The following is a 144,179-nucleotide window of genomic DNA, read 5'->3' on the forward strand; positions in this document are numbered from 1 at the left end:
TTTGTTGCCTACTTTTTTTTTTTTTTTTTTTTGCTTTTTAACTTGAATTTTTGCTTTATAGGTCTTGTGTGATTTATGCTTTAAAGAGGTTCTGTTTTGATGTGTTTCCAGGATTTGTTTCAAGAATTAGAGCTCCTTTTAGCATAGCAGTTCTTGTAGTGGTGGGTTGGTGATGGCGAATTCTCTCAGCATTTATTTGTCTGAAAATGACTGTATCTTTTCTTCATATATGATGCTTAGTTTTGCTGGATACAAAATTCTTGGCTGATAATTGTTTTGTTTGAGGAGGCTGAAGATAGGGTCCCAACCCCTTCTGGTTTGTAGGGTTTCTGCTGAGCAATCTGCTGTTAATCTGATAGGTTTTCCTTTATAGGTTACCTGGTGCTTCTGTCTCACAGCTCTTAAGATTTTTTCCTTCATCTTAACTTTGGATAACCTGATGACAGTGTACCTAGGTGAAGATCTTTTTGTTGTGAATTTCCTGGGTGTTCTTTGTGTTTCTTGTATTTGGATGTCTAGGTCTCTAGCATGACCAGGGAAGTTTGCCTCGATTATTCCCCCAAATATGTTTTCCAAGCTGTTAGAATTACCTTCTTCTTCAGGAATACCAATTATTCTTAGGTTTGGTTGTTTAACACAATCCCAGTCATCTTGGAGGCTTTGTTCATATTTTCTTGTTTTTTTTCTTTGTCTTTGTTGGATTGGGTTAATTCAAACACCTTGTCTTTGAGCTCTGAATTTCTGTCTTCTACTTGTCTATATGTGGTGTCTTCTGCCTGGAATAAATTCTCTCTCTCTCTCTCTCTCCCCCTCCCTCCCTCTCCCCACCACCCCCAATAACCAACTGGAATCACCTCTCAAGGAAATCTCGCCTCCGTGAAGGTTCTTAGCTTTGGTGATTGAATGTTCTGTGTTTGTGCTGGTTGACCTCCTGCCAGAAGGTGGTGCTTTCCAGAGAGTATCAGCTGTGGTATTACGGGGATGAACGGTGGTGGGCGGGGCACTAGAACTCCCAAGATTATATGCCCTTTGTTTTCTGCTACCAGGGTGGGTAGGGAAGGACCATCAGGTGGGGGCAGGGCTAGGCATATGTGAGCTCAGACTCTCCTTGGTCAGGTCTTGTTGCTGCTGCTGTGGGGAATGGGGTGAGATTCCCAGGCCACTGGGGTTGTGTACCCAGGAGGATTATGGCTGCCTCTGCTATGTCTTGTCTGTTGTCAGGGAAGTGGGGGAAAGTCAGCAATCACAGGCCTCATACAGCTCCCATGCAAACCAAACGATCTGTCTCACTCCCACCGTGCCGGCCCTCACCCAACAGGCCCCCAGACCTCCAGGCAGAGGGCAATATGGGCTTGAAAACCTGCCCCAGGCTATCCGCCTCCCAGCTTTGAAAGTAAAGGAAAGGGCTTGGTTCTTCCCCTGCACATGGAGTCTGGACACCGGATTTGCACCTTCCCCTGAGTTTTGGCCAGGAGGCTTCTCACTGCGTTCAAATTGTTACAAAGTTCAGCTAGACAATTCCTTTTCCCCCGTGGAGTTTTACCCCCTGCTTCTTTGGCCGCCCTCCTGATGGATCCCTGTGGTGCTATGCAGGAATGGGCTGCTTGGGGACCCAGCGAGCTCCCAGGGCCTTTCTGCTGCTTCCTGTACCCCTGTATTTCCCTTGGCTCTCCAAACTGACTCAGCTCCTGGTAAAGTTGGAGACTTTTCCAGCAAACAGAGCTTCGTCTTCTCCAGTGCAGGTGTGTGTTCAGGAGAGGAGGGTTTCCCTTTCCCCCTTGCACACTTGGGGCACTCACAGTGGGGGGGTTTCCTGGGTCCTGCAGGAGCAGTCCACTTGTTCAGAGGGTCTTTTAGAATCCGAAATGTGTTATTTTGTAGCTAATAAATGGTAAAAAGAGGGGGAATTTCCTGGAATTTTATTTTTCCATGGGAGCTTTTTTATTTTGAAACAGTGTTTCTGTCACCAAGGCTGGGGTGCAGGGTAGCACGATCTTGGCTCACTGCAGCCTTGACTTCCCAGGCTCAAGGCTCAAGCAATCCTTTGGTTTAATGAATGGGATTGTTTGGAATTGTGTACAGGGAAGTCTAGTAGGCTTAGAGGCTTGTGGTTGTGATCCTAGAGTGTCTGAAGGGGGTACTGAAGCCTTCCGAGCAGGTGACATCCGGGACAAGAACTAGGGAAGGATGAGAAAACAAGGGGAGCAGGTGCAAAGCCCTGTAATTGGCAATGTAAGGCAGGGATTTGTCTCCAATGTTAAGAAATTTAGAGGGAGTATTCTATTCTCTTTTCCAGGTCCTCATTATCAGAAATAAAATAAACCTTTCCAAGCTCTTTGGCTTTATATTTGACCCTAATTTCCTCTGGCTGTACAATTTCTTTAGCATAGTAAATAATTGAGTTTTTTTAAAATAAAGGCTTCCTGATACACAAGAACAGTTAGTTATATGCTTTGACCTTGATTGTGAGCCATTGGGGCTTTTGGAAAGTCACACAAAGCCAAAAATACAAACACCTCCTTCCCCACGCCCCTGACAATACCAAACAGACTTTCTCTAAAAGACAAAAAACATTTTACTTTAATAAAGAATATCAATAATACCAAGATAAGAATAGTAGTTTTCTTTTGGTGATTTCAAAGAATTACAAGCAAGGAATAAATGTGACTATCCCCAAGTTGCAAATATGAGTTAAAATCATTTGAAAGAGCATTTATTTACTGAAAATAAACTGTACACACACACAATAAGGGATATTGATGAACTATTAATAGTTATTATCTCAAGGAAGTATATACATACAGAATTATGCACTTAAACATTTTATCCTGTTAGTTTGCAAGTTCTTTCTACATGAAATACATGAACAGATCATGCTTTCTCGGCTTTACTATGTTGCTCATGTAAAGATTTGTCAGGTGGTAGCCTGGCATGGTGGCTCACGCCTGTAATCCCAGCACTTTGGGAGGCCTAGGCAGGCAGATCACTTGAGATCAGGAGTTCGAGATCAGCCTGGCCAACATGGTGAAACCCCGTCTCTACTAAAAATACAAAAATTAGCTGGGCTTGGTGGTGCACGCCTGTAGTCCCAGCTACTCGGGAGGCTGAGGCAGGAGAATCGCTTGAACCTGGGAGGCAGAGGTTACAGTGAACTGAGATCATGCCACTGGACTCCAGCCTAAGCAACAGAGTGAGACTCTGTCTCAGGAAAAAAAAAAAGTCTTCAAGTGACCCAACATGGAGGAGTGAGCCATCACAGTCCGATGATCGAAGCTTCCAGACTGTTTTGAACCTCCCATCTTCCATTTCTTCTTGGAATCTGCATATCAAAATTAAAATATTTGGGGGGACCAGTTTTAATGAGTGGAATTAAACTATCCATTCTTTTAAAATGTGCTGGACTTGTTTTTAAGAGGAAGATCTTGTTCAGCTTTTGGCTCCTGCTTGAGCAAGCTCAAGGAGCAAATGCTGAAACATCTCCCCACTGTAATGTCAACTCATTAACGAGAAGCAAAGTCCGATTGAAGTCAGCTGCCAATTTCAGCATTAACCAAATCTGAGCCAACTTCAGGTCAAAGCTGAAAGGAACTGATGTACCATAAATGTACCCATGCCAATCTCTACGCTGCAAAGGAAGGAGAAGCGAGTGGGCTCTGAGCAAGGGCGGTTCGGGGAGGGTTCTCTCCTTCAGCACTTAATCATTTCAGTGTGCCTCATTCAGTAGAAATGTTTTTATTCAAATGCAGAGAGGTCTTTAGTTATCCCGGATGGGGAATTAATTTTACTATTGCAGTAAAGGCACTGGGAATTAAACATTTTAAAATTACAAGTAAATGGATTCTTGAAGGCAAATAGATTGTTGATACCAGTTTTCTCCTGTTCATTTTTTTTTTGAAGAGGATAAAACAGACTTTCCTTTGTGGCCTGGGGAAGGAAGTAGCTGGGTTGGAGTGCCATGCTGTGGCAGGCTGTAGGAAGATAGGCAGGCCCTTGTGGTAGAAGCCCTTTTGGCTGCTTGCATCAGGGGTTATAAGGAAGAAATCAGGGATACATTTGCAGTAAAAAGAAATAATCGGCCAGGCATGGTGGCTCACTCCTGTAATCCCAGCACTTTGGGAAGCCAAGGCAGGTGGATCACCTGAGGTCAGGAGTTCCAGACCAGCCTGACCAACATGGAGAAACCCCATCTCTACTAAAAACAGACAAAATTAGCCAGGTGTGGTGCTACCTGCCTGTAATCCCAGCTACTTGGGAGGCTGAGACAGGAGAATCGCTTGAGCCTGGGAGGTGGAGGTTGCCGTGAGCTGAGATAATGCCATTGCACTCCAGCCTGGGCAATGAGAGCGAAACTCTGTCCAAACAAAGAAAAAAAAAAACAAACAAAGGAAAAAATCTTTGGTAAGATTCTGTTTTGGAATTTGCTGAAACCCAAGAATGTTAGCTGCTTTGGCTAGCCGAGTGGCTCCCAGAGGTGACAGCTGTCCCAGTTTAAAAGCTTTTTTTTTTTTTTTTGAGATGGAGTCTCTCTGTCTTCCAGGCTGGAGTGCAGTGGCATAACCTCGGCTCACTGCAACCCTTGCCTCCCAGGTTCAAGCATTCTCCTGTCTCAGCCTCCCAAGTAGCTGGGATTACAGGCACATGCCACCATGCCCAGCTAATTTTTGTATTTTTAGTAGAGATGGGGTTTTGCCATGTTGGCCAGGCTGGTCTCGAACTCCTGACCTCAGGTGATCTAACTGCCTCGGCCTCCCAAAATGCTGGGATTACAGGCATGAGCCACTGTGCCTGGCCTTTAAAAGCTTTTCAGTTGAAAGGTAATCTTGGAACACAGGTGGGTTCCAGTTGCTTGGAGCATGAGGAACACCTGACTGAATGTCCTAACGGCAGACCTATGTCTGCAAATGTAAAGTGAAACCTGCTGCAGGAAGAGGGCGGTGGTTGGTGCTTCCTAGAGGAGGTAGGCCTTTAGTGACTGCACCTGCACAGTGCCAGCGGGTCCTTATTGTGGGACCGAATCACTGACAGCCTAGTGAGAAAATTAGCTAGGCCATTTGCAGGTACAAGAGCACAGGTGGTCCTTGTGCTTTTTTTTTTTTTCTTTTGAAACTGAGTCTCGCTCTGTCACTCAGGCTGGAGTGCAGTGGCCGGATCTCGGCTCACTGCAAGCTCCGTCCCCCAGGTTCACGCCATTCTCCTGCCTCAGCGTCCCGAGTAGCTGGGACTACAGGGGCCCGCCACCACGCCCGGCTAATTTTTTTTTTTAATTTTAATTTTTAGTAGAGACGGGGTTTCACCATGTTAGCCAGGATGGTCTCGATCTCCTGACCTCAGGATCCACCCACCTCGGCCTCCCAAAGTGCTGGGATTACAGGCGTGAGACACCGTGCCCCGCCCCTTGTGCTATTTTTTTGATTTGTTTGAAGGTAGGTGTGATTTGCCTTCAGAACTTCATCAGCAACCATAGGATTTGAATAAGTTGATAGGCTGCTGTACATGGTTGTGTACAATTTTTAAAGGGCTCTTGTACACAGGGTGGGGTGTGGGCAGGGAGAACAAAGCATGGTCCCCAGTGATGTTTAGTAAAAATATGTTTAGAAAGTTAATAAAACTCTGATCTGTGCTGAAGGCAATAACAACATAAGTCTCTGGCATGCGTCTGTGTCCTGTTTAGAGGACAAGTTGTTTGTAATCAACCCTTATTCTGTCATCTAGAGCTCTGTGTTTTGAGCAATGAAGACAGAAACTTTACCAAAAGTTTCATGCCTAAGAAATTTGTTTTATCTTTATTTCGTGAGTTTATAAAACTTCATGTACCATGAATCTTTCTTATGCTTTCTTGGAAAATAATTTTGGGGGAGCATTTTTTTCTCACCCTAATAAACACGAAAAAGACTTTCAGAACAGGAGTACTTTAGATCTAGCAGATCTAGCAAACCAGATGCTGCTTTTCTGCTTTTGATTCTAAAATACGCATATTCCTTTCCTGCAGCTGGGCTGCACATGACAAGAAAAAGAAAAGACTTCTGACAGCCCTTTTATTCATCCAGTAAGTGTGAGCAACTCAAATATTAGCCTAAGGAATACTCAAAAGGTAGCATCTGAGACAGGCTAAGTTGATGGTTCTTCGCTAGGCAGCTATCTGTTTTGATATAAAGACTGATGATGAACTTGGTTATCTCAGAGATCAGTACTTCCCCTATTTCACTGTGTACACAAATCACTTGGGGGTCCTGTTAAAAATGCAGATTCTGATTCAGTAGGTCTGGGTTGAGCCTGAAATTCCACAGTCCTTGGTAGCTCCCAGGTAAGGCTGACGCTGCTGGTTCCCAGGCCACATTTTGAGTTACAAGGGGCTGGACAATTTCTTGTTCTAACAGAAGCCTGGGGAAGGCAATTTTCTGGAATGACACATGGAGACACCCTCAGATTACCCAGAAATATGAACAGAGGACGATTTAATGACTTAAAAGTCAGAACATGGCACAAAATAAATTGTAATGTTAAAGAATGCATAAAATAGGCCGGGCGCGGTGGCTCACGCCTGTAATCCCAGCACTTTGGGAGGCTGAGGCGGGCAGATCCCGAGGTCAGGAGATCGAGACCATTCTGGCTAACACCGTGAAACCCCGTTTCTACTAAAAATACAAAAAAATTACCCGGGCCTGGTGGCAGACGCCTGTAGTCCCAGCTACTTAGGAGGCTGAGGCAGGAGAATGGCGTGAACCCAGGAGGTGGAGCTTGCAGTGAGCCGAGATTGTGCCACTGCGCTCCAGCCTGGGCGACAGAACAAGACTCCGTCTCAAAAAAACAAACAAAAAAAGAAAAACCGCATAAAATAATATTCCAATAATTATGACACAGGCACACAGAATTGCCATTACATAAGGTGCAGATTGTAAGTTCGCCATCCTGTGAGCAGGTCAGCCTACTTCCCTCGACGATCATTTCCTCTGCAGAGATTACATTAGGAGGAACATGAACTGTTGCAATTGGGATAAAATTCTGCTGAGATGTACTTAAACAGTAATTACTGTGTACTCAGAGCAGAAAACAATTTAAACCAGGTGATGAGAAGGATGTAGAATTCATTAGCTTTCTTGCCCACAGCTCCTGTAGGAGAAAAGAATCTGATTGCTTGAAAAAAATTGATTTAAAAAAATGACAAATGGAGGTAATTTTAGATATGTATTCACAAAGCTGCCCCAAACACACCGCCCTATTCAGAAGTTGTTTCTATCTTTTTTTCTCCCCAAAGAACTAACGTAAGCTCAAAAGATTGAGATTGATTTGCACAGAATCACTGGGCGGCTAAGTGTGCTGAGGCTACTTCAAGGCATGACCCAGGTGTGGGCCCTGGAGACTCTCTCCTTGTAGAGCCTCACACATCATTTCCCCTATAACACGGATCAGATTCTGTTCGGCAAAGATCACAGATATACTGGGAGGCTTGGAGAACGTGGCTGAAAATACAACAAAATTACTCCAGTTATAGTATCATGGAGCTTCTGAGTCACTGCAGAACTCATAGAACAAAATGAAATTATCAAAGTAGAACATATTTAAAACACACTCACACACTGAAGCAATCCTAGTTTTTTGACATCCTCTAAGGAGAAAAAAAATAGATTGTGACCAAGATTAATGGTGCATATTTTACTCTAATTTCCTGTAGTGGAATTTCAAAGCCAAGAACTATTGTTGAACTTGAATGTCACCATTTCACAGAGCAGCCAAGCCCTCTTTGACTCATTCCTCCCCTAACTGAAAGAGATCTGCAAAATAGCACAGCAGAGCTTCTGATGGCTGAAGTGCTGCTGAGTAGAACTTGTGCTTTAATTTCCTTTCTGGTCTTTGTTGACCGTTGTGGCACTATGAACTGTTGCTTTATCTCGCATTTTTTTCTTCTGTTATTGTGGTTGTACATTTTAAATACAATCTTTCCATTTAGAAATATCTCACTGACGATGAATAAATATTATTCATACAAGTAACTATCTTTCCAGCTATCCCCAAATCATCCTTTTCATGTTCCTGCTCGATGAAACTTTCAAAATCATTTATTCACTCATATTTCTTGGCAAGTTTTCCTTGACTGCCTGCTGTGTAGAAGCAGAGAAAGTGAGAGGGTGATGTCCTCCATTACTATTAAAGACCCAAAGGGCTTTGCCCAAGGTTTCACTTGTTTTTTAGTGAACTGTGAGGTGGAATTGCCCAGGATTATCACATGGTTAGCCCTGTTGACTGACTCCACCTGGATACCTAGAACCATCGAGTGTTCTTCATGCTAACAGTCCTTTTCTTCCTGTGCTTCTAGAGACCAGGCAGAAGTTACCAACTTCCTGGAATAATTGTCAGCTGTGCCTTTTGGCTGTTTGGGTTTAGCTTCCTCTCCATTCTCTAAATATTTTCTTTTTCAAAGTGCCTCACTTCCTTTGTTAGAAACTAAGTTTCCCTGACCTTCTCTTTTCCTTTCTGTTTCTAATAGTCCTTGAAATGAAAATAGTTTGTTGAGTTTCCTTATGTGTACTTGGGCAGCCTACTCCATGACTCCTGGGAGAATAATAGCTGGTGACCTGTGGCGCTCTCTGTTGAGATAGAATGTGCAGTTTGCATTTTGGCAGCTAAACATAGGGATGGATTTAAAAACAAACGTGTAAGTAGCTGGATAATAATTTCCAGCATGATGTCAACATTTCTTTAAAGCAAAGCCTTAATTTCTAATCTTCTGTCACTTTGGTCACAAGGATGAGTTTGCCTTTAGGAATGTAATATGGCAATCTTGAAAGCCTTACCTCAAGTCAAATATTTCTTCTTGAAGATGCTCTACTTTGCAAGGTACTGCCCACAGGAATGTATACCCTAAATAATGACAGTTTTTTTTTGTTGTTGTTGGCTTCAAATTCTGGATTTAGTTTTATTTTCTCCTAAAATTGTGAGTGTAGTTGTGATTGCTTTTTTACTACCATGTCATACCATTTCCTCCTTGGGGGTCCTATGCAAATTGCATATGGTCACATCCACTTCATTTGGTACTTCTCTTACGAACTAGAAATCTTCCAAATGGTTCTTTGCATGTCCTGATTGGACATATTCTCACTGAAGTCTCAGGACCAACCCCTGCACCTTGTCATATGTGTATGACTTAGTTTTTGACTTCCTGGCTTAGTGCTTTCTGGTTTAGGGTTGCTGTAGTTACTGTCTTCAGCAATTGTTCATTTTTCTTTCTTTTTATCCATTACTTCTTTTATGTCGAAATTTACCCACGTTATCAAGTAATTATTCTTTGTAACTTTTCTTGGCAGAAATCAGCCCGGATTTCTTACTGTGGACGTGGCTTTGACTTGTGTCCTAGTCCTTTGTGTTCCCAAAATAGCCAAGGAGTCCATTCGTTCTACCAACCAACCAACCAACCATCCGAGTGAAATAAATATGTTTAGCTACTTGATTGAGCCATTATTAGATGGGGGTTAAATTGCCGTATACTGTGGATTTCAGGTATCTTAGTATGTAGGTCAAATTCTCTAGTGTATTACTAGCTTGATGGATTACTTTATTTTTAGTGGCCTAACTACATGAAGTTATATGTTTAAAATGTGGCTGGAATCTATAGGATAAACAGTTGCAACTCTAATAACATGGCTACAAAACTCCAGCTTAATATGTGTGATAATGAATACATTTTAGTATTGGATTGAAGAGGATTGTATGGCAAGCAGAAAAACTAAGATCTGTCCCAGCACTGCTACAACACACCTCTTTTTACCCATCTAGGTCTGAGTTTATCATCGGTATGATGAGGAATTGAGCTATAGTTTCTGAGGCCTTGTCTAGCTCTGAAAAGCTAGGATTTTACTTTCAAATGGGTATCAGCTGCCACTTCTGGACTTTGGAAGATGGTGTGGACCATTAAAGGATCCTTCTTCAAATTTCTATGTCTCTTCTTTTTTCTTTTTTGAGATGGAGTCTGGCTCTGTTGCCCCAGCTGGAGTGCAATGGTGCTGTCTCGGCTCACTGCAACCTCCACCTCCCGGGCTCAAGCAATTCTCCTGCCTCAGCCTCCTGAGTAGCTGGGATTACTGGTGCCCGCCACCATGGCCGGCTAACTTTTGTATTTTTAGTAGAGACAGGGTTTCACCATGTTGGCCAGGCTGGTCTCGATCTCTTGACTTCATGATCCACCTGCCTTTGCTTCCCAAAGTGCTGGGATTACAGGCGTGAGCCCCGCGCCCGGCCTCTATGTCTCTTCTTATTTTTGGTTTCAGAAGACAGTTTAATCTTATAGCAGAAAACACTTTTTAGTGAAACAAACTGGATCTTGCCATGAAACAAGGAATAACTGATTAATTTGGCAGAATGACATTAACTTATTTAGGTTGCTTTGTTCTCGATTGTTTTACTCAGTAATTAGCTCCTAAGACCCCCGGGAGCCTGCGCTCCACCCAGACACTAACCACAGTCTCTATCCAGTTGCTGGTTCTGGGTGACAGAGTGATCTCCCCATCATGATCAGCTTACTTCCTGTGGCCCATTAGGGAAGCGATGACCTGGGGAGCTATTTGCCTGTCGAGTGCACACACCTGGAAACATACTGCTCTCAATTTTTCATCCACGTCAATGAGAAACGAGTGGCCTGTTAGCAAGATGTAACTATGCAATCATGCAACAAAGCTGCCTAATAACATTTCATTTATTACAGGACTAAAAGCTCATTATTGTTTGTAAAGGATGAGTTCATCACCTCTGCAGAGTTATAGTTCATACACAGTTGATTTCCATTTATAAAGGCAGAAAGTCCTTGTTTTCTCTAAATGTCAAGCTTTGACTTAAAACTCCTGTTTTCTAGTCAGTGGCGTGTATGTGTATGAAAGAAAATGTTTAGCAATTAGATGGGAGAGAAGGGAAATACTACTTGAAATGTAGGGTTTGTTTTTTTTTTTTTTGAGACAGGTTCTTGCTCTGTCACCTAGGCTGGAGTGTAGTGGCACAGTCACAGCTCACTGCAGTCTTACCTTCTGGGCTCAAGTGATCCTTCTGCTTCAGCCTCCTGAGTAGCTGGGACTACAGGTGTGTGTCACTACAACTGGCTAATGTTTAATTTTTTATAGAGACACAGGGTCTCACTACATTACATAGGCTGGTCTCGAGCTCGTGAGTTCAAGTGGTCCACCCATCTCAGCCTCCCTAAGTGTTGGGATCACAGGCATGAGCCACTGTGCCTGGCTGTCACGCAATTCTTAAGGGCTTACTCCAGTAGCAGAAGAGATTAGAAAGGCTGGTTTTTTCCAACAGTGGGAGCTTGAATCTGGAAAGTCTTAAACTAAAATTGTTGTAATTTCAGACTACTAAGAAGCACTTTACTCATGCAATTGAAAAAAATTAAGCTCCTACCTGGATGATTCCAGGGCACTTATAAGCAAGTAGACTAATTAGAAGCCCTGATAGGCGCTAATGAAAAGGAAGTAATTCGCTCTATGATACAAACATCCCTGGAGGTTTGGAATTGTTGTATATGATTTGGCACAGGATTCCTTACTGCGAGCTTTTGCTTTCCCAGGACCAAAGTCCCTGTTCTATGTCACACATCGTGGAGGGCAGGGGACAAATGGATACAGAGCTTGGTATCCACTGATATGGCTCCCACAAAGACATTTGGGAGGATGAGTAAGGAAAGAGAGATGCAATATCAGTACCAGTTGTAACTGGAAAATGTCATTTACATGGAATGAGAACTTACATGGGGCGAGCTGAGAAGCCTTTCAGTTGAAGTAAATAGAAAAATTAACACACTTTCCTTTACCTTTAGGTATTTTTAAACATGTATTTTTATGCTCAGGTCTTTCTTTTATAACTGAGTTATAACTGGGGAGAACAAAAGGATCTGGGCATGAGAGAAAGTGAAATCAAGGGAGGAAGAGGGCATGCAATGGGGGAAGGGAGGAGCAGGAACATCCACTTTACTGAATACACAATACTGTAAAAGATGGATCCTGCCATATTCTTCCCCCAGTCAACTTGGATGAAAAGCAGAAATACTACATTCTTAAACACAGTTCATTTTTAGTTTGTCATGGCAATATAATATGGAAAAAAATCAGGCCACTACTAAGCATTTGTAGAGTGCATCTTTGGCAAAAATGTGGGCCTGCAACAATTCAGATGGTTTTCTTTCAATCAGGTTCAAAAATCATGGCTCTGTAAATTTCCAAAACTTTTAAAGTCTTCTCATGTTTTCCTATAATCAGGCGTTCAGAGGTACGTGTTGATTCTAATAGCTTTGGTAGAAACATGCTGAAAATAGAAATGAATATAAAATGCCTTGTCTTTAGGCTAATTTGGCATGGATTTGTAAGGCCTGGGTAAACTGGAAATTAGTACATTTCTTGATATAATACAAATGAATGTGAGACACATGGGTAAAACAGCAGATTCAGAAAAAAAGGTTAGTATTGTAGTCCCAAGTTTTGTAAAACATCAAGTAAGGCCACCAAGAGAGGAGCCAACTTTCTTTTTCGGGTTCCCTGGGGTGATTTCCTATCAGCTTTGCGTTCATGAGCTGGGGATTTGTAAAATGTAAGATGGCCTTTGACTTTGTTTTTGATATGATCAGCAGCAGCACTGTCTGCAATCCAGGCCCAGCATTCTCAGAGAGTGTGCAGTACGGATGCTTCTGGCTGGCAGGGAGGTTGTGGCAGTGGGCTGACTAGTGTGCTGTGTTGGGAGGGCTCACAGGGTGGAGGGCAAGCCTCCGTGCAAAGGGAATTCCTTTCTGATCGTGCCCTCCTTTTTGGCTGGAGCTTGGCCGCAGACATTGGCTGCCATTCTCATGCCTGGGTCGGGTGGAGGCAGGTCCCGGACAACCTCAGATAATTGAGCAGCAGCTGTGACCCTCAGAACAGCGTTTCTTCTTTTTCTTGGGGTGGAAAATGGTGAGGATTGCTTCATCAAAAACCGCTTTGAGACCTTTCTGAGTCAGAGCAGAGCATTCCAAGTAGCACTGCGCTCCGATCTTAAAACGCAAAAGAGAGAAAGGCATGAGAGAGAAAAAAGAGAACAGCACGGTGGTATCAACTCGCTGCCCAGACAAGCACTCACTTCTGCCTGTCCCACAAACAGCCTATGGGGTGGTTTGGATTATGTTTGTCTTTTTTTTTTTTTTTTTGCATTTCAATTTGTATCTGTTATCCTATTTTTTTTTGTATTTTTGTATTTCTTACATTCCTTTATTAGCAATAAATGGTTGTGGATCACTTCTGGAAAGCAGTACATCCTGAAATTGATCCATAGCCATTTATTCCTAAGAATATAAAAAATATAAAGATCTAAAAAATTAGGAGACAATTCAAAACCAATGATATAATTTAAATACGTTTTGTGAAGAACAGGGGTGCATGATCTTGTTTTTCATATCCTCTCATTTGTAGGCAGAATGTGTAAATCATGTATAAGTGAAATGTATCTCCTTTGGTATGATAAAAGGCAAAGTGTCAGCTTGGTTGATAAAGCAGATAGAAAGGGAGTGAGTGATATGGTTTTATAGGTCATCCTTGATTAAAATGTACCTCTTTTAAGGTATACCTCAACAAGGTAATATCCAACTGGCATTATTATTTAGTTTTAACATTTTATTTATGTATTTGTTTATTTATTTATTTATTTTTGAGATGGAGTTTCACTCTTGTTGCCCAGGCTGGAGTGCAGTGGCACTATCTTGGCTCACTGCAACCTCCGCCTCCTGGGTTCAAGTGATTCTCCTGCCTCAGCTTCTCGAGTAGCTGGGATTACAGGCACGTGCCACCAAGCCGGGTTAGTTTTTGTATTTTTAGTAGAGATGGGGTTTTCCCATGTCGACCAGTCTGGTCTCTAACTCCTGACCTCATGTGATCTGCCCACCTCAGCCTCCCAAAATGCTGGGATTACAGGCGTAAGCCACTACACCCAGCCTTAACATACTTTAAAAGGCATATTTAAAAAAAAAAGTTTAAAAAAAAACCCCACTAAAACATGTAACAATAATAATAAAACATGTAACAATAATCATAAAAGACATTTAATGCCAGAGACATCCTCCTTGTCAGTGTACAGTCTATATAAAATGATAAGGTATTTCTGCATAGGGCTTCATTTTAAATATTCTGATAATTTCATACTACGGTGTGTTTGATAATCACAAACCCCTCATGAGAAATATAGAAATATAGAAATTCAGGCCAGATTCTCATTTAAAAATCACAGACCAGTGCAGACTGTATTTAGCAGTCAGCTTCTTGTGAAGACCTGCGGTTTTAATTGTTCATAAGCTCAGGAAGAGTCAATGATGTGATGTTGGCCTTTTACTATTGAGGACATCTAGAGAAATGGCTTTAGTTTTTGATTCACATTTTAAGAATCACTTTGTAAAATTAAAGCAGATTCAGAAGAGGTTGGCTAAATAGTGAGTTCCTGGAAACCACAGCAGACAAGTGGCTAAAACAAGGTAGCAAAATCATAGGCCTATTATGCCCAATAGATGATGTAAATGATAAAGTGGGGTTGGTGCAAGACAGTAGGGAGAGGTGGGGACTATGCTGGGCGGTAAAGCACATGCCCCTCTAGAGTGTGCCGTTTTATCAGCTTCCAAGTGGTAATGTTGGTTTACTGTTGCCCATTTTTGTATTTTTCAAGAGGAGTTGGAAATTTGGATTTTTAAATTTAATATTTACCAATTTATGAAATATTTACCATGAGCCAAGCAAGACACTGATGTGGGATATATGTGGCAGCAGCCAGCCAGTTTGCAATATGTGGACTACATGAACTTGTGGTTTAGCTTAGAAGAGAGCGGGAATAACCCCAGAGAGGTCAAATGAATTGCTTATGGGCATTCAACTAGAAAGTGAAAGAAATAGACCTAGAATCTGGGTCTCTTGATACATGTTCTTTTCCTTGCTCTGTGACAGTAACTGTGACCCCTATCACTCAGCTCTGTAAGAAGCTGGTCAAGTTGACAGTTAATGAAATGAAATTGCCCACTTATTTCAAAGGCCACAAATATGAAAACGAAGCATCAAATCAAGTGGTTTTGGTTGGGCCCAGAGACTATTTCCTAACTTCTCCGACAGAGATGATGCACTTTAAATTTTTTTCCTGACAAGAATGGTTACTGTATGAGCCCAAGGAAAATACCAAAAGAAAAAGATGTTGAATGTTGAAAATCTATTTTATGGCTTTCATTTTAACCATGGTTTGGTTTTAATAACTTTTTGAAATAATTAAAAACAGTTAGATACAAGAGAGGAATAAAGGGCAGAGAAAATTTTCCTAATAACATGATGAAATGCCTTCTGTTGCATTTTGGGATTGTGTTCAAAGCTTGATTCAAACACATGTGAAAAGCACATTAATCTAACGGCAACGGTGTTGCCAACTGAATGACTGAATGACTTGACTGTAATGTGGTGGCGCTTGTCTGGAAAAATACCTAGAAACTGCTGTGACACCTCTCTATGTGGAACGTCTCTCCACTAAGGATCCCAAGCCTAGGATCGATTCTGCCTGGAATTCCAGGACAGCTGGGCTGAGCTCACTCACACCTGGAGTCCTGCAGGAGGGGTAGGGCACTCCCACCTCCTCCCGCCCCCAGAGTGCGGCTGACAGCATGTCAGTCTTTGCCTTTCGATGCAGCGGGAGGAGCCCAAACTTGTCTCTTCCAATTCAGACATTTCTGAAGATAATGAAATAGCAGATAAAGGCATTATTGTGTAACCGGGTTAATATAACATTATGTTGTACTGATAGAAAAAGTAGTCATCAGATGATGGGTGTGATTTGGGAAACACGTGTGAGAAACAACCCAGTGTTGAGGTAGGTATTGTTACAATGTGTCAAGTGCTCTGAGGGTTGGAGAAGAATTCATTCTGGTTCAAGGAAAAAGCACAGCCAGACTGCTAAAAAAATTATGTGTGTCCTCAAAGATGTGAAATGAAAAATTGTCTCAAGGAAATGTGGCCCTTCTTACAGCAGCAACTTCATCTGCCCCTTGGAGCAAAATGACCTACACAGTCAAGCATTTAGAAGCCATCTGGGAGGGTTCAGGATTCGAGGCTCCTTGTTTAGATACACGTGCAAGCAATCTGGAGTGTGTTCTACCCAAATGACTTATTTTCAAGAAAAAAGTAGAGATTGAGGGTGGAAACTGAAAAAACACTTTTCTGATTGTTTTATAATAGCTAAAACCTATTATCTTAAAAGCAGGGACATTTATCAATGATGTACAGAAGATACAAGAGTCTGACAAGAAATAAAAAAGAAAACATAGTGACTAATCAAGTAAAACAAAACCTAGTACTTCTTCCATGTTGTTCTAGTTGGGGCAGGACAAGTTATAGAATAAGACAGAAAGTAACTGGAAGGGATAAAGGCAAAGAGATCTTCCCAGCTGTAGACATAGCTGAGAGGGCTCATGGATTTAACAACAGCTATAATTTGCTGAGCTGGACCTTGTGGTACATGAGCTAATTTCATTGTCACAAGAACTTTACAAGGAAAAGTCTGTCACCATCCTTTTTCACAGCTCAGGAAACTGATGCCCAGAGAGGGTAAGTAACCTCCCTTATGGCCACACAACTAAGAAAATGGCAAAGATTCGAATTTGTCTGCCTCCTGAGCCAAAGTCTTAACTACTCTTTTGGGCTGTCTCTAGCAAATGTAAAGAAATTGTAGCTGAAATAGCAAAATTAATGAATAAATGGGCGAAGCTGTTATGGATACAGTAAGGGTGACAAGAGAAGGGAAGAAAAAGGAAGGCATTTCCTGTAAATGGAGAGAAAAGAAGAGATGTTAGTGGAATAAACAGAGTAAGCTCCTGTCTAAATAAATGGCTAGTAGCAGAGCAGTTCTTTATTCCTCATTTGAGAATTAGCAAAGGCACACAGAGAAGGCAAATAGAGAGCCAAGAAAAGGAAAAAGAACCAAACAGGTTGTAAGAGAAACGCCGCCATCTCAACAAGTTAGCATTATGATCAAATTGGTGAAAGAGGAAAAACATTTCTAGGCTGGATGGATTTGCTGCTGATCTTTGAAGACTATAATGCAGAGATGCCAGTTCAAGGGTGGATAATGTAAAGTGTGTTACTTGAGTATAGGATAATATGGAAGTGGTGGGGGTTGTGGTAGACTGAAGGGTACATGTTTAATCTAAAAGAATGTTTAACAGTTTCCATTGATGAGGAAATGCTGGCCTAGAGCTGCTCGACCTTCTGAATTTCTTTTAGAAGCTAGAAATGTGTTTCCAAACTGTTAAATGTTGGCCACTAAATTGCATTAAAAATATCTGTTTGGACTGATCAAAACATTTGTGGGTGAACTTTGCTCCCTATGTTTTAAAGGATGCCTTTGCATGTCCTGGTCTCCCTGTCTGGAATTTTGTGCCCTCCCCAGACCCCTCTGCCCACCTGAAAAACTTTTCCTCATCCTTCAAACCTGGGTGAGATGTTAACTGGTTAAAGAAATCTCTGAAAGCTCCTCCCATGAATGTATTAGTCTCTCTCTCTTCTGTGCTACCTGGTACATTGCCCAGCTATTTGTTACTATGTTTATCCAGGTGGCATGCTTTTGTTTGCCTGTCTCCCTCCTCTTCTGGCCTTTGTAACCCAGACACCAGCAGTTAAATGACTTTCTTTTTATTTATTTATTTATTATTTATTTTGAGACAGAGTCTTGCTATGTTGCCAGGCTGGAGTGCAGTGGCACCATCTCGGCTCACTGCAACCTCCACCTGCCAGGTTCAAGTGATTCTCCCACCTCAGCCTCCTGAGTAGTTGGGATTACAGGCAAGCGCCACCATGCCCAGCTAATTTTTGTATTTTTAGTAGAGACGGGGTTTCACCATGTTGGGTAGGATGGTCTCGATCTCCTGACCTCGTGATCCACCCGCCTTAGCCTCTCAAAGTGCTGGGATTACAGGTGTGAGCCACCGCATCCAACTGGTGAAGTGACTTTCAATGACCAGGGGAGAAAGGGAAAATGGCCAGCACAAGGCAGGTGGCAGTGACTCTTCCAGTCAGGAAGAGGGCATTAAAAACTCCAGTTGATTAACGTGACTGAACATTGATGACAGATGTTTGCAGCAATTTTGCTGCTTTAAATCCCACCCGTGCATGTTAAAAGCCCAGTGGGAAACTTAGCAGGTGCTAAATTAAAGAGTGACAACAACAAAAGGCACAGGGTGAAGAAGGTGGCAGGAGTGGGCAAAGAGAACCCAAAGATTAAAAAAGAAAAAATGGCAGATTCCTGTATCAAAAAACACCTTAGGAAGTCTGAACTCAGAAGATCATGTTTAGACTGTATTAGATAGAACTGGGAAAGAGAATGCACAAAGAACTATAATCTTAGAGCTAAAAAGTGTAGCATCCAGCATAGCACCTGGCACATATCAGGTGCTCTTAATCAATTGTTGTTTAATAATTCTAGCAGCGATAGGGACAGTTACAAATTTGTAAAAGACTGGGAAAAGTAGGCTGAGGATTAAAAACTACAGTAATAAGAAGAGGGAGGATAAAAGAAGTCAAAGAATAATGAATATTTATGATAAATTAGTGCAAAATATGTAAATGTGGTTGACTTTGGAGTTCAAAGAATTGTAAATATGTATGATATAAAAAATGTCCTTTAAAAATAAAACACCCTTTGAGACCAAAAAGAGATGTTAGATGGAAAATGCTTTGGAAATTGAAAAGTTTTAACAGAAAGAATCAGATATGAAAAATCTGAACTTTCAAAGCCTTTAAGTTGTGGGGGAGCTGTGCACATGAACATAAGGGACTCCAGCATATAAAAAAGAAGCCCCAAACCTAAAGGTTTCTTTTCAGATTATATAGGAGGGAGGCAGAAGAGCGGGTGGTTAAAGCTCAGTTTTCTGTCCTCACTCTGCCACTTGGTAGCTGGGCGATGTTAACCTCTCTGAGCCTCAGTTTCCTGCAGGAAAGTGGAGATAATAATACACACGCCTCACGAGGTTGCTGTGAGGATTAATTAAGACAAAGGCTGTAAGGCGCCTGGCACCAAGCCTAGCACATTATAAACACTCCATACATGCTAGCTGTGATGATAAACTACTTGACAGAAAAGTCAGAGAGTACAGAAACTTAAAGCATCCCTGTAATTACATGAATTGTGATAAAACAAGTTAAAATCTTGCTAGGTTTTCTTCTAAACTGGATTTTGTAAGCTAAACATGGTTCCCTCTGTATCGGAGAGCAGTTGCTAGGAGAAACTAGCAAAAGGCAATATAAATGGTGAACTCAGCCATTGTTCCGAAAATAAGGATGAAATAAGATGGGAGGCTTTGGAACGACTTCTTTTCAGAGGGTGTAAAAAACAACTTCCCCAACGAGAAGTGAGGCTAGGAAAGCTGACGGCATGAAGGAACACAGAGAGCGAGTTCCTGCAAGAAGCTGGTGCCGGCCAATGGGGACCTCCTGACTGTGAAAAATGTGTAGAAAGGAACCACATACAATTATTTATGGAGCTACCTATTTAGGTATCGTTTTTTTTTTTTTCTTTTTGAGACAGAGTCTCGCTCTGTCGCCCAGGCTGGAGTGCAGTGGCACGATCTCGGCTCTCTGCAAGTTCTGCCTCCCGGATTCACGCCATTCTCCTGCCTCAGCCTATTGAGGTATCTTAATGAGAGCATTTGAGGTTGAATGTTTGAGGAGAAGGCAGAAGAACCTACAGGCATAAACCCATTTCACCCGAGGAAAGATACACAGTTGGAGGTCATTTACACAATGGTCAGGTGCACGGGTGGTGATGTCCACAGAGCTGGATTGGAAGTTTTTGACTTCGTTATTAGCTACGTGCTTGTCTTCTAAGACTGTTTCCTCATCTGTAAGCTGAGACCAACACTATCTGCTTAAGAGGTTCATCATGAGGCTGAAGTGAGAGAGATTATAAAGTACTTAGGATCCTAAGAACTCCGTGAATGGCTGGCGCTAGTTAGTACTGACATTACTGTGCATAGAAGTAGGAAGGGTTCAGTATCTCGATCAGGTGTTTGTGAGATTTTCTCATGCAGAGTACTTGTAAAAACATGATTGTATTTAATTCATTTCTAGTTGAGTGTATCATGCTTAGTTTTAGTGCCTACAAGCAAGTTTTAATAAGATAAATGCATAGTTTTGTAAATGAAGAATTTGTGGTTAATATTCTTGACTGGCTTGAAGAGGGTGACTTCTAACTCTGCCTGGGGTATGGATTTTACTAGGTTAGCCACTTAGAAAGTAAGATTGAAAATTTTCAAACCTCTGACCTGGGTCAATAGATTTATGACTTGATGAGGAATCCGATTTAAAGTTCTGGAGGTGTGATTTATCGGCCTCCTCTTGCATAAAGTACTTCCATCCTCTCGTATGTTTTTCAGTGGCTGCTTTGCTTACATCTCGGGGTAATGGGGGAGGCAAAGACTTGGTGTCTGGCAAATACTTTCTAAAGCATTTTCCTAACTCTTTATGTTAAGCTCTCAAGAAGGAAGAAAGGTCCATGAAAACAGTTTCGGCTCTGAGCAAGTTGCTATTATCTGCCAAACAGCCACTTAGATCCCCAACTCACTTTTTGGTATATGTTATCCTTCCAGATGCTGTTTGTGACACAATCCAGGCTCTCTAAGTGGCTATTCATTATATGGTGAGAAATACTGGACAAATATAACCCTGCCAGATGCTAACCCAAGTCTCTCCCAAGAAAATCACAAAATGCCTCTTATGGGGTTATTTAAATGAGTTACATCCATAATAAGCAGTGAGATTTACAAATATATATCTAACGACTCCCTTTATTCATACTAAATATGGCAAGTAGATGTTCTAGAGGTTGCTAAATCAAATGATAAGTGCTTCAGCTGTTTAAATTCACCAAATTGCTTTCTGAATGAAAAACAGACAATGCTGGCTGACAAGAAGACGAACCAAATGGCTCCTTCCAGCCTGACTAGCACAGAGGGGGAGAATAGAAAGCTTAGAGAAGATTCTAAACACATTGCACTTTAAAGCAAAACCCAATGTTGCACACCCATTCCAAAGCATACAACACACTCTTCTCTCAGCATACATTTAAAATGAAATTCAAATCTGACTGTACCGCTTTTGCAAGCTTCACACCATGCTCGTAAGTGAGAGGTTTCTCTTTCATATACAGCAAACGGGCCAAGGTTTTTGGGTCATCACGGAGATCAATCTGGCAAGAAAACACACGTGATAAACTTATTTATTTTCTCAGGCCTTGCCAGATATTTTTAAACTGTGACATCATAGAGTCTTTTTCCCTGTTAACATCTTTGAAGTTGCTAAATTTTCTTTAAGGAAGCAGATTCACATGCCCATGTTATGTCTAAAAAAGTAAAGCAATTTCTTTGTAAATGTACACAACAGACTTTCCTTATGTTTTCCCCTTCAAACAGTTACCCTGCGAGCTGAAGACTTACTTGGATGATTCTGTTGCTATCTTAGATGTTTTCTCAAAATTTTCTATTTATTTCTAGATTCTGCTTACAGGGCATGCAAGATAACCAGTCTCATGACCTTACAGTGAGGACTTATTTGAACCCAAAGTGTATTACTCATTATTTACAAGTTCATTTCCTGGCTTTGAACACATCTTTTTTTTTTTTTTTTTCTTTTCCAAATAAAATCTTCATCCTCAAAGGAGGTGTGAAGATTTGCTACCTGTGAGGATATTCTAACAAATGTTCTGCAAGCTCTGGAAGGCAAGTCCCTAAGAGAAATTTTCAAACGATTTGCTCAAGATAAGCATTAATCTTTTCAAAGGTAGAACTTTGAAGATAGCATTTATATATCTGGATTAGATTTGATAATTTAATTAAATATTTTGGTTGCTTTAAAGCCTCACTGTGTATGTGAACCCATGTGTTCATGAATGGGTGTGAATGTGGGAACACAAGGGCTTGTGTTTTAAAGACCAATATATTAGGGTCCCTTTTATAAGCACATTACTCAGCTCTACTAACTGTGTGTGTGTGTGTGTGTGTGTGTGTGAGAGAGAGAGAGAGAGAGAGAGAGAGAGAGAATTGCTCAATTTTGTTTCTGTCTCTAATAAAATCAGCTTGAATCACAGAAAGGTGATTGAATATTCTGTCACATATTTGGCAGCAGGGATTCAGGTTCCATCAATATGGACAAACATTATTATCTGGAATTCAAGACAAAAGACTTCATTTAAACAAACAGTTATCTTTCGGAGCAGAAGCGTTAACTATGATTACTCTGACTTATGGAGATGTGTATTCCTCTACTTTCTCTAAGTAAATACATATACTGTGTACCTGTCCATATCTTCTTTAGGAAATACTTTTCTTTATGTTAAAAAATTCTCTTGTTCAAAACGAACATAAATGAATAATAAAAAGAAATAGCATATGAAACAGATAACAATGAAGCCCTTCAGTATTAGTACATTCCTATGTCTTTGGGATAGTAATTTGGACTTTAAAATGCCAAAGAACAAAATCCATTTAAAACTATAAACGGTAACAATCCTTAATACATTTAATGTGATTGGCTTACTACTGGAAACTCAAACTATGGAAATGTATTAGCTTTCGGAACACTGTAAAGGCTTTCACAATCGTAGGTTTGTTTATCTGGTATATGTGTTTTGACTTCTTCTCTAAGATCTAGAAGACCAAGAGGTTTAAAAGGAATAGACAATGGTGAATTTTTATCTTCCTTCTCCAGAAGTATAATTAAAGAATTCCTGTCATAGAATGCCTATTCTGATTGCTGTGGTCACCTTGACACTCCCACCTATTTTGTGATTTTAAAACAACTGTGGATTTCAGATATAAAAAATACTAGATAGTGTGTTCAATTGACCCCCTCACCTCATTGCTCTGATTCAAGCCTGGCAAAGGGTGTCTGTTTTTAAAACTACTTTGTTATTAAAAAAAAAATTAGAGAGATTAATTTTTGAAGGCCATATCAAAACTTTCTGCTCCATATTAAAGAGCTCTATTGTCTTTTCCACTATGGGCTAAATCATCATGCACACCTTAAGAACTTCTGTTCATAGGATTGACATGTCTGAGACACTGTTCCATAGCGTTTGGCAGAATAGGATGTTCATGAGGTACCGAAAGGGTCTTCCCATTTTTGCAGCTCCCCCCGACCCTGCCATCGCCCGCATTTTAACCTGGGTCCCTATGAGGACATAAGGCACGTGAGGCATGCAGTCCTTGAGCTCGGGGACCCATTCCTCCTGGACATTGTGGTAAGAGGCAGGGTTTACGACAGAGAAGCAGATCAAAAACACATCCGTGTTGGGGTAGGAGAGTGGCCTCAGCTGGTTGTAGTCCTCCTGTGGGAAGAACAGACAAGGGTTTTTACAGCCCATGTAAGGTGTGTCCCATGTGGTTCCAAGGTCAGATTGCAGGTAAGAGTCCACTACAGTGCACTGGGATCCCATTTCTTCCTCAACCGTAGAATCTGGTAGTTCTTTCTCTACTAGAACTGAAGGAGCCATCAGTCAGAAACATACCTTTTTGTTACATACAGAGATTATGTATTTCCCCCTCTTAAGATGAACTTAAAAAATATTTTTAGCATTTCATTGAGATGTATACCATAAGTTCACCCATTTATTTGTTATTTATTTTTAAATTGTATACATTTAAGGTGTACAACATGGTGTTTGATATACATATATATGCTATAGCGAAACAAATGAACATATTCATCTCCTTACAGCTGACCTTTAAAAAGATATTTTATGGCGAGAGGAACAGAAACCTACTCTTCTAGCATATTTCCAGTATGCAATATAGTATCATTAGCTATCCTTATCATGCTGTACGTTGCAGCTGTAGACTTACTCACCCCAGCTAACTGCAGCTTTGTACCCTTGATCAAAACCTCCCCGTTACCTGTCCTTACTTGCCTCTGGTAACAATAATTCTACTCTCTGTTTCTATGTATTCCAGAGTTCACCTGACCAGGCACGGTGGCTCATGCTTGTAATCCCAGCACTTTGGAGGCCAAGGCAGGAGGATCACTTGATTCCTTGAGCTTGAGGCCAGCCTGGGCAATATAGCGAGACCCTATCTCTACAAAAAAATATTAAAATTAGCTGGGCATGGTGGCACATGCCTGTAGTCCCAGCTACTCAGGAGGCTGAAATGGGAGGATGGCTTGAGCCTGGGAGTTTGAAGCTGCAGTGAGCCATGATCATGCCACTGTACTCCAGCCTGGGCAACACAGCAAGATTCTGTCTCAAAAAACAAACAAAATAAAAAAAAACCAAAGTTCACCCATTTAAAGTGTAACATTCAGTAAAGATTATTGCAATTCTTCCATCATGTTGGAATTGTGTTGTATTGAATATACTATATTTAAATTAGTGAGCTATTTGCCAGGGCAACAGGAATCCTCTCCTCACACAATTAAAAAAAATTGTATCCAAATTTAATTTAGAATAAATGAACTAACATGCAAAACAAGAGTTATTGCCAAATTTGACACCACAATATTTGAAGAAATATGTTGAGTGAGGGTTTAGAGCTAAGGATTTTGGATTTGTTTCAAAGATTACCTAGAGGCCAAATAAATAAAATGTTAGCTTAATCATTTTCTTTCTAAAGATTTTTCAGATCAGCATATGCTCTGTGGAAGAGTTTCTGGTTACATAAGATATTTATGTATTTGCTATTTTAGTGGGAGTTGATAAATACAAAGTAAAACTTTGCATCATTTCAACTTTGGGAAAATGTTAGCAAGAACCTTTTACTGTATGTGAAATGTCTGAGGAAGTTCCAAGGCAAAACCCGGTATTTCAATAGCAAGTTTTTTATATTTTTATAGAATTTAGTAACACATAAGCCAACAGTAACTTTGTGTGTGAGTGTGCATACACATACCATATTTATATATACATCACATATGACATTTGTCCATACATACCATAATTTGTATGTGTATACACACGCTATATGATGTGTGTACACTATATATGTGTGTATACTATATGTGCAACTAAACTTATATGTTCACACCTATCATATATATGTATTCATAGAGATGAGTTAATACATAATTAACTCATTTATTAGGGCCATGACTACTCTTCATGAAACATTTCAGAAACTCACGAAACATGTATGTGCTCATTGCGAAAATGCAAACATTATAGAAGTGCACAGAGTAGAAGTCAAAGCTTGTTTTCATCCCTGGTATGATCTCTAATAGTTTTTCCTCTCCCCAGAGAGGGCTACTGCTTAAACATTGTCCTTCCAAACGTTTTATTTTACTTTATTTTATTTTTTGAGACAGGGTCTCTATTGCCCAGGCTGGAGTGCAGTGGCGTGATTATGGCTCACTGCAGCTTCAGACTCCCGGGCTCAAGCGATCCTCCCACTTCAGCCTCCCAAGTAGCTTGGACTACAGGCACATGCCACCACACCCAGCCAATTTTTAATTTTTTTTGTAGAGATGGGGTCTCACTATGTTGCCCAGGCTGGTCTTGAACTCCTGGGCTCAAGCAATCCTCCCGCCTTGGCCCCCACAAAGTGCTAGGATGATAGGCGTGAGTCACCACACCTGGCCCATTTTATATTTATGTATGTATACAACATACACATGTTTAGTTTAAAAACAAATTGATTAAATAGTTCATATTGTTGTGCCACTTGTGTTTTCTAAAATGTAATGTATCTTGGATATATTTTTAATATCAACCTTTCCATTGACTCTAATAATTTATTTATTAGATAACAGGTTGATGGGTGCGGCAAACCATGTGTATACCTATGTAACAAACCTGCACGTTCTGCACATGTATCCCAGAACTTAAAGTATAATAAAAAAATTAAAAAAGACCAGAAAAAGAAGTACACATATGTGCACACGTACATACACATGAGACTGAAAGGAAGTACCTTAGAATATTAAGTATGGTCCACTCTGGTTGGTGGGCATGCATTGATCTATTGTTTAGCTACTCAGAGTACGCAGAACACGGGATTCAGTATATGTGGCCACTACTGCTACTACTATTAAAACTTAAGCAAAGGTTTTAGGTACCTAATGCAAAATGAAAAGCAAGATGGCAAGGATGCTGAAAAGTAAAATCCTAAAAAATAAACCCAGAACAACAACAAAAAAACCCCACTATTGTGGCTAGTTTACCACATTTCTAGTCAAGCAAATAATTGGGAATTTGGTGCACAGCTGAATAAACACTGGTCATACTGGGAAGTTGGGCCAGGTCTACTGGGTTGCGTCTCAGCCAAGTTGTGCCTATGTCGTGTGTGTGTGTGTGTGTGTGTGTGTGTGCGTGTGTAGCTGGGGAGGCAGTGGAGAAAGGGATAGCTAATTTCTTGGCACTACCCTTCCTCTTTACACAACTAGCTCTGAAAAACAAACCTCCTCTCCTGTTGTCTCCCCACTTCTCTCTTTTCTCTCTGGAATGTTCCCTTAAAGAGCAGCTGTATGGCCCATGAGCCAAGAAGTCTCCTTCCCAGGCTATAATCTACAGCTGTTCACCACACCACCTGCCCTCTGCCACTGCATGCTCCCATCTGGATTGTCATAAATGGAGTAGGAACTGTGTTGATTTTTTTTCTCATCCCTACATGTACTCTTTTCACAGCAAATATTCAATAGATCCTATTACGGACTGGAAGAAATGACGTCTACAGTGACCTGCAAATGAACACACGGCATTTCTGCGGACCATTTACTGCAGTGACTTTCATTAGAATCACTTGGGGAGCCTTTAAACCATCCTGATGCTCTGCTAATCAACTCCCGGCCCAACCTCCTTTTCTACTCAGGAACCAGCTAAATTAGAATCTTTGGAGAGTGGGCCTGCATATCTGGGAGTTCTGACTTAATTGGTTTGGGGTGGGCCTGGAGTTGAGAACATGGCTGTACTTCACTATCATCTCCACCATCAACGGAGGATGCACCCGAGGGCTTATTACTAAAGGTCAGACATTGTTTCAGACTCTTACGTATGTTCTTATTGCATCCTCCTGATGGAACTGGAAGAATGGTACCATCAACATTCACATTTCATAGAAGAGGAAGTTAAGGTTTAGAGAAGTTCCATGACAGGCCAATGTTATAGAGTTCATAAATACCAGGATGGGGTATTTAGCCCCAATCCAGCTCTGGCTCTCAATTGTAACCACACTATTTTCTGCAGCTCAGAATTTTAAGTGACAGATTAAGCATTTTCTTAACTCATATGTTACCCAGCAATCAAAACGTTTGACCACAGGATGTATCTATTTGATGGCCTGCATCTGCTTCAGATTACCACTGGATGGCAGCAACACTGTATATTTAAAACCTCAAAGCCAAAAACCAAAGCAAAACGCCATGAGGAGAAATGTCACAACTAGATTAGGTAGGAACAAATAACTGTTGTGCATAGTCAGAAAGGAGTATGTTTGTCTGATTTTTTTAACCCAGTGGCTATCAAAGGATTTCTATTTACATTATGGAAAAGTTGGAAGACCACGGGTTGCTGGGTTGACTCTAGGTGGGGCAGGTGAGAGAAATCTGTTTCTGATCATTTACCCTCCTGGCCCTCCAGCTGAGTCGTTTCTGATAGCGTCAGTCACTGGGCTCACTGTGCTCTGTATTCTGGATCTCTTCTGTGGAAACCTTAGTCCTGCTGTATCATGCCATTTAAAAAATTTCGTGCCTACTGAATGCATAGCACTGTTAAGGATGCTGTATGAACTATGTAAGGGGAGTAAGAATTGGCAATTCAATTGGGGAAAGAAAATGAAAATACATGAAATAAGTTGATTTATGTGGAAATAAGACAGGTTAAGGTTCTCTTACTCTGCTGGCTAATCTTAAAATGGAATGATATAGAATATTTATCTGAGTGAATTGGGAAAATACCATTCCAAAAGGCCTTAAAGATTAGCTAATGCAGTGGTTTCCAAACTATGCTGTTCAGTCCAGCAGCATTGGCGTCACCTGGGAGCTTGTTAGAACTACACATTCCCAGGTGCCATGCAGCCCGCCGAGGCTGGGGCGCTGGGGGAGAGGCTGCACCGTCAGTGCTAGAACAAACCCTCCAGGTGATTCTGATGCAGCTCAAGTTTCAGAACCACAGGTTCCTCTTCTTCCCTCTCCCCTGAGCCAATTTTATGGTTTAAGAAACAAAGGTCTAGACAGATGGAGTAATGTAACCAGAACAACAGGGCAAAAATAGTTTTAAAGAAGGCTCAGCCGGGCCTGTAATCCCAGCACTTTGGGAGGCCGAGGCGGGTGGATCACGAGGTCAGGAGATCGACACCATTCTGGCGAACACTGTGAAACCCCGTGTCTACTAAAAATACAAAAAAATTAGCCGGGCGTGGTGGCGGGCACCTGTAGTCCCAGCTACTCGGGAGGCTGAGGCAGGAGAATGGCGTGAACCTGGGAGGCGAAGCTTGCAGTGAGTGGAGATTGCGCCACTGCACTCCAGCCTGGGTGACAGAGCAAGACTCTGTCTCAAAAAAAAAAAAAAAAAAAGGCTCACACCTGGGCTATTGGGGCTAACCCTGGGCTGCAGCTATAAAATATGGCAGGGGGGTCAGGATTAATAAAAGAAAGTGTCCCCTGGGGGCTGGGGGAGTTGAATTTGTGCCAGCTGGTGACTTAATGTTTTTTCACAAGGGAGCATGCTTTGGCCCTGGGTTTGATGGTAACATGTGGAGATGATGTTAGGGGCTATGAGAAGTGGATAAGTGGTTTAGTCTGTCTTTGAGGCCCTTTCTAATGTTGGAATTCAGAATGGAAGACAAGTGTTTGTTTGCTTCTTGAGGAGACACGGTTTTAATCTAAAAGAGAGGCTCAAATGGAGCTTTGGGGGTAAAGTAGACAAAGAGGCTAGGATTGGGGAATGCAGGGAAGTATCTGGGGGCAAAGTAGGCCTTTGAGTGCTTTTAGCCCAACTTCACCCTGATGGCAAGAACATGTTCAGTTTGAAGGCAGATCCAGGGCTCTGGGGTGACTATGGGTGATTATTAACCACGAACAGTTCAGAGAAAGTGTTAGCATCAGATGTGCCAAACACCTGGGTCCTAAATAGTATAGGCTGCATCATGACGCAGGTAAGTGAAATCATTTTGTAGACAGCACTTCTTAGAATCCACATACATTTGCATCACCTGTGGACCTTGTTAAAATGTAAATTTGTGGTTTTTTTCTTTTTTGTTTTTGAGATTGGGTCTCGCTTTCTGCCCACACTGTAGTGCACTGATCATAAGTTCACTGGAGTCTTGAACTCCTGGGCTCAAGTGATCCTCTCTCCTCAGCCTCCCAAGTAGCTGGGACTACAGGTATGCACACGACGCCTGGGTAATTAAAAAAAATTGTAGAGATAGGGTCTTGCTATGTTGCCCAGTCTAAAGTGCAAATTCTTATTCAGTAGCAGGACTGGAATGGAGACTAAGAATGTACATTTCTAACAAGTTTCCAGGTGATGCTAGCGCTACTGGGTCCAGGTGCCACACTTTGAGCAGCAAAGAGAGTTGCACTGAGCTCCTCCCACCCCCTCATACCCACATTAAATTGGAAATAGAATTCTGCTTGCAAGTCTTGGGTTTAATGACGTTTATCCCAGATTTTTTGGTACAAGTCTCATTTTCATATTCGCCCATAAATCAGGCTGAATTTGAAAAACATGGGCATCGTGTATAGGGTGGGTGCATAGCATGGTGCTTAACAGCATGGGTGGTGGGTAGAAATTCTCCGGGTTTGTGACTATGGTGTGATCTTGGGTAAGTTCTCCATGCCTCACTTTCCTTATCTGCAGAATGAGGCTAATAGTGCTGGCCTTATGAGTTGTTATGAGAATAAAATTTGTTAATATTTTTAGGCCACTTAGAACATTGTCTTGAACATAGTAACTACTTTAATGATCCAGTAAAAGAGTCCATCCTCCATCCCATATCAACAACAGCTGCTGGTCCTGGAAGCATTTCCCTACCCTTATTGGATGCCAGGGCTGATTCAGAAATTAACTTTTTCTGAACTGAGTAGTAATAAGACCCAAATGTTTGCAAACTCCAACCGCAACTCTCAATGTTCCTACAGCTCTCTTTTTCATAATTTGGGGAGAAGTAAGATTGTGTCCTAAGGTTACTTTTACTAAGCACCTGTTATGTGGGCAAACTTCTCCCTAATCTCCCAAATTGCCTACTCCTGAAAATCCCACATGAAGATACACGTGAGCAAGAAAGTTGGAGTTGCTCGTGGAGGGAAAACATTTGTTCTGAGGTTTTAGGCAAACTTTCCATAGAGGGCTGCTGCCAGATCCTGTGCTCCAGATGGCCCCCTTGGATCAGCCAATAGCAAAGGGGAAGGCTCCACTCCTTCCAAGGGGAGCCGGGTTTGCCGTTCGTAAACCCTAGCTGTGCTTGCTTCCTTGCCTGGTTGTGTGCTTCCTCAGCCCTTGGGGGAAAGCGGGACTTCAGAAGTCAGGGTCTGGGGAAGATGTGCGACACCTAGACGTGGGCGAGTGAGGGGCTCGGTTGATGGCCTTCCTTGCTTCTCTACTTCTGTGGTCACTGGTGACGGCTGAGCTACTGCGGGCTGTGGTTTCTCAGGGACAGACACCATTCTGTGCTTGCCCACATGCAGATGGTTCCTGGTTCTGTGGGGAACCTGGTGGTTCACCCTTCCACAGAACCAGGCGCCTGGCCAGGCTGCACGTGGCTCCTGACACCAGGAGACGGTCATGCCTCCCCGGCAGTGCTGCTAACTACCATTTTCACAGGTGTTGTCTCTGAGAGATGCCCATCCTGGAGTCTTGCCCGAGAGGCCACAATCTGAGTAGGGTTTTGCCCACATCATCCTTCTAGGTGAGGCCGCATCAAGAGAAGGAGGCGAGACCTTGTCTTAGTACTATGGCTGGTTCTACTGTAATGACCTGCAGTGAGGTGGGAGGCCATGTGGCTGCAAGCCGTAGCCTGGGAAAGAGCCCTTTCCCAGTCTGGAGTTCCTCAGCTGGTGAATGCCCAGGGCTGGCTGCGGCATCCCCAACCCAACCAACGGCCTGCTGTCCAGTTGGTCTCTCTTGATGCATTGTAAACAAACTGGCCTGCAAGGACATCATGGGAAAGTCAGCTCTGGGACTCTTTCATAGCTGAGCCAAAGATCTGAGCTCCAGATATCCCTTTAACATTCAGTAACACACTACTAGGGACATGTCTCATACAGGATGACTTGACACAACCTAAATAGATTTGGCTTACAGGGCTGGTTGGCCTTATTTCCTCCCTAGTGTGATCTGAGGAGTTACATGCACTCACCGTGAGAAAAATTCCTCAATTCATTGCCTCATCTAATGTTTGGAATTCTACCTAACAGAGAATTAAACAGTGTTGTGACGAATCTATCTTCAAAGGGCTCCACTCCAAGTCTAAATGTTAGTTTGTTTCAGGGTTTGGGGGAGGGAGCTAATGTTTAATAGCAGCCACCACGTGTTGACAGTGTATGCAAATGACTTCATCATAAACTCTTTTTTTTTTTTTTGAGATGGGGTTTTGCTTTTGTTGCCCAGGCTGGAGTGCAATGCTGCGGTCTCGGCTCACTGCAACCTCTGCCTCCTGGCTTCAAGGGATTCTTCTGCCTCAGCCTCCCAAGTAGCTGGGATTACAGGCGCCCGCCACCATGCCTGGCTAATTTTGTATTTTTTGTAGAGACGGGGTTTCACCATGTTGGCCAGGCTGGTCTTGAACTCCTGACATTGTGATCTATCCGCCTCAGCCTCCCGAAGTGCTGGCATTACAGGTGTGAGCCACTGCACCCAGCCCATTATAAACTATCTTCAGCACATGCTTGCCTGAATTGTGGAGGGGCAGGAGTGTCTCAGGCCATGGCTCATGGGGCTGTAGCCAGGTCTGAGGCAGACAAGGTGCCTCAAAGTTGAGGGAAAGCAGGTCAAATGATTTTGTTTAGCGCTGACATTGAGGGTTAAGACAATGAGTTCCTATCACTTTACCTCTCAGAACACATTTGCTTCAGTTAGTTCAAGACAAAAATGTGGAGGATTGCTCCTTGGTTTATTCATGCACAAAAATCTAATTATTCAAGCGAGATTGACTCTATAGCTGGATTCAGAGACATTTCCTTTTTGTGGTTCAGGGATTAATCAATTGGTTTTGAAATCATCTCTCTTCCATTGTAAGTAATTGGCCAAATGAGTATTTTTGAATTATACACATCCTTTAGCTATCCAGCACATTTACTAGAATAGAACTGAGAAGAGGCAGATTATTCTACCTAGGACTGGGAATGGAATTTCTGGGACACTGTTTCCAAATTAAATTTGTTACAAAGTCTTAATAGCTGAATTGTAGAATTATAGGAATACATTTCAGTAATGGTTATTTTCCATTGCATCCTCCTAACTTTCAGAACAATGCCTCAACCACCAGAAACGTTTAGAGTAGTGCTTCTCAAAATTTAATGTGCATTCTAATGATTTGGAGATCTTCTTAAAATGGATTTGCAAATTCAGTAGGCTGGGGATAGGCCTTAAGATTCTGCAGTTCTAACGTGCTTCCTGGTGGTGTTGATGCCACAGGTTGGTGGACCACGCTTTGAGTGGCTCTCAAAGTATGGTGTAGGGACCAGCAGGAGCATTGCCAGAAAACCTGTTAGAAATGCAAACTCTTGGGCCAGATGCAGTAGCTCACATCTGTAATCCCAGCACTTTGGGAGGCTGAGATGGGTGGATCACCTGAGGTCGGGAGTTTGAGACCAGCCTGGGCAACATGGTAAAACCCCTGTCTCTAGAAAAAAAACACAAAAAAATAGCTGGGTGTGATGGCAGGTGCCTGTAATCCCAGTTACTTGGGAGGCTGAGGCAGGATAATTGCTTGAACTCAGGAGGCGGAGGTTGCAGTGAGCCAAGATTGCGCCACTGCACTCCAGCCTGGGTGACGGGAACGAAACCCTGTCTCAAATAAATAAATAAATAATAATAAAAAAAAGAAATGCAAACTCTTGGGTCCTGCCCTAGACCTGGAGAAGCAGAAATTCTTGGAGTGGGGCCCAGTAGCTGAGTTTTGACAAGCCCTACAGGTGATTCTGACACATACTCCTGTTTGAGAATCCCTGTTCTAGAAAATGAATGACAGGTTATCCTGTGGTGTACCACATTCCCATTATTCAGCAATCTTCTACAGCTGAAAGGTCTCCCGTGGGTCAAGCCTCAAGTCCTTCTGCCTAGTTACTCCAGTTCTATCAGGGTTTCCTGAGATTACATGTGAAAAGTCCTCATCGTAGAATTTTTGGCCTGGAAGGAACCTTAAGAGACGTTCTGATTCCTTTTCCCCATGCTTTATGGTTCCTTTTGAGTCTTGTCTACCTCTGAATATAAAGCATTCAAGTGAGAGTTAGTTGAAAAAATATCTTATAATCTATTTGTTATATTTTATCAGTCTTCATCACTTTTGTGTCAGATGTTGAGGCCATTCTGTTTGCTTTGATGTGGAGTTTAAAGATATTTTTACAATGTCTTACAGCTTCAACTCTTATACTAGTGTTATTTAAATTTTTTCTTAAAAGGACAGAACAGTGGGAAAAAATAATTAAACTCCACAAGAGCTTTTAAAGAGTTTTATTGGATTTAAAATTAAACAGGAGCCTGTGGAGGTTGTTCTTGGAGCAGTTAACGCACAGGAGGCAATACTTGTTGGATTGCTGCAGAGGAGGGGAGAACTGACTGGGCAGCAGGGGACAGAGAGACTTTTTCGGAAGCCAGAGGGACCAGAGAGAGGTTTCAGAGTCATGAAATAATCATTGCCGTATTGAACTTTTCAAACCGGATTGTATTAGTACAATTTGACTATGGGGGAGGAGGGTATAAACGCCTCTCTCTTTCAGGCTATGAGTTTCTGATGAATGGGGACACACCAATGATTGTGTGATTGAATTAGAGCAGGCAACTTCAGCCTCCAAAGTGGTGTACCCTTGTTGCTGGAATGCTTTCTGTTGGGGGCATGAGCTATCCTGAGGCCCTTGTATCTTAGATCAGAAGGGCAAACTGATTTTTTCATTTGAGCACGTGGGGTGCCTCCTTTCTTAGTCGTATGGCTTGCTATTGACATGAGAGGTTGCTTCTCTCCCAGTTCCTGGCGGTAGCTTACCAAAACAGGCATCTGCCAATGAGGGGACCCTGGATGCTCTTAGAAGTTTTGAGTCTGGTGTTAGATTTTCCAGACTCCGCACCCTAGCCTGGCCAATACCAACCTTTGATGTTCCACATACATTTATACAGTGGTCCTTACAAATTTTCACAGAAATCCCCAAAGAGAATTCCATTTATTGATATTATTGTGAAGAGCTTTCAAGTTGAGCAAAATGATGTCTATCCAAAACAATTGTGAAAAAAAAAGGCCTAGATGAATGCATCACTACAAATAACAATTCCCAGGAAACTCACACTAAGAAATAGCAGGGTAAAATGTTCACTCCAAAGGACTTAAGGTGTAAGAATGTGGACAGACTGAACAACCCGCTGATTTGGACCTAAATAAATGACCCAAGACATATGGTAACAAAAGCTCTATCCAAGAAATTGGGCTACAGCCATCAGTTCCTTAACCACTTTCCCTCCACCAATCCATGAACTGGATTAGAACATTAGAACATGATAAACTTCGTAGCGATGTGTGGGACGCTGGGAAAGACAGAGTAAGTGCCATTTTCACCCAAAGAGAGCATGTGCCAGCTGATTAAATGTTGAGGGTTTTAGCCCATTGTCTTATGTTATTGGTGGGCCAGTTTCTCCAACTTGAAGAAACAGCCCTGACAAAGTGAGAAGATTTCAAGAATCTGAGGGAATTTAGAGTCAACCCCCAGTTATTCAGGGTTGACTCTTACTTTTGGAAAACGTCTAGGATCCTGACTTTTCTTCCTTCCAACACGTAATCCATCTTCTCCCTCTCTCTTTCCCTCACCCCAGCCAATCTCTTTTTGGGCCTTTTCGCTGTTCATTAGGCAATTCAAATAAAGGGTGGGCAAAGAAAATAACCTGAAAAAAATGGGTGCAAGTAAAATTTATGAAATTGATCTATGAATCTTGGATCTGGAATAGGTTTCCACAGAAAGAAATTGAAACTCTTGGTCACAAATCTGTTATTCTGGTTTTTGATGGTTATCAGTCAATGAATGAATCATTATTTACCTATCAATGCCTTGAATAATGTAACACTTTAGATTTTTGTAGTTATAAGTATTTTTAAAATATCAAGAATGTGCTTTTGGTTGTCATTTAGGCAGACAATAAATTAGCCCCAAATGATCAGAATGGGTAATATTTGTGCTATGAGTCCCATCTGCCTAAGCAAACGGATCTTTTTCTCCCCTATACCAACCCCCTCCAATGAATCAAGATAATAAAAATGTACCTGTCCCGCGGTGTCATACAGTCCGAGCAAGTGTTGCTTGCCTCCCACAGTCACAGTCACTAGGGGAGAAGAGAAGAGGAGAGTCCATAAACACAAGCTTCAATCAGGCACCTTCACATTTTTTCCATGCCAGCATCTCCTTGGGCAGCAAGGAGAAGCATATGCCTCGCCCATGTACATTCTAAACCAAGTTGACAGCATAATTTCCAAACGAAAGGTAACCTTGGGCTGCAGTGATGGCAGATGGTCTTAGCCAAGTCCAGATTTCTCAACAGAGATGAATATTATTGGTGCCACTAGAACACTCTGTGGGCTACCCACCCATCCTTATTCAGCTCTGGAACACCACGCTTCTGATGAGAAAGAATGCTGGGCCCCTTTTTCATTAGTTATTGTCTTGTTTTCTTTGGTTTGGGACACCTTTCAGGGCACAGAATTGTGTAAGTAGCTTGTCTATTAGAAATCTCTCCGCTTTGAAATATTTATAAAACCCTAAAAACAGAGGATATTATCATACCTATTAATACATGTTTTTATAGTCTACAAAGCAAGGCAAATAGTTAAATGAGAAGGGCTTAGTGTTCATTTTGAAAAGTTTTTTAAAATTAGATATTCCTGTGCTTTAGCACAATTGATTCATTATGATTTTGAACTTTAGTTGCAGAAGACGTTGTATAGGTTCAGTCTTCCATACATAAAGGGTGTTTAGAGGGTGACAAGTAGTGAGTTTGACTTACTCAGTAGCTTACTGCTTTGCCAAGGAATTGTGCCCTGAAAATGAGAAGCAAAACAGGGATAGCAACCACTCTGTACATGTCTGGAAATGAAAGTCTCAACTTGAAACTAAACTGAGATTGAACAGATTGAATGCAGGAGTAATAGAATTCTTTTCGTGAATGGAAAGAGCAAATTTAAATTTCCAAAAAAAAACTGAATCGCTTTTTGGAAAAAGGAAATAAAATATGAAGAAAAGTATGAGTTTTTTCTCTTGTTAAAATGTGCAAATTCAATGTGAAGATGATTTTTGAGTCTTTCTATCATTAGCTGTGCAGGAAATGAAAGATAAACTGAACAGCAATCTTTTATAACCGTATCTCTAACAGCCAAATTCTCTAGCCTGCTGCTTAGAGTTGCTGATTCGGTGTTGATTTTACTTTTATTTCTTTTCAGGTTCATGGGCTACATGTATACAAGGAACTTCTTAATGGCTCATTCTTTGAAAAGCAAAGCACTTGTTTAAAAGCACTATGTCCCCAGACACTGGGAACTATTTTTCTAATCTACTCAGATCAACATGTGTTCAGCTTGATAACATGGCTGCAACCACTCAGATGACCTGTTAAATGTGTATTTTAAAATGGTGAACCCAGCTCCATCCACCCCTGGTTACCATGCTGACAGAAGGGTATTTAAACGTTTTCACTTCCTTTCACAAGTCAGGCTAGCCATAGAAATGGAGGTGAGGCTGTGTGGCCAGAGCTCTCGTCCTGTTTAGTTTTTCCTCTTCATGCACAACGGCAGAAGAGAGCCCAATCAGATATTTCTGAAATCTGCCTAAATGGTTTCTTCAGTGACCAGTTCACTAACTTGTCATGGATTAGGCATGAAGGGAGACATCCAGCTATTACGGCATGGAACCTCGAGTGAGCCCAGTACGTGCAGGTCAGGGGCAGCTGTTCCAGAGACCCCTTAGACTGTCTCACGACATACAGTCCCGGGGCCATCTGTGGAGTGATTCCTAGAGGTCGAGTCATCCTCACTGCCCCACTGGGCACTGCAAATATTCCTAAGCAATGGCTCTGACCTATGTTACTGGAGCCCTGGGGCGCCTGCTCAGATATTCCTTGCTTTCTCGGTCATTCTCTTCAGTCTGTTTTTCCTCGGGCCTCACCCTTTTCTCCTGTGGCAGGTTTGATCCCTGGGAATTTCTCCAGGCCTGAAGTGAGCACAGGAAGGTGAAGTAGTGGGCGGAAGGTCTGGGCAAAGCTTTCTCTTTCCTCTGTTCTTTCCTTCTTCAAGAGTCTACCGGGTTCCTGGACTGAACTCAGTGGTGGGAATAGAAAGACCAGATACAATTCTTCTTGCCATGGAGCATGGAGACAAGTGGTTTCCTGGCAAAGCATGGGCACTGTGCAGTGAGGCATGAGCTGTGTCAGGGTCAGTGTGAGGGGTGTGGGGGCCTGTGGCAGGGGCGCTGCTGGCTGTGCACATGTCTGCACACACACACTGCTGGAGCTGGATCAGAAAAGGCTTTCTGAGCCAAATACGAAAAGAGGAAGTCAAACTATCCTTCTTTGCTGACAATATGATTCTATACCTAGAAAACCATAAAGACTCTGCCAAAAGGCTCACAGAACTGATAAATGACTTCAGTATAGGTTCAGGATACAAAAATCAATGTACAAAAATCAGTAGTATTTCTATACACCAATAACATTCAGGCTGAGAGACAAATCAAGAGCATAATCCCATTTACAATAGCCACACAAAAATAAAATACCTACATCTCTACAAGGAGAACTATAAAACCCTGCTGAAAGAAATTATAGATGACACAAACAAATGGAAAAACATTCCATGCTCATGGATTGGAAGAATCAATATTGTTAGAATGGCCATACTGCCCAAAGCAATACAGATTCAACAGCCTTCCTGTCAAACTACTGTAAACCAAAAATAAAATTCTAAGCCCCCCAATTGACTGAGTGGAACCCTCCTCTTGGTTAAGGGCATTCCAAAGTAAACCTGAAAAACTAGGTCAGGCCATGATGGGAAGGGGGACTGGGTGGAACATGCCTCATCATACTCTCCTCCCTTTGGAATTTAGGCACAACTGACCAACATTAACATGAAAACAGAGGTCTTGTGACTGACAAAACAGACTCTGTAGTAATAAGACACCAAATTGCAACCTGACTCTAGTATAGCATCACATGACAGAGAACAAGCCTTGAAAGAAACCAAAGTATTTTCCCCTAAAATATCTTTGAGACATTTTGAAATGGCCCTGAAAAACTGTCTCTTGTCTACAATCCATAGAAAATTCCTTTCCTTTTTCATGTCTTTTCTTGATCCAGGAGAGATTTAACTAAGAGTCTGGCACCTTTTAGGGTCTGACAAGAGACACCTACCATTTGTTCTCTCTGAAGCCTGCTACCCAGAGGCTTCATCTATATAACTATCTATCTATAATATAGATAGGTTGCAGAACCTTGGTTTCTGCAACTCTCCACTACAAACATTTATTTCTGTTGACTTCAACTTTTCAGGCAGAGCTTAACCCTTTCAACCAATTGCTGATCAGGAAATCTTTAAATCCACCTATGACTTGGAAGCCCTTGGGCTTTGAGACGTCATGCCTTTCCAGGCCTAATCAACATATACCTTACATGTACTGATTTATGTCTCTGTAACTTCTGTCCCCCCTAAAATGCATAAAATCAAGCTGTAACCAACCATCTTGGGGACATGTTCTCAGGACCTCCTGGGGCTGTGTCATGGGTCATGGTTTTTACATTTGGCTCAGAATAAATCTCTTCAAATATTCTACAAAGTTTGACTTTTTATCATTGACACTACCAGTGTCATTTTTTACAGAATTAGAAAATACTGTTCAAAATTTCATGTGGAATCAAAAAAGAACCTGATAGCTAAAGCAATTCTAAGCAAAAAGAACAAAGCCAGAGGTATTACATTACCCTACTTCAAACTATACTATATGGCTACAGTAAACAAAACAGTGTGGTACTGGTGCAAAAACAGACACATAGACCAGTGGAACAAAATAGAGAATCCCGAAATAAAACTGCATACCCACAGCCATCTGATGTTTGATGAAGTTTACAAAAATAAGAAATGGAGAAAGGACACCCTACTCAATAAATGGTGCTGGGATAGCTGGCTAGCCATATGCAGAAGAATGAAACTGGATCCCTACCTTTCACCATATGTAAAAATGAACTCAAGATGAATTAAAGATTTAAAATAAGACCTCAAACTATCAGAATTCTAGAAGAAAACCCAGGAAACACCATTTTGAACACTGGCCTTGAGAAAGAAATTATGACTAGGTCCTCAAAAGCAGTTGTAACCAAAACAAAAATTGACAAGTGGAACCTAATTAAACTCAAGATCTTCTGCACAGCAAAACAAAAACAAAACAAAATGAACTATCAACAGAGTAATCAGACAACCTATAGAATGGGAAAAATATTCACAAACCACACATCTGACAGACGTATAATATTCAGAATCTATAAGGAACTTAAGCAAAAGCAAAAAAACTTTCTAATAACGACATGAACAGATACTTCTCAAAAGAAGATATACAAGTGACCAACAAACATGTTTATGAAAAAATGTTCCACATCACTAATCTTCAGAGAAATGCAAATCAAAACTATAGTAAAATACCATCTCACACCAGTCAGAATGGCTATTACTAAAAAGTCAAAAAACAACTGATGCTGGTCAGACTGTGGAGAAAAGGGAAACTTTGTACACTGTTGGTGGAAATGTAAATTAGTTCAGCTATCGTGGAAAGCAGTTTGAATATTTCTCAAAGAACTTGAAACTACCATTTGACCTAGCAATCCCATTGCTGGGTAGATATCCAAAAACAAAAAACAAAAAACTGTTCTCCCAGAAAGACATATGCACTTATATGTCCATTGTAGCACTGTTCACAATAGCAAATACATGAAATCGATCTAGGTGTTCATCCAGGATGGACTGGATAAAGAAAGCCTGGTGCATATACCTCATGGAATACTATGTAGCCATAGAAAGAATAAAACCATGTTCTTTGTAGCAACGTGGATGCAGCTGGAGGCCATTATCATAAGCTAATTAATGCAGAAACAGAAAACCAAGTACTGCATGTTCTCATAAGTGGGAGCTGAACATTGGGTACTCACGGACACAAAGATGACAACGATAGACAGTGGGGACTACTAGAACGGGGAGGGAAAAAGGGAGGGATGGGTTGCAAAACTAACTATTGGGTACTATGCTTACTACCTGGGTATGTAGTAAGCATAGTACTCAGGTGATGGGTGCTATCATACCCCAAACCTCAGTATCATGCATGATACCCATGGAACAAACCTACAGATATACTCCCTGAATCTAAAATAAAAGTTGAAATTGAAAAAAGAAAAGGCTCTCTGGAGGAGACGGTGTCTGAGCTGAGTTCCTGAGGATGTCCAAGAGCTACCCAGGGTGCACTGGGGCAGGAATAGCTGTGGTCCTGAGCTGGCCAGGGTGCACTGGGGAAGATGATGCCAAGAAGGTGGGCACACAGGGTGGGGCTGCCCTAGTTCACTAACTGAGGCTTCATTCTGATGGCTTTGTTAAGCTATGAAATCCTGAATTATTCTTTTCCTCAAAATGAGTAAAAGAGAAGGACTTAAAATAATTTCCTCGAGTTAAGGCAAAATGGTGGGGGAAGGGAGGACACCATTTTGGGTGTGGAAGCCATGTTGGATGTTCAGCTTTGCTGTGTAGTGGCTGTCTAGTCTGTCTATGTGTGGGGTCACTCCTGCTGGAGGAATCCTAAAAGAGGGGACCAGAGCTTGTGCTCTTAACATTTCATTTCCTCTTTTCTGCCCTTTTATTCTCTCATTCTATCAGAAGGAAGATAAGTAGATCATGCAGTTTATGCCAGAGGACGTCAAGGGACAGCCAGAGATAGATCAAGTGTCAATCAAACATTGGGGGTTATACGGGTCACAGCTTTGTGAGTCCTTATCTTGGACTAGCAGTGGATGCCTTATTGCTTGCCAACCTGTGTCCTGTGAGGCTTCTCAATTTGGAAATGAGTCAGTCACACCTGCACAGAAGGAAGGTACTGTCATAAAATGCTAATGGTAAATGTAGTGAGGTTCAAAGAGCAGAATCTTTCAAGTCAGATAGTTCTGTATTTGAATCCTATTGCTGCTATTCATCACTGTAATGACCTTGAGAAAGTCACCTATGGTCTTTGAGCCCCTCTTTCCTTATCTATTAAAAATGGGGGATAACATCACCTACCAAAGAAAGTACTTGTGAGGAGGAAATTAAATGAGAAAATGCCCAGCACATAGTCTGACCTATGGTGGGTGCTAAACAACTGTTATTTTTTCTCTTTCAGCAAATGTTTATTGAACCCGTTCTAAGGACAAGGACTAGCCTGTCTTGCTCTGCACTGAATACTCAGTGCACATTAACTGGCACATGGTGTGATCTTAATGTTTGTGAATTACTAGTCATTTTCTACCCTATAATAGGTATTTAGATCTGTCTGATATTCCCCACTGGACAGGAAGATCCTCGAGGGCAGAGTCTCCATGCCCAGTATACCCCACAGTACACAGCCAGTTCCTGGCATACACAATAGATGCTGAATACACAGTGCGGATATAGAGCACTGGGGGCAGAAGAAAGTTCTTCAAAATGTGCAGAGGGGCAGCTTGAAGCTCCTGGCAAGATTGGAACTGCTGGGAAGGGCCTATAGCCAGCAAATCTGCCTGGCAGACAGTGGTCAGACTAAAATCTCAGATCACCTTCTATCCCTGGAGCTATTAGTGTTGTTTTCTGAGCTTAGAGAGGTTTTAAAGAGAGTAGGTCAAATGACCTGCTAATGGCTCAGATGGTTCTCTCAATAAAGTGTGAAAAGTTGTCAGTGACCTGGTAAGTATGTAAAATGAAGGTCCTTTTCCCCAAATCCATTAAACTCTTTGCTCTCTTGTCTGTCTTCTTTGAGTGAATTGGAGTGGTTAATTTTGTGACTTGGTGTGAGATGCTATGAAGTCTAAGTCCTGGTCTTGCTGTCTCGAGTTTCACCCAGAGAGAAAATAGCTCAGGTAGAACTTAACGTCTACTTCCCTCAGCATTTCAGTTATCTCACAAAACAATGTGTGTTCTGCAAATCTGGATGAGGAAGTGTCGGTCATGCCAGTAAACCATCAAAGTCCCTTCCTCATTGGGTTGGCTGTCTCGGCTGCCAAGAGTGGTCTTTTGAAGTCAATATTATGAATATAGGATGGCTTTCAAGAGAAATGTTGGAAATGTCAGGTCAATTACAGGGATGCCTCCAAGTGCCATTCAGTTGCTAGCACATCACCAGCTGTCTGCATTCTTATGTCTCGTGTACTGTATTTGCCAGGTAGAATGAGGCACACTTGACTATGTGGTGTATGTAGTACCACAAAGTTGCTATGTTGGAGGAAGAAACACTGGATTCTGGATATAGCAAGAAATACAATTTTAGGAAAGTTAAACACACAACTTTCATGCAAATATAGGATGAGCACATAGCAAAGATTTATTAACTCGTTTGTGAGTGAACCTGCAAGATGGTAAATCTTGTTCAAAAAACATTTTGAAGAACTAGGCATTTATAATATTTAAAAAGCAATGTTAGGCCAGGTGCAGTGGCTCATGCCTGTAATCTCAGCACTTTGGGAGGCTGAGGCAGGAGGATTGCTTAAACTCAAGAGTTTGAGACCAGCCTGGGAAACAAAGTGAGATCCCATCTCTACAAAACATAAAAAAGAAAAATTAGCTGGCCGTGGTGGTGTGCATCAGTAGCCCCAGCTACTTGGGAGGCTGAGGTGGGAGGATGCTTAATCCCAGGAGATCAAGGCTGCAGTGAGCCATGTTTTTGGCACTTCACTCCAGAGCTTGGGTAACAGAGTAAGCCACTGTCTGGAAAAAAAAAAAGAAAAAACCAGGAAAAAAAGAAAAAAGGCAATGTTAGCATACGTGGTTAGTTTCAATAGAAAACTGGCTATTGTCCTACAGAAAAGATAACTTTTGATGTCGTTTCCACTAAATTGGAATTGTTTGCATCTCTGCTCATCAAAATTTACAAGTTAACATGTAACTTCATAAAGTCTAAGCTTGTAGTTAATAGCAGAGAGAAACAAAAGTATTTCCCTTAGATAATTAATAATTAATTGATCCTTGAGGGTGAGGGTGCACAGCATGACACTGAAAGGACATGTTGCATGCTTTTGGCCTTATATCCCAGTTTCAAAGGCTTTTTATAATGCCTGAATTTAAAAAAATGTAACTTTATTTTAGGTGCAGGGGTTCATGTACATGTTTGTGACATAGGTGTATTGCGTACTGATGGGGATTGGGCCTCTAGAGTGTACCCATTGCCCAGATTGTGAACACTGTGCTCATTAGGTAGGTTTTCAACCCTTGCCGCTCTCCCAGTGCCTGAATTTGAGTCCATGTTGCTACTAACTTTGTGAAATGATGGGAAGTAGTCACTGGGCCTCTGTCTCACCTGGAAAGTGAACAAATTGTGTGTACCCTAATGGGGCAGAAGAAACTATACGAAGTCAGGGGTAATCATCACAACTGGGCATCTATGCATAGAGGGCTGCATGAAATGGAGAATTTAGATGAGCATTTGTAATTCTGACCCTCATCATGCTGACTGAGTATCTTCAGCAGCTTCCACTGCCCCTTTCTCATCTGAACTGATCCTTATCTCCTGCTCCTCTTCCTTTTCTGTGGCCTGGACGATCCTGTCCAGGACAGTGACTCACTTAGTTCCAGCATTTGCTCCTGCAGGCTGCTTGTGTGCTTTTTTGACCTGTTTTAAGGCTTATAGACATTCATGTAACTTTGATAAGGAACAAACTCACAAGCATCAGGGTTGAAATTCTCTTCAAATCAAAATAAGTTAGCAGTTAATATGAAACTAGAAACAATGCATTTACATAAATATGAGTGGTGGTGAGTTCTTTCCTGGTAGAGTTTCATTCTTCTTCTTAATGCTGCTGGAAATTCTTCTCCCCGTGCACGCCAGCTTGCCTCAGCCAGCTCCCTTGTTTCCCTTCTTTGCAAAGTGTGTCTCTTGTCACCTGAGCTGCAGGCTGTGTGTACATGTGAAATGAAAGTTGTTCAGGGAAGTCCCTTATTTGTTGTGCTGGCATGAGGTCCTGTTTTCATAGAACAAAGATGGAACAGAAAGCCAAAGAGGTTTCCCGAGAATATGTTAGGATTTTGAGCTGAGGGCTTGCTTTCCTTAGGTCCTGTATATTCATCCTGCAATAATGAGAGTCCCATTTGAATAGGGTAACATACAAGTGCCATGCACTTCCAGCCTTGGTCTTGTTGCTTTTCTCCTTTAGGTATGCCTATTGTGACTTGTGATTTGGCTTATAGTTGTGCCAGTTTGTTGTTGTTGTTGTTGTTGTTGTTGAGGCAGAGTCTTGCATTCCAGGCTGGAATGCCGTGGCATGATCTCAACTCACTGCAACCTCCGTGTCCCGGGTTTGAGCGATTCTCCTGCCTCAGCCTCCCAAGTAGCTGGGACTATAGGCACAATCCGCCACGTTCAGCTAATTTTTTTTTTTTTTTAGTAGAGATGGGGTTTCGCTACATTGGCTAGACTGGTCTCAAACTCCTGGCCTCAAGTAATCTGCCTGCCGCGGCCTCCCAAAGTGCTAGGATTACATGCGTGAGCTACCACGCCTGTCCAGTTGTACCAATTTGTAACTTCCCTGGATTTTAAAGCAGGAGAACTGGTTGGAGACCCACTGTGAACAAACTCTTGAACCTTGAGCAAGCTGCAACTTCCCTAAGCCTTTATTTTCTTATTGGCAAAATGAGGTTTATTTCAGGGCAAAGGAGATTATAAATATGAAAGTTTTGTATGTCAAAACTTACACAAATGTAAGGTGGTATCATTGGGCAAATGGCTTCTGAATTAACAATACCTCTGGGAACAGAGCTTCCTGGAATAAAGTTGCCCTGGTTCTGGGGTGAAGTGGATATTTAGGGAAAGGTCTGCCCTTTTCAGCACCTGTTTGATGATGGAGGAGGAGGAGGAGGAGAAGGAGGAAGAGAAGGGAGAGGAATTTGCCTAGTTCCAGGACTCTGGGATGAAGCCAAACCAAAGACAGAGCCACAATTCCAAGACATCCACATCCTGGAATTTCAGTCTTGTTTGACCTCACTCTTCCTTCCTCAGCATTTATTTGATCTCCACATCCTGCCAATTCCACCTGCTATTTATCTTTAGAATCCGACTCTTCCTTACCATCCTCTTAGCTGTCCCCATTAGCCACCCCCAGCCCTACCTTGTCAATTGCAAAAGTTTTCTAGTCGGCATCCCATTTTCCAGACTCATCTTCCGTCCTTCCTTTCCTCACTGCAATCAGACTAACACAGCTGCAGCTCCCAGTCATCTCCAAGATAACATTCAAATACCATCTAAAAGCTTACAAAGTCTTTGCAATCTGGTCCCTGGCTTACTTTTCCAGCTCTCTTTTATGTTTTACCCTCCTACAACCCAAACTTCTTGCAATGTGTTGTATTCGTGATGCCTTTGCTTAAACTGTTCCCTCTGGAATTCTGGAAAAGAAATTCTGGAATGCTTTCTCCATACTCATTAGCTTGGAAAACTCCCACAACCTGGAAAACTCACTTCCATCATGCTTCTCTGATGCCCCCCAAATATCTTAAGCCTGTTTTGTGTTTGCTCATCCATGTCATAAGAAGCAGTGTATTATTTATTCTCATGTCCCAGGGTCTAACATAGGCTGGGCATGTAGCTCCATAAATATTGGCTGAGTGAATGAAAGTGCATTATACTCCAACCCAATTGAAGGTTTTCATGGAGGCATCTATTTTCTCGCGATGAGTCCTTGGCATTTCCCAAAGGGTCATCCGTTAGCTTTTCTGGACACTTAATGGCAGAATGGGTCACCAGCAACGACATTAGAACGGGCTCACCTGCTGTGAGGGGATGCCATGGCTCTGCTAGGTGGAATCTGTGTTTGGAACTCTCCTCCACTTCCCAGTCAACTTTCACCAGCTACAAGGCTACCTGACTCAAGGCCAGTGGGGCAGGACCCCGGCAAGATGTCTGAGGTTCCAACTGAAGCCAGGCCAGCCTGACATTAGCCACAGAGGACAGGGGAGTTGTTTTTTAAGTAAGACTTTGGGAAGAAGTGACCGAGTTATAAGTTCTGATAAAAGTGGAATAGTACATTCCTGTCAATAGTTTTTGAAAATTATTAGACTTCTAAAAATTATATTAGATGCCAGCTATACCTAGTTGGAAAATGTGATGGAAAATATCTTTTTCACCATAACAATAAAAACTATAAAGTGTCCAGGAATGTGCAAGACCTTCATGGGAAAAAAAAAAAAAAAAAAGCACACCACTTTGCTGAGATACCTAAAAGAAAACAAATAGAGGCCGGGCGCGGTGGCTCAAGCCTGTAATCCCAGCACTTTGGGAGGCCGAGACGGGTGGATCACGAGGTCAGGAGATCGAGACCATCCTGGTCTACATGGTGAAACCCCGTCTCTACTAAAAAATACAAAAAACTAGCCGGGCGAGGTGGCGGGCGCCTGTAGTCCCAGCTACTTGGGAGGCTGAGGCAGGAGAATGGCGTAAACCCAGGAGGCGGAGCTTGCAGTGAGCTGAGATCTGGCCACTGCACTCCAGCCTGGGCGACAGAGCTAGACTCCGTTTCAAAAAAAAAAAAAAAAAAAAAAAAGAAAACAAATAGAAAAACAGCTTATGTTCTTGGGTGGAAAGCTTCATAGTGTAAAAATGTCAGACGTTCTCAATTTAATAAGTTTCAAGTCATTTCAATAGGACTTTTTTCAGCTAGAAACATGACAAAGTGATTATAGTGGCCGTATGAAAAATTGAACTGGTGAGAATAGCTAATAATGAAAAAGAATGGCAGGATGTATATGTTAACATATATGGCATACTGTATTGTTAATGGGTATTATAGTTTTACTAATTAAAGCAGTTCAGCTCCAGCACAATAATCATGGAAATAAACAGGATTTTCTGTCTGTCACAGTGCCTATGTGACATATGTAAGGTTTTGGTGTATGATAAAAGACATTTCAAATCAGTGGGAAAAGAAGAAGTAGTCAATATATTGTATTTATCCAATTGATTACTATTTGGAAATAAAAAAGACTTTGAAAATACAAAAGCAAATGATGAAATCTATAAAGAAAAATATGGATATATTTGAATTTAAAAAAAGAAAGGTAAAATAGGTCATTGGATGGGGTTAAAAAAAGAAAGGTAAATATACTGGGAAGATGGTTATAACATATCTTCATATATTATCAAAGAAGATTATATCTTTGATACATAAACAGGTTTTGTAATTAATAAGGATTAACCCAAAAGAAAATAAGAAAGAATACAGACAATTTACAAAGAAATAAATATAAAGGGCAAATTAACATTGAAGTGAAAACAATTTAAATTAAAGAGAGATACCACCTTGGGTCATTCAAACTGGCAATGCCGAAGAGAAGAAATACCCAGTGCTGGTGAGTGCATAAAGATGTGGACACTTCATATTGCTGGAGAAAATGCAAATTTATGGCTTAATTTTTTTGGAAAGCCATTTGGCAATATAGATCAAAAGCCTACACAGGAAACATCTTTTTCACATTTGACTCGGCAATCTTATTTCTGCAGTGTATCCCCCATGACAGAATAAAAGCTAATGTATTATTGATATAAATAGAGGGTATTTGGTAATTATGGTAAAAAAAATCTGTACATGTGTACAACAATGTGTATACGTAAGTCTATTCGTCATCAAAGTGTTTATAGTAGCTAACAGTTGGAAACCATTTACACACTCAACAATCAGGGACTGGTCCTCAGTAGTTACCGAGCGGCCTTAAGACCGAACCTTTTAAAAAATAATGGGGAATGTGGTAAAATATTCAGGATATAATGTGCAGATAGCAGGAGATAAAGTTCTACGTGTATATGTAAAATAACCACAGAAAACACTTTATTTTTTCCGTTCTTTGCTATCATGAACCTGTACAACAGTTAGAAAAACTAGTATTTGGGTGTGGTTATTGTGCTGTTGTTAATGTATATACAGATTGGATTAAATGTCATTGAACTTACCTCCCGTCACTTAAATTCTATCGTTTCTCCTATATTGACTCTCAGAAGCTTTCATCTTAGGCTTATCTAGATTTATTTTAGGATGTAAGACCAAGCTTATAATTTTATGAGTAGAATGTGTGATGAATAGGTCTGCTGCAGTGGAGGTTTATAAACTATGTATTGCAGAGCAACTCATCTTTTTCAGAAAACTATGATGAACCACTAATGCTCTACCTGTACTTGCTTTCCAGAGGTACTAAGAAAATATTGTGCATTTGAGAATGTGGGAATCTGCCAAAATGTATTAGTTATAAACTGAAAGAAATATATGAGCTGTAAAGACAACACTAGTAAATTGGTTCTAAATATAGCCTTTTATTGACAATGTCTAGGCATAGTGAGATAAACTAGCCAAGTGAATATTTAGTGTGTGTTTCTGCTCTCAATAACTTCTTTCCCAGATGATTACAATATAATTTGGAGAACATTAAGCCATTTTCTCTGTTTCCTACTTTGGTGCATGGTTGTCATTCTAACATTATATTTACTTGCCTGTCTCTTTGTTATTCAGTCCTAGAATTTTATGTATTGGTGTTTTTTCCCTTTATTTATTTCATTTATCTTTTTCTAATATCCCCAGCCAGAATATGGGTTCTTTTTAGGTAACAAACATAGGTTCTTTTCAAATAAAAATAAGGAAACCTTATTTTTTTATTTCTTAATATAGGTCAAGAAATATTCATATCTGCTGATTCACATTTGATGGTTAATTATGATTGGGGGAGGATTATATATATGATAATTTGAGATAAAACAGTGGTTGGATCCTTTCTGTAATAAATATATGCAAGACCATCTTTCACTGTTACCTTTATTACTAAGTATGTTCTCAGAGTTTGTATAAGGTAAGAAGTCTACCACTTCTCTGTCCTTGTTCACATTATTTTTCCTAATTGTTTTCCTTCAAAGCACCTACAAATAAAAATATAATTTTTGGGATGCTTATCAGCAACATAAAGTGCATGGTTAGCTAGTCCTCTTAAGGAGAGTTTCAAAGTTGGTGAAAGGATGCACTTAACGTTGACTCCCTTCAGAACCTATGTTATGCGTTGTCACTGAAAGGTAGAAAGATGCCTTGTGCAATATCTGGCTCCTGGGATCAATAGGCTCACTAGATTAGCAGTCTGAGGATTCGAGTTGTTATTCTTGGCTTTGTTGATGCTTTTCTGCCTGGTTTTAGGTAAGGTACGATTAATTCACTAGAGTTTCTGTGCATTTAAAGGTATTTAAGGCCGAGGCAGGCGGATCACGAGGTCAGGAATTTGAGACCAGCCTGACCAACATGGCAAAATCCTGTCTCTACTAAAAATACGAAAATTAGCCAGGCATGGTGGTGCACACCTATAATCCCCAGCCACTCAGGAGGCTGAGGTAGGAGAATTGCTTGAATCCGGGAGGCGAAGGTTGCAGTGAGCCGAGATCATGTCACTGCACTCCAGCCTGGGGGACAGAGTGAGACTCCATCTCAACAAAACAAAACAAAGCATTTAAAAAATGCAACTCAAATATAAATGGGAACCATGTGGTACATTCTCATGGTGGCTTCACATACAAGGAAACACTCAGTACCTGCAGCCAAAAATACTTGTAAACCATTCTGATCTCACCTGAAAGATAAAGACACCAGAGGGCATTCAAATCCTGAACCGTAGCACTGCTTCCTAAAACCACCTTCTTCTCAGTACTTTTCATGGCCTGTCACAGCCTTGAAGCTTTGCTTCTACACTCTTTAGCAGCAGGCCTTTGTAAAGAGTTTAGTTTCCTTTCTGGCAACTCAGGAAAGCCCAGGGCATGACTGGTACCCTCATACTCTCTTTTGGGCTGTTGGGGAGAGGGAAGCTGGGTGGCCAAGGGTACTTTCTCTCTTCAGTCAAAGAAGGGGAAAGTAGAAGGAGGGAAATGATGATAAACTTTTATAATTTAATACTTTTTCTTGTAGTCCCAACATAGAACATTTATAATACTATACACATACACACATACACACACACACACATATATATATAAACATATATATATAAATATATATATATACACACACACAGGTCAAGGGGTTATTTGCTAAACTCTCTTATTATACTAACCTCATATCTTTCTCTTGGAACCTGTAGATACTCAGCTGCGTAAAGTATGACACTGTCAAGGCTAGCATGGGTGGCTGAAACTGCAATCTCTATTAGACCAGAAGGTTAAAGGCTCCAGGGTAGGAAAGGGAATTAGAAATAAGATGACAGCCCTCTTTGTTTTTTTTTGTTTTTGTTTTTTGAGATGGAGTTTCGCTCTTGTTGTCCAGGCTGGAGTGCAATGGCGTAATCTTGGCTCACTGCAACCTCCACCTCCTGGGTTCAAGCAATTCTCCTGTCTCAGACTCCTGAGTAGCTGGGATTACAGGTGCCCGCCACTACGCCCGGCTTATTTTTGGTATTTTTAGTAGAGACTGGGTTTCACCATGTTGGCCAGGCTGGTCTCCAACTCCTGACCTCAGGTGATCTGCCTGCCTCGGCCTCGCAAAGTGCTGGGATTACAGGTGTGAGCCACATGACAGCCCTCTGGGAGTCAGTCACTAATGGGTTACAGGCAAAATGAGGTTGTGCCAGGGAGCCCTGTGGATGTGGGGTTGAGACTGCCCTTGGATGGGGGGATGTGAAACCACCTCCCCTCCTCTGTCCTCATGGAGTAAGGGATTCAGGACCTGGTGTGGGAATAAGGCTGGGGAGGGGTGGTATTCAGTGGCTTTGCCAGTAACTACAGAGAAATGATAGCCTTTTGAAAAAAAATCAGAGGAGGGGAAAAAAGTCATATTTGCTGGGGAGAAGGATGGGGTCGGTGGGGAAAGAATATGGTAAGAAAGGAAGGAGGATGTAGGGAGCCGTGGGCTACTGTAACCTGAATCCATCTTTGAAAGCACCTCCTAAGAAGAAGGGGCTGGTTCAGTCTGGTTTGCTAGGCTGTCCGGGCCTGGCTCACAGCTTCCGTGGTACCTTCATTGTTGCCCTAACCTGACCTGGTCACTCAGATAGCTCTCTGACCTGTGGCCTCTCTCTGCTTCCATCAGTCTTGACCTATGACCCTTCATCTGGGAAAACACAAATGAATTCTGGAGGATAAACTTCTTGTCTGAGCTGGCTCTGCCTGGAAGGGCAACTCAGCTTGAGCTGGGCTTGGTTCTTGAATGGACAGGGGTCAGGGATGCTGGGGACTGGGTCGGGGCAAGCTGATAAAGAGACTTTTTTTTTTTTTTTGGAGACAGTCTCACTGTGTCTCCCAGGCTGGGGTACAGTGGTGCGATCTCAGCTCACTGCCACCTCCACCTCCTGGGTTTAAACAATTCTCCTGCCTCAGCCTCCTTAGTAGCTGGGACTACAGGCATGTGCCACCATGCCTGGCAAATTTTCTTTTCTTTTTTTTTTTTAAGACAGAGTCTTGCTCCATCGCCCAGGCTGGAGTGCAGTGGTACAATGTTGGCTCACTGCAACTTCCACCTCCCGGGTTCAAGCAATTCTCCTGTCTCAGACTCCTGAGTAGCTGGGACTACAGGTGTGTGCCACCATGCCTGGCTAATTTTTGTATTTTTAGTAGAGACGAGTTTCATCATGTTGGTCAGGCTGGCCTCAAACTTCTGACCTCATGATCCGTCCGTCTTGGCCTCCCGAAGTGCTGGGACTACAGGTGTGAGCCACGGCACCTGGCCATTTTTTGATATTTTTAGTAGAGACGGGGTTTTACCATGTTGGCCAGGCTGGTCTTAAACTCCTGACCTCGTGATCCACCTGCCTCGGCCTCCCAAAGTGCTGCTATTACAGGCGTGAGCTACTGTGCCCGGCCAAGAGACTCTTGTCACTTTGGTCCAGCCTATTCTTTCCTGGGGGGACTGATACATTACTGAGCTCTGCCCTCCAAGAAGGGACTGGCCAAGAGACAAAGGATGTTACAGAAGAGCCATGTGTGGGTATGACTGGGGTGGGCTGCAGTAGCATACTGATTACCTTTGCTGTCGCTCTGGCATCCCTATCTTGTGAAGCTTGCGCTTCTCCCTCCCCTCCAATCACAAATTTCTAATGAGGGCTATACAGTGGGACTGTGCACTCTGATCCACAAGCTCTTGCTTAAAGGACAAATGTCTAGCAGAGTATTTGGCCCACTGTAGGGATTCAACAGATGGACAATAAATAAAAGAATATTTTTAGTCACGGAGATGCCGGTCCCCAGTTGGCACATAGTGCAGGGAGTAAGTGACACAGGGATGAGTTGTGGAAGCATGTGGCTGAGGAATAAAGGATAAACACGTGGCCAGGCATGATAGCTCACACCTGTAATCCTAGTGCTTCGGAAGGCCAAAGCAGGAGGATCGCTTCTTGAGCCCAGGAATTCAAGAAGAGCCTGGGCAACATAACAAGACCTTGCCTCTACCAGAAAAAAAAAAAAAAAAAAAAGTTACCCAGGTGGCATGCACCTGTACTCTTAGCGACTTGGGAGGCTAAGGCAGGAGTATTGCTTAAGCCCAGGAGTTGGAGGCTGCAGTGAGCTACAACTGGGTCACTGCACTCCATACACTCCATCCTGGGCAACAGAGCAAGACCCTGTCTCTTAAAAAAGGTAAAAAAAAAAAAAAAAAAAAAAAGGATAAAGGTGCCATAATGATTTGCAAATGCCCCAGTGACACAGAATATCCTTCTGTTCATGGTAGAGTTGGCATTCTTGGTGAAGTCAAGGCAAGAGCCTCTTCTTAAGGCTGCAAGACATGTGTGGCTCCAAAACAGAGATAGGAAAGCTCACACCTGGATTGGTGGCCCTTCAGTTGAGTGTGAGACAGGGCAGAAGGCAGGGCTGGAGCTGTTTTCTCCTCCTGCTGCCATCACAAGTGCATTTGAATCAGGAGCTTGGAGTGGGGGAGGGTAAGGCTGCGGGGAGGTGGAGCTGGGTGGTGGTGGTGGTTCTTGTTAATGTGAAGGTTCTAACTCAGATGGTCTGGTGGGCCCTGAGAATCTATTTTTCTGATAAGCTTCTAGGTAGTGCCCTTGCTACTGGTCTGCAGACCCCCCTTCAAGTGACAAGGCTGTCATCCTTCCCTTAAATGTAGCTTCTCTGAGCCCCTAAGGTGTTGACAGATACGTATAAAGGAAGCAGCGTATTCCACAAAGGAAATGCAGAAAGGAAACTGGGTCAGGACAGCAGCCGGAGTGCTCATCCTTGCCCCATCACTGGTCGCCAGATCTTAAGAGGGTGGGGACATGGTCCCAGATGAATTCCTGTAGAGAGCTGCAGGGACCTGCTGTGGGAAGAACCTCCCGAGAGGGCTGATGGTCACCTCGGGGGATTTGAAGCATGGAAGGGACTATGGCCAAAAAGAGATGAAAGAGATGAAATTGTAACAAAGTAACCTTAGGTCTTGGAAAAATTTCTCTTGCTCCCCTGGGTCATTATTAAGGGGTTGATGGCCTCAACATTTGAGAGTATGAGTTAAGGGAGGAAAGTGAGCAATGGGGGCCAAGAAGGCTGCGAAAAGGGCTGCTTTTCTGTTGTTTAGTGCAATATTTCAGTAGATTGTACCCAGCAGCTTGGATCGCTATAAAAACCCAACTTGCTTTCTTCTCTATGGGGACTTCAAGAGTCCTTTTGAAGTTCTGTGACATAATTTTAAAGATGTGCTTCCAGACCTGTGGAAGTACCCACTGTTGTTCTCTGCCCATCTGTCCATCTGTCTACCATGGCCCTTGCTAGGTATGGCTTTAGGAGCAGCTGGGGAAGTCACACAAGTTTATCTTCTCTGGGTGAGCTCCGCTTTCCCTGCTTTCTCCTCCCTGGCCTTAGAAATTGGTATCCTGCTTTTCTCTTCTCCTTGACTAAAATCTATTCAATTTTCTTTTTTTCCGCACACTGAGCTACTACAAATGCTTAATAACTAACTGGACTGTGAACTCCTTACAGACAAAGAGAAGCCTCTAGGGCCCAGCACAGTGCCTTACAAGTAATGAATATTCAATTAAGGAGGTTTGCTGAATGAATGGATGGCTTAAATGACCCTCCCCTCCCCCAGGAGCGCGTATATTTCACAGGGGATCACATCAAACGGATAAAGCTCTGCTAGGGGTCTCAGGAGCATCTGGTGGACTAGAGGGGAGTTGTTGAGTCTTGTAGCTTTCCCAGCACCCAAAAAATCATAGCAGAAGACCATGGTGATACTTTCTGGTACGCATGCCAGGAGATACAGTTGTTGAATTGAAACTGATCAATTCTGGAAAATAAGGAAGCCTATTGAGCCCCCGGCTTGGGCTCACTCCAGGATAGACAGTGATGGAGTGTTTGGCCATTTCCCAGCACTGACAGCCGAGACAACGGCTGATCCGGTCCTGCGTGAAATAAAGCAGCCATTGCAGTTGTCAATTTCAGGACCTGGGGGATCGGCTCAAGACCTTGACCCCCAGTTCTGCAAGGGGCTGGCTCTACCACCACTCCAACCACTGTGCTGCCTGGGGGCACTGTGGGGGACAGTTCTAGAGCCGAAGCGACTCTGCTTCCAAATCTGACTCCCAACCAAGAGACAGAGAGAAAAACAGAACACACCTGCTAGTTAGGTTCCAGACTTAAGAATTAGTGAAAATAGGCCGGGCGTGGTGGCTCACGCCTGTAATCCCAGCACTTTGGGAGGCCGAGACCATCCTGGCTAACCCCGTGAAACCCCGTCTCTACTAAAAAATACAAAAAACTAGCCAGGCGAGGTGGCGAGCGCCTGTAGTCCCAGCTACTCGGGAGGCTGAGGCAGGAGAATGGCGTAAACCCGGGAGGCGGAGCTTGCAGTGAGTAGAGATCGCGTCACTGCACTCCAGCCTGGGTGACAGAGCAAGACTCCGTCTCAAAAAAAAAAAAAAAAAAGAATTAGTGAAAATGAATGATGAATGGATATTAACTATACCTCCTGAGACAAACTCCAGCAGTGTGTGTGTGTTTTTAACTATCACATTGGTTGACCCTCTACCAGTCAGCAAAAAAATATTCTCTTTTAGACTGTGCTGCAAGGCAAGGATCTTCTCCTCATTGACCATAGGGTATGGCATTTGTAACTAGTTGTTTTTGTCATACCATCTTAGAAACAATAGGAAGGGAGTAGCCTTACAAATCAGTAAGTGCTGACCTACCTAAAAATAGAAATGGCTAGAAGAAAGCAGACATAGGCAAGGAGGGGGAAGTGACCTAGATGAATACAGGAAAATAACTAAGCAAATGATTTCAAATTTTATCTAGGGGCCAGGCACAGTATCTCATGCCTGCAATCCCAGCACTTTGGGAGGCCAAGGTGGGAGGATCACTTGAGGCCAGGAGTTTGAGACAGTCTGGGCAATGTAGTGAGACCTCATCTCTAAGAAAAATCTAGCTACTTGGGAAGTTGAGGCAGGAGAATCATTCAACCCAGGAGTTTGAACTTACAGTGAGCTATGATTGCACCATTGCACTGCAGCCTGGGTGACAGAGTAAGACCCTGCCTCTAAAAAAATTATCTAAAACCTATATGCTTTCAAAGCATTCAGGGAAGTGTACTTTTAGCAGATGGAGGAATTAGGAGTTGGCATGTCCAAATGACAGCCTTAGGCTCAGGACTGATAACAGACAAATTGAATGACCCCTTGCATGATCTTGAGAATGATAGAGGCCTTCATCTCTAAGAGTTTATAAGAAAAGAAAGAGTAGGCAAGTGATACAAACAATTTCTATACAGATCCAGAGCTAGAAATATTGTCTAAAAATCCAGCCAAATCCCAACCTAAATAGTTACAGAGAATTTTGTAATTTGTCTGTTAGAAATTATCTCATATTCATGTTCCTATTCTTAAGAGATGCTTCTATCAGGTGTGGTGGCTCATGCCTATAGTCCCAGTTACTGGGAAGGCTGAGGTGGGAGGATTGCTTGACGCCAGGAATTTGAGAACAGTCTGGGCAACATAATGATACCCCATCTTAAAGGAAAAATAGATATTTCTTATTCCATTTTCATGTCCCTTTCCTGATGCTGTTGCCTTTTTGGGAAGGCATGGAGGAGCGAAGGGAGAAGATTAGGAGATGGCTAGGAGTGAGAGTCGGGGGCATGGGGGATTGGGGGACAAGAAAGACAGTAGTAAATTCTAGGCAGGAGGAATAACAAGAGCTTCTTTCATCACAGCTGCACACTAGAGGACTATTGATTAGGAAGGATGTTTTTCTCGGGGTTAAAACAAAATTTTGAAAATATCCCTGGGCTACTTTTTCAGGATGAAAAGTATTTTATATCATGTCTTTGGGCTGAACTGTTTGAATTCATGAACTGGTCTGAATGGATGATACTGGATACTGAAGATAGTAGATAGTTCTTGGATATGGTTTTAATCACATCCTAAATATATACCTTGGCCTATCCACAGACCTCTAATTATTTGACATAACTGTTGTAGGTGGAATAATGGTCCCCCAAAGATGCCCACATCCTAATTCCCGGAACCTGTCAGAGAAGATGATGTCAGAATAGAAGCAGGGGTTGAGGTGCTGTGGAAGGGCTCATGAGCTAGGGAATGTAGGCAGCCTCTAGACACTGGGAAAGGCAAGGAATGAATTCTGCCCTGGAGCCTGCAGGAATGCAGCTCTGCTGGCTCCTTGATTTGAGTCTAGTGAAACACATTTTGGACTTTTTTTTTTGGAGACAGATTCTTTCTCTGTTGCCCAGGCTGGAGTACAGTGGCGTGATCTCGGCTCACTGCAACCTCTGCCTCCTGGGTTTGGGTGATTCTCGTGCACCATCATGCCCAACTAAGTTTTGTATTTTTAGTAGAGATGGGGTTTCACCATGATGACCAGGCTGGTTTTGAACTCTTGGCCTCAAGTGATCAGCCTGCCTCGGCCTCCCAAAGTGCTAGGATTACAGGCATGAGCCACTGTGACATTTTGGACTTTTGACCTCCAAAATTATAAGATAATAAGTTGTGGTAATTTGTTACAGAAGTGACAGAAAACGAATAGAGACTTTATCTTATAAAATATTTACTAAATAAATGTTATTAAGTCAATGATGTTTGGCAGAGAGGACCTCCTTCCCCTTGACGTAATGTTTCCATATGAAGGAAATCACTTAGGGTCAACACACTTGGCTTTGAATGCCTCAGTGGAGTGAGAGAATCATCTGATTGGTAAATCTGGGAGCAGTAACTGGGTGTGCCTTGCTCAGCACCTTCCCCTTTCTCTTTGGGTTTGTCTACAGAGAGCTTGTTGAAGCTTAGGTTGGTGTTCCTCTTTCAGGAAAAACACACTATTCCTAGAATTGAGATTGTGAAAAATTCTTTTCTACAGGTTTTTGTAAGGAGAAGACTTACAATAATGTAGTGAACAAGGTCCTAAATGTGATCTTGAGTAATTATGGCTATATACTTCAGAAGCTTTTTCTTACAATGTCCTTCAGTTTAAGGAAATGGTACAATAAAATGTACTTCTTTTCTTTACACTTAATAATTATTTATTGAGAATCTACTATGGACCAGGGGCAAAGCTGGGTGCGAGGGCATGCATAGGTGAGGAAAACAGAATTATCCTTGCCTTCAGGGAGCTTGTAGTTTGGAAGGGGAGCCAGATACTGTACAAATAACCTCTTGCTAGGAAAATATAAAATAGGACTCTAAGGGAATGTAAAACAAGAGGCTCACTTGATTTTTTTTAACTTTAATTTTTTAAATTAATTAATTAATTATTTATTTTTGAGACGGAGTTTCATTTTTTTGCCCAGGCTGGAGTGCAATGGCGAAATCTTGGCTCACTGCAGCCTCTCCCTCTCAGGTTTAAGCGATTTTTCTGCCTCAGCCTCCTGAGTAGCTGGGATTACAGGCACCTGCCACCATGCCTAGCTAATTTTTTGTATTTTTAGTAGAGATGAGGTTTCTCCATGTTGGCCAGGCTGATCTTGAACTCCTGACCTCAAGTGATCCGCCTACCTCAGCCTCCCAAAGTGCTGGGATTACAGGCATGAGCCACTGCACTCGGCCTCTAGAGGCTCAGTGTAGATTAGGGGTCAGGGACAACCCCTTCGAAGACGTAATATGGAAACTCAGCCCTGAGCAATAAGTTGAGTGTGTAAGGCACAGTGTTTTTGTGCACAGTGGAAAAAAGTCCTTGTGTATTTGTGTGTGTGTGTGTGTGTGTGACATTCTAGGCAGAGGAAAAAACACATACAGAGGTCCTGAGATCGGAAAGGTGTGGGGCCAGGCGCGGTAGCTCACGCTTGTAATCCCAGCACTTTGGGAGGCCGAGGTGGGCAGATTGCTTGAGCCCCAGAGTTTGAGACCAGCTTGGGCAACATGGCAAAACCCTATCTCTACAAAAATTACAAAGATTAGCAGGGCCTGGTGGCATGTGCCTATAGTCCCAGCTGCTCAGGAGGTGGGAGGATCACTTGAGCCTGGGTGGTTAAGGCTGCAGTGAGCCACGATCGGGCCACTGTACTCCAGCCTGGATGATAGAGTGAGGCCCTGTCTCAAAGAAAAAAGAAAGGTCAATATGGCTGGAGTGCAGTGAATGAGGGGAGTAAGCAGACAATGGCCTGGAGAGCTTGTATATTTTATAGCTTGGGAGCATATTACAGTGGCCCGGGGAGAAGATGATGGTGGCTTAGAGCAGGTGGTAGCAGTAGAGATGTGGGCGATGTGTCTAGCTGCGGCAAAAGCATGCACGGAATGGTGGCCTGCCATTCATGTGGAGAACATTTCCCCCTATTTCTGAATTTGATTTAATCCTGGGTCAACTTTAACTGTTTCCTAACTGATTGGCTACAGCATTTAAATTGGTTGCTTGTGCAAATTTGACACACTTCCTAGGAGACATTATCTTTGTCTCTAACATGGTTCTACTGAGAGCAGTGGTTCTTAACATTGGTTGCACCCTGGACCAATTACAACAGAATCTATCGATATTCAGGTATTGAATGATATTTTGGGGTTGAGACCTAGGTATTGATATTTCTTAAAGCTCCTGAAGTGGCCAAGGATGAGAACCACTGACTTAGAGCATTAGATTGATGAAGTATAACATGTGAGCTTAGAAACAAATCCGGTATTTAAGGTGGAAAACAAGATTGAGAAGGAATATTTCTACTAACATGAGGTTCAAATGGAGCTATTTTCAGTTTTCTCTAACTAGGTCCACTTGTTAATCAAAATTAAACTATGATTAAATGAGAAAACTAATATCCTTGCAAACACTTGAACTTTTAGCAGCTCTTGTCAAATTTATCCGAGATCCTGAACTTTATAAATAAAGGTGAATTCTTAGGCACTGCATGAGTCAAGGTGTAGACCAATTGGACACGAAAAGTTTCACCTCTAAATCGCTGCCAGAGGCCAGCAGTGTTGCGCATATGCTGGCTGCTTGGTGGTAGTTTTTAACAGAACACTCGGCTTGCATCCTGTTGCTATGGGAAGATTCCCAAGACTATGCACTTGTTAGCCCTCATCTATCAGAAATGATTCATGTGTGTGCAGGTTTGGTGAGTTCCCATTATTCTGCCAACTCTTTAGAAGCTTTTAGCTCTGTAAGGACATTTAGTGGACATGTCTTGTTCCTTCCAGCATCAATTTCATGCCTTCTTTTCTTTCCTAAAAGTGCCCTGAGCTTCTCAGTCATATGCAGTGGGCTCTGACTGTTTGCAAGAATGGGCTCTGATGAGCTTAAATCTGTTGTATATCCCACGTCTTTGATCACATTGATTGCTTAGGCACTGGTACATGACCCGAGTCAGACCAACTGGGACCAACAGGACTCAACTCTAGGTCCTTTCTTTGAGTGAGGATGGAGATGGGGCGAAGTGGGGAATGGTTCCTCTTTCTGACCAGTAGTGCATAAGTAAGGAGGTAGCTCCAGGAGCTGCTGGGAGCCATCTGGGAACTGTGAAAAGAAATTTATCTGAGAGTGGAAGCAACCCTGAGAAGGCAGGGCTGAAAGATGTTGTGTGACTAATGTTTAAAGCTTCATCTGAAGCTAGGACTCCCCCTGTAACTTGTAGTGATAAAGGGACTGTGTCTGCCTTGTTCATTCTGTGGCTCTACCATGCCAATAAATGTCTGTTAAATAAATGAATGGTAAACAGAGGAAAGAGAGCAATGTTAGGAAAATAAATCAGTATTGAGTTTATATAATTGCAGAAGAAAAGACCATTCTATTAAGGGCCAAACTCCCATCATTTTTCCTGTCTCTGAAATCTACTCGAAATAGTAAAATATGGAATTCCCTTCTGGATACCTTAGAATGACAAAGGGAGCTAAAAGGGAAAAGAGCTGCAATAAATAATAAATCTGGCACTGGAATGGATGGGAGGGAGCAAATTCTTTTTCCATAACACTAGTATCTAGGGAAGTCTGACTCAGATTTAAGCACTGTAAGTCAAGGAGCTCCAAAACTTGAATATTTTATTATTTCCTTAGCTCTACAAATGTTCCACTTCTTTTAATTGCATTTACCTTGACATAAATTTTCAAAAACTTGCCCACATTTGAATTTATAGAATTACTGTATTATAAAAGAAAATATGTATATGTTTTGATACACTACTCAAGACTAACACACCTAGTCAAAGATCCATGTCATAATTTGTTAATATGATACTTGATATGGTTTGGCTGTGTCCCCACCCAAATCTCATCTTGAATTGTAGCTCCCATAATTCCCACATGTTGTGAGAGGGACCCGGTGGGTGATAATTGATTTATGGGTCAGTTTCCCCCATACTGTTTTCATGGTAGTGGATAAGTCTCATGAGATCTGATGGTTTTATGAGGCGTTTCCCTTTTCACTTGGCTCTGATTCTCTGTCTTGCCTGCTGCCTTGTAAAACGTGCCTTTCGCCTTCTGCCATGATTGTGAGGCCTCCCCAGTTAGTGGAACTGTCAGTCCATTAAACCTCTTTTTCTTTTTACATTACCCAATCTTGGGTATGTCTTTATTAGCAGCATGAGAACAGACTAATACAATACTTTATTAGGGGCTATACCTTATATGAGGAATTTATCTTATTTCACACATAGCCAACAGGTGAGAAGAGGGCAAAATAGATTCTACCGAAAGCCATGATGACGCCCCTATCATTATTCTACCCAAGGGCACATTCAAGTATGAGAAGGAGACAATTTACTTTCACAAGTGGGAATAAGGATAGTTCGCATTTGCTAATAGAAACTTAGTAGTCTCTTACAAGAGAATTTACAATGAAAATGTTCATCATTTCTTCTAAGATTATAGTTTCTTTAATTTTTTTCTGTATATATTTTTTTCACCTACTCGCTAGAACACACTAGATTATAGGGCTACAGAAAAGAGAAAAGTAGAAACTGAAGAATGATGAAAAGAGGGTAGCCTGCAAAAAAGAAAAGTTTTAATTTCAAATTCCATGCTTTGAAAGCTCAGATACATTTGGTGAGCAGGGAAACACCACTGGAGATGCTGTTCTAGAAGGCTGTTCTTCCAAGTTCATTCCTTAAGGGACTTGTTGAGGGTCAAAAGAGCCTACATACTACTTACTGTTTGCACTGAGAAAACTTGTATATTATTTCAACACACTTCTACCAACTTTTGCTTAGTCTTTGCTCTGGCTACTCCATTCTTCATTCTTCACCCAAGATCAAGGCCAAGATTCCTTTCTCTCCTAGAAGCCTCCCAGCCTAGATCCATGTCTTTCTGATTCCAGACTTGTTCTGAATCCCCTTCCAATTCTGTCTCAAAATCTGTAAAATGAAGCTGGGTAAGAATGTAGGGAAGAGTTAAAATGGATTAACGAATTAATGAATTAAAGCCCCATTTCCACTAAGGGCTGACTCTAAAGCCCTCTCTCATAAACCTGGAAACAGGTTGTGATCTAGTTTGTCCAGCTGAATTTGAAACCTGGAATATATTTATCTGCCCACCCTCCATTCCTTGCCACTTCTACATTTAGATTCCTAGGCTAGCTCACAATAGTGCACAGTAAAGCTGACTTCTTATAAATATATAACAAAACAGAAGGTTTTCTTACTCCACATACTGTTACACTGAAAACATTGTGAAAATTTTAATTTCAATCCTAGTGGTCAAAGAAAAACAAGGTGCAAGAGATAGGAGGAGAGAGAGCATCATATGAATAATAGCTAACATTCATGGCATGTTTACCGTGTAGGTGCCGTACCAAGTGCTTTATGTGAATTAGCTCATTAATTTCTTACTTTAACAGTACAAGAAAAAAAGAGTCTCAGATTTTGTAACTTTTCCAAGAACGCAGTAGTAGTAAGAGTTGGAGCTGGGAATAGAACACCAGTTTGTCTGGTTTCAAAGTCCAGGCTTTACCTATGATGTGGTTTTTATAGAGATTCCGAAAGAAAACCTCTGGATGCTTACAAGGCTCTTGATTATCACCGGCTTATTATTAAGCCCAATTTCCCTGACACTCTACACTTTTAATTTTTATCTTTGTTGTTGTTGTAGGTTGTGCTGTTTACTTATACATGAAATGGGAGGGAAAAGAAATGGCCTGAGATTAAAAGAGAAATATTTCCAATACTACAGTGAAAGGTAGTGGGTTAGAGATGAGTGGTGAGTAGAGAGGACGTGAGAGAGAGGAGGGAGAAAGTGAGTAGTTAAGAAGGTGATGGGAACCAGACATGGGGTTGTGTCCTTCTCTGGAGCTTGGCCCAGCAACCTGGGCTGTTGCCAGGAGAGAGCTGGGGTGGAGGAGGGGAATCAGGAGACTCCTAAGCTGGGTCTTTGAAACAGCAGGAATCCTTGCACTATGGAGTCTCCTTTGGGTTTATGAAAAGGTCATAAATCATCTAATAATAACATTCATTACTTGGTTAATAGGTGACAGAGCCAGGATTAGAAATCAGGTCTGTGTGAATTCAAAGTTTGGGCTCTAATCACCCCCTTCTTCTGATGGCTCTGATCTGGGCCACTGTGCCTGTGAATGTCTTCTATTGAGTAGCGTCTATGGGTAGTTAAGGATTTTAGGAGTGTCCCAGATCCTTCAGTTTGTAAGCATTTACCAACAACGAGATCATAGTTCCAGATTTGTACATTGGTCTAAGATCAGATTTGTACAGTTATAACCCTTCTTTTTCTTTTTTGAGACAGGGTCTTGCCCTGTCATCCTGGAGTGCAGTAGCGCAATCATAGCTCACTGTAGTCTCAAACTCCTGGCCTTAAATGATCCTCCCTCCTCAGCCCCATGCCAGGTAGCTAGGACTACAGTCATGTATCACTATGCCTGGCTAATTTTTAAATTTTTAATAGATATAGGGTCTTGCTATGTTGCATGGTGCCCAGGGTGGTCTCAAACTCCTGGCCTCAAGTCATTCTCTTGCCTCCTCAGCCTCCTAAAGTATAGGATTACAGGTGTGAGCCATGGCACCCAGCCAAGAAAAATTTTTAAATAGTATACCCTGTGTATTGATGTAGCCAGTTGTGTTTTCTGCCTTTTCTTTTTAATGAAGCAAGACAATCTTGAACTTCTTTTCTATTATGAATTTGTATGTGATAACTAAAATGTAGTGATGCTCAGACACAACAGCACCGAAAGAGTTGAAGTTGCTTCAGTACCTGGATGCTTACAGAGTTTTTTAGAACAAGATGGAAGCACTTTGGGTTTAATATTTCCAAATATATGATGGAGGAGGTGAGGGAATGTTTGGATTTTAGTTATTCAGCAACTTCTACAGTTAAAGACAGTGATATGCAGTGAGGGTCATATAGCCAGTAAACCCTGGGTACTGTGTGTAAATTCATGTTTGTTGAACTCCAAAGCTCATACAGTTTTCAACAAGCTGTGCTGCTTTTGGAGTGTGTGAACACATGGGTGTACACACAAATACCCATGTGTGAGTGGACATAATCAGAGACAAGAATAATGATATCAAAGCTAAGCCTTTGTTTACCTGAGAACTCCTTTATTTATTTGTTGAAAATTAATTTTTAAGTGGTTCTATGACCTTGGGCAAATTATTTAATGTATTACAGTCTTGGTTTTCTTGTTTTTGAAATTGGTATCTTAATACTTCTGTGCTATTCTTCCAAGGATTAGAGATAATGTGTCTAAATATCACTAGTGTAATGCTTGAGATTTGATGGGTGTTCAAAAGTGGTAGCCATTATTAATTTCCAAAGATGATAATTTTCAACAGAACATTACCTTTGTTGTTGTTTTGTTTTAGACGGAGTTTTGCTCTTGTTGCCCAGGCTAGAGTGCAGTGGCACAATCCTGGCTCACCACAACCTTTGCCTCCCGGGTTCAAGTGATTCTCCTGCCTCAGCCTTCCCAAATAGCTGGGATTACAGGTATGCGCCACCACACCTGGCTAATTTTTTTTTTTTTTTTGTAGTTTTTGTATTTTTAGTAGAGATGGTGTTTCTCCATGTTGGTCAGGCTGGTCTCGAACTCCTGACCTCAGGTGATCCACCTGCCTCAGCCTCCCAAAGTGCTGGGATTACAGGCATTAGCCACTGCGGCCCAGCCAGAACATTACCTTTTTTTGATAATGTTCTCAATAGCTTCACAAACAACAATAATAGCAACAATAGCAGCTGAAATGTATTGCCTTCTTGCAATATGCCAACTGCCAAGAACTTTTTCTGAGTGTGTTGTATCTTACATCTTCCTCCCAACAAATCTATGAAGTCAGAGCTCTATCATCCCCATGCTGGAACTAATGAGACTGAAGATGAGAAGTAAATAGAATCATCTGTTTCAGAAATGAATGTTGTACATGTTCTGAGTAGGAATATGTACTGTTTAATCAACTGATGTTAGTCAGTTATAGAAGGCCATCTATAAAGTATGCTTTTCATGATGTCAACCTTTTGGCATCACATCAGAAAGAGTGCCTTTTGCACAATTACGTAAATGACTGCTGCTTGCCTTGGAAGAGAGTGTATGATCTCTCATAGCCCAATAAAAAAAAAAAAGATCACCATTCCAGAGTAGTCACTGCTATTGTTGTATTACTCATAACATGTTTAAAGGAGTCATGAGTTAAGCCTTCCTCACTCTCTGAAGAGTTGTTTCATGGCAATGCTTTTTAGGATGTCCTTACAATTTAGACTTAAAATATGGTGTTGGTCATGGGGTTAACTCCTCTTTGGTGCATTAGAAATGTCAAGTTTTGGCCAGGCATGGTGGCTCATGCCTGTAATCCTAGCACTTCGGGAAGCTGAGGTAGGTGGATCACCTGAGGTCAGGAGTCTGAGACCAGCCTGGCCAAATGGGGAAACCCTGTCTCTACTAAAAATACAAAAATTAGCCGGGCTTGGTGGCGGATGCCTGTAATCCCAGCTACTCGGGAGGCTGAGGCAGGAGAATCACTTGAGCTCAGGAGGTGGAGGTTGCAGTGAGTTGAAATCATGCCACTGTACTCCAGCCTGGGCAACAGAGCAAGAGTCTGTCTCAACAACACCAACAAAAAAGAAATGTCAAGTTTTATATCCTTATGCCTTTCCAAAGAGCATGGGAATAGGAGCAGCTAGTTTTGGTTCTTCATTCCAATTGAAACACCAGTTAATAATGACGTCAGCTGGGTTATCTCAAGACAGATGAGGAAAAATACTTGTTTTCCCTTTGGCTTTTAAAAGGGCTTGTTCAGATTGGGGATAGAGAGAGCCTGAAGGTGTATTTTATCACTTTTTTCCCTTTGAAATTTTCTTCAATTTGTTTTTGATTTCAACTTAAAAAGTTATGAGATGGTACAAGTACCACTTGGCCACTTTTCTATGCCTACAATATGCATTGTCATGCCCTTTGGAATCCAGTGGGTTCCTTGTATTTGGGGATGTGGATGACACAACATATTGATTTGAACTGTAAAATTCAGTAGGAAATGGAACTTTTGCCAGAGTTTTTCATTTGTATAAAAATACTGCACATAGCAAAAACTTGTGGCCATTTTATTTGACATCTTTGAACTGCCATCCTTAAAATAACTGGTTGTATAGCCTGTTGACAGTGGCGCTTGGTTTGGATGAGAGCTTATGAATTTTTTCTCACAGAATTGGAGTGGGGAATGGCTTAAAAAGAATCCCGGCAAAGAAACTTATGGTGATTGTCAATGTGTGCCTTCCCATCCGAGCCAGGATTCTCCAAGTGGGTTTGAGCAGTGAGGCACAGACAAGGAATGTGTCTTCCTGCACATCAACTCCCAGCAAAACTCCCTATCCCCTTTTTTCTTTTTTGAGACAGGGTCTTGCTCTGTCATCCTGGAGTGCAGTGGCACAATCATAGCTCACTGCAGTCTCAGACTCCTGGGCTTAAGGGATCCTCCCTCCTCAGTCCCCGCAAGTAGCTAGGACTACAGTCATGTACCACCATGCCTGGCTAATTTGTAAAATTTTTAAATAGAGATGCGGTCTTGCTATGTTGCATGGTGCCCAGGGTGGTCTCAAACTCCTGGTCTCAAGTCATTCTCCTGCCTCCTCAAGTATGGGATTATCTTTGAACTATAAAACTGAATAGGAAATGGAACATTTAATTTTTAATCACTTGCCAGAGTTGTTCATTTATACAATAACACTGCATGTAGCAAAGAAATTGTGGCCATTTCATTTTACATCTTTGAGCTATCATTTTTTCTTTCTTTTAGACACAACTACACTTAGGCTATTCCAGAAAGAAAGTATATGCACTTCACTTTCACTTTAAACAAGGTGATATTATGAGGTAGAATGCCAAATTCACAAGGATATTAAAACATGGACTTTCAAAGACATTTTGTGCTCTCTATTTTTGGATACACTCCCATGGCATCTCCAAGTTTCTCAACTTCCTTTGGACTTACCACCAAAGCATTTACTTTGTAGTCATTTTCTGCCAAAGCACTACATTTGGTGAAAATTTTTGAGAGGCATTGATGATTTCACCAATGAACTTTTAATTCACTTGAGGGTAATGTAGCCTTGAAAAATAGTGTCCTTATACTACTTATTCGTTTTTCGTTAGTCCATAGAACCTCCTGGCCTGAATATAAATTAGTTTGACATTTTGCTACTGGATCAACCAGTGCCACCGGGGCTTTGCGCCTTCAGATACCCTGCAGGCCTTAGGCTGACTTCCCAGTTGGCTCTGGTGTCAGCCTGCACTTTTTTTTCCTGGTAACCTCTTAACAACTAACTAACTGCTCTGCAAAGTTAACTGGATATTGATGTTCCTGTCATCTGCAAAGCTGCAGAAAGCACATAAAGGTAGTTAATGTGAGTGTCTTTTGCTTGTACTTACTTTCCTTTGTATTAATAAATCTTAAACCTTCCCTTGAAACCACCAGAAACTATTGGCAAGTCATTCTCCTGAATGTGTGCCCAGAGACAGGGGTAACAACTATTCATTTAAAATATAAAAATAAAACTGGCAAGTTGTTGATGGGATTAGTAATCTCTGCCTCTCTCCCTGTCTCTGTGCCTCTGGAGTATTTATGGCTCTATGGAAGACTTGGGAGGATGCAAATGATTTTTGGTCCTGCTTTCCCAGAAAACTTAGAGGACAGATGGTCAATACATTTAGGATGACACTGAATTTTTGACTCCCTGCTTAAAATCCACATTACAAAAATGTAAACATCAATGACCACGGAATGAATGCGCATATGGTGTGGCCTCCACTGCACTGGACTTTTCCCTGAGCAGCATTTTGCGAGCCACTCTAGAACTGATGGTAACCTCAAAGGGAACTTTCCGGATGTCTTTGTTATCTGGTATTTATATATTATGTTAGTCACTGTTTCTCCTGAGCTCTCTGGGGAGAAAGCAAGGGAAATATTCAGAGAGGACTTGCCATGGGTTGAATTTGAAACCAAAAGCTTTAGATACTTAGTCCACTGTTGAACACATTCTTAGTGAATTATAGTTGGCGTTTCATGGAACCGTTGTCAAAAATGGGAAAAGCAATACAGTGGAATCCGATTATAAATGTCTTAGTTACATTAAATGAATTGAATAATTTTCTTTGAAAAACCTAATTTCGTGGGTGAAAATCCTGACATAACTTGATTTCATTATATTTTGTGACTTGTTCTGTAAGGATAATAGGTATTTATGAAATATCTATCGTGTGACTTAGTAACAAGTTTATAAAACAAGTGACCCTATAATTTGTGGGCTTGCTTTTTTTTTTTGTATTTTGACAGCTTCTGCTGGGTATCAATCATCCACTCCTTCCCTTATTACTTTTACCACATATCCAATGTAAATATTCCACTATCTCTCATTTATTCACATTTCTCTTCTCATGCCTGGAGCCCTACACATCTTCAGCTGTATCTTTTTTCTTTTCCCTTCTCTGAGATCAATCACCCAGCAAGCATTTGTTATACTGTGCTACAGCAGCCTCTGCAGGAATGAGTCTATAATTCCTAAAGAAATATGGGATTTCGGTCCACATTGCTCTGCATGGCAACTAATATAGTAGTATCTCATGCCAAAAAACACTTAATGGTTTTGATGACAATAATAAATGTGCATCTTTGAAAAGGATGAGATTTTTTACTTTCTTTCTTGTAGATACAACTACACTTAGGCTATTCCAGAAAGAAAGTATATTTACATACTCTTATTATTAAAACTTTTAATATTTTTGTTTCATCACGAATTACCTCTCAGCCTTTGCTTCTTCCTATTAAACAAATCCAACCTCTTAAGGGTTTTCTCGAAGGCTCTATTTTCAATGTTTTAAATTATTCATTTTCTCATTCTACCATATTTACAGAGTACTTACCATTCTTTGGCACTTTATAAAGGAAATGCAAGTCAGGGCCATTACTCCTGGGGATTAGAAATAGTGGGATTCAAACATCCACACAAGTTTTTATTTTGGTTCTTCAGAATTTCATCTCTGGTCTTTTAACCTGGCCCTGACTTACTTCATAAGCTTCCCTTTTCTCTGCCCTTAATTCCAGAAAATATCACACATCGATTGGTAAAGAACCTTCTCTTTCTCTTTCTCTAACCATCTTAAGTGAAGTCTGCTTCCTTGTATGTCTGTCCCGCAAGTGGATAGCAGTGGCCATCACAAAAATGGCAGCCAAGGCACCCTGATATGATTGTCTTAGCCCCTGAAGCAGAGAAGAAGCCCAGGTCGGGTGCAATAGGTCAGTCAAGTCAGGTTCTGATAACCAAGTTAGTGATTCTAGTCAAAGCAACTTTCAGAAACAATTAGAAGCCACTGTAATTTCTCAAAGGAGTCCATGTATGTGGATTCTTGTCTTCAAGTGTTCTTAGAATGACAGGGGAATCACAGAAAATCTATGGGCTCCCCAGAGTTTCTCTGTAGCATGGGCCACATTTGTTGCCTGAATGCTCATTTCAATTCCTACTTTAAAATGAGTTGTTGGCCGGGCGCAGTGGCTCACGCCTGTAATCCCAGCACTTTGGGAGGCTGAGGCGGGTGGATCACTTGAGGTCAGGAGTTCCAGACCAGCCTGGCCAACATGGCGAAACCCCGTCTCTATTAAAAATACAAAAATTAGCCAGGCGTGGTGGTGGGCATCTGTAGTTCCAGCTACTTCGGGAGGCTGAGGCAGGAGAATCACTTGAACCTGGGAGGTGGAGGTTGCAGTGAGTTGAGATCGTGCCACTGCACTCCAGCCTGGGCGACAGAGTAGATTCCCTCTCAAATAAATAAATAAATAAAACATGAGTTGTTATTCACTCAAATAGGTCCCAGCAGTGTCTAATGACCTGGAGAGACTGCATGCTAAGTTGGGCCTCCACTTTCCAGCCTAGGGTGTGATATAGCAGAGTGGTTTAAGGTTATGAGCATGGGATGTAGTTCCAACTCTGCTGTCCACTCAAGCATGATGTGACCATGGGCATGTTTCTTAATTAAGCTGCATCATCCTCATTTCCAGCATTGCACAAATCACAGTTACCTCCCAGGATCCCTAGGAATATATGCGGATATATATGAAAATCCCCTTCATAGTTCCTGAGGCATGAACAGGACTCCATAAGCTCCATGCTGACTGTGTTTACCATCCTATGCACTACTGAAAGTACATAGGCCAGGTGCGGTGCTCATGCCTATAATCCCAGCACTTTGGGAGGCCAAGGTGGGCAGGTGGCTTGAGCTCAGGAGTTCGAGACCAGCCTGGACAACAAAGTGAGACCCTATCTCTAAAAAGAATACAAAAATCATCTGGGCATGGTGGTGTATGCCTATAGTCCCAGCTACTCGGGAGGTTGAGCTGAGGTGGGAGGATGGCTTGAGCCTGGGAGGCAGAAGTTGCAGTGAGCTGAGATGGCACCACTGCACTCTAGCTTGGGTGATGGAACCAGACCCTGTCTAAAAAAAAAAAAAATAAAAACAATAAAATGCATAGCTCAAGACTTTCTTCTGACCCTGATTTTTGAAAAGCTAGTTTTATACCATGCTTATGATGACTGTTGCTTCAACAGTTTACATGGCTTCCTAAAAGTGGTCTGGTCTGAACTACATTTTTCACTTTGGCCCAGGAAAGGAAGCAAGCAAACAAATAAACAAGCTAACAAAACACGGTAGCTACCTCTAAGAGTACTTCTAAAATGAATTTGATTTGAGCTTTCTAAATATACTTGAACTGTACAGTTTTTTGTTCTCATCTCTCACGAATTATCAAGAAAGATTTTTCCCTACGTGAAAGATTTGCCATGTTAAGCCATGATCTACTGCTGGTGGAAATCAAGGCCAAGAGACGAACTCATTAGAGTGACTCTAGAGTGTGGTGAATATGGTCTGAAGCTTGCCAATGCTTGGCAGCTGAAGGACCAGCAGGACAGAGCAGGGTGGGAGAACAGCCAGGCTTAAGGGGCAAGAAAAATTTCTTTCACACCTAAGTTGTACTTGCTAAAGAATGAGAAGCTTGTGAAAAATCCCTTTGTCTCGCTGTGCTGTGATAACAAGACCAGGTGTGATGGAGATAGTCTGACGATCGACACCAATTAATTCAGTCAAACCTTCAAATCCAGTAGAAATTAATAAAAAATCAAACTTTAAACAAATGTGTAGCTAAATTTTCATCAAAATTTCTCAGCTATTTCTGTTGTTTCTGCCATATTTGGATACTATTTGGAAAACTAGAAGAAGAAATTACCCTTTGAAACCATGAAATTTTAAGTTAAACTGAAACTTAACAAGTGTGTGTTAGAGTTTTTGAGTCACGGCTAACAGGATGCATGCCACATACTAGTCTCCTGCTTTGGCCTAAGAGGGAAGATAGGAGGATTTTAGAAATGATAAAGACTTTCAAGAACAGACACTTTTTAATGTTTAAAATTAAAAATTTTCTGGGGACTGCAATTGATCTGACATTTATACTGTTTCAAGTATTGTGCAGAGTACTTTGGAAACTAAAGAAAATTATTCTTGTTAAGTTTTAAAGTTTTTTTTTTCTCATGAAATAAACTGAGCTGGTTAATATTTTGTCAGATCATGCTTTCTAGGTTATGTCATCTTATTTCATACGGGTCCAAGCTCCTTCTTAAAAAATAAGAAATTGTTTTTTATTCTCTTGCTCATATTTTCTCTTATTTCTATAGGCAAGCTGTGTATCATGAAACTTCTTCTTTTGTCTCTTCAAGTTCCTTTGAAATAAGGTTCTGCACAGTAGAAAGTCAGCCCTCTAGATCTTTGGGTTCTGCGTCCATGGATTCAACCAACAAGGATCAAAAATATTCAGGAAAAAAAGGGACAATTGCCTCTGTACTGAACACATTTTTTTCTTGTCATTATTCCCTAAACAACACAGTATAACAACTATTTGCAAAGAATTTATACTGTATGAAGTATTATAAGTAATCTACAGATGATTTAAAGTATACAGGAGGATGTGTGTAGGTTACATGCAAATATTACACCATTGGATATCAAAGACTTGAGCATCCATGGAGTTTGGTATCTATGAGGGTCCTGGAACCAATCCTCCTACAAAGATTGAGAGACAACTCTGTGTGTGTGTGCGTGTGTGTGTGTTTCAAACTTCTTCCCATGAAGAGAGAATTCTGGACACTTCACTATTTGTCGGCAACTAGAAAGCGTTTCATGCCACATACAGACTGGTATGGTTTAACTGTGTCCCCACCTAAATCTCATTTGGAATTTCTACGTGTTGTGGGAGGGACCCAGTGGGAGGTGGTTGAATCACGGGGGCAGGTTTTTCCCGTGCTATTCTTGTGGTGTTTAATGAGTCTCACGAGAGCTCGCTTTCTCTCTCTTTGCCTAACACCATCCACGTAAGATGTGACTTGCTCCTCCTCAACTTTGGCCATGATTGTGAGGCCTCCCCAGCCATGTGGATCTGTGAGTCCATTAAGGCTCTTTCTTTTGTAAATTGCCTGGTCTCCAGTATGTCTATATCAGCAGCGTGAAAATGTACTAATACACAGACACTGAAAAAAATATTCCAGAAGGCATTCAGCTGGGTGATCTAGCACCATAGCTGGCTTACACAGCAGGCTTTACTGAAGAGACCTTATTCCAAGAAAAGGTACTTTGTCAGGTGATGCATGAAACAGAGCCTGTAGCCTCTCTTGGAACTTGGCCATAAAAGAGAATTCTGTAGGGTCAGAGTAAGAAGAGAGGATGTAGAAAGGAAGGTTTGTTATATGTGGAAAAATATAAAACAATAAAACCTGTTCATGATTGCTTTTAAAACATTGAAATAATTAAGAAATGTATTTAAGGAAGGAGAATTTCTTCCATGTGTTTCCATGCGCACATTTTTCTCCTGGGGAATACGTGTTCAAGCAAAAAAGCGTTTATTACAGAAAGTCATAAACTTACATTTTGAGATTTCTTCTCTAGGAGAAAATAATTATAACCTCAAGTCTTTTGATAAGACTTGATTAGTCTTTTGATAATTCTATGGTAGGATTAGCGAATTCAATTTTTCTGATATAAATACAGTTCTGGAGTTAATAATGAATGACCAATAGATTTATCTCTAATACTAAATGGCATTATCAATTTGAAATAGTGTGTGTTATACTATTTCAATAATAAGGGACAGTTATTATTTTAAAAAAATTTTCTTCAAAGAGGATTTTATTCCAGTTTTTTGTTTTGAAAATCTTGAAACATACTGAAAAGTTGAAAGAATTATAGGAACACCTTATGACCCCCATCTACATTCAACGATGTTAACAATTTACCACAAATACTTTCTCCTTTCATATATATGCACATATTTTGCCCCCTGAACCATTTGAAAGTAAATTGTAGACATGGTGACATTTTACCCATAAATACTTTAGCAGCATCTCCTAAGAATAAAAGCACTCTCTTATATAACCACAGCAGCATGATCATAACCAAGAAAATTCACATTCATTTCTTCATATAATCTAAATCACTGCATATTAAAATGTCCTTAATTGCCTACAAAATGACTTTAATAGCTTTTTTCTTTTTAAAATCAGAATCCAATCAGCTTAAAACATAGCATTTAATCTATAGCTGTTTCTTTACCTTTTTTTCCTCCCTGTGATAGTGTCTTTTTTTTTTTTTTTTGGAGTCCAGGAGAGTTTTCTTGTGGAATGTATCACATTCTGGAACCAGTAATAGTTTTGATATGCCTTTTGAAAATTTAGAGTCCCGAAAGAAGAACCCTGAGAACTTAGTTTGGCATATTAGTAAAGAGATAGTCACCAAAATGCTTTAGTCTTAGCATAGAAACCTGAGATTTAGATTAGACAGAAGAAACTTGGCAGGAAACATAATAGTATTTTGGGATCACAATGTTTCTGAGTTTACTGGTTCATAGATATTTTAAAATTAAAAGGAAGGGAACTAATTTCTTTAACAGGGCACCATGCCTCAGTGGATATGTTTAGCAAACGATTGGAATGTTTGTTCAGGGCTTACCAAAGAAATTGTGGTTAAAGAAAACAGTTATCTGCATAATAGTGTGGATGGAGCTCTATGGGGACAGAGAATTTCACCTTTCTTTTCTTAAGTACAAATTCATATATATTTTTTGGAAAAAATATATGTGAAAAGTCAAAAGTGAGAAAAATTATGTTAATGGTTTATTTTATCTGTTTTAAATCCTTTCATGTTCAAATATGAAAAACTATATGATTACATTTGTCTATATGCATATATTTGTGTGTACATGTGTGGGTTACATATCCAAAGGCTTTAGATCTGAACAACCACAAAATGGCATTACTATTACTAATACCAATAAAACATATCTCTTTTATATCAGGTCTTTTATATTAAAGTGAAAGGATGATTTGTAGGTAATGTTGAGCATATTCAAATAATCTCTTTAGTGCCTTTTTTTTCACTTATCCAAGGCATTGTTATGTACCTATAATATATCAGGCAGTATATTAGGAGCAGGGATGCAAAGATGAACAATAGAACATGATATCTGTCCTTGAGGGATCATAGTTTAGTGGGAGGAGCAGAGATGTACAAAGTTCTATCAGTGTGAACCCTGCTGTAATAAAGGCACAGACAAGGTACTATACGCTTAACCGACAAAAGCCACTCAATAAATATTTGTAGAACACATGGATGAATTAAGGAATCATAGAGTAGGAATCACCCAGTAGAACATCTGGGGAAATAGAGACGCTTGCAAGAAGGAGGTAAAGTTTGAGCTGTGTATTAAAGCTTTTCAGGGACAATGACGGTTGTACACACCACGTGGCTTGCACAAATATGGAAGTGAGAGTGTGGGACTGACACGCAGTGCAGTGTGGTCCAATCCCAGGGTTCAGCTGGGTGGTGGGTGGGGATATGGTTGAAAAGAGGAGTCAGAGCACAGAAAATGGAGGCATTTTAAGCCTGTTTAGAGATTCCTAACTCTATTCTGGGAAGGGTTGGGAGCTGCTGAATGCTATTGATCAGAGGATTGATGTGCTTAGATTTGTTGTTATGTTGTTTGGAAGACCTCTCCAGTGGTAATATGGAGAATGAGTCCCAAGGGAGAAGCCAGGCTGGTTAAAGGGCTGTTACTGTATAATGGTCCACGGAAGAGAGGATGACTAAATCAGTGACAGTAGGAATGGAGATGACAGATTCAAGAGTTATTTGTCCTGGTAGCCAGGTGTTATTGTAGCTATTAAATAAAATCTAGTTTGTGATTTCAGGAACTAAGGACTTTGATGAATTTATCTAAGAATTTGAAATAAAATGTTCTCTCCCATTATTTCAGTTATTAGCTACTATCTAGTTTGAGGTTAACTTTCATAAGCAAAGGCATCATATTACTATCTTTACTTTTCCCCCTTTCAGTTATTTTTTTCAGCATTTTCATTGGGATATAATTTGCACACCACACAATTCATCCATTTAAAGTGCAATTCAATAGTTTTTTGGGTAGAATCCCAGAGTTGTGCAACCGCCACCATAATACATTTCAGAATATTTTAATCACTCTAAAAAGAAACCTTGTACCCATGAGCAGTTACTCCCCATTCAGCCCCTTCACAGTCCCTGAAAACCACTAATATACTTTTTGTCTCTCAGGATTTGGCAGGAAGTTACTTATTTCATGAGCTCAAAGGCCATGCTCTTGAGCCCTGTTTGAGAATACAAAGCCCTCTCTTTTTTTTTCCCTTCCCAACTAACTTTTCCATTTTTTTTACATACCACTTCCTATGATCCTCACATTCTCCTCAATTTATATTGCCCCACCTATCCTTTGGCTACTCACCTCAACTTTGAAGAATTAAGAATACTCATGAAAATATGTCTTTATTGAATGATGGAGGCTGGGTGTGGTGGCTCATGCCTGTAATGTCAGCACTTTGGGAGGCTGAGACAGGTGGATTGCTTGAATCCAGGAGTTTGATACCAGCCTGGGCAACATGGTGAAACCCCGTCTCTGCAAAAACACAAAAATTAGCCCAGCATGGTGGTACATGCCTCTGGTCCCAGCTACTTGGGAGGCTGAGTTGGGAGGATGGCTTGAGCCTGGGAGATGGAGGTCGCAGTGAGCTGAGATTGCACCATTGCACCCCAGCCTGAGTGACAGAGTGAGATCCTGTCTCAAAAAAGAAAAAAAAAAAAAAAGATGAAAAAAAGACTTTAAATGGATGAATTGTATGGTATAATTATTATGATTGCATAAATCATATTTATTATTGCCTCTCAATCTTATATGGGAAACATGATAATGTGACTTAATTTTAAACCAACTATGGCTTATTGAGTTTTGAAAATAGACTGTGTGGTCAAGAGCTGCCTGCAAGGGACCCGTGTGCATTGGCTTTAGATTCTGGCAAACTTCCTAAACAGCTATTCAGGAAAGTGGCTCTGAGACACAGACTGTGCTTATTTTCCTTGTTGCCCACTTCCCAGGTACCCTAGCATACCTTTCTCCCTTCTGCTACTGTCTGAATCCTCTTTTGGATTATATTGGATCAGCAAGATACAGTTTTTAGGGAAATAAGACAGCTTTCTTATTCCAAATTTAAACTTAAGAAGGACTTGTGAAAAAGTAATCTTTTCACGTATCAGAAAGGAAGAAGGTATGCCTGAATTCCCAAGAATGTAAGACTTCACTTGAGGACGGCAGCCGTGATTCTCTAGTTGAAAATGATTTGATGAAACTCATAGTGTATGGAGCTTTTACCAAGAAAAAGAAAATGTAGGTCTGGAAGAGACCCCAGGAAGTCACATTGCATCATCCCCTGTCTCAGGCATGCCAGTGTCCTAAGCACTCAACTCTCATGACTGTCTGTTCTTCTTATGAAGACACCATCACACATGTGTGCCCCATCACTTCCAACCTCATTTCAGTGTTTTAGGAGCCAAACCAACTGACATTAATCCACACTGGTTTTGTTTATGGGCATTTTGTATTATTTACTCTTCCCTGGATATAGGAAACTGAGCATAGCCAAAGAAAATATAGTCTATGAGATGAGATATTACAAAAGGACAACGAAGTTGTATCAATTATCTTTCCCACATGAACAAAAATAACAATAGCAGAAGCCACTGAGGTTTGTTCAACACTGCTACATATACTGATACATTGGCTTATGTAATCCTCATACGTTTTAGGTGAAATAAGTCCTATTATTATCCTCATTTCATACATGAAGAAACAATAGCTTAGAGAGTTTAAGTGATTTGTCTAAAATCAAGTCACCACTGCAATACCGAGCTGAGTGTTTAATTTGTGCATATTTGATTTAAAATCACATTTTTTGACCACTGTACATGTGTGTGCATCCATTCCTAGCATGGCTATAAAATGTTATTGTAATGTGAAGTTTTGCAAAAGCATGACTAGTTCTTTGCCCATGGAACCAGGAAAAACAATGGTTGAAGCAGAGCATGTTATAAAGAAAGTGATTTCACTTTATTTGAGTAGTTGTTAATATCACTGAGCAAGGTAGTTGTGTTCACTAGTGAATTATGGAACTGGTAAAAGTTTCTGTGCTTATTCATAAGTACTCTCTTACATCCACTATAAAGGGCTTATAAAATCTCAGGAAAAAGGTAGGGATAGATACAGATCATTGCTGGAATTGAGGAAGAGCTAACATATAAAAATAATTAAAAGTGAAAGTCTTGGCCAGGCGTGGTGGCTCACACCTGTAATCCCAGCACTTTGGGAGGCCGAGGCAGGCAGGTCACCTGAGGTCAGGAGTTTGAGACCAGCCTGGCCAACATGGCGAAACCCTGTCTCTATTAAAAGTACAAAAATTAGCTGAGCATGGTGGTGGACGTCTGTAGTCCCAGCTACCTGGGAGGCTGAGGCAGGAGAATTGCTTGAACTTGGGAGGTGGAGGTTGCAGTGAGCTGCACTATAGCCTGGGTGACAGAGTGAGACTCCATCTCAAAAAAAAAAAAAAAAAATAAAAAAATAATAAAAAAATAAAAAAAAGTGAAAGCCTTGTACCCTTGTAAACTTCCATTCATTCACTCAGAAAATATTTATTGAGTGCAGGAATTCTTCTAAATGCCAGAGATATGGCCCCCTTTTCTTAATAGACAGATAATAAAGAAGTGTGTGTGTGTGTTTGTGTATATGTACCTATGTGTGTGCAATGTATTAGACAGTGATAAATTCTACTGAAAAATAAGGCAAGATGAGTGGAGAGTAGCTCCTTTTTACACAACCCGATTAGGGAAGACCTTGCTGCTAACGTGACATTTGAGCAGGGTTCTGAAGAGGGTGTGACGGACAGTCATGTGAGTACTGGGGGCATAAATGCTGGGCAGTGGGAACTACTGCTAGTTCTGATGGTACTGTTATATAGAACAATGTCAAATCAAAGGGAAATAGAGAATAGACGCGTCAAATAATGCCAGACAATAAGAAAGGAAGGAAAGCATTTAAACATAGTTATAGGGAGAAAAACTAGAAAATGCCAAAGTCAGTGGACTTGATGGCAACTTCAAAGGCTTTATGTGAGGGACAACGTTTCTGTTTTCAGTAGGACTCCACTTGGGTCTGGGGAATTTCCTTCTATATCTTGGTCAGTCTTAGATACCTATAGAAATTGTACTTACCAGGTTTTTTTTTTTTGTTTGTTTGTTTGTTTGTTTTAAATAAAAACGTTTTTTGTTGTTCAGTTTCCTGTGACTATTTTTAGGGTTGTCCATGCACATACCTTTGCTTCCATCACCACCACCACCCCACTCTGCCCTCCCACACACTGTTTTTCTGTAATGGTGGTTGAGGCAATCTTTAGACACACCAGCTGGTGTCCTCAGGTCATTAAATCCCAGAAATTGAAAGGAGAGAGAAATATGTGGAGAAGGGAGAAAATTCTTTGCTGCCTAAATTTGGGTAACTATTCCTTAGGGATAATTAGTGTTGACTTGTTAAGAGTCAACATGGTATGGTGAAAATGGTTCTAAAATAACCCCAGTGATCCTTGACCCCTAGTATTACTCCCATGTTTTATGTTACTGTTACCTGGCAAAGGAGATTTTGCAGATGCAATGAAATTACCAACCAGCTGCCCTTAAGATAAGGAGATTATCTGGATGAACCTAACCTAGTCACATGTTCCCTTTAAAAGCAAAGATCTTCTCTAGCTGATAGCATAAGGGAAAATTGGAGATTTAAAACAGAAGAATCTGTTGCGAAGGCAGTGCTTCATCGATAGCTTTGCAGGTGGAGGGGGCCATGTGTCAAAGACTGTGAGTGACCTCTAGAAACTAAGAACAGTGCTTGGCTGATGGCCAGCAAGGAAACAGGAACCTCAGCTCTACAATCCCAAGGATATGAATTCTGCAAAAAGAATAAGCTTAGAAGCAGATTCTTCTCCAGAGACTCCTGATAAGACCAGCCTGGCCACCAATTTGATTTTGACCTTATTATATCCTTAGCAGAGAATCTATTCATGCCTGCTGGACTTCTGACCTACAGAACTGTGAGCTAATAAATGAGCATTGTTTCAAGTCACTAAGATTGTGGTAGTTTGCCATACAGCAATAGAAAATCAATACATAATACTAACATAGTTAAATTCAAACTAACGTTCCTCCTTCTCTTTTTTGCTTTAAAGCAGTTATTTGGACCCAAATAATTTGGACTCACTTTGTAGATACACTGTCTAAGCAAATAGTGTTGAGCATTTTACTTCTAAAAGGAAATAACTTATTTCCTATTGACTTTTTCTTGACAAGCATTTTGTACACCTTGTATGAAGCCAGATGCTTAGAGATTTGGTTCCTCTTATGAAGCTTCTATTTTAGTGAAAGAGACACCTCAGTAAATGGGCCATGATAATACAGTGTGATAGGTGCTATGACAGGTCAGAAGAAGGAGCTGTGAGAGCATATAGGAAAAGCAGGCAATCCTCACTGCGGGCTCTGGAAGGCTTCTGGAAGAAACTCCGAAAGTGATGCTGCCGTGAGGTCCTTAAAAAATTATTTAATTGTGAATGCATAATAACATTCATGAGTTAAAACATAAAAATTGTATAAATGCATGCAGTGAATAGTCCAATTCCCACTCATGTTTCTCATTTATCCAGTTCACAACCTCCAATAGATGACTGGTGTGTTAGTGTTTTGTTTATTCTTCAGATTTTTAAAGAGTGTGTGCATTGCAATTGTGTTTCTATTCTGTTTTAGTCTTTTTTACACACATGGAAGCACATTATACACATTTTTCTGTAGTTTGACTTTTTTCACATAAATCTTTATCATAAGATATTTATTGATCAATTCTTTAAGTGCTTCCTCATTATTTTTAACAATTGCGTGGTATTCCATTTTATGAGTGTGTCATCCTTTAGTGAATCAGTCCCCTGCTCTTAGATAGTTGGATTATTTTCAATTGTTTGCTATTACAAGCAATGCTACCAAGAACAAGCCTGTAAGTCATTCTGAACATATATGAGAACAGCTGTAAGATAAAATTTCAGAAGGAAGGATTGTTGGGTCAAAAGAGTATGTGTTTGAAATTCTGATAAATTTGCTTTCCAGTTTACATTCCCACCATCAATCAGTGGATGAGTTTTCTTTAAGAAGGATAATCCAACAATAGAAATACAAAGTTAGTGTAAAAGTATACACACATTTTATTTAGAATGAGAAACACATCAAGCCTTTTATCACCTCCGCAACTTATCCTTCCAGTGCTGGGTGCCTGGACGTGCTCATAGGACAATAGAATCTATGGCCCTTAACCTCTGTCCTACAGCACTAGGGGAGTTGGTAGGCAGGTCACAGGAATATTCTTGGAAGCCATTTTCATCCTAGGAAGGCTAGCAATAACTTAACTGGGCATAAAAGCAGCAAAACCCTATACTGATGTGACTAAATTCAAATTAATTAATCCATGACCATGTGAGCACCTTTTTACAGCCATTCTAGAACCTTGGAAAGTGCCCCTGCAAATGAGGGGCTCTGAAACGTAATCTTCATTAGCTTCATGTAAATCTGTCTTTGGTGTTTATTTTTCTACATCTTTGCCAGTCAAGTGTGTTATTAAGCTAGAATCATTGTCAAATCTAGCAGTCTCAAAGTATTTGTTGAATAATTTGCTTTTCTTCTGCCAAAGTCCCCTTTGTATTTTCTGTGTTTTGGCTTTCTATACAGTACTGTTTTGGACTGTTGGTACATTTATTTGTCAGTCCTACACTGTTGTAATTAGAGATTTTATAATCTGTTTTAATGACTCGTAGGGTATTGTTCCTTTTTGTGTCCTTTAGATTTTTCTTCATTCAATTTCTCTGCATGCTTTGGTTAAGACGCTTATAGGACCACCTCAGGTTCAAGAGTTGAGGAATAAACTCCTTTTATTGCTATATAGAGGAGGGACATGTATAGATGCCTTGATGTATAGAGGGAGGGACATGTTGTGTATAGAGGGAGGGAAGGAACTGACAGTGGTCAACATTGAGGCTATCATACCATCATTTCCCTATTTTGTTGTTTAAATTAAATTTTAATAATTCATCTCTCTAATGCCTTAAAAATCTTCCATGAAGATGATCATATCATCTTTCTCCTCAGGCCTACTAAAGTGATAACTTTTATTAACAGATTTTCTGATGTTGCACCATCCTTAAAACACTTTGGATAACTCCTGCACCTGGCTACTGAATTCTGTTTGGCAGTATTTTATATATGACTTTTGTATTGATATTTCTACTTCTTAATAATTTTTTTCTTTTTTTTATCAGCCATATGGTAGTCATGTATTGATATTTCTAAAATGAGATTATTCTGTAGATTTCTTTAGTTAAATCTTTGTTGGGCTTTGGTATTAGTGTTATACTTATTTCACAAAAGTAATTTGTAACTTTTCCTTCTTTTATGATGCTCTTGAATAGTTCTAATATCATGTAAATGGTTTGGTAGGATTTTCCTACAAAATCATCTGGTTCTGGTACTTTCATTTGTAGGTTGACCTACAGAACCCTTGGAGATTGGTACTTTTTTTTTTGCGAGGAGGGGCAGTGGTTAGCCCTTTAACAACTTTCTCTATTTCTTCTCTGGAAATATTTCTTTTGAGAGTTTTTGTCTGCATCTACTTGATCTACCATAGACTGAGAAAAGTGAACTAAAGATTACTTTTAGCAATGTGTTCCTATTTCTCTTCTATATTTTCTAGATTTTACTTTCAGACTATTGATACTATGTTATATCATGCATTGATAGTTATACGTTATATTCTCACTTTGTTTTGAACTCTTTAGCATTATAAACTGCCCTCTTCTCTTTTGGTACATTTTGATCTGAATTTTACTGTGTTTGATAATATAGTCAAGACCTTGCTTCCTTTTATGCATTTATCTTATGAACTTTTGCCTATCTTTTAACAAATATTTTTCTGAATCATTTAGTTTTGGGTATGTCTTCTGTATACAGCATAAAACCGGGGTTTGCCTTGCAATTCTTAGGAAATACTTTTTTTAAAAAAGGTTAATTTTGGCCATTTACAGTTATTGATATGACAGTTATGATTGGTCTTAATTTTTTCATATTACATATTCTATATTTAGAATAAATATTCTGGTATGTATAGCATTGATATTTAGGAATGCTCATGTTTTTGTACTAGGTATTAATTCATCATTGTTAATTTCATATAATGGCTTTTTTCTTCCATTTTTTAGAAAGTATTTATTATTTCCTTACTATGAGAAACGATAAATACATATTTCTTTCTCTCCTCTTCATTCCCTTTTTGCCATTATCCAATTTCAGTGAATAGTATTATCTTTCTTAGGATTTATCACATGTATACCTCTATTATTAAACTTGTTAGCTTTACGTGGTCTTTTGATTTCCAAGTTTCTACAGAGGAAGCAATTGGTGTATGTACCCATTGTTCCCCACCCCCTTTCTTATTTCCGTTCCCAATTGTTGTTGATGGTATTATTATTATTATTGTTTGAGATAGGGTCTCACTTTGTTGCCCAGCCTGGAGTGCAATGGTGTGATCTCGGCTCACTGCAACCTCTGCCTCCTGGGTTCAAGCGATTCTCCTGCTTCAGCCTCCCGAGTAGCTGGGACTACAGGCAGCTGCCACTGTGCCTGGCTAATTTTTTTTTTTTTTTTGAGAGCAGAGTCTCGCTGTGTCGCCCGGGCTGGAGTGCAGTGGCGTGATCTCGGCTCACTGCAAGCTCCGCCTTCCGGGTTCCCGCCATTCTCCCGCCTCAGCCTCCGAGTAGCTGGGACTACAGGCGCCCGCCACCTCGCCCAGCTAGTTTTTTGTATTTTTTTAGTAGAGACGGGGTTTCACCGTGTTAGCCAGGAGGGTCTCGATCTCCTGACCTCGTGATCCACCCGCCTCGGCCTCCCAAAGTGGTGGGATTACAGGCTTGAGCCACCGCGCCCGGCCTAATTTTTTTGTATTTTTAGTAGAGACGAGGTTTTGCCATGTTGGCCAGGCTGGTCTTGAACTGCTGACCTCAAGTGATCCACCCGCCTAGACCTCTCAAAGTGCTGGGATTACGTGCATGAGCCACCGCGCCCAGCCAGTATTATTTTTATACTGGAAAGGGTTCTTATACTTACATTTTGTTCTGTCAGTTTAATACCTACATTTGTTGTGTCTTAGTTCTACTACTAAATACATTTATTGTTAACTACTAGTGCTGTTACTATAGGTTCCTCAGTCTTTGTTGCTTGAAATTTGTCTTATATTAGTTTATTTTCCCAAGAAAGCCTCATGAGACCAGTATTCCTAGAGTCCTTGCATATTCAAAACAGTTTGTTTGTAGCCATTACTTGAAGTATTATTTGCTGAATGTAAGAATACTTAGCTCAGCTGGGCGTGGTGGCTCACGCCTGTAATCCCAGCACTTTGGGAGGCCGAGGCGGGTGGATCACCTGAGGCCAGGAGTTCAAGACCAGCCTGGCCAACATGGTGAAACCCCGTCTCTACTAAAAATACAAAAATCAGCTGGGTGTGGTGGCAGGTGCCTGTAATCCCAGCTATTTGGCAGGTTGAGGTGGGAGAATCGATTGAACCCAGGAGGTTGCAGTGAGCCCAGATCGTACCACTGCACTCTAACCTGGGCAACAAGAATGAAACTCTGTATTAAAAAAAAAAAAAAAAAAAAAAAAAAAAAAGAATAGTTAGCTCACACTTCCTTTTTTAGATTATCTTTAGGTATTGCCCCACCATCTTCTAGTATTAGGAATAGGTCTTAGTACTATCTAATACACTCCCTTCATCTCATTAAGTGACTTAATCTTTTTTGCCTGTCTCTTTAAAGCTAGCATTCTTTAACTTTTCTAGGAGTTGTATTTGCATTGACTGTGCCAGGTTAATTATTCTAGCAAAATTTTTTCAAGGTGTAGATTCATGTCTTTCACTACAGGATACTTTTTTTTCTTGAGCAATATTCAAATCTGGTCTATGATGTTACTATGCTTTTATTCTTTTATCCTTTGGGAACTCCAGTTATACATATGCTGAGTTTCCCTTGTTTATTCTTTTATATGTAATTTTATATATTATATTAATATTTTATTATTTTATTGATATATTGTTTTATACATCGTTTTCACTCTAATTATTTTAAGCTATTTATGTTACATCTGGCTTACTTTTCATATCTCTATTCTCATACCCCTTAACGTGTTTTCTACAGGGTCTGTTTCCAATTTTATCTGCATTTCTCCGATGGCTTTATTTTTCCTTCTAGTGCTTTCCTGAGTTTTGCTAGCCCACATTCCACTTTCTCCATGTGTCTTGCCATCTCTCCTTGATTTCTTGCATTTTTGCCTTATGTTCTTTCTTAATAGAGGTAATTGTTTCATTATGTTTTTCTCAGTTATAGCAAAATATTTGTTCACAATATTTACCTATCATATGGAATTATTTTTCCTGAGAGCAAATCTCATCTGCTAATAAATTTTGCTAATTTTTTCCTCCTTTATTTCTTCTGGCACCTTTAAGTGCAATACTAGTTTCTTTCAAAAATTGATTATTATATGAAGAGGTGAATTTTTCTGTATAAGCTATTGTGAACGGTCATGAGAAGGGGTCAAAGGGGTATTCCTGGTTGGGCAGGTTTTTTTACTTGAAAAGGCTGATACTTTCAATTGTTACAGAGACTATGTCTTCAGATAAATATGGCTCGATCTGCATTATTCTTCCTGAAGCCCTTAGCTTCTGTGATGTGAACCGGGTCTATTGAAGGCTTCTGATACCTGCAAGATTCATCTCTTTTCTGAACCTCTTTTATATACATGGGTTGTAGTCCTTTTCCCCTCCAGGCACGTCCCTCGCCTTCAGAAAAAGTACATTTTTTTTTTTGAGACGGAGTCTCGCTCTGTCGCCCAGGCTGGAGTGCAGTGGCCGGATCTCAGCTCACTGCAAGCTCCGCCTCCCGGGTTTACGCCGTTCTCCCGCCTCAGCCTCCCGAGTAGCTGGGACTACAGGCGCCCGCCACCTCGCCCGGCTGATTTTTTGTATTTTTTAGTAGAGACGAGGTTTCACCATGTTCGCCAGGATGGTCTCGATCTCCTGACCTCGTGATCCGCCCGTCTCGGCCTCCCAAAGTGCTGGGATTACAGGCTTGAGCCACCGCGCCCGGCCGAAAAAGTACATTTTTATGGGACATTTCTGAGACCTGACACCACTGGTCCTTCTTTCTACTTCCCACTGTTGTCTCTTCTGTGAATTCTGTTGTTTTTTTGGCATCCTTTTCAAAATACTTTAGAGTCTGTGTCCTTGTTTTACTGAAAATACAATTTGTGTTTTTGTTTCTCATTTTTCTTTTGGATAGTTTTCAGGAATAGAAGAGAAGAAAACTGGATTTATACAATCATGGTCATTTCAGAAGTCTCAATAAGATATTATTATTTTTACAGAAATAAAGATGAAAACATCAAATAGGTTTTCAGAAACTCTCAGTACACATTTTAGAGTAGAAATTGCTTGAGAAATGAAAGATTTTCAATGTTTATGGGAATAGGGATGAGATTGTTTATAAATGGCTTTCTTTTCTTTTTTCTTTGATAGCAAATATAACCCTCTCCTGGAAAGCTGGAGGCAATTTATGTTGCTCCAAGGGAAAATTTTTCTCCTGCGTCAACTTCCAACCTTTATTGTTTAAAAATGTATAAATGAGGCCAGGTGTGGTGGCTCATGCCTGTAATCCCAGCACTTTGGGAGGCCGAGGCGGATGGATCACGAGGTCAGGAGATCGAAACCATCCTGGCTAACACTGAGAAACCCCGTCTCTACTGAAAATACAAAAAATTAGACGGGTGTGGTGGCATGCACCTGTAGTCCCAGCTACTCGGGAGGTTGAGGCAGGAGAATGGCGTAAACCTGGGAGGCGGAGCTTGCAGTGAACCGAGATCATACCACTGTACTCCAGCCTGGGCTACAGAGTGAGACTCCATTAAAAAAAAAAAAAAAGAAAAAAGATATAAATGATAGTTTATTTAAGTGATAGTTGGATACATCTGAGGAAACTGGCTTTCCTTGAAGATTGACCTCAAACACTTCCAAAATTGAGACGGGGTCGAGGGGCTGGGCTCAGGGCTCCCAAACTGGGAGTGTGGGGTAAGAGTGAGCATTAACTTCCAAAGTCAGAATGCTGGGGGAATCAGGAAAGAAACAAACAAAATCTTCCAAATAACTAAATTCTAGATCTATCCTAGTAGGGACTCATTGTGCTTATTAACTATTCTGTTTAAAGCAGGCCTGGATTTTTCACTAGACAATACATTGTTTTAGGTATAGTATCAACAGTAAACAGTACAATTACAATGATGTCTTTTAGAATAGAGTGTTTTAATATCCAAGCGTTCTTATTGGGAGTCTTTCTAAGGTCATACAAATGGATTTACATGCTTGATTAGAAACGATTCTTCTGGTACTGCGGCTGAGGGATGTGGACTGTGCAGATCCCCCCTCCCCCAACTGCTGCTGAGATAATGCAAACAGCCGGAGGCATTTCTACCCATAAAAGGAACAAGACTGTGCGCATGAGTTACAGTACATGAAGCAGAGACCTCCAGTTCTGAGCCCTATTTCTGGCACTCATGTATTCATATTGCTTATGCTTGTGTGAAGGAACAAATAAAGATTAACTACATTCTTAGAGATGCAGTGTTGGGGAAAGAGGATGTCTTTGGTTTTAGGATTTTGCTGTGCCTTGTGGCTAATTACACCTTATGTCATTCTACACTCCTGGCACACTTAATACATTAAGTGATTTATTATTAATAAGAAACGATAACATTTTATAGTGCTTTCCAGCACACAAACGCTTTCATGTGCATTACATAATTTGTGATTTCTTGGGAGTGTTTGGCTAGCAAACATGAGTTGCCTGGGGACTCCTGGAGCACTGTGCTATCAAGAAGACAGGTTATTTCCTAAGTACCTGGTTTCAATGTAAAATTACATAGTAGAGAGAGATTGTGAGTTGTGGTAATAAATTTGCTCAACAAGCTATTTTTAGAGGCTCTCAGGATTGAGTGAAATTGGACTATGAAATGAGACTATAAAAACTTTTAAAGAACTTTCATGGATAATACTATCATTTCTTTAAAAAAATTAAAACATGTTGACATCATCTTTTTAGGATGAGGTTGAACCCTAATCTGAAAAAGCAGAGTTTGTGTAGGGGTATTGGAGAACAATACTTGAGGAATATATTAATATAGCTCCCTCCTTCTTGTACCACCAAGAGAGAGGAAGTCTTTGTATCTCTGTCTTTGCCTTTCTCTGTCTTTTCTTCCAGTGGTGCCCTTGAAATTCAAGGTTGGGATATTCATATTTAAAACATCCTTCCCAGCACCGAACTAATGAGATAGGTATGAAAGTTAGCCTCTATGAAGATTTCATAACTTTTCCATGAAACTCTGCAGATAGTAATTACCTCCCAGTAAGAGAAGCACTGATATAGGGGAATGAGAGAACGGGGTTTTGGGAAATACTCAACTTGTAGATCCTGAGATGATGGGAGAGTAGGGTAATTGTTAAACATGTCAGGTGTAAATGTAAACTTGGATGAAGAGGAGAGAAAAGTGATCTGCAACACTAAGGGAGAGTCATCTGTCAAGGGTGGGGGCTCAACACAGAGAAGCCGGGTGGGGCCTTGGAGACAGAGGAAAATAGGACCTCTTTCCTAGACCAATAGGTCCACCAGAACCAATAGTCCAGATGGCTGACCATCATTTCCTGCTTCTCAACTATACCCAGCAGAGTGGCTAAAACTTGGAGAAAGTGCCTCCAGGACGGAACATCTTCACACATGACTTGCATCTCTACATTCTGTGAAAAACAAACTCAAGGTCCACTGATTTGCTCATGAGCCCAAACTCTGCTCTGACTCCTTCTTGTCCTTTGTCATTCAACAATGATAGGTGAGTTGAGAGCAGGAGGAGCTATGTCCTTCCTTCCCTAGCTCCTTTGTGTTCTCCAGAAACACAGAGGTGAGGAGGGCAATAAATAAAATGCTTTTTAAAAAGTTGCATTCCCCAGCACTTTGGGAGGCCGAGGCGGGCAGATCACAAGGTCAGGAGATTGAGACCACGGTGAAACCCTGTCTCTACTAAAAATACAAAAAATTAGCCGGGCGCGGTGGCAGGCACCTGTAGTCCCAGCTACTCAGGAGGCTGAGACAGGAGAATGGCGTGAACCTGGGAGGCGGAGTTTGCAGTGAGCCGATCGAGCCACTGCACTCCAGCCTGGAGGACAGAGCGAGACTCTGTCTCAAAAAAAAAAAAAAAAAAAAAAAGTTGCATTCTTCTACCTTTGTTCTCTTGACATTCGGTTCCACCATAACACCAGGCTGTGCCCATCATGTAGTGAATCCACTCACACCGAAGTCTTCTCAGATCCTCCGTAAGGGGATGCCACGACTACTTTGGAAATTGCATGGCAACGTCATATTCAAACCTGTCTAGTTTAAATTTCTCATTTTGCAGTTTAAAATGAACTCCTTGGGCATATCCATGGGAGATGCATAACACAGTTCTCATCACTGGGAAATGTGTTGTGTTTCTGACACTGGAAAAAGTGCTGTATCCTTTCATATATAATGCTGATTTTATTTCTAATGTCAGAGAATGCTATCACCATTCTCCAGTGCTAGAAATACAATCAGCATTTATTACCAAGTACCTACTATAAACCCATGTGTGACGGGAAGAAAGAGGCTTACCTTGTTAGAAGGAAGAGCCTGGCAGAGGGATTAGGAGCACATACACACACACACACACACACACACACACACACATATATATATATATATATATATTTTTTTTTTTTTTTGAGACAGAATCTCATTCTTTTGCCCAAGCTCAGATCAGTGGCTCGATCATGGCTCATTGCAGTCTCGATCTGGGCTCAAGTGATCCTCCCACCTCAGCCTCCTAAGTAGCTAAGACCACAACCATGCACCAACACGTCCGCTCATTTAAAATTTTTTTTGTAGAGATGGGGTCTCCTCATGTTGCCCAGGCTGGTCTCGAATTCCTGGACTCACACAATCTCCCTGTCTTGGACTCCCAAAGTGCTGGGATTACAGGTGTGAGCTACTGTGCCCAGCCCGAGCAGCTGTTTTAGAGAGGGTCTCATGTAGCTGAGAGACAGTAGAGGAGAAGTAGGAAAGTTTGTGGGATCTTACTGCCTTAAGAGACCAAGCACAACACAGATATTTAGAAATAGAACAGAGTGTCAGATTCTTTAGTAAAAAATTCCATTTTGCTTTTTGAATTTCTGTATCATTAGCCATTGAAGGATAGTGTGTATGAGGGAGGAAGGAGTTTGGGAAGTCAAGTTAAAATGCAGTCTTTTGTATTCCAGGGAACACTTTGATCTTTTCTAAGAATATCCAGCTCCCTTAAGTTAGGTGCCTACTCTGATGTAACGGAACAGGATTCCAGGCAGATCCTTTCTCAGGAGAGAAAGCACATCTCCTGGCCAATGACATGGAGCTGCCCAGCCAGGATTTCTGGCACTGGGTAGTTTCTCAGCTTGTCTTCCTCCCTAGATTACATGGAATCTTCTTGTTTCTGAGACCTGAATTTTGTTTGTTTAGTTGGTTTTTGTCTTTTTTTTTTTCTATTTAATGTAACCAACCAGAATTTTTTTTTTTTTTTTTAACTTTTAAGTTCAGAGGTACATGTGCAGTTTTGTTACATAGGTAAATTTGTGTCATGGGGTTTATTGTACAGATTTTTTTTAATCACCCAGGTATTGAGAGACTTGATATTATAATGAGAAAAGAGCAGAAGTTTGGGGAGTAATAGAGGAGGATCACTGTCTGCACCAAAGAGAGGATACTAACGAATCCTAGCGGAACAAAGAATGGGGATTAAAAAAACCTTGTCCTTGAAGAATCACAGAGAAAAATATTACTTAATTTTATCTTTCTGTAGATTTGATAGACATTGCTTGGGGATAGACTTGCATTATTTCTTCAGAATCTCTGATTAATTCACCAAAGAAGAAATATGCTAGTCCTTGCATCGCAGCATAATTTCCATAACTGAATTTCTATGATTCTCATATATACCATTAAAATATTTTAAGTCATTTTATTTCCTAATAAAGGATGAAATTTAAATAGTACTATCATGAAATTTGGCTTATCAGGAGCTGCTCGTCAAGTTAATGTACTGCTGCTTTTCTCTTTGAGAGATGTACATTCCCCTTCATGTAGAGATTCACCAGACAGAGCTACTACAGAGGGGGAGGAAAAGAGAACTTTTTTTTTTTTTTGAGACACAGTCTCGCTCTATCATCAGGACTGGAGTGCAGTGGCACCATCTTGGCTCACTGCAACCTCCGCCTCCTGGGTTCAAGTGATTCTCGTGCCTCAGCCTCCCAAGTAGCTGAGACTACAGGCGTACACCAGCACACAGAGCTAATTTTTGTATTTTTAGTAGAGACAGGGTTTTACCATGTTGACCAGGATGGTCTTGATCTCCTGACCTTGTGATCCTCCCGCCTTGGCCTCCCAAAGTGCTGGGATTACAGGTGTGAGCCACCATGCCAAGCCAGAAAAGAGAACTCTTAATGCACATACCAAAGAAAGTTTAGAAATCTTTAAAAAAGAAGTAGAAGAAGGCAAAAAGACTAAATAAGAAAAAACAATTTTTCTTGATATAGTAGATTCTTGATTTCAACAACCATGAAATGAAAAAAAAAAAGTGCATTAAATCCTCTGAAGTCACCATTATCAGATACTTTCTTTAAAGGTTGCTGGTCCCCATTTTCAAAGAAGTGGAAAAATGCTAACATTTTTTACTGAACAAATGGATCCTTCTGTGGGCTGACCCTTTTCACCCTCAAAATGCTCTGCGTGGTGCTCTTTTCTGGGCTCTGAGTTAATTGCAGGGTTTATGGGAATAACTAGATACTGGCTGTAAAAGTGGAGCTAAGCGTCTGCCAATAAAATATAATTCTCTTCCTCATTTCACAGGGAACAGGCTTCTAAATTGCTCAGGAGATGGTGAAAGATAGGAAAGCTGAGTCGGTAGGGATATCACAAAGGAAAATTATGGTAAGTTTACTAGCTGCTTGTGACATTGAAGCTATATATCTATTTATCTATATCCTAACCCTGTTCTACTCTTCATCTCCTACCGTAAGTGCAGCGCTCGGACATCAGTTAGAGGTTTGGAAATTACTTGAGGAACCACATATAGAAACTTTTATGATGCCACAAAGCCATTTCTTCTGCTGTGTATATGACTATACTTAAGGTTAGTTGATGAAGTAGTAGGCTCCAAGATAACTTGTGATCAATTGTAGTTGTCTCAGGGATTGTTTATAGCTTACAGCCTAAGATTTTTTCCTGTATCCAGAAAATCTTCTGAGTTCTAGATTACCGTGGTATAGAGTATCTTTTGTGAAACTGGAATTGGATCTGTAGCAGTTGGTGACATTGCTAAATAGGTTGTTTGGTTGATGTGCACTACCCTTAAGAAACTTTTAATGTGTTAACTGGTAGGAAATGAATGAAGCAAAAGAGTAACTCAAGATGAGGTGTAATGTACTGCATACTAAATCTTGGTAAAACTAGACTATCTATTAAAATGATGCCATATTCCTTACTATAAAACACAGTGATCTATGGTAGTCACAGGGACAAAAATGCCTCCTAAAATATCAAAAACTGTTGAGCCAAGGTTAAGCATGCTCTTCAAGTGCCATGACATACCTATATTTCCCAAACTTGCCTGGTCATAAGAAAAGTTTACTTGTTAAAAACGCAGATTTTTGTGTCCATATAAGGGCTTTGAAACCAGACCCATTTAGAGACAGAACTGTGAATATGAATTTCAATAAGCTTCATAGGCATTTCTAATTAGGTACCATGTGGTCTCTTGAACTTATATGAAGATCCCACAATGATATTAATTCTTAGATCTAAAGAAATCCTGTCTTTTGAAAGCCTTAACATGATATTATAATGTAGATAAACCTGGGATAATTGAATGGAGATTTATTAAAATGCCAGAAGAGAAATGTAGTACTCTCATGTTGGTGACTTCAGTTGTCTACATTTAATTAGGTTGACCTATATTAACTTGCATACCCAGGGGAAAAAAGAAAAAGAGGTAATCTAAAAGACCGTTTAGAGTTTACCTCCTGTCAGGACTGCACCTTAGCCATGTTGACAAGATACCTATTCCTACCAAAAAGTGCAAGAGTGACTGTGTGCTTGCTGTAGATTTGAAATGCAAATCATTTGTGATTGACTTGCAGTGAATTCACGAAAAGCTGTCCATTAAAAAGGGGGGAAAGAATAGGTCAAATAGCTATGGGGGAGTGAGAAGGATCTGGGTGTATCATCTGAGGATGACAGGGATGAGAATTTTCTAGGTCTTGAAATACATGAAGAGTAATTATTCTGAGGATAATAACGAGGCATTCTTCATCTTGGCTAGACTTGAGGGAAAGAAAATGGCTCTGACCAGCCTGACAGATTTAGTTTATCCAAAAGAAAGAACATGGTATGGAGACTTATTAAGAGGATAAATGAATGAAATGAATAGAGTAGAATCTCTACAGCAAAGTTTATGCCTAATATTGACACTTAAGATTTAGCATCAACTCTTTGTCTCTTTTGAAAAGTTTGGTTAAAAGTGTGTATACTATGGAAAACTCTTAAGGCTCTTATTTACCACCTTGAACTATTGTAAATGTCATATGAAATTCATTTTAGTTGAGAAAAAAAAGCATTTAGCGCTTCCAATGCAAGCTAATTCAATATGAGCAGAGAGGAGGACTCCTGAGGAGAGAGAGCATAGCCTTTTTTTTGCACCTAATAATTCTTACTTTGACAAGTATAATGTGCCCCATAATTAATGAGTGTGAACATAGTCATTGAATCTCTTGCAAGCATACCAGCTGAAAATTGGTGTATTTTCTAAGAGATGAACTGTTACATTTTATGAACATTCTTCATAATTCTTAGGTTTGTATCTGGCATATATTAAGGAGATTACTTGCTTATTATTTTTCCTCTTAATTAATCTCATTATTTGAAAAAATGTATGCAGCACATACTTTAAGTAATTAAGTTTTTCCCTTTGCCTCTCGGATATAGCATCAGAATACAATAGAGGTAGAACAGAAATCCTGAATATAATTAGGAAAACAACTTTATGCCTAGCTAAATCACTCAGAACTCATAAGCTTAAAATTTGACTGGAAGCAAAACCTTTTGGTGTTTTCTTTTCCAGAGAAAACAATTTTTTATAAGTTTTAAATAAGGTCAATATAATCTATTTTAAAGTATGCTCATGGTGCTTACATTATATCCTTTCAGCACGTGGGAGGATAAAATAATTTCAACATAGAAAATTATCCTGAGTGTCCACACAGGATGCTAACTTCAGTGTAGTGCACTGGTTAAGACTGAGACTCTTGGATGTCATTCATTCATTCAATCATTCAATAAACAGTTCTGGGTGGCTACTATGTTGTAGGCTCATTCTCAGGTATGGAGGACATAAAAGTAAACAAGACAGAAAGAGCCTTGCCTTCAGGAATTGTATATTGTAGGGAGAGACAAGCCATGGAAAATTAAATAAATGAAGAAAATAATAATGATAGAGGAGATAAACAGGTTTTGAAAGGGGGCCCAACTTAATCAGAGTGGGCCCCTTTTGTAGAGCTGATAGATTTGAATCCCAATTCTGCCATTTCTTTGTTGAGTGATGTTGGACATATCACTTCTCTGAGTTTCGGTTTTCTTGTCTGTGGAATGAGGATACTTACTACCTAGAGATAATGTGAGGCTCAAGCAAGATAGTAAAGGCAACACAGGGCTGGACACACAGTAAATACTCAGCTACTTAATGTTAGCTAATTAAATAACCTGCTGCAAAAAGATCAGGAATCATTTTGTTCATTGTGGTGCATTCTGCTCAGGCCATGCAGAGTGTTGTTTCTCTCTTGTTGGTAATCTGTAGTCAGTTGATTTACCAGTTTGTATTAAAACAGCTGGAGAGACTAAAGGAAGGCTTGGTCTTTGTTAACAAGAGTGATTGTAAACTGGCTGTCCAGATAAGGGTGGCTGGGTTCTGGTTACAAAATATCTGCCTCTCCCCAAATTTATGCATTTCTCTTTCAGGAAGACCTAAGTAGAGGTCTTTTTGGACTCAGAGAACTTGTACTGTAAGAAGTTTTCTGTTTTTGTTTTCTTTCCTTTTCCCCGAATGTTAGGTCAAAGCATGAGGAAGAACAGAAGGATTTGCAGAGGGGAAACAGATGTTTACTGTTCATTTCATAATCACAAGGCTGGATGGATGTGGAACAATAAATCACAGCTTCAAAACACAACTGCATTAAAACCATCCCAAAGATCCCAGGCTCTTTCCTGTTTTTTTTTAAGATTCCTTTGTTTCTTCCCATGAGGGCAGGTGCTCTCTAATTTCCCTCGGTGAACCCTCTGAAGGTCTTACGGTCATGTTGATTATTTATTTCATAGGCAGAGTGATTCACATGTATGTAGCTTTGCAGATTATGCCCAAGCTCAAGGCTTTTCCCCAGCAGCTGGTACTTGGCTACCGATGGCTGCCCTTGGGTAGGTAAGGTTAGTCTCCTTACTGCTATGCATCACAATTCCCACTTGCCTCTAGTCTGACTCCCTGAGGCTTCTCCTCCCACCTTGCACCAGCCCTCTCCCAATACTTTCTGTTCTCAGCCTTCTGTATTCTCCTTCTTCCAGGGGCTCTCTATGTCCCCACCATGGGTGCAGATCTTTTTAGAGAGCACCCTGGTTCCTTACTTAGGAATTTGATAGCTGTTTCCAAGAGGCTATAAAGGCCTTTTCTGTTTGATGCAATCTGCTGGAAACTCCCCAGTCAATAAATTTTACATGCATATCTGTTTTTAAATTGCTTTTTACTGATGGATGGTTGACTATAGAATTGATCCTTTTGGCTTGATTCATAGGCACTTTTACAGCATAAAGAAGGGTTTTCTGAACCTACTAAGTCACATTAGCTTAAACTATATACATTTGTGATATCTAAATGGGTTTGAACTCTAAAATGGCAGTGTCGCAAGTTCTACCTAATTAGAAATGCCTATGAAGCTTATTGAAATCCATATTCAGAGGTTCCAAGATGGCCGAATAGGACCAGCTCCAGTCTGCAGCTCCCAGTGTGAGCAATGCAGAAGATGGGTGATTTCTGCATTTCCAACCAAGGTACCAGGTTCATCTCACTGGGGCTTGTCGTACAGTGGATGCCAGACAGCGGGTGCAGCCCACCGAGTGAGAGCTGAAGCAGGGCGAGGCATCACCTCACCCAGGAAGTGCAAGGGGTCAGGGAATTCCCTTTCCTAGCCAAGGGAAGCTGTGACAGATGGCACCTGGAAAATCAGGTCACTTCCATCCTAATACTGCACTTTTCCAATGGTCTTAGCAAACGGCACACCAGGAGATTATATCCTGCACCTGGCTCGGAGGGTCCCATGCCCATGGAGCCTCACTCATTGCTAGCACAGCAGTCTGAGATTGAACTGCAAGGAGGCAGCGAGGCTTGGGGAGGGGCGTCTGCCATTGCTGACACTTGAATAGGTAAACAAAGCTGCCAGGAAGCTCAAGCTGGGTGGAATCCACCCCGCTTTGGTGAATCTGACAATTATGTGTCTTGGAGTTGCTTTTCTCGAGGAGTATCTCTGTGGTGTTCTCTGTATTTCCTGAATTTGAATGTTGGCCTGACTTGCTAGGTTGGGGAAGTTCCCCTGGATAATATCCTGAAGAGTGTTTTCCAACTTGGTCCCATTCTCCCTGTCACTTTGGAGCTCCCGTCACTAGGAGCTATAGCTGAACAAAAGGCAGCAGAAACTTCTGCAGACTTAAATGTCCCTGTCTGACAGCTTTGAAGAGAGTAGTGGTTCTCCTGGCATGGAGTTTGAGATCTGAGAATGGACAGACTGCCTCTTCAAGTGGGTCCCTGGCCCCCAAGTAGCCTAACTGGGAGGCACCTCCCAGTAGGGGACCGACTGACACCTCACATGGCCGGGTGCCCCTCTGAGACAAAGCTTCCAGAGGAAGGATCAGGCAGCAACATCTGCCGTTCTGCAATATTTGCTGTTCTGCAGCCTCCACTGGTGATACCCAGGCAAACAGGGTCTGGAGTGGACCTCCAGCAAACTCCAACAGACCTGCAGCTGAGGGTCCTGACTGTTAGAAAGAAAACTAACAAACAGAAAGGACATCCACACCAAAACCCGTCTGTACGTCACCATCATCAAAGACCAAAGGTAGATAAAACCACAAAGGTGGGGAGAAACCAGAGCAGGAAAGCTGAAAATTCTAAAAATCAGAGCGCATCTTCTCCTCCAAAGGAACGCAGCTCCTCGCCAGCAATGGAACAAAACTGGGTGGAGAATGACTTTGACGAGTTGAGAGAAGAAGACTTCAGGCGATCAAACTTCTCCAAGCTAAAGGAGGATGTTTGAACCCATCGCAAAGAAGCTAAAAACCTTGAAACAAGATTACACGAATGGCTAACTAGAATAACCAGTGTAGATAAGTCCTTAAATGACCTGATGGAGCTGAAAACTGTGGCACGAGAACTATGTGACACATGCACAATCTTCAGTAGCCTATCCGATCAACTGGAAGAAAGGGTGTCAGTGATTGAAGATCAAATGAATGAAGTGAAGCGAGAAGAGAAGTTTAGAGAAAAAAGAGTAAAAGGAAATGAACAAAGCCTCCAAGAAATATGTGACTATGTGAAAAGACCAAATCTACATCTGATTGGTGTACCTGAAAGTGACGGGGAGAATAGGACCAAGTTGGAAAACATTCTGCAGGATATTATGCAGGAGAACTTCCCCAACATAGCAACGCAGGCCAACATTCAAATTCAGGAAATACAGAGAATGCCACAAAGATACTCCTTGAGAAAAGCAACTCCAAGACACATAATTGTCAGATTCACCAAAGTTGAAATGAAGGAAAAATTGTTAAGGACAGCCAGAGAGAAAGGTCTGGTTACCCACAAAGGGAAGCCCATCAGACTAACAGCAGATCTCTTGGCAGAAACTTTACAAGCCAGAAGAGAGTGGGAGCCAATATTCAACATTCTTGAAGAAAAGAATTTTCAACCCAGAATTTCATATCCAGCCAAACTAAGCTTCATAAGTGAAGGAGAAATAAAATCCTTTACAGACAAGCAAATGCTGAGAGATTTTGTCACCACCAGGCCTGCCTTACAAGAGCTCCTGAAAGAAGCACTAAACATGGAAAGGAATAACCAGTACCAGTCACTGCAAAAACATGCCAAATTGTAAAGACCATCGATGCTAGGAAGAAACTGCATCAACTAACGAGCAAAATAACCAGCTAACATCATAATGACAGGATCAAATTCACACATAACAATATTAACCTTAAATGTAAATGGGCTAACTGCTCCAATTAAAAGACACAGACTGGCATATTGGATAAAGAGTCAAGACCCATCAGTTTGCTGTATTCAGGAGACCCATCTCATGTGCAGAGACATACATAGGCTCAAAATAAAGGGATGGAGGAAGATCTACCAAGCAAATGGAAAATTAAAAAAAGCAGGGGTTGCAATCCTAGTCTCTGATAAAACAGACTTTAAACCAACAAAGATCAGAAGAGACAAAGAAAGCCATTACATAATGGTAAAGGGATCAATTCAACAAGAAGAGCTAACTATCCTAAATATATATGCACCCAATACAGGAGCACCCAGATTCATAAAGAAAGTCCTTAAACACTTACAAAGAGACTTAGACTCCCACACAATAATAATGGGAGACTTTAACACCCCACTGTCAACATCAGACAGATCAACGAGAGAGAAAGTTAATAAGGATATCCAGGAATTGAACTCAGCTCTGCACCAAGAGGACCTATTAGACATCTACAGAACTCTCCACCCAAAATCAACAGAATATACATTCTTTTCAGCACCACATCACACTTATTCCAAAATTGACCACATAATTGGAAGTCAATCACTTCTCAGCAAATGTAAAAGAAGGGAAATTATAACAAACTGTCTCTCAGACCACAGTGCAATCAAACTAGAACTCAGGATTAAGAAACTCACTCAAAACCGCTCAACTACATGGAAACTGAACAATCTGCTCCTGAATGACTACTGCATACATAACGAAATGAAGGCAGAAATAAAGATGTTCTTTGAAACCAATGAGAAAAAAAGACACAGCATACCAGACTCTGGGACACATTTAAAGCAGTTTGTAGAGGGAAATTTATAGCACTAAATGCCCACAAGAGAAAGCTGGAAAGATCTAAAATTGATACCCTAACATCACAATTAAAATAACTAGAAAAGCAAGAGCAAACACATTCAAAAGCTACAGAAGGCAAGAAAAAACTAAGATCAGAGCAGAACTGAAGGAGATAGGGACAGAAAAAAACCCTTCAAAAAAATCAATGAATCCAGGAGCTGGTTTTTTGAAAAGATCAACAAAATTGATAGACCGCCAGCAAGACTAATAAAGAAGAAAAGAGAGAAGAATCAAATAGATGCAATAAAAAATGATAAAGGTGTTATCACCACCGATCCCACAGAAATACAAACTACCATCAGAGAATACTATAAACACCTCTATGCAAATAAAGTAGAAAATCTAGAAGAAATGGAAAAATTCCTGGACACATACACCCTCCCAAGACTAAACTAGGAAGAACTTGAATCACTGAACAGACGAATAACAGACTCTGAAATTGAGGCAATAATTAATAGCCTACCAACCAAAAAAAGTCCAGGACCAGATGGATTCACAGCTGAATTCTACCAGAGGTAAAGAAGGAGCTGGTACCATTCCTTCTGAAACTATTCCAATCGATAGAATAAGAGGGAATCTTCCCTAACTCATGAGGCCAGCATCATCCTGATACCAAAGCCTGGCAGAGACACAACAAAAAAAGAGAATTTTAGACCAATATCCCTGAAGAACATCGATGCAAAAATCCTCAATAAAATACTGGCAAACCAAACCTGGCAGCACATCAAAAAGCTTATCCACCACGATCAAGTGGGCTTCATCCCTGGGATGCAAGGCTGGTTCAATGTATGCAAATCAATAAACATAATCCATCATATAAATGGAACCAAAGACAAAAACCACATGATTATCTCAATAGATGCAGAAAAGGCCTTTGAAAAAATTCAACAGCCCTTCATGCTAAAAACTCTCAATAAGTTAGATATTGATGGGATGTATCTCAAAATAATAAGAGCTATTTATGACAAACCCACAGCCAATATCATACTGAATGGGCAAAAACTAGAAGCATTCCCTTTGAAAACTGGCACAAGGCAGGGATGCCCTCTCTCACCACTCCTATTTAACATAGTGTTGGAAGTTCTGGCTAGGGCAATCAGTCAGGAGAAAGAAACAAAGGGTATTCAAATAGGAAGACAGGAAGTCAAATTGTTCCTGTTTGCAGATGACATGATTGTATATTTAGAAGACCCCATCGTCTCAGCCCAAAATCTCCTTAAGCTGATAAGCAATTTCAGCAGTCTCAGGATACAAAATCAATGTGCAAAAATCATAAGCATTCCTATACACCAATAACAGACAAATAGAGAGCCAAATAATGAGTGAGCTCCCATTCACAATTACTTCAAATAGAATAAAATACCTAGGAATACAACTTACAAGGGATGTGAAGGACCTCTTCAAGGAGAACTACAAACCACTGCTCAACAAAATAAAAGGGGACACAAACAAATGCAAGAACATTCCATGCTCATGGGTAGAAAGAATCAATATCATGAAAATGGCCATACTGCCCAAGGTACTTTATAGATTCAATGCCATCCCCATCAAGCTACCAATGACTTTCTTCAGAGAATTGGAAAAAACTACTTTAAAGTTCATATGGAACCAAAAAAGAGCCCACATTGCTAAGACAATCCTAAGCCAAAAGAACAAAGCTGGAGGCATCACGCTACCTGACTTCAATCTGCACTGCAAGGCTACAGTAACCAAAACAGCATGATACTGGTACCAAAACAGAGATATAGACCAATGGAACAGAACAGAGGCCTCAGAAATAATACCATACATCTACAGCCATCTGATCTTTGACAAGCCTGACAGAAACAAGAAATGGGGAAAGGATTCCCTATTTAATAAGTGGTGCTGGGAAAACTGGCTAGCCATAGGTAGAAAGCTGAAACTGGATCCCTTCCTTACACTTTATACAAAAATTAATTCAAGATGGATTAAAGACTTAAATGTTAGACCTAAAACCATAAAAATCCTAGAAGAAAACCTAGGCAATACCATTCAGGACATAGGAATGGGCAAGGACTTCATGTCTAAAACACCAAAAACAATTTCAACAAAAGCCAAAATTGACAAATGGGATCTAATTAAACTAAAGAGCTTCTGCACAGCAAAAGAAACTACCACCAGAGTGAACAGGCAACCTACAGAATGGGAGAAAATTTTTACAATCTACCCATCTGACAAAGGGTTAATATCCAGAATCTACAAAGAACTTAAACAAATTTACAAGAAAAAATCAAACAACCCCATCAAAAAGTGGGCAAAGGATGTGAACAGACACTTCTCAAAAGAAGACATTTATGCAGCCAACAAGCACATGAAAAATTGCTCATCATCACTGGCCATCAGAGAAATGCAAACCAAAACCACAATGAGATACCATCTCACACCAGTTGGAATGGCAATCATTAAAAAGTCAGGAAACAGCAGGTGCTGGAGAGGATGTGGAGAAATAGGAACACTTTTACACTGTTGGTAGGACTGTAAACTAGTTCAGCCATTGTGGAAGACAGTGTGGCGATTCCTCAGGGATCTAGAACTAGAAATACCATTTGACCCAGCCATCCTATTACTGGGTATATACCCAAAGGATTATAAATCATGCTGCTATAAAGACACATGCACACATATGTTTATTGCAGCACTATTCACAATAGCAAAGACTTGGAACCAACCCAAATGCCCATCAATGATAGACTGGATTAAGAAAATGTGGCACATATACACTATGGAATACTATGCAGCCATAAAAAATGATGAGTTCATGTCCTTTGTAGGGACATGGATGAAGCTGGAAACCACCATTCTCAGCAAGCTATTGCAAGGGCAGAAAACCAAACACTGCATGTTCTCACTCATAGATGAGAATTGAACAATGAGAACACTTGGACACAGGGTGGGGAACATCACACACCAGGGCCTATAGTGGGGTTGGGGGAGTGGGGACGGATAGCATTAGGAGATTTACCTAATGTAAATGATGAGTTAATGGGTGCAGCACACCAACATGGCACATGCATACATATGTAGCAAACCTGCACGTTGTGCACATGTACCCTAGAACTTCAAGTATAATAATAAAAAATAAGTAAATAAAAAAAAGAAATTCACATTCACAGCTCTGTCTCTAAGTGGGTCTGGTGTAGAAGCCCTTATATGGACCCAAGAATCTGCATTTTTAACAAGTAAGCTTTTCTTATGACCAGGCAAGTTTGGGAAATATAGGTGTGTCATATGTAGTACAATAAATAGGAAGTTAAATATGGTGCTAAGGCAGTTGATATGTTTATTTGTACCTATTGTATTTGGTATAAGCGATTTCAACTTAATGACTGTGGTGAAGATGACTAAGTGTCTATTACAGTCTGTTTGTCCCTTCTTTGGGCACATAGCTCACCTTCCTTGTGATTATGTGTGGCCTACAGTTTAAGTTCTCTCCATTGAAATGTGAACAGAAGTGATACATGCCACCTGTGAGCCTGGCCCATACCACCACTCCCTAACCTTACTCCTCCATAGTCTGTCATCTTCCAGTGTCTAGATACAGTGCACCACAAAGCCCTAGATGATGGCAGAGTAACAAGATGGAAAAAAAGAGATCCCTGAATGACCACATGGAACAGAACTATCTTACCAACCCGAAGACCTGCCAAGGTATCTTATGTGACCAAAAGCAGGATTCTACTCAGCAATCCTATTACTGGGTATATATCCAAAAGAAAATAAATCATTATGCCAAAAAGACACATGAACTTACACGTTCATTGCAGCATTATTCACAATGGCAAAGACATGGAATCAACATAGGTGCCCATCAGTGGTGGATTGGATAAAGAAAATGTGGTACATATACAACTGGAATCCTACGTAGCCATAAAAAAGAATGAAATCATGTCTTTTGCAGCAACATGGATGTAGCTAGAGGCCATTATCCTTTTTTTTTTTTTTTTTTTTTTGTATTTTTAGTAGAGACGGGGTTTCACCATGTTAGCCAGGATGGTCTCGATCTCCTGACCTCGTGATCCGCCCGTCTCGGCCTCCCAAAGTGCTGGGATTACAGGCTTGAGCCACCGCGCCCGGCCAGCTGAGGCCATTATTCTAAGCAAAGCAACATAGAAACAGAAAACCAAATACTACATGTTCTCACTTGTAAGTGGGAGGTAAACACTAGGTACACATGGACAGGAAGAGGGCAACAATAGACACTGGGTACCACTGGTGGGGGAGGGAAGGAAGAGGGCAAGGGTTGAAGAACTAACTATTGGGTATCGTGCTCACCACCTGGGTGATGAAATCATTCATGTCATAAACGTCAGCATCATGCAATATACCCAGCCAGCAAACCGCACATGTACCCTCTAAATCTAACATACATGTTGCAATTATGTAAGAAAATAGGATTGTAATAGTTTGAACCCTTATATATTTTGGCCTATTTGTTACAGCATCTTAGCTTACCTAGTAGTGTGGTGCCATCATTACAAAAACCTAAAAATACATGTGGTGTTGGCTTTGCTGTTAGGTGGCAGATGGTGACAAAACAGAGCAGGTTGGAAAGATGATCTATGTTATACTGTAGCAAAACATTTTGTAAAACTATTGTCTGTGAAACCTGGAAGGTAAAGTTACTCCCTACTGAGTCCACAGCACTCTATGAAGAGACGGGAAAATGACAGAATGTTAGTATGTATTAATTGTTACTTTACGTATTTAGCAAGGTGTTATAAGAAAGGGAAGAGATGAATTGGTTGTTTTTAAAGCTGAGATTGATAGAATACAGATCTTCATGGTTTCACAGAGTTAGAAAACGATTGTTTCTGGATTCCATTAATAGATGATACTGTCAGGATTGTCATCAGAATTCTATTATTACAATGTGTCTCCCATTCTTCCCATTCTGAAAGGGAGTTTGAGTGTTTTGATTATCCCATTCCTGTTCTACCATTGCACGGGGGCAAATGGTGTATATGGGTAGATAATTTGTCTTTTATTGGATCATAAGAAGTCACATTTAGATCAAATGAAAAGAATCATGCATCACTTAACAGATACTGGTCTTTGACACAGTTGCTGTGCCAGAATGCAACTCTAGGTGGTTCCTCCGGGGAAAAGGGTGAGTTTGTTTTACATGTGGGAAAAAATGTGCAGGGATATTTGGTGGCCACAGAGTGTGATGCAGGCAGAGATTGCTAGTTTCCATTAAAATCCATTCTTCCCTCTTTTGGGCACATAGGCAGGCTTTCCCCCCAACCGCCTTTACAGTGAGGTGTGGCCTTATGACTAAATAAACTCCTATGCAGTGTGATTGAAAATGATGTTTGTCACTTCCAGGCCTGGCCTATAAAACTTTCCATTCAAGTTTCTCCATGCTCTTTCTCATTAGGCTGGGTGGATGCAGATAACTGAAATCCTAGAGGATGTCAGAGTTACCAGATGTGAGAAGCCTGAGACCTTAAATGTCCATATGGAAGAAAGCAGCCCTACTGACTTGAATACCTGCTTAAGAGCATCACATGAGCAAGGAATACTTTGCCATTGAGTTAATCCTTTACATGTTTGGGTTTACTTGTTAATGGCAGGTCCTAACTAACAGTGGCTCTTTTATTGTTATTACCTATACACTGCTTATATTGTTTACTATTCCATGGCCTCCACTTAACCCCATTACAAGCAATTTAACCTTGAGGGAAATAGAGTAATATCTTTGTGCTGGGAGTTGTTCATCAGCTAAGTTGAGAAAATAATAGCATCTTATGATAAAGGAGGGTTGGCTATTTGGTACAAGGTACAAAAATATAGTTAGATGGAATAAAATCTAGTATTCAGTAGCACAACAGGGTGACTATAGTTAACAATAGTTTATTGTATATTTCAAAATAGCTAGAAGAGTAGGTTTAGAATGTAATGAACAAAGTAATGATAGACGTTTGAGGTTATGGATATACCAGTTGCCTAGATTTGATTATTACCCATTATATGCTTGTATCAAAACATCACATATACTCCATAAGTGAGTATGAACAACTATTAATGTATCCATAATTTTTTTGTCTTAGAGATGAAGTCTTGCTCTGTTGCCCAGGTTGGAGTGCAGTGGCACAATTACAGCTCACTGTAACTTTGAGCTTCTAGGCTCAAGGGATCCTTGTGCATTGGCTTTCCAAAGCACTGGGATTACAGATATGAGCCACAACACCTGGCCTGTATCCATAAAAATTTAAAAAATGAAAAGTGAAAAAAATAGCATCTTATAGGATCATTGTGAGGCGGCAATGAATTGATGTCTAAAAATACTTTAAATATGCCTGACTCATAGCAAGAACTATATAAGTGTATAGCTATTGTTATTGTAGTTAACATGCATTCTAGTGGCATCCTAGTGTCATAATTAATACCACCATACTGTTTGTAGGATCACACACACGTGGCCACAGTGAAATTCACGCTGAGGCTGGGAGTGAAGAACACCATAGATGAAAGCTGTACCATGAACCAAGACACAGTGCTAAGTGAATACACATGAATCAAGTCCTTTTGTTGTGTGAAAACTGGGCACCTCCAAAATGTTTAGGGACTTTGGAGCATTCAGGAACAACGCCAGGCCACTCTGTGACTCAGAGCTGACCCGTATTGAATTTATGATGGGATTGATCCTGACTGTGGTATCTCCAGAACATTAACTGTTTGGATTCTGCCAACTAACCCAAGATATGTCATTTTTATTTGCGGGGAAGTAAACCTTCAGCCAAATCAGAACCTGTGTTACACAGATGGTAGGTCCTCCATAGATCCTTGTGGTTTTTGTGCTCAGGGTTAATGAGGGAGACAGTTTCTGCTGCATTTTCTTACCTGTCCTTTCCTGAGCCATCTTATGTTTGTGTCCACCTCCATGTTGACGCAGAACAGGGCCACTCTATCCAAAAACACAGACATCCTATGTACGGAGTCATTTGAGCCAAATTTGTTATTTGTCCCACAAGAAGGAGAAGGGATGGAAAAGTTTGAAAAAAGCTAGTCTAGGAATAAAATACTGTTTACCTGAAGCTCAACTTCAGTGGGCAAATAGGTAGTACAATTTATGAAGAATTTCTGGACCTGGATGGTGCAGGGTGCAGAGCTATGTGGAATTAAAAGTCTTGCAAAGTCTTGCTCAGAGGGAGCCTGTCCAATGAGGCCTGAATTGGTCACAGTCCTTGGTTTGTTGCCAGCTGAAGCTGGAATGCAAGAGGGTCATAGGGGCAGATGCAGCTTCTACCCCTGGGAGCATGACTTTTCTCATGCTCCTTTGGTCACAGATACTTTTCTTTGTCCCTCTTCTATTTTTTCTTCTTTCTTACTCCTAAGAGAAGCAGCTCACAATTTACCACTTCTGCAGTACATTTCAGCTTTCTGAGTGCAGTTTCCATCCTTGAAGCCTCTGAGGGAGCTTGCTCTTATTAAGTATCACAGGCCGGGCGCGGTGGCTCAAGCCTGTAATCCCAGCACTTTGGGAGGCCGAGACGGGTGGATCACGAGGTCAGGAGATCGAGACCATCCTGGCTAACACGGTGAAACCCCGTCTCTACTAAAAAAATACAAAAAAACTAGCCGTGCGATGTGGCAGGCGCCTGTAGTCCCAGTTACTCGGGAGGCTGAGGCAGGAGAATGGCGTAAACCCGGGAGGCGGAGCTTGCAGTGAGCTGAGATCCGGCCACTGCACTCCAGCCTGGGCGACAGAGCGAGACTCCGTCTCAAAAAAAAAAAAAAAAAAAAAAAAAAAGTATCACAGTGTACACTGTGGAGGAATGTGTGCACCTGATTCCTGTCACTGTATCTTTAGTGTGGCCTTCTAGAATCTAGAAAGATCATCAGCTACACATCACACTACCTCAAAAAGAAACATCAGGGGACTAGATACCTATGAGATTTTAGGTTTTTTAGTATCATTTCATTTAGAAGGAACAGAGTGAGTGATTCACCTGGCCCATTCTTGTCTCCTCTTTCACAAACTTCTTTTATATTTGTGTTTAAGAACCTGGTGATTTATTTTATAGTCTCATGCAAATTGCTTTAGCTTTCCTTGTGGCTTACAAAAAAAGAATCTCATCCATTCTTCAGAGACTCTCAGGTGTCTTCAGAAAGAGCAAAAGAGAAACTTCTGAATAAATTTTCCCAAATGAGCAGAACTGTGTCACAACCCTTTATAAACCCGGGACTTTATTGTTATTCACTGTTTATTATGATTATGTTATTTTTTCCCCCCTGTGGTTTGGACTTGTTTCCCACCCCCTGCTCTGGCCATTAAGGTTGTGACTGTCTACCTTGGGTTGCTCACCATTTAACTAAGTGGAAAAAGTTAGAACTGACTTTCAGCTTTCTGTAAAAACAACTTCCTTTTACATCTCAATCAGCTGATAGAATAACTGGATTTCTCTCCTTTCCATGAATTGTGTTAATTTCCTGCATAGGCAGCCTGGGTTTGCAAATAGTGGCTTCATGTGGTATTCCAAATTTGATGGCTTTCAACAAACAAGCTCTGGAAGGGTGGGTGATAGAAGAAAGATTCACAGACAAAATAATACAGAGAATGATGGAAATGGTGAACATCATAAAGATGTTTCAGCTGGAATGAGCTTATTTTACACACCTATGTACCTGGGCATATAAACCATGTACAAAACTAACTCAACATACAATCTAAATTCAAAATGGAGCTCTTATCCTTATGCTATATGTCACTTGAAACATTAATCGGTAAGAATATTTTACCAGTGAGGGGTCTGCTACAAAACTCAAAACTAAAGATAGGATGTGGGAAGAAATGCACTTCTTCCATGGTAAGCTGTGAAAGCTCTCAAGGTTGTTAGGACACATTGAGTCATCCCTGGAAGGGAGTAAGGAGCAGAGCCCAGGGCTGTTTCTTAGACACACTTGTAATAAACAAGAGTGACTTTTCCCACCTTCATCCCACTGCTCCTACCCTTTAGACCTAGCCGTCAGCCAAACTTAGGGTTACTCTGAAATATGCTCTGTATATTAGAACTAGAAGAGTTTGAGTGAGGCACCCAAAATGTATGTCAGCTTTTGAATATAATGTAAATGAAGGAATCCCAAGTTCTATTTACACATTATATAGTTACACTATTCAATAGATGTGACACTGGCCACTTAGGTCAAGAAAATTCAATACTGGCTGGGCGTGGTGGCTCATGCCTCTAATCCCAGCACTTTGGGAGGCTGAGATGGGTGGATCACGAGGTCAAGACATCAAGACCATCCTGGCCAACATGGTGAAACCCCGTCTCTACTAAAAATAGAAAAAAATTAGCTGGGCGTGGTGGCACGTGCCTGTAGTCCCAGCTGCTTGGAAGGCTAAGGCAGAAGAATTGCTTGAACCTGGGAGGCAGAGGTTACAGTGAGCCGAGATCGTGCCACTGCACTCCAGCCTGGTGATAGAGTGAGACTCTGTCTCAAAAAAAAAAAAAAAAAAAGAAAAGAAAATTCAATATTATATTACAATTACAATGGGGATAAAATGATTATTTAAAATATGAACAAAATAGTTCAGAAATATAATAAATGTCATAAACATTTTTGTATGTTCATTCCTAAAGAGATATCTATTGGACAAGCAATTTGTTCATTTATTCATCAAAGTTTTAATGGACCAGAAACTAAGTGTTGGAAGGACTAAGACTGTGAAGACATAGTAATTCATTTATTCAGTTGAGAATAATCTGAGAGTTGAGAGTCTGTTGAGAGTCTATAATATGTGGGACTTTGTTTTTTGAAGCTGGAGATAGCAAATACATATATAATATCAGGTAGTATTAACTATTATAATGAAAGCTGTGGCAAGATAGGTTAAAGAGAGAAAGAGAGTGTGTGTGTAGTGTGAGTGTGTGCATGCACACATGCATTAAATAATGTGGTCAGTTGGAGCTATGGGAGATCTAGTGGAATAGTATGAGGCTGGGGAAAAAGCAAGTAGAAACTCTTCAAGGGAAGGAGTTTGGTGTGCTTGAGGAATAGCAAGATGGTGAGTGTGGTTACAGCAAAAACACTGATGAGGAGAGTGTTAAGAGATGAGATTGGAGAGATAACAGGGACTGAGTCATGGAGTGCATCATATACAAGATAATACAGGGTTGGGTCTGAGTGTTAAGGGAAGTGGTTGGAGAAGTTGGGGTTTTAGACAGTCCCTCTGCCAGCTATGTGGAGAAATGATGATGGGGGCAAGATTGGAAGTAGGGAATTGGGAATTGATTATAGTAGTTTGGATGAGAGATGATGGTGGCTTGAAAAAGAGTGAAGGCAATGAAGATGGTGATAAGTGATCAGGTTTGGGATGTATTTTGAATGTTGAGCTGATCGGTAGGAGGAAGGGATGATAACTATTGGTTTGAATAGAAAGGGAGGGGAATGTTGTCAAAGGACCAAAGGAGTCAATACCAAAGCTTTTGTTTTCAGAAACTGGGTGGATAATAGTGGTCATGTACTTACATGGGGAAGCCTAGGGGAAAAGTAGATTGGGGAAGTTAAACAATTTGGTTTGGACAGGTTAAGAATGAGATGCCTATTAGATATTCAAACAGTTGGATATATGAGTCTGAGTCTCAAGGGGTTTTGGTGGTAGAGTTACAAGTTTTGGAGTTGTCAGGATATGAATGATGTTTAAAGTTACAAAACTAGATACAATCAAGCGTACCCTAAGTGTAAATGAAGAAGAGAACCCAGGGACTGAACACTGGGGTTTCAGTGTTTCCCAACATTTGGTGGTTGGGAAGAGAGAGGGGAGGTGGCATTGGAGATGGAAAAAGATTTGCTGGTGAGTGGAAACAAAACCAGGAGAATGTGGCATCCCAGAAACCAAGCCAAGAAAATGCTTTAGGAAGGGGGGTAATGAACCATAAAAAAAGCTTCCAAGAGATCAAGAGGAGGACCTAGAACTGACTGTTGGATTTCACAGGACGTGAAAGACACAGCTCCTTTCCCTTAAGGAATTTCCAGCACAGCAGAGATGGGAAAATAAGGAAGCATATAAATTGCTATACAGTAGTGGAAGATCCTAGAGATGTAAACAAATTTGTGAAATTGGGATTGAAGATGGAACAGGGAATTATTCTTGGGGAGTCAAGGAAAGCTACATGGAGCAGATGTGCTTTTGGATTTTGGTAGGTAGGAGGTAGGGATACATCAGAATTCATAGAACTTTAAAAATTGTTTTTTGTAGCTGGTTGTTGATTTTTCCTGTAAAAATAAACTCATTCAAAACAATTTTACATATTTTTACTCATGCAAAACTGATATTTCCCCTCCTAATTTAATATCCCACTACTATTACTTCATATAGACACATTTGTTAATTATCAGTAAACATGGTAACCATTTTATAAAGAAAATACATACAATCCATCCTACCTTAGTCTTCTAAAGGATACTCTTGTAATTATATTTTTCCTCCTTGTAGTCTTTATCTTTTAGTTACATTTTCATTCCTTTTCCTGGCTGTATGCAAGTATCAAGACCATATTCTTAATAGCTACCATGTACCTAACTCTTATCACACAGGAGGCATTGTTCTAAGAACTTTACATATATTAATCATTTTGTTCTCACACACAATTCTAATACCTTCATTGTCCCTGTTTCTCATTTGTGATAACCGAGGCACAGAGAGGTTAAGTAACTTGCTCAAGGCCACAGAGTAAATGACAGAGCCAGTATTAGAACTGGGCTGCCTAACTTCAGAGATCACCATCTTGCACAGTAGGTTGTATTTCCATCCTTACTATTTTATCTCTACTTTCCTGGGTTGGGCAGTTACTAGTAAAATGTCTACTAGTAAAAATGGATAGGCTGTCTATGACTTGAACTATAACTTCTAAAGTCTCAGCACTCAACTGCAGGTTGTCATTTTAGAGGAGGCCAGTAGGACCCAGGAACTAGACACTGGATCCAAATGGAGAAGAGGGCATTTAGTTCTTTTGCAATTGATTGTAGATGCTCATGTGTCTGCTTAAGGATTTATGTTCAACCAGATCATATATCAGGACAGTGGTGGTAAAAGGAACTCAAGTCTTTGTGGTGGAGAAGATCCTTCTGCTTATAGAAATGACCACTTCTGGTTTGGTGCGGTGGCTCACGCCTGTAATCCCAGCACGTTAGGAGACTGAGGCAGGCGGAACACGAGATCAGGAGTTTGAGACCAGCCTGGTTAGCATGGTGAAACCCCGTCTCTACTAAAAATACAAAAATTAGCCAGGCATGGTGGCACGCGCCTGCAATCCCAGTTACTCAGGAGGCTGAGGCAGGAAAATTGTTTGAACCTGGAAGGTGGAAGTTGCAGTGAGCCAAGTCACGTCACTGCACTCCAGCCTGGGTGACAGAGCAAGACTCTGTCTCAAAAAAAAAAAAAAAAAAAAAAAGCCCACTTCATTACAGTCCTAGATGTATGTGGCTCATGTCTTCATTCTCTTTTTAACCTTACTGAAAGCACATGAGATGATTATATCGTAAGGAGGTACAAAGTGTACATCAAAGTAACCATGTTTAGGAATGTTTGTATGTGCAAAATATTGCTCTGAGTATAGTGGCTGTGATTTCTTGGGAGCTAAAATAATAGACTAGCCAAAATCTTTAAGATGCTTTAATGCTTAACAATAGTAAGTATATACATAATTAAAATATAAAATCATTGGAGCCTAGTGGAATCTAGCTGTGGTTCAGCCTTTGTTTGATTTCTCGTGTGGTTTTTTATAGGCTGACTTGATTCTCCTTTTTCCTGGTACCATACTGTAACTGGCTCCCTGAATACGTGGGGATTTGGATACATAATTTTCATAAGCATTTGAAGCCTCTCCCTTTAGATCTTGAGTTCCACCTTTGATTGAAAAGTTTTTGAAATAAGGTAGCTACTGTCCCTTTTTTGGCAGAAAGAAGGTGTAGAATAAATAACTTTTGCTAAGATGCTTTCAGGACAAGAATCTGAGGAACTTTCTCAAGACACAGACCCTCAAATTTTATAATTAGTTTTTTTCTCAAGATGAAAGTCAACCTGTTCTTCTCTTTATTCTGTTCTCATTAAAATGTTCTTCTCTGGGCAGAGTCATTATATTTTCAGAAAGGCTTAGGTGAGCCAGCATTAAAATTTGCTCTTAATTTCTACAAATACAGAAAAACCTGCTGGGAAATGGATACTGTATTCACTGTGGTTCTCTCCCTGTCTGCTGTGGGATATTTTCATACATCATGTAAGTGTAGGGGGAAGCAGTGACTTAGGTGATGGCTTAGTTCTGGAAAAGAAGCTACTTTCTATAGAAGGAGGATTTCAAATGGCTACATTGCCAAGCAGACACTCACGCTGGTTTCCTGTGGGCCATTTCCCCTTTGGTGAACCTGACCCAAAGCCAAAATGAAGGAGGAGAAATTTTCCATTCACAAGGTCTCAGATCTCTGATAAAGATCATTATGACAAAAAAGTTATAAAATGTAAGCTACTATAAGCTTGAAGAATTTCATTAACTTGCTCTTGATAAACTTAATAAAATTTGTTTTGGCAATTAAGAGAAGAAGTAAGAATCAAAATGGAAAAATTTAGATAATGCTATCACCCAGACAAGTACACCTACAAACTTTAGAACACTCAAAAAATAAAAAGTCCCCTGCAAGTTGTGACTACAGTGTCTTAACTGCCATGCTTTAAAATATTTAATATGCATTTTGTCCTTTCAGGACATACTTTAAAATAATTCAGATTTTACTTATATTTTTACTTTTAAAAACGTTAATTAAACATTTTTCTTTTAAGATACAGATAGCCTAATACATATTTAAAACCTTTTAAAAACTCTAACCCAATCTACAACCCCAGGAAAATAAAACTATAGTATTACAGCACCAACTGTTTTAGAAAAAATGAATGTTTTCTTAATCTTAGCATTTTCATTTGTAAATGGCATGAGGTGAATACGCAAAGAGCGGCAAGAACAATCCTTTCACCATTTGTGTGTCTAGTGGTGGTTCTTTTTTTGGCAGAAAAGAATTGTGATGCAATTACACTGCATTTAAAAATGTTCACAGTAAAACTTTAATGAATCTTGAGGCAAATGTTGAGTCAAACCTCTGTCCCCCAAATCTAGAGGGCAGGTCAGAATATTTTCCTGGCGTTACCCATTCGCTTTAAGGGAGAAAAAGTGTTACCATACAAATTGATGCACAAATTGTTCTACCAACAGTCAAGTCCTGAGTTGTACACTACGCTAAGCTCCCTGGTTACTGCCAGGCCCGCACCCAATACTGACATTAGAAATGAACCAGGCCCCTCTGAACTTAAGGTATCGCCTCCTGCATCGTTTATCTGGATGCAGAGAGTTTCCCACTTTTTCTTACCTGCATAGTGGTCAAACACAGTGGGCACGTATTCCTCTGGAAAGGCATCGTTGGCGTAGCTCATCAGCAGGCAGGTTTTCCCCACGGCACCGTCCCCCACCACTACACACTTCAACATCTTCTTCTCGTCGTTGCCCCTGCAGCCGCAGCTGCCGTCAGTTCCCTCTTTGCAGTTCATTCTTGCGGCTCCAGCTGCTGGGGACTCCTGCTGCTGTTGCTTCTCCTGCTTCATCCAAAGCACATGAAGCGGCGGAAAGCCAGTGCCAGGCTTGAATTTACTCTGTCTGACTTTGGGTACCTTGGATCATACAGACATGTCCGAGGCTGGGATATGCCCTGTTGCTTACCATGCTGGTAAAGAAAGGTAACACACACTTGGGGGAGTTCTGAAAAGGGTCTGCCCCTTTCCGTTCTCAGTGTGAGTTAAGAAACCCTTATTTTCACAGAATTCGAGGGGCTTCCTCACAGCCTAGAAATTTCAGCAGCCTGAGGGTTTTACTCTGCTCTCCCTGTCTCCAGCCTGGCAAAAGACACGGTGGAATTTTGCTAAATCTTTCTCATTTTCCAAGTCACATCTAACATGGAGGAAAGCTGGGCTTTTTAATGGAGTTTTTTCCCCTTGCTTCCTCCAGCTTGTCGAGTGTCAGGAAATCATGGGTTTCCTGCTGCATTCCATATTAGGATCAGTGGGCTGAGGAAGGCTGCAACAATGGGAGCTCTGTGTGTGTGTGTGTTTGTACTTCTGGGGAACGATGCCAGGACATGGAGTGGGAAAACACTAGGGGTCCCACTGCAGACTCAAGCTGTCAGACTTCCTGTTTCATCCGCTGCTTGTGAGGCTGTTCGCTGTATGGCTGGCTGGGAAGAAGCTGACTAGAGGATGGAAACCGGGGATTACTGCCTGCCACAGAAACGGGGAATGGTTAGAATGAGCAGAGAGAACCACACCAGCAGTCCTAGGATAACATATGACATCACTCTTCACTGAGTCACTAGTTAAAAGCTCTTCAAACTAAAAACGAGCAGTTCTTTACTTACTTAAATGAGAAACTTTAAGCGATTCTTCCCAGAAATAAAGAAGAAAACCTTCTAGAGTCACATCATTTCAAAGAGAAAAATTTTTGGAAGTTGTAGGTATAACATGCATGATCAGGTTTATAAACTGCCACATGTCTGGAATATGTATTCCAGACACAAACTTATTTTTATGATGGTAGCACATAAGAAATCAATCACATGTGGGATGTTTGCATTCTCTTATTAGTGGATGAACACACACGTGCTTGGCTCATACATAACACCCTTGGACACGAGAGGGTATAGGATGGCTTTTTGGTTTGTTTAAGGCCCTTGATGCTGTTTTTACTTGGATGTTTTGCTTTTTGATTTAGTCTTCTCCCCTTGGGTCAGACTGGTCCTCTTCAATTACAAAGGAGCCATGGGCAGCTAATTTATTTGTCTGTTCTGTCGCTCAAAATGAAGCCCCTTTGAAGCTCTGTATTTGATTAATGTGCTTGGTCTTAGAAAAGAAGTGGAACTCTGCAAATGATTTTTGACAAATGGATCAAAATGAGGGAACTCTGGTTTTTTCACTTTCAGTTTTTGAACATTGATTTTGAAGAATTCAGATTATCCAATTGTTTGAGAAGTTTTTTGTCTTTTTTTTTTTTGGTGAGGGGTGAGATGAGAGAAAAGTCTGTTATAGATATACCCACATATCATCTATATGCTGCCGTATAGTAGGTATAGTCTCAAGTTTCTTCTGTTTTGGATTATAGTAACATTTATCGTAGTGCTTAGTGTCCAAGCCTTTCTTTCCTATAAACGGATGGTGTTTCAATCAGGTTATGGTGTATCAGTCAGGTTATGTTGCAGTAACAAACAATCCCTGAAGCTAAATGAGTTAACATATATGTATTTATTGCTCACATTGTGTCTCTATTGTATATTGTTATCATCTTTATTCAGGGATCTAGGCCGATAGAGCAGTCATATTGAGAATATCGATGATCATCATGGCAGAGGAAGAAATGAATATGACAAAGAGGTACTACCCCCATGACAAATTGAATATTTATGGAGAAAAAATTTTGAGACATCTCGTTGACTCTTAAGGCTTCCTCCTGGAAGTGACACTTGTGCTCATATTTGTTGATCAAAGCCAATTACATGCCCATGCTGGCCTCAACAGGAGGGTCAGAAGCATAATCCTACCATGTATCAGAAAGGAGAGGACCAAATATTGGTGAACAGCCTGTGTGGCAACCACAGATCATTTAGCTGAGGTTTTATTTGCAATATGGAAGTTGAATTGTTTATGTTTAGTGCCATTCTGAAGTATTTGAAGACACCTATGATTTAATTTGATTTATATAATTTTATTCTCATTTAGCCTACTTGGAACACCTAGAATAAGTGATAACAAAATTAGAATGTGAAAATTTGTGTTTTGCTTCTAGAAAAGAGGCTTGAGTCTGAAGGTGGCAGCCTAACAAATCTGTGCAGATGAAAGAGTGATTGGCAGTGACAAGACTTCATCCTGAAGATGAGCACAATCACTTTGAGCACAATGAGCACAATGATGATACGTATTTGGCAGGACTTTGAGAAGGTTCTTCTTTTGACTTTGTCCCTGAGATTGGGCAGTGAATGTGGCATGGTACTCCATTCATGGAGTTATAAAACATGCCCATCCACCCTGGTCAACTAAAAGCTTTTATCCCAACACTACAAACATGCCCCAACTCAGTGACTGCTTGGCCTGGGAAAAACTGCGAAATTGGATTGAGGTGAAATTTTGCTATATCTATGTATAGCCTAAATCTTATGCTATCAGACACAGACATTTAAGTCCATTGTGATTTCTATGTGAGTTGTGAATTGAGATATCTGGGAGACTTGAAGTATTTAGTTATAGATCCTTTACCTCTAACTCAGAGGATTGGTACATCGGCCAGATTGGATTATATGCAAAGATGGGTTATGACCATTAAGAATGTTGGCTATATTTCTCAAAACAAACATGGTTTATCACTGTTTACTCTCCCTGCACCAAATTGAATATTTATGGAGAAAAGATTTTGAGACATCCTATTAAAAGTAGCAAAAAGTTAAAATTCTTAACATCTCAGCCTGCTGATTATGTGGATCATGTTGTTCATGTGAGACTAAATCTTTTTAAATTTTAAAAAATGGAACTAAACCAGAATAACAGAATCTTAAAATAAAAAAGTAAAGACAACTCATCGTCATTTTTATAGGTCCATGAGTCCACAGAACTCTGATTGCTTGCCCGGGTAGCATGGTCAAGAATGTCCTTCAATTCCAAAGGTTGACAGGTATGCATTTAGAAGTGGCATGAAGACCATTTGCTAAAATACTCTTTACCAGATGCCTGTGCTTTTGGATCTTGGGCCATGAAAATGATTGAGTGGTGGTTATGTAGCCATTAATTATTTGGTTTACCTCAAGCACCAAGTTTACACAACTTACCAGAATGTGGTGAAATCTTTTTGGGTGATATTTTCTGCTTTTTCCAAGAGATCTTAATTCCTTGGCTCTTTCTTGTCCTCTGAGCTTTGGCTTCACACAAATTTCCCCAAATGCCAACAGGGCATTTTTGTGTAAAATTCTGACTCTTCTTACTGCTTTCAGTTTTATTATGACTTTAATAAGAGAGCCAAGTCTTCACTCCCCACCTTTTTTTTTTGTGCTTGAAGCTAGAAGTTACATAGGGAAGTAATGCAATGAGATCAGATACTCTGATTCTGGATTAGCCTCTATGGAGGATATTGTTTTGACTCCAGTCTTAGGAACATGAGATGTGCTGTGATTCTGATAATTCCAGGATGCCCAGCCTCGTCATGAATTTCCACTCCAGAGAAAGCCCTTTCTGGGGCTAATGTGAGAGTCCGGCCTTTACTGGTAATTGTTATGAATCAGGAGGGGTTATGTAGTTTTAGGGGTTCTGACCTAAATCTCCCACTGACCTAAACCTCAACATCAGTAGGGGCACTGCTAAAACTGAACAGGCCATCCTAGGACTGGTCTGGACTGGAACCACCCCTCCCCAAGGGAAGTGAGTCATTGCTGTCAGGGATGCCCATGTGTCTGCATTTTTCTTCTGTGAGGCCACCTGCACCCAGCCTCTGGCTATTGTCCATGTCATATCATGCCATATATCACACATCACATCACATCAGCTACATTTTCTTGGACAAGATTTTTTATAATTCCAGAAATGACTTTCTTTTTCTTATTTGGAAGACTTCTGTTTTTTTCCCCAAATCTCTTAATTCTGAGAGGTGTAGGTGACTTGCAAGCCACAGGCAGATGGGCCATCTTTTTCCTTCCTAGGAAAGAAGAGGCTGATTTGGCCACTAATGGTAAAGGTGTATGTGTGTGTTTCTTCTGCATTTCATTGTTACGTCCCTTAACTCTGAATACAAAGCCCTGTCTCTGAGGAAGAGAGTCCTGTGGTTTATCTGACTTTTTTTGTGTCTTTCTATGGGAATCAGGAAATTAGAGACTTTTAAGTTCCCTTAATGCAGAAAATCTGAAGCTAGGTAACAGTTTAGAAATAACTTTCCCATTGATTCCTGATCTTCCGATTGGAGGGGTATGCTTTAGAAGGGAGAAAAGTTTGGTGTTGAGGTAGTCTGGGTTGTTCCTCCACCAAGGCCACAGAGGAGGGAATAGCTTGCAGAAATAGCCATCTTAAAGTCAAACAAAGATCTTCGGTGGTGACTTCCTCTACTTAGTGATACAGGTCCAAAAAGGCTAAAGTCATTGGGTTGGTCATCGTCTGGGTGGGCAAGCATCATGTCTCTGCCACAGGCTGAACTTCCGTGGATTGGAAGTCACAACCTTTGGTCCTTTTCTGTATGAGGGATCTCTTGGGAGAGTAAGAAAGATTGGTGGAAATTTTCCACTTCTGCTAGGAAAACAACTAAAAACTTGCCTTCTACTTACAATGCTCTGGTAGCATCAATGTCATTAAAAATTAATATATAGATGGAGGACTTGAAGGCCTCTCAACAGCAGCTGGGGGCATTGTGCTCTGCTGTATTCAAGGAGGCATTTGGTTATTGGACTGGATTACACAAATACAAGTTTCCCTGAGAGCCTGCTGGTTGCCGACCAATCCCTTGTTGGTGAAGCACGAAATGTGGAAAGAAATGTAATTCTACTCTATGGACTGAAGATGTCTGCTCAGATTTCATTAACAGCTCATTTGCTAATTACTTTGTATCTAGAAATCATCTGTATCAGAAAAAAGAGCGTCATGAAAACTACCAGGGCTTGAATGAGACCACAGCTTAAATCTCAGATTTGATAGAGACTGGGAGGAAAGATTTAGGGACCAACCCTCAATGGGATAAGTGGAAGAAACAGTCGTTGGCTGGGGAGGAGGAGGAGGTGAAAAACACCTTCAAACAAACCTATGAAAATCCCCAGGACAAAAGAAAAAAGGGAATTAAATTCTTCCATGTTTATAACCCCAGTAGCCATGGACAGAAGGTGGATGGAGCCACACATGGCCTTCAGGTTAAGTGCCCCAGAAAAGACTCCTACCTTATTAATAAGATGCAAAATTCTTGCAAGGTGTTTATTTTCCAGACACACATTTTATGAAATCTCCTTTTATTGTTTTCCACTTCATGATTGTGCTGATTTACAAAAAGCATTGTGGCACTTCAACAAGGTGAGATAGTGGCTTTTAATTTGCTTCTACTGGTTTTGGCCATATTATATATGGAGATTATTTTGTATCTTTCCTCACTTTTCAGAAAATTTGAAAAATTATAACTGATTTCATGAAATGTGTATCTCTTTTATCTACTCTGGAAGTGGAAAGGTAACTTATTTTCACTTTAATTTTATATGATAAAATATCATTTTTACTGACTTTCATGGGAAAATAGACAATACGGTTAAAATGATTTGGCCTTTGTAAACTTCACATATGCCCTTTGATCCAGTCTTTAGGTCACCCTTCCATATCAAGGGGAAGACGATCCTTTCTTCAAAGCTATCCATTTCCATAAAGCATTCATGGCTAATTCCAATGACAGCAAAACTTGAGTATGCCGTTTGTTTGTTATCTGGAATGAGGAGCCGTCACAGTAATATCTGCCCACTCTGTAGATACCCAAAGGCTTATTTCTGTTGTATTTTCATTTTTTAAATTATGTCTTAAGATCTTTCTAAACCTCAATTTCATTGAATCTGGAGAGGACTTCTACAATGATCAAATCTAACTTCCCAAATAATAAAGAAAATTTTCTTAAAACTTGGCTTACAGGCTATGTCCTTCTCATGAATACTATTGTTCACTGTGTAAAACAGCAACAACTATTATTTACCATTTTACTAATCAGGATGTAGATGGCTCTGTAGTGAACATTAATTGTTTTTGTCTTTCCTTTTTTGGTAGTAGCACTCCAATTTCCCTTTGAGGAACCCCTCTCTTCTACCTTTAGTCCAAATTGCTCAGCAGGGGCTGGCCCCACTCTCTGATCTAGGGCTGGACATGTAATTCAGGTTTGGCAAATGGGAATTATTGCCGGAGCTTTTCCTGAAGCTCTCTAGAAAGAGATGCTCTGTTCCCCTGGAATTCCTCTCCCTAAGGATCACATAAGCTGTTGTTGGGGCCATCTTTGCCACCAGGTAGAAAGAGATTGCCTGATGCCGATAATGACAATAATAAAAGAGTTTATATTTTTGAACTCATTTTACCCAAAACCTAGGATGTAAACATTATTCTTCTTCTCATTTTTATAATTAAAAAAACTGAAAGCAAAGTGAAGTCAATTGATAAGGTTAGTGTAAAACAGCTAACAAGTTCTGGACCCAGGATTCTAAATCTGGCAACATACCGCTAGAGCTCATGCTTTTCACTGCTACACCACAGAAAAACAGCTGAAAGACAGAGAAAAAAGATACCTAATCACACAATTTGAGCCCTGGGATTTGGATTTCCCTTTCGAATGAGGCAATTCATTCCTTTTTTGATCTAAATTCATTTAGGTTAGATACTCATTACGTGCACTTGAAAGAGCCCTGACTGATACATGAACAAAAAATGGGGAAGTCCTGGGAACTGTGTTTGGTCGTGTGCTATTTGACACAATGCATATAGAGATGATTTGCTTAACAACTTGATGCTTGCTTATCAAAACTATGAAAGGCTGGAGGAATATTCTGGGCATATGTGATTATAATTTGAGTTGATTTTCTCTTCGAATCTATTGTTTGTATTTACATGATTAAGACCTGGATCCAAGTCACTTAAGTCCTCACTTGTGTAGACTTTTGAGAGATCTTTATCAAATAATGACTTTTTGTCTTTTAAATAAAAAAAAATACTAATCCCACAAGTCATAAAACATAGTTATGAATACATAATAGATTTAAGGAACAAAATTGGACCCCAACTAGCTTAAGCTAAAAGAGATGTTGTAGTGCACTTGGGCTGCTATAATAGAATGTCTTAGATTGAGCAATTTACAAACAATAGAAATTTATTGCTCACCTGGACCCTGGGAAATCCAAGAACAAGATGCCAGCAGATTCAGAGTGAGGTGAACTGGGAGAGACTGGGAGGAAAGATCTGGGGACCAACCCTCAGTAGGATAAGTGGAAGAAACAGTCGGGGCTGGGGGCTGTTATGAAAAACACCTTCAAACAAATCTATGAAAATCCCTAGGACAAAAGAAAGAAAGGAATTAAATTCTTCCATGTTTATAACCCCAGTAGCCATGGACAGAAGTAGGTGAGGGCCTGTTTTTTTTTTTTTTTTTTTTTTTTTTTTTTTTGAGACAGAGTCTCGTTCTGTCACCCAGGCTGGAGTGCAATGGTGCCATCTTGGCTCACTGCAAACCGCTGCCTCCCAGGTTCAAGCGATTCTCCTGTCTCAGCCTCCCAAGTAGCTGGAACTACAGGCATGCATCACTACACCTGGCTAATTTTGTATTTTTTTAGTAGAGATGGGGTTTCACCAACCTGGCCAGGCTGGTCTTGAAATCCTGACCTCAGGTGATCCACCTGCCTTGGCCTCCCAAAGTGTTAGGATTACAGGCGTGAGTCACCACACCTGGCTGAGGGCCCGTTTTTTTTTTTGAGACGGAGTCTTGCTCTGTCGCCCAGGCTGGAGTGCAGTGGCGCTATCTCTGCTCACTGCAAGCTCTGCCTCCTGGGTTCACACCATTCTCCTGCCTCAGCCTCCCAAGTAGCTGGGACTACAGGCGCCTGCCACCATGCCCGGCTAATTTTTTTTGTATTTTAGTAAAGACGGGGTTTCACCATGTTAGCCAGGATGGTCTCAATCTCCTGACCTCGTGATCCATCCGTCTCAGACTCCCAAAGTGCTGGGATTACAGGTGTGAGCCACCGCGCCCGGCCTGAGGGGCTGTTTTTATAAGAAGATGCCTTCTGTGTGTCCTCACAAGACAGAAGGAATGAACAAGCTCCCTTGGACATCTTTATAAGGGCACTGATCCCAGTCGTAAGGATATGACTTCATGGGGATGTGCTCATGACTTAATCACCTTCAAACGTCCCCACCACTTAATACAATGCACTGGTGATAAGGTTACAACATATGAATTTTGGGGGGACATAACATTCAGACCATAGCAGCGATTTACAGTCCTGTAAGTGAACATTCCAGGGAAGCTGGCTTTTGGGTTTGGCTGATCTAGGATTTGGTTTTGCCACTAGGATTTTTTCTTGGCTCTCACTTCTGGGTTGGCTCCATCCTCAAGCTCTACAAGTGTGCCTTTGGCATACCAGTCACTCCTCACACAATGGAAGTAAGCTTCCCATCTTCAGCAACCCAGCTCTGTAAGGAGGAGAATGAGCATCTCTGCATTTCCTGAACAAGTGCTAGGTTTCTTTCTGCCTTGCTTGGGTTAGGGGAGATGTGTTGATGGATTTCAGTCAGTCAGGCCCCACTTCTAGTACCCACTGAACCATAGAAAGGGCACCCGAGGTGGGGCCTGATTGACTGAAATCCATCAGCATATCTCCCCTATGCTAAAAAGGAGGGATGTGGGTGAGAGAGGAGACTCCAGATATTGACGTTAGGAGGAGAGTGAAAAATAATAGTAGTAGTAGTAATAATGATGATCATGATAATAATGGCTAACATTCTAGTACTATGTGTCAGCATATATTAACATATTTAATCCTTACCAAAACTCTGAGATAGGTATAGTTAAGGTGTCATTTTACAGATGAGGTAACCAAGACACAGAGGTATTAAATTCATACAGCTAGGAAGTGGCAGAGCCAGGATTCACACAGGCCCTCTGACTATAGAATCCATATTATTTACTTGGTGTATTTGTCCCTTCTCAAGCTGCTAATAAAGACATACCTGAAGCTGGATAATTTATAGAGGAAAGAGGTTTAATTGACTCACAGTTCAGTCTGGCTGGGGAGGCCTCAGGATACTTACAATCATGGTGGAGGGGGAAGCAAACACATCCTTCTTCACATGGCAGCAGAAAGGAGAATTGCTGAGCAAAGGGGGGAAAGCCTCTTAAAAAATCATAAGTTCTTGTGAGAACTCACTATCACAAGAACAAGAGCATGGGGGTGGGGACACAGCCAAACCATATCATTCTGCCCCTGGCCCCTTGCACATCTCATATCCTCACATTTCAAAACACAATCATGCCTTCCCAACAGTCCCCCAAAATCTTAACTCATTCCAGTATTAACCTAAAAGTCTAAGTCCAAAGTCTCATCTGAGACAAGACACGTCCCTTCCACCTATGAGCCTGTAAAATCAAAAGCAAGTAAGTTACTTCCTAAATACAACGGGGATACAGGCATTGGGTAAATATGCCCATTCCAAGTGGGATAAATTGGCCAAAACAGAGGGGCTACAGGCCCCATGCAAGTCTGAAATCCAGCAGGGCAATCAAATCATAAAGCTCCAAAATGATGTCCTTTGATTCCATGTCTCACATCCAAGTCATGCTGATGGAAGAGGTGGACTCCCACTAGCCTTGGGCAGCTCCATCCCTGTGCCTTTGCAGGGTATAGACCCACTCATGACTGCTTTCATGGACTGGCATTGAGTATCTGTGGCTTCTCTAAGTTCATGGTGCAAGATGTCAGTGGGTCTACCATTCTGGGGTCTGAAGGACAGTGGACCTCTTCTCAAAGCTCCACAAGGCAGTGCCCCAGTGGGGACTCTGTGTGGGGGCTCCGGCCACACATTTCCTATCTGCACTGCCCTAGCAGAGGTTTTCTATGAGGGCTCTGCCCCTACAGCAAACTTCTACCTGGATATCCAGGTATTTCCATACATCTGCTGAAATCTAGGTGGAGGTTCCCAAACCTTAATTCTTGACTTCTGCACATCTGCAGGCCAACACCACATGGAAGCTGCCAAGGCGTGGGGCTTGCACCCTCTGAAGCAATGGCCTGAGCTGTACATTGGCCCCTTTTAGCCACAGCTAGAGTGGCTGAGATGCAGGGCACCAAGACCCAAGACTGCACACAGCAACGGGTACCTTGGGCCCAGGCCATGAAACCATTTTCCCTCCTAGGCCTCCAGGCCTGTGATGGGAAGGGCTGCCATGAAGGTCTCTGGCATGCCCTGGAGACATTTTCCCTATGTCTTGGTGTCTTGGTGTCTTTGGCTCCTCGTTGCTTATGCAAATATCTGCAGCTGGCTTGAATTTCTCCCCAGAAAATGGGTTTCTCTTTTCCACTGCATTGTCAGCCTGCAAATTTTCCGAACTTTTATGGTCTGTCGCCTTTTGAATGCTTTGCTGCTTAGACATTTCTTTTACCGGATACTCAAAATCATTCTCTCAAGTTTAAAGTTCCATGGATCTCTAGGGCAGGGGCAAAATACCGCCAGTTACTTTGCATAGCAAGAGTGACCTTTACTCCAGTTCTCAACAAGTTCCTCATCTCCATCTGAGACCACCTCAGCCTGGACTTCATTGTCCATATCACTATCAGCATTTTGGTCAAAGCCATTCAACAAATCTCTAGGAAACTAGGAAGTTCCAAACTTTCCCACATTTTCCTGTCTTCTTCTGAGCCCTCCAAACTGTTCCAACCTCTGTCTGTTACCCAGTTCCAAAGTCACTTCCACATTTTCAGATATCTTTACAGCAGCGCCCCACTACCTGGTACCAATTTACTGTATTAGTCCATTCTCATGCTGCTAATAAAGACATAGCTGAGACTGGGTAATTTATAAAGGAAAGAGGTTTAATTGACTCACAGTTCAGCAGGGCTGCGGAGGCTTCAGGAAACTTACAATCATGGCGGAAGGGGAAGCAAACACATCCTTCTTCACATAGTGGCAGCAAGAAGTACCCTGATAAAAGGGGGAAAAGACCCTTATAAAACCTTATAGTAAGAGAACTCACTTACTATCATGAAAACAGCACGAGAGTAACCACCCCAGTGATTCAACTACCTCTGACCGGGTCCCTCCCGTGACATGTGGGGATTATGGGAACTATAATTCAGGATGAAACTTGGGTTAGGAGACAGCCAAACCATATCACTTGGCTGTATTAAGAAAAGATGGTGGGTCACAAGCAATGGGTGATTCTGTGCTGAGTTTTCAACCTCTGGTTTTAATCTTTGGCTGTTCATTTAGAAGCTAATACATGTAGCAGTGTTTAGTGATATGTTCTACAATCCATGTCTCCTGTAGGTTTTTTGCTGTATCAGTTTCCACTTTGTACTTTAGGTTACTATTGACATGCCTTAGTTATTACTGAAGGTGTTGATAACACAATGTACTTCTTAACCGTGTCATCTCTGCCGCTGATTGTAACTATTTCTTAATCAAGGACGACTGCTTAATATCTTCGCCCCATTTTCATGACTACCTTTTGCATAATCAAAACAGTATTGGGACTGTGAGTAAGTGTGAAACTTCATTACTTGGATATAATGACTATAGCTGTAGCTACAGATTTCTTGATTTAATATGAACAGAAGCCAACTAATCTTTTGTTTTGTTTTATTTATTTATTTTTTCTGGTAGGTAAATTTGGTGCTAATGGGAAATGTGTATTTCCTTCTACTTTGGGTATAAAAGCTTATAGTTAGACAAGTTAACTGCTTTTGGTACAACTAAAAGAAAAGAACTAAATATCATTTTCAGTCTCTTCCTTCCTCCAAAATACATTTTGGACATAATACATACTTAAAAAATTAAGCTATCACATTCTCTACACCATGAGGACATAAGAGATACTGTTACAGAACCTAGTCAACTTGATGAATACTTAGGAGAATAATTATATCCATTTCTAAAACTCTTTTCTTCAGTTAACATCTGTCTCATGCACTTATTCTTAGTATTTTTTAAACCACTGGGATCAATACGATGCTTTATCCTAAATTATTCTGGACTGAAGATCTTTTACAGAAATGTTGACATTTTCTTTATGTCATTGGGAGAAGCTTCCTTCCAGTAAATGTGCGTTGTCAAAATCCTGTTGAGGACATAGGATTTGTGAAGCCTGATTAGCTAAACCTCCATGGTCTTAAACCCAGACCTGAATATACTGAAAGCAGCAGACTTCATGAAATGAAGTGACAGCTCAATTGGTTTGACAAGCCTTTGTAGAAATATAGATTTTCCACCATCTTTCCTTAAACCTTCCTTAACCTCAGAAATAATTCTACAATTGATGCTTGTGTAACAGAGCTCCTCTCACAGTTATGCTCGAAAAATCAAATGAGTATTCTGAGGGGTAGAGGGTCCTTTTATGAGGCAGTTGGGTGAGTTTGTAAATCCAGGATGGTAGATTCTGCTCAGGTGCTGCCATTCTCCCCTCCAATGCCAGGGTGGATATCGTGGGGCTGATTTGCTGAATCTGGACATGGCTGCCAAATTCTTCTTGGCCGAGTGTTCCAGGCAGTGAACATATACTGACTGACATGCAAAATAAAATCCTGTGCCAGCCCTGCTCAGCCTTTGTCAGACAGAGGAAGTAACTCTGACAGTAATCACAAAGGAAAGAGAAAAGGGAAATGGAGCTTACTAACATTTAATGAACAACTATTATGTGTTAGTCATTGTGCTGAGAAATTGTGCACACTTATCACATTCAATCTTTTCCGTAATTACAGAGATAGGTGTCATGATTTCCATTGTTTTGAAATGGAAATGGAGGCTCAGGCTCAAAGTCACAAAGTGAGTAAGTTAAGTGATGGAGCAGGAATTCAAGTCTAAGTCTGAATCTTTAAGACCATATCACACTTGCTCTTCAATAAAAACCATTGTTACTTACCAATTTTTATATGATTTTAAAATCTATAGTACAGGTTTGGGAAAATGGCCAGTCATTTACCATAGATCTATTGATTTCTGTAACAGATATTCATTGAGCAGCTACTAGGTGCTGAGGATATTGTGGTGAACAAGTCAGATAAAAGGCATCAATGCCTTTGTGGAGCATACATTCTAGGGGAGGAGATAAAAAATAAACCATACACATAATAAATACAAACAAGTTTTTGCAATGAGGAAATAATTTAAACATATTTCTCTTTTTTTTTTTTGAAATGGAGTCTCACTCACTCTGTCACCCAGGCTGGAGGGCAGTGGCACAATCTTGGCTCACTGCAACCTCTGCCTCCTGGGTTCAAGTGATTCTCCTGCCTCAGCCTCCCGAGTAGCTGGGATTACAGGTGTGCACCACCATGCCTGGCTAATTTTTGTATTTTTAGTAGAGACAGGGTTTTACCATGTTGTTCAGGCTGGTCTTGAACTCCTGACCTCAAGTGACCCACCTGCCTTGCCTCCCAAAGTGCTGGGATTACAGGTGTGAGCAACTGTGCCCTGCCAACATTTCTTCATGATGATCTGATAACGACAGTGTTATATCACTGAAATACCTTTTTAAGTGGTTTGCTCAAGTGGTATATCTTAGTCATCTCAGAATCTCAAACAACCTCATTGATTGTTTGGAAGCTGGTGTATAGTGATTTTTAATGTTGAAGGTAAGATGAAAAGGGCTCTGTTGCTATGAGTTTTTTTTTTTTTTTTTTTTCCTAGCACATGATGATGTGCTAGGTCCCAGACAAATTGACTATATATTATTGAGGGTTAGTCGAAAACCATATGTAAATGCTACCATAGAACCAGAAGAAATGCTGCCAGGATTGAATGTTATCAGACTGGATTGGGAATTGGTTCAAATCACTAACATTTCTGTTTTGTGTGATTTGCTCCTTTCTTAGCATCTGACAGAACTTTGAAAGTGATCTTCAGTGAGAAATCACCCTATACTTTTTGGGTCCTCTGCTTAATTCAGTTATGAACTCTCTGACAGATTCACCCTAGATTGTCATTGCTGATGGCCCATAATTGTTATTTATGATTTTACAGTTTATTAGAAATAAATATAAGAAAATAAACCATCTCTGTATAGATGGAAACGAAACTAAGTTTATGTGGAGCTGGATGCCTTGGTGAAAATTATAAACAATATTCTTCTTCTTACTTATTACCATTATCATTTTTACTTATTACCATTATCGTTTTTACTTTTAAGTGACAGTTTATTACTTCATATTAGGATAAGCCTTTGGTTCTTTTTTTTTTAACCTGAAATTAGTAGCACTGTGTCAACTGACTACCCATCACGTGGTCTTCAGCTGTCAAAAGTTGGAGAAACACTAGGCTAGGTCATGCAGGGACATATGGTCTTTGAAAAAAAGTTTGGATTTTATTCAAGGGTAAAGGGAAGCCACTGAAAGGCATTAAGCAGGGGAATTGCATGCTTCCAGCAGTGTTTTGTAAAGACCCTCTAGTTGTCATGTATGTTAGAGAAGCACAAATGCAGAATTAGAGAGATCAGTAAAAGGCTGGTCTAGTTGAGAGATAATGGTTGGACTGGAGTGGTGGCAAAGGAGACAGAGATATTGAACACTTATTGAGTACTCACAATAAGAATCCTATAATATGGATACCATTATTGGACCCAGTTTTACAGATGAAGACACTAATGCACAGTGAGGCAAAGTAACTTGTCCAAGGTCACACGGTTAGGAGGTTGCAGCTTGGATTTCAATTCGGTAATCTGATTCCAGAATTCATATTTTTCACCACTAAGCTTACTTCCCTCTCTTAGATGGAAATGAGAAAAATAGATGGATTAAAGATATATTTATGGCTGGTCATGGTGGCTTATGCCTGTAATCCCAGCACTTTGGGAGGCCAAGGCAGGAGGATCGTTTGAGGTCAGAGGTTTGAGACCAGCCTGGACAACAGAGCAAGACTCCATTTCTACCACACACACACACACACACACACACACACACACACACACTTGGCCAAGTGTAGTGGTGCGTGCCTGTAGTCCCAGCTACTCAGGAGGCTGAGAGGGGAGGATCACTTGAGCCCAGGAGGTTGAGGCTGCAATAAACCATGAATATGCCACTGCACTCCAGCCTGGGTGACAGAGCAAGACTCTGACTCAAAAACAAAAACAAAACAGAACAAAACAAAACAAGGCCAGGTGTGGTGGCTCACGCCTGTAATCCCAGCACTTTGGGAGGCCAAGGTGGGCAGATCACCTGAGGTCAGGAGTTCCACACCAGCCTGGCCAACATGATGAAACCACGTCTCTACTAAAAATACAAAAATTAGCCGAGTGTGGTGGCAGGCACCTATAATTCCAGATGCTTGGGAGGCTGAGGCAGGAGAAAAGCTTGAACTCAGGAGGCAGAGGTTACAGTGTGCCGAGATCGTGCCATTGCACTGCAGCCTGGGCAACAGAGGGAGACTCCATCTCAAAAAATAAAATGCTATATTTAGAGATAGGATAGGATTGGTAGGACTTGGCAACTCATTGAATGTGAATAAGAAGAAGATGGAGGATGCAGAGGTGACTCCCATGTTTCTCTCTGAATCAACTAAAAAGATTCAATATTTGTTGAAATAGGAGAAGATGGAAGGATCTGCACATTCAAAGGGGAAGATGAAAGTTTAGTTTGGCAGGTACAGGTGAAGATGCCTATGAGACATCTAAGTGAAGCTTCACAGTAGGCTGTGGCCCATGTGACTCTGCAGCTCTGGACAGAGGCGTGACCTAGAGACACCTGTCTGGGAACTGACAGTTTACTGGAAATGATGGATGTGGTTTAAGATGGTCTGTGAATGACTTAGTGCCTGACACATAACGGGGACCCAGTAATACAGAGGGAATGCATTTGTAGGGGAGCCATGGATCTTTGGATTTAGAGTGCAACTTATAATAAACGTTTATGATATTCAAAGTTTAGCTTTCTGGATGTTAAGTGGTTGACAATGTCCACTGAAAACATTCTCACTACTCAGATATTTCCAGTGGAACTACTGTGAAAGAAAAGCACTCTGAAAAATATCCATTTCAAACATGTGTAGGAATAGTTAAAACTATCTGTTTAATGAATAGCTCTAATTATCTGTGTTATTAGGTTACCAAGAGATAAACATCATTTTTTTTTAAAGTTCTGGAGCTCACCAATATTATTTACCAAGATAATGTGTATTGAAAGCAATGATGACTTTTCTTATCTTTCAAGTTTTAATAACCTCATGTGTTTAGAGTTAAGTTTAAATATTTCTAAATTTAACTTTAAATTGAAAGAAGACTCTGTAGTATTCCATAGTGTCTATGTACCACATTTTCTTTATCCAATACACTATTGATGAGCACCTGTGTTGATTCTGTCTTTGCGATTGGGAATAATGCCGTAATGAACATAATGTGTACATGTGTCTCTTTGTCACGTCCACTGCAGCAACACACATGCAACTGCAGGCTGTTATCCTAAGAAAATTAGTGCAAGAACAGAAAATGAAATACCACATGTTCCCACTTTAGTGGGAGCTAAACATTGTGTACTCATCACATAAAGACGGCAACAATGGACACTGGGGACTACTGTGTGGGAGGGTAGGAGAGGCGCAAGGGTTGAAGAACTGACTACTGGGTACTATGCTTATTACCTAGGTGTTGGGTTCATTCTACCCAAACGTCAGCATCCCACAATTTACTCATGTAATAAACCTGCACATGTACCCCCTGAATCTAAAATAGAAGTTGAAATTGTTAAACAGAAGAACAGTTCTAATAAAATATTTACTGGAATTACAATCTAAAAAAAATTTAAAGAAGAGTTGATAGAGTAGCATAAATAACTCCTATAAATTCTTTATCCAGATTCACTAATTATTAATATTTTATCATATTTGATGTATCATAACTTCCCTCTTTATATCTACATAATATTTTCTGAACCTGTTGTGAATAGGTTGCAGTCATTGCGTTCCTTGATTTAAGCCTATATTTTACTTAAAGCATGTACTTCCTAAGTATGGAGACATTCTTTTATATAGCCATGGTGTAATTATCAAATTCAGGAAACATAGCATTTTAATGATACCCTTTTATGAAATGCAATCCATATTTAAAGTTTTTCATAGCAATTTACTCCCTATAGAGGATCTAGCCTGGGATCATGCATGGCATTTAGTCCTAATGTCTCCTCAAAGCTCCTTTACTTTGGATAGTTTCTCTACCCTTGTGTTTCAAGACATTGTCATTTTTGAGGAGTATAGGCCAGTGTTTTGTAAAAAGTCCTTTATTTTATTTGATGTTCCCTTCTGATGCATAACACGATGAGATTCAGGCTATTCATTTTGGGTAGTCATACTAAAAAAAGTTCGAGTTCTGTGTTTTCAGTATACAATGTCAACGGGCAAATATGTCAGTTTGCCTATTGGTGACGCTAACTTTGGTCACTCATTTAAGGTAATATTTGCCAGATTTCCTCACTATAAAGTCATAATTAGTTCCTTTATAAATATTAAGTAATCTGAAAGAGTTAAAGTTGGAGATAAAACCTTTCCCTTAAAAGCAACATCTACAACTCAAAACGTGGTTTGCTAATTGCCAGACTTCTAGTAGAAATATGCGTTAGGAATCTAGGTGCAAGCTAACTCAATTTGGTGGGGTGACCAGTGTTAATTTGTTCAGCTTCTCGTTTGTATTTGTTTACATCTCTCAATCAAACCATAGGTCTAAATTGGAAGGGTGATGGTACCAGATCATATTCCTGATGAGGTTCCAGCCCATTCTTGTAGACAGAAGAAAATATATTGTCCTTGTACCATCCCTACTGTCCCTCATAACCTCATTCTAAAGAGAGTTTGCCTGATTATTATTCAATGTATCTCCAAATTATTTTACATAAACTATCATTGACTTCTCCCCTCACAGGGATTCTAATATTCCTAATATATTGGAATTGAGTATTGGCTTTTGTTCCTTGTCTTTTACTTCCCATACTGATTAATCTTAGACTGCTGGAACAGGCCTTAACACATCAAGAATATACTCATATGTATAGATACATGAAGAAATGTACAACTAAGCTTATTTTTATTTTATTCTTGAATTAAATGGTTATTCACTCAGGCATGTTAGCATCAATTTTAAAACAAATTCTGTAACAGCCACGAAAACATGAAAAAGCAATAAGGCTTTATGCATATTGTGTGTAAGGCTTTATGCATATTTTATCTATTTTTATTTTATAAACTTCTAATGAGTCATTCAATATGAATTTTGGCAGACTACTGTAAAATAGCACAGTTCTGTGAATTTTTCAGACTCTGTTAACATTGGGTCACATTTTGCTTTGTTTCACATCTGCTCAAAGCTTGCAACAAGTTTAGCGAAATTCCTGCTGTATAAGAATTACTCTAACTATGAGAGATTTCAGAGAGAATTCCTTTTTAAGCATGAATATTTAAATAAGGTATTCGTGCTTAATCCCTTCACATAAAATTTGTCTACATTTCCTATGTTTCTAGTTGTCCAATACTCAAATGAGCACCATTGCTTTAAAAACAGTAAGGATAAATTTATTTCACTCAATCATGTTGTCTTCATGATTGACCATCAAGGTAAAGAGTAGACCACAAAATAGAAAGTATGTCTTTATGCTCTTCAATAGTATATCAAATCTGGCAAAGAAAAAATCAAGTTGCCTCATTTAATCTTAGTAAATTAAAAGTTGTGAAAAGCCAAATTAAAACAAGGACTTCATCTCATTTGGTCAAGCATTGAGATTGGATGCTTCAAAAATATACATTGCTAACATGAACAACTAATCTTAGCCCAATAGTGGGTTGAATACTTTGAGTGCTGCTCTTAGAACACTTTTCTATTAAAGTCAAAATGAGAGAAACTTTTTAAAGCCTTGACTATATGGTGGTATATACTGAATTAGAAGAAATTTTCTTGGACATTGGTAGACTATCTTGTTGTATTCAATTACAACAAGACATGTTTCCTGTATGGGGGTATTGACAGACTCTAATGACGTTATAATGCTTCTATTATTTCCACTTCATGAAGAGAACATCAACCAATTTCAAATTGATCTCAAGCATTATTTTAAAGTAAAGCATAGAGAGTATATTAGTTAGGATAAAGGGAAAGGTACTGTAACAAAGAAACAGAAAAATACTGTGGCTTAAAGAGTAGAGAAGCTTCTGGTAGTCTGGGGAGCCTAGCCTGTTGTGCAGCTCTGCTCCACGTAGTCATAAAGGAAACCATGTTTCTTACATCTTGTTTCTCCATCATTTTCTAGGACATTGTCTTTGTCTTTGCATGATTAAAACTAGATTGTGAGCACATCTACTCAGTCTTTTAGAAAGGGAAGCAGGTATGAAGAAACCCATGCCCAATATCTTAAAGTCCACACTAAGAAATGGCACATTTTGATTCAGCTCACGTTCTTTAGTCATTTGGTTAATAAGTGTGAGAGAGGCTGGGAAATGTAATCTAGCTGGGTAGTCATGTACTCAGTGAAAATTGTGGATGAGAAAGAAGGGTTGGACATCTGACTCCACAGAGAGGCTGAATACCTTGCCTATGGTCACGTAGCTGGTAAGTGAAAGAGCTGAGATTCTAAACTAGGCACTCTTGTTCCAGAGAACACGAGATAAAATACCTTGTTAGTTTTCATTGCTGCACAATAACCAATTCAAAATGCAGTAATTTGTCCTGATTCTGTGGACTGGCTAGGTGGTTCTCCTGTTGCCTGAGCATACTTGTGTGGCTACATGAGCTGGCAGATTGGTTTAAAACAAATTCTACTCCTGGGTGTAAATTTACCCGAGAATGAAAATATATGTCACAAAAGACTTGCTTAAGAATGTTCATATCAGGCCGGGCATGGTAGCTCACGCCTGTAATCCCAGCACTTTGGGAGGCTGAGGCGGGTAGATCATGAGGTCAGGAGATCGAGATCATCCTGGCTAACACGGTGAAACCCCGTCTCTACTAAAAATACAAAAAATTAGCCGGGCGTGGTGGCAGACGCCTATAGTCCCAGCTACTCGGGAGGCTGAGGCAGGAGAATGGCATGAACCTCGGAGGCGGAGATGGCAGTGAGTCGAGATCATGCCACTGCACTCCAGCCTGGGTGACAGAGCGAGACTCCATCTCAAAAAAAAAAAAAAAAAATGTTCATATCAGCTTTATTTGTAATAGCCCCAAAAGCCTGAGAATAAACCACATATACATCAACAGAAAAACAGAAAAATAAAATAGAAAAATATTTATACAGTGCAACACTACACAATGAGAATAAATAATTATGACTAAATGTAACAATATGGGTATAGAGGTATAATGTTGAGGGAAAGTAGCCAGCCTTCCAGCCCTCAAAAGCATACCATTGTATTATTTCTTTTATATGAAGTTTAAGAGCAGGATGAACTAATCTAGGTGCTAGAAATCAGAATAATTTTTGCCTCTGTGGAGAGAAATAGGAGGGGCAAAGTACACTTTCTGGAGCAACTGAAATGCTCTGTATCTTGATTGGGATGTGGGTTAAGTGGGTTTGTAATTGTCAAAATTTATGAAAGTATACATTTAAGATCTGTGCATTTAATGTAAATCGTAATTCAATTAAAAAAAGAAAAAGTACATAAGGAATTGAATGTTACAAAAAATTTTTTAAAAACTATTTTATAATAATTGTCCTATAATGCTACAGATGAAGTTTCTTCAAAATTAACCTGTACTGATAATTATATAACAAAAATGTATTGAGGGCCTCCTGTATGTGAGACATGTTCTAGGAATTAAACAGGGCAAAAACTAGCCTTGGTTTCATGTACTTTACATTTTAGGAGGGTAAAGGTGGTAGTGGTGGTGGGTGGCTGGCGGGAGAAGCAAATGATACATGAGCAAACAAGGTAATAAATAAGATAATTTCAGATACGTGTCATGAACAAAACTGACTAGGAGAAGGGGTAGGAGAAGCATTTTCAACCAGATGGTGAGGAAAGACTTCTTTGAGAAGATGACATTTGAGTTGAGTCTTATGTAATAAGAGGGAGCCAGCTCTGTGAAGATCTGTGGGAAGAGTTTTCCAAGCACAGGGAAGAGCCAATGTATCGGCCCTACACTGGCAATAAGTGTGGCACATTGAAAAAGCTGCAGTCGGCCTCTAAGACAAGAGCATCACAGGAAACAGGAGAAGGGAGATCTTGTTTCTGCTACTTAAGCTGTGTGGATTCTCACTGATTGTTTTGAGTATAAATATTCCTTGTTAGTGTCTAAATAACTTTATGGGGATAAAAAGTTTGCATGAGAATATGGTTTTCAAACTCCTAAGAACTAAATGCATTCCAGTTACTATTGCTATTATTAAAAATTTTTAAATATTCACGTGTTTTCATCAGTAAATCTTACTTTGCTTTTTTATGGCTTAGTAATGTAAATTACAGTGGGGCAGTTAGAAAACCATAGCCAAAAGAAGAAGAAGAAAAAACTCCCTGTGGTTGTTTATAACTGGGTATATTCTTAGTAATATAACTGGGTATAATATATGTTAATCAACCATGTTGTATAGTTCTGAAAATTGATGTCACTACTCTATTGCATGTCACTTAATACATACCACGATATTCATTTTAAAGGCTACATAGTGACCCTCTGCACAGGATACGTAGTAATTCATAAAATTGATTCTGTAATCCTGAATATTTAGGTTGTTCTCTACTGTTCATCATTAACATTTGTGCATCTTCATGCCCATCCCTAATTACTTTTTTAGGATAGATTTCAGAATTGAATGTGCTTTGGATATATACTTCCTAATTGACCTTCTCATTGTCTATATCAATATAATGAGCTATTTCAATGTAACTTTTTCCTTTATAAAAGTTACCTGGAAAAAATGATAGCCTCCTATTGTTTTGTAGGCACATTCTGAACCAGGAAATGTGAGGTTTTGATTTTTAGAAAATCAGATCCAAGACAATACCTTTGTTTGAAAAAAACAAAACAACAAAAAAGAATGGTTATGCTCCAGTGGAAAAGTCGTGGCTCAGGGATTGACCCATTATGCTTCCTTCTTCCTGTTTGGCTGATGTGTTACTGGAACCATTATATGGTTTTATTACAAGGGGAAAGAATGAGAAGGACACAGTGGGTAACAGGATGAAGGGAATATATTGAGACACAGCCTAGGAACAGGGCACGGGAGAAAAAAGGAATGTACTGTGGTAGGCAGAATAGTGGCCCCAAAGAAGGCCACATCCTATCTTCTGGACCTGAGAATGTGTTACTATGCATGTCAAAAGTGACTTTGAAGCTGTGATTGCATTAAGGATCTTGAGATAGAGAGTATTATCCTGGATTATCCCAGTGGAATCAAAGTAATCAAAGGAGTCCTTATAAGCTAAAGAGAGGCTTGAGAATCAGAGTCACAGAAGAAGCTGTGATGACAGAAGTAGAGATCGAAGTAACGAAATTGCCAGTAGAAGGAGGCTACAAGCCAAAGAATGGGGGCAGCCTCTAGAACCTGGAAAAGCTGAGGAAGCCTGTTCTCCCCTAGAGCCTCCAAAAGGAAACTAGCCCTACTGATACCTTGATTTTAGCCCAGGAGTTCTTATCTCCATAATTGTAAGTTAATAAAATTTTTTTTTTTTTTTTTTTTTTGAGATGGAGTCCCGCTCTGTCACCCAGGCTGGAGTGCAATGGCATGATTTCAGCTCACTGCAACCTCCACCTCCCAGGTTCACCCCATTCTCCTGCCTCAGCCTCCCAAGTAGCTGGGACTACAGGCGCCCGCCGCCATGCCCAGCTAATTTTTTGCATTTTTAGTAGAGACGGAGTTTCACCGTGTTAGCCAGGATGGTTTTGATCTCCTGACCTCATGATCTGCCCGCCTCGGCCTCCCAAAGTGCTGGGATTACAGGCGTGAGCCACTGCACCCGGCCAGTTTGTTTTGTTTTAAGCCATTAAACTTGTGGTAATTTGTTACAGCAGCAGGAGGAAACTAGTAGTGATACTGAATTTGATGGGAGGAGTTAGAGAACGATGCAATTTTGGACGAATGTGAATATTTGCAAAATAAGTTTGATATTTAGGTGAAGAAACAATGATGGAAGAAGGTCAACTATGTGTGAAACTGCAGGGATGGGTAGCGAACAGTGAGACTGACTTCAAGGCAAGGTTACCACCCCCTGCTGTCTTTTCTCAGCTCTGTAGTTTTCTTTCACAGCACAGCTTGAAGTTAAGCGTATATTTGTGCAATTATTCATTTAATCTTGTATTTCCCTTTAGCAAATCATATGAGGGTAGGGACTGTCTGCTTTCATCATCACAACCTCTTGAACAGCCGTGTAATAACTAATAATGAACAAATAGGTATGATAAAGATGGAAATGAATGAATGAATTGGGAGAAGATACCCATAGGTAAACAAAAAATAATAGTCCAATAAAGGGAAGCCTAACATAAAGCCAATTTATTGGAGATGTAAAACTCCTTACATTGTCCTATAGTGATTTTCAGCCATTAAGGCTAACCCTAGCATACTGTTTTCTTCTGCAGTTTTGGTGTAGTGACTGTTTAAGAGCAGGTGAGGGCTTTGGAACTAGACTTCTTTGGTTCAAATTCATATAGCTATGCATACTGTCCCAAACATACTTAAGTATATCCCTAACATACTTAAATGTATACTTGTCAGTTTAGCTGGGTTAAAGTACAGCAAAGTGGCCCATTGTCCACCTAACCATTCGTCCGTCCATCCATCCATCCATTCATTCATTCATCATCCAGTTTAGTTTGGTGGTTAGGAGTATAAGCTGTGAAGACAGATACACAGATACCCAGGGTTCAATCTCAGTTCTGCCAGTTAATATCGGACCTTGGGCAAGTTACTTGAAACTCAGTTTTTTTTTTTTTTAAATCATAAAAAGGGATGCTAACATGGTTGTTGTAAGCATTAAATATAAAGCAATTAGAATCATTCCTGGCACTTAGTTATTGATAAATGTTATTTTGTATTATTACTAGAGGTTGACCAGATCTCCAGTATTTAGCTGTGTGACTGCAGCCAGACTTTACATCTCTGGTTGGGGAAAGGGATTGTATTGAGCCAGTGATTCCTGATCTTTGTTGAGCATATCAACTGTCTGAAGGTCCTTTTAAGATGCAGGTTCTGACTCAGTAGGTCTGAGGTGGAGGATAAGATTCTGCACCTCTAACAAGTTCCCTGATGATGCTGATGTTGGTGATTCATGGACTACACTTTGAGTAGCCAGGAAATAGGCAACCTCTCAAGCTCTTTCTTGCTTCAATATTTCTGCTATTGATATCACCATCCTGCTAGTCTCTGGGCTATATAAATAAACCTTGGAGTTTATTTTTTCTCTCTTCTTATTGCCTAAATCCAGGTTTTCTTTTTACTGATTTTGTTTGCTTCTTTAAAATGTCTCTTTAGTGCCTATTAAAACAATTATAATAGATTTAGAAAATTGCCATAACTGCTCAATTACGCCACCCTTAAAAGTTGTTACAAAGGACATTAATTACATGACAAAACTTGTATAATTTAATATTGTACATATATAAACATATATCATGTATGATTAAATCTAGGGGTAAGCCCAACTCTTCAGAATTCTATATACAAGAAAAAAAGGGAAAGAAGGCAATGCCCCAAATGGTCTGAGTTTGGATGGAAGAAGTATGATTTTCTCTAGGTATATATATTTTTCTTTCTTTTTCTATATTTTCTTTAATGAGTACGTATCACTTAGAAAATGAAAATGTTGCTTTCAAAGAATTACCAGAACTGAAATCCTTCCAATTCATAGGTATTTCTGGATCCTTAGGGACCATTGCTCTCCATTCTTTCGTAAGTATCTTTATAGGCTCTTCTCTTCATTTTTAATCTTCGGCCTCATTGACAGAAAAGGCCCCACTCTCCAAAAAGATTTTTCTTTTCATCTCCCTTGTGAATAGAAACTCATGTTTCCCCCCAGGTCTTGCCTGACCAGAGAGTTTAACCTCTTCCTCAAACCATTAACATGGTGACAGAACACTGGTCCCTACAAGGTGTGGTTTTACTTCTAATAGCTACCAAGGGCCAGAGACCAGAGTGCTGACACCGTCCCATGTTTTTCAGAGTTTTGCCTGGATTTCTTGGGGGTCTGCCTCAAGTAAAAGGACAAGGGGGGCGGGGGGACGTGGAAGGATGAAGTCAGATGTTGCACAGCTGCAGCTTATGCCGGAGGAACTTGGGATGTGGCCCCACAGCTGTGAAGCAAGCCAAGCAGCCAGCCAGCCATGTCCATAGCCGCTGAGTCTCCAAGGGGGAAAAAGCCATACAGCCAGATGTTACTTCTAGAAAAAAAAAAAAAACTGCTGTGTGGAACTTGGCCTCTGAATGGTGCATCTGTCCAACTTATCTTCTGCTTGGTCAGAGATAGCAAAAACTCTGCTAGGAAGGCCTGGAAAAAACAAAAACAAAAACAAAGAAGGAACATAACTTGACTATGAAAAGAAAGTTATGGAATACGCTTGTTTTTGCCAAGGCATTTATTCTGGAGTTTCTCAGTTTTCTTAGCTTGAATTGATATTTAAATGCCCTTTCTAGGAGGGAAAAAAGTCTGTTGATTAGATACTGATGCAGGTTCCTCTTGATTCTACTTTTTATATACCATAGGGTTTGAGTAGGAAGCTTGGTTATACATTAGAGGGGAGAAAGAAAACCCTTCCACTGCCCTCAATTCTAGGCCTTTCCAGAACAAACTTCTCTCTGTGAAGTCACTGTGCCTTCCAGGTCTGCTGGGTATTATTTGACAGGTTGTTTGCTGCCCAGGGTACCTGCATTAGTCAGCGTTCTCCAGAGATAGAATCAGTAGGATATATGGAAGGAGATTTATTAGAGGAATTGACTCACAGAGTCTCAGAGATGAAGTCCCACAATAGGCCAAGTGCAGGCTGGAGAATCTTAGAAGCTGGTAGCATGGCTCCAAGCTGGTAGTGTGGCTCAGTTTCTGTCCAAAGCCTCAGAACCAGGGAAGCTGAAAGTGCAGTCCTCAGGCCCAAGACCTCCCCCCGGGAGGCTGCTGGTGCAAGTCCCAGAGTCTGCAAGCTGAAGAACCTAGAGTCTGATGTCCAAAGGCAGGAGGAGAAAAAGGTCCTGCTCTGGAGGGGAGAGAGACAGTGGGGAAGGTGAATCTTCCTTCTCCTGCCAGTTTTGTCCCAGACGGGCCTGTAGCTGCCTGGGAGGTGCTGCCTGTGTTGAGGGCAGGTCTTCCTCTGTCAACCCACTGACTCACGTGTCAATCTCTTCCTGAAACATCCTTACAGACACACCCAGAAACAATGCTTTACCAGCCATCTGAGCATCGCTCAATCCAGTCAAGCTGACACCTAACATTACCATCACAGTGTCTGACTGAGGAAGGAGGAGGCCAGAATCTAGTCTGTTTCCCACACATCAGGCTGTGCCTATGCAGGCCTAGGTCCAACTGGGAGAGGCATCTTTCCAAATAACACAAAGATGTGGTACACTTGCCAAGCACTGTGTCCACAGGTTTACCGCAGTCTGCATGGGATGCCTTTTCCTAGTTAGCATAAAGTGTTACATGGGCCCTCCCTAACCCCATCTTATACCTCCAACCTGGAGTCATTGCTCTTTCAGCTGCTGGGCCAGTTGTCTCCACATCTCAAGGATGGATCTACCCTGACTACAATCCAGTGAGTTTGAAGGACTCTGTCTAGGGGCCAGAGCACCAAGTCTAGCCTTGAACTTGAATCTCCATTATGATGAGGGAGGTTTTGCCCTGGGATGCAGGCCTTGCACTTATACTCAAGAGATAGATTCTTGTCTTATTTCCTGAGTCAAATTAACATCTCTGCTACCTGCCTGGTATCTTGGAATCAGGGACCTGTGTTAGTGTGGCACTCGGCATGCCAGAGATCCACACAGTGCTCCTTCCCCACAGCCTGCTGCTGAACCCTGTCTCCCCAGTGGTTCTTTTCTTTTTTTTTTTTTGAGACGGAGTCTCGCTCTGTTGCCCGGGCTGGAGTGCAGTGGCCAGATCTCAGCTCACTGCAAGCTCCGCCTCCCGGGTTTATGCCATTCTCCTGCCTCAGCCTCCCGAGTAGCTGGGACTACAGGCGCCCGCCACCTCGCCCGGCTAGTTTTTTGTATTTTTTAGTAGAGACGGGGTTTCACCATGTTAGCCAGGATGGTCTCGATCTCCTGACCTCGTGATCCACCCGTCTCGGCCTCCCAAAGTGCTGGGATTACAGGCTTGAGCTACTGCGCCCGGCCTCCCAGTGGTTCTTTTCTCTACACATCTCTGAATGTGACTGGTTCGGGGTGAATCTCCTCCTTCTTGTTCCACCCACCTGCCAATTTGTATTATGCTCCTGACGTTGACAGCTTGCCTGGACCACTTCCTTTCTCTGTTGCCTTGAATCCTCTAGACACTGGATTCTGCCTCTTCGGCTGAACTTTTTCTTGAGGCTTCTCCATTGGGTGGCTCTGTCTTTCCTAGGCTTCCTCATCTTGATGCAAGGAAGAAGATACACACTTGGCCATGCATGGTCTGAGATGTAACAATTAGTTTTAGGCAGTGCCTACTTCTGTGAGCAAATAATCACTTACCTGTCATAGCAGCCACTCTTTCCTGAAACTGCCTTCCTTCCACTCTGGTGCAGAGTCTGAAATTCTACCCAATGGCTTTACTTCCTCCAGGTGTCTTCTGGAGGAGTAAGGAACAGTGACCACACAGACACAAACACATTTTGCCATTAGTAATATAATTACCAACCTAATTACAGGAATTCAGGGCAGCGTGCAGGCATAAGAGGTCCAGGAAGAGCAGAACAGAAGATACTTGTATGGAGAGCAAGTGAAGAGAGGCACTGAAGACAAACTCTGCCATCCTTCTGACTTTACCTGGACCCAGTCCTGGGTGAGCAGCTCACATAACCTTAGGCTTTGAGGTGGTTTGGCATATCATGGGCCCTGAGAGAATATTGGACAAAAATATTGTCCTTTAGAGTTTATGGAGAAACAAACAGAAACAGGATTTGGTTATTATTTTGAAGTGGGCAGAAAAACTGAGGAACAACCCATAACTGCACCATTCAATAGATTATAATGTAAAACAAGGATCAGAAATGGCTAGTGACAGTAGTGAGTTAGAAACAAAGCCTGGGGAAAGGATGTAGGATCACAGGTAAGTCAAACAGCAGTTAGTCCTCATGCCACTGACATTCAGCTTTCAGTATAATGTAGACCCTCCCACAAACACTCACCTCTCTAGGACAAGCTGTAGCATTTCACATCCTCTATGTTATTAAGTTATGGGCAGTACCAGCTGAGGGGAAGAACTTAATATGTGGTTGACAGGTCCCTAGGTGGGAGCTGAGGACCTCCTGATGATTTTCTTGAAGCCTTAGGATTGCTTCCTAAAAATTAACCCACCCTGGGAGGTGATCCAGCAAGGCTGGAACATGGCTTTGGTGTCAGCCACTAGTGGGTTCTTTCTAGTTGTGGCTTAACTGCTTAGTAATTGCATGCATAACCTAAGCCCCAGTTTCCTCATCTGTGAATTGGCTGTGATAATAGTACCTAGGTCATAGGGTATTGTGAAGATTGCATAGAATCATGTATTATTTCATGGTATGGTATTACAAAGCTCCGAATAGAATGTCTAGCAGAGGAAAAGTATTTGTAAGTGGTGCCTCTGTTTTTATTAGATGAATTCCCTATTTTCCCACAAATGACCTGGTCATACTTCTGCTAGCAGAGCTTCTCCAAAAAAGTCAGATCCCTTTCATTTTTAAATCTTCCGGTATATGAAAAAGTGAAATACCAAAGCATCTATATAGTTTACGTAGTAGCACTGAACAAATCAATGATGTTAACTCACATGCGATGCATCATGCAACACGATTGTGTTATTCATAAGCTCCTGGTGCCCTACAGGGTGGTCACCCAGGGTTGAGAGTTCCGGGGTTGAAACGTGGGAGGGATCCAGGTTTCAGGTTGTGTGGATAATGTCTTTCAGTCCCATTTTTGTCTTTCTGTAACTAAACGTTTAATATCATTTGGAGTTTAAGGTGAAAAGTCTACATTTGAAGCTTGAGCTAATGGCTCTGCTAGCCCCTCATGTAATAAGACCAGACTATCAGAGAAATCTAAGCTGCACAGACCACTACTCTGTTTATTTCTGGTGGTAGATATCATAGAGTTTCTGCTGTTCTCTGTCAGTGTAACAAGGATACTGTGCTGAGGCTGAACTCCTCTGTACATCAGGAAGATCTTAACTTCGGATCAGCACTGGATCAGGAATGAGGAGCACTGTCTCATGGGTGAATTCATCACCCATCATTATGAGATATATGGAGGAAGGTGCTTCTCAGTGGCAGGCTTTCACGTCATGGCATTCCATGAGGGGACCAGGGTTAGCTGCTGCCTGAGGTCTCCACTCTGATGTTTGTGTGATTCTATATATGCATGGAGTTTGCACATGAGCATGGGGGATGGTTTCTTGAAGGTTGAAGTCATCTAGCTGAGTAAAAGGTTTCACCTCAAAATGTTTCTATCAACTAAGTAAATCATAGCAATTTCTCTATAAAATAATTAAAGTTAATGGTTACCTTTAGAACCATTGGCATCTTTATGAGATCCAAAACATCAGGGGAAGCAGCGGCTGGAGATGAAAGGAGTAAGGAATCAATTCTGAAAAGACCTAGGTTAGAAAGGAATGAGTCTGGGGTAAAAACCAATAAGGTCTTCAGATGCAGCCTTGAGACCTCATCAGATATTTTGCATGTAGTCCTTACTTCATTCAGTTCCACTGAGTTTCCTTTTCAGCTTTTATCATTCACCTCTCTGTGCATGCATTATTCCACTTTTTTGTTTTAATTTTTTAATTTTTATAATGCAAGGTTTAAAAAGACAGATGCTGGAATATTCTTGGGCAAGAAGATAATGAAGTCTGTGAAACAATTACGTCTGTTCTTGTTTTTCCTCTCTGCCAACACTGATCAATTGGAAAGTAGGAAAATATTTTTCAGCAAATAACTCACGTATTTGGACATGCCTAACTGTTTAAATAAGGGATTAGAAAATAATAAGTGTATAACTATTTGAAGAGATAGTTAAAATCTATTTTTAAGGTCTTCTGTAAAAGTGATTAATGCATTAAAAATAGGAGAGATGTGTAATCAGAGGAAAAGATTAGAAAGAAGAAAACGCAAGATTATGCTCTGATTTTAAAAGTTTGAGAAATAAAGCATGTAGAAAAAGTTTTATAAGCAATTAAATTCTTTAATTTGTTTGAATAAAAATGTCTTTTGGCTAGAGAAACAGACTTATTTATAAAATATCGTTCGCATTAGTTATTCAAAGATAATGGGAAATTTACTATAATTCTAGATCAAGGCAGGTCCTAGGATGGCTTATGACTG

General features: G+C 40.7%; 1 protein-coding gene across 1 annotated transcript; it reads right to left on the reverse strand.

Annotated features, from left to right (window-relative positions):
* Positions 1–11,772: 11,772 nt before the first annotated feature.
* On the reverse strand, positions 11,773–114,123 carry RHOJ (ras homolog family member J). The gene is made up of 5 exons (XM_033187795.1): positions 113,386–114,123; positions 35,405–35,463; positions 23,179–23,343; positions 21,112–21,207; positions 11,773–13,006 (listed from the first exon to the last, which is right to left on the reverse strand). Exons 1-5 carry the CDS (start codon positions 113,615–113,617, stop codon positions 12,860–12,862), a joined length of 699 nt encoding a protein of 232 aa, XP_033043686.1. The 5' UTR covers positions 113,618–114,123; the 3' UTR covers positions 11,773–12,859.
* Between the last annotated feature and the right edge of the window lie 30,056 nt (positions 114,124–144,179).

Source organism: Trachypithecus francoisi, unplaced genomic scaffold, assembly GCF_009764315.1.
Source record: "Trachypithecus francoisi isolate TF-2019V2 unplaced genomic scaffold, Tfra_2.0 Lachesis_group3, whole genome shotgun sequence".
In the NCBI taxonomy this organism is placed as follows: Eukaryota; Metazoa; Chordata; class Mammalia; order Primates; family Cercopithecidae; genus Trachypithecus; species Trachypithecus francoisi.

Bases quoted from the DNA above. Each gene is read 5' to 3' on its own strand.
- RHOJ (XM_033187795.1), bottom strand. From the start codon at position 113,617: ATGAAGCAGGAGAAGCAACAGCAGCAGGAGTCCCCAGCAGCTGGAGCC. The intron at 35,464-113,385 runs GTAAGAAAAAGT...CTTCTCCCCTAG, and splicing joins TGTGTTTGACCACTATGCAG to TGACTGTGACTGTGGGAGGC. The intron at 13,007-21,111 runs GTACAGTCAGAT...TTGCGTTTTAAG, and splicing joins GTGTGAAGCTTGCAAAAGCG to ATCGGAGCGCAGTGCTACTT.